Here is a 141,435-nt window from a genome sequence, read left to right as displayed (position 1 = left end):
TGCTGCACCCACCCAGGAAAGTGGTGGTGGTTGGGGGTTACTGTCACTGCAATGTAAATCAGCAAAACAGATCTACCATTACCATCACAGCTTGGTGCAAGCTGTGCTCTTAGTAAAGAATTGTGAGCAAAACCCTCATGGAAGTGCTATCAAGTAAATGCTGCAGCTGTGATGTGCTTTTCTGAGCTTCCCCTGGGTCTTTGGAAACAGCGTGTGGCTGCCCTGGAACAAAAGGGCTTTGGGGAGAGTTTGGTGATGGGTTCTCCCTGAGCATGGGGGAGGAAGGTGATAGCAGAGGAGCTGTGGGAGCATCTGCCCCTCTGCCCTTCTCGCCTGATGTCCCCAGGATCTGCCACTGAACTGGGACACCCCCAGGTCAGCGCAGGATGGGGACGGGGCAGTGAGGGATGCTCACCATCTGTCACCTCCTCAACACCTCAGCACTCCCACCGCCGTCCACAGGGACAAGCTGATCCTTGGGCCTCCATTTCACAGAGCTGCAACGTCCTGCTCGCTCTTTCATGTTTTCAGAATCCCCCCTTAGGAATCACTCCAAGGAGCCACAGCATACGCTGCACTTTGTCTTTGGGTTTCACTTCTCCCTGGGGCAGCAGCAGGGAATGAACCCCTGAGCTCCAATGTTCTTAGAGCTGCTGCTGTGCCCAGGGCTGTGTGGATGGGACGTGAGCTGCTGTCCTGGAGCTGTTTGGGGCTCTCTGGGGGCTCTTGGGAGCAGATTTTCAGAAGGCAGTGAGTCTGCACCCACCACTGGTAGAGGCACTGGGAGGCCAAGGGGTGGACAAGGTGAGCAGCGTTGGCCTTTCCTGACAGCCCTGCATCCCATGCTGCCGATGGAAACGTGGCCCATGTCAGGTCTTGTTGGCAGAGATATCAGTGCTCTGGGGAGGCTGCGACCAGAAATTTGTACGTAATGAAATCCCTGAGTTCTACCTGCTTTTCCATCTGCAACCTGCATTCTGCGTGATTTTCCTGAATGCATTAATTAAGGGCTATGTATCTCCAGCAATATTAACGATTCATCACTATGCATTTGCCCATGCTTCCTGTGAGCGTTCGGTATTTGAAAATCTGATTAGGATTGGTTAATTTTAATCAGACAGCCAAGAAACACGGTATACCTCTCCTTCCAGGCTGGTTGAGTGATGCAGGCACACGTGCTTGGATTCCAATTCAGCTCCTCACAGACATTCCCTGGAAATTTATAAGAATCGAGGTGAGAACTTCTGCTCCTCTGAACATCTCCTGGGGCACATAGCAGGGCTATGGCATCCCAAGTGGCGGTGAGAAGGTTTGGAAGCATTCAGCTCATGCCGACCTTGAGCATCAAGCTATGAGAAACGAGACTAAGACAACAACCACGAGGACAAAGCCCTCTCACAGGCAGACAGTCAGACATGGTGATGATCTGTAAGCCAGCATCTCCAATGAGCAGCCCCAGCACAGGGAGGCATCCCAGCGTGCATCCTCTCCAGGTACCCACTGTGTGTCACCTCCACCTGAAACGACATTACGGAGTCTGGCTGATGAGATACAAGCACGCTGATCCAGGCCAGATTTTTTACTTAACCTCTCCTGCTTGAAAATACGCTACTAACAAAGTGTCAGACAGGGAAGAGGCTCCCCTTTGTCTCTTCATTCACCGGGAAGAATCCATCATCCAACACTTTTCACCTGCGTCAGTCGCAGGTAAATCCCAGAGCAGATCTTTTAACACGAAGCCTCTTGCTGCTTCCTCTCACCTCCCCGAACGAGACAAATAAAACCCGATAATATGCAGAATCCTGATTTCTAGAATTCCTTCCACTCCAAGATGTCTTCTGGCAAGGAGCCTCGTGCAGAAGGGATGAGCCCAGCCCGTGCCAAAATGCAACTCAAGCTCTCGCTTTCAGCTCCGCGCTGGATTTTTGTCATAACTTTGCTTTGAATGCATATATGAATGAGAAAAAAGGGACATTGGATTTCAAACAACAGCTTTGAAATGCGAGCGGGGCCGGGCACGGCTGGGTGAGCTGCTGGGCTCCGTGCTGCCCTGTGCCCACCCCGCACCAGGCAGCCCTTTGTGTGCCCACATGCTGTGACTGCGACGGGCCGCTTCCCGGGGCACAGGGGCTGCTGTGCAGGACAAGGGGAGTTCCCTTCTGCTTTTTTGAGGAATAATCTGCCATTTTCTTGTCTTTTCTATCTGCATAAATGCTGCGATTCTTTGTAGGATTTTCTTTCTCTCTCTGCTAACAAATGCTCCAGTGTCCTTACTGGGATAAAAGGGTGGGGGAGGGAGAGGCACCACCCCTCCTCCCCAGACCGAACCAGCGACATATTTGTGCCATTTAATTTAATAGGGAATTAATACCATTAGGGGATTAAACATGCCAAGAGCCCCTGCTCTCAGCATTAACTCCAGCAGCGTGGAGTGGTGCACGTGCACCTACCAGGCACTGACAACCAGGTAGAGACAAGCCGGTCCTTGCACAGTGACACTGCTGCTGTCCCGTGTCCCCATGCAGCCCTGCGTCCTGCAGGGACGGTGTCACACTGATACGCCATGGGCTGGCAGCGTCCTGTGGGTTCTGGGGGGCACAGGCTGGTGGAGACCTTTCCCTCTCATTTTTCAGTGATGAACTACAGCTTGTGACAACACATCATAGAGAGCTACTGCTGCCATGCTCTAAGCACCGCGGGGACGGTGAGGGCTGCTGCGGTATCCGTACTGTAGAGATTCCAGTGTGAACCTGGAGAATGGCAGAGTGATGGGGCAAAGCAGGAGGTGGAGAGGCACGGGGGTGTGGGGTCTTGGGAAGAATGGACAGGGAAGTGATGTGAGAGAAGCACTGCACAGAGAGGAGAGGAGGGAAGGAGGCCAACAGAAGCATCACTGGGGCTGGTCAAACATTTCATTTTTGGCAGCTGTGCTCCAAAACGTTTGAGGAGCCAAAAGAAAAGAAATAAAGAGAAACCACTTCAATAAATGCTAAAAATTACAAGAGCCTTTTATTTTAATATGATTTGCACAGTATTTTTGTTAGCGACTGACAGGATTCCCTCCCTCTCTGGCGAGGCACCTGGGAGAAGAGCAAGGCTGAATGTGGGAAGCACAAAATGAACAATGCGGGGATGTGGGGTCGGGCTGGCACTGCTCCACCACTCCAGGGGCTGAGCTGGGACAGGATCTGGCCTATTGCTGGCAGCCTGCGGAGAGATGAAGGACTGTGAGTGTGTGTGGGGAGGAGCAGGATGCTTGGCCCTGCAGACTCAGCCCTGTGCTGTCTGCATGGTGACACAACCGCAATCCCAACCCTAATGGCCTCCTGGCATGGGTCTGGGAGAGCATCCTCCACCCCCAGGACGTCGCTCTTGGTTTCTGTTGACATATGGAAGAGAGTGGAGGGCTTGGGGTGAATCCATCTGTACTCTAGCACACCCAACCACCTTCATTTTGGAGGCACAGCAATGCCTTGCACCCTAACCCCATGATGGGTGTGGGGAACAAGGCCTCGGCATGGCCATCGATGGCCAACACCACCACCAGCACCCAACACCTCAAGCAGCACCCAACACCCCACGCACCCTTGTGCCTCCCCCGCCTGCACACCCTCCTGTAGCCCTCCTCCTCCCCAATCTACATTTCACACATTAACTTTTGGGCTCTTAATCCCCTCCATTGAATAAATCACTCCTGCCAGCCTGATAACTTTTCTTCCCCTCAAGCTATCATCTTGGGCTTTCATTCCATGCAGGATTTGAGACTCTCCCTGCTGTCTGCAATCAAGCTGCATTCTTTCAGCAATTATTTTGTGTGGCTGCTCTCTCCTCTAAAATTTCTCAGGCTAGCATCTTTTTTCACTTGCAGGCTTCCTGTAGTTGCTTATCTCCAGCGTCTCCAGCCAAGAGGTCCTTTTATTCCACCTCTGCTGTCTGACACCAACCCTGGATATGGAACTTGGTCAAAAATGCTTTCTCAACACGCGTTTGTCAGGATGGAGAGCTCGCATCTGTGCTCGGCAGCGCAGTGTCATGTTCCCTGTCAGTGGGGGGACATCAGGGGAGGGGGCTGAGCTAATGGACCATATCAGTTTCTCTTTGCTGACAAAGATAACAGGAGGAAGCCAGTTGAAGGGGGGGGGGGTGGGGGGGGGATGGTGGGCAGAGTGAGGAAGGTGAGCGCTGGGGGAGTTCATCAGGGAAAGGGTGAAAATGCACTGATGAGCTTTCCTGGGGCTTGAGGGCCTAGGATGCATTTCGCTGTTGTAACCCTCTGAGCTGCGTGCTACTGTGGCATGGTCAGCTGCTGTGCGGAGATGGTGATGGAATGGTTTGCCATCATGGGACACAATAGTTCTGCTTTTCTGGAGGAGAGGATTAGGGGACAGGTGGCTGCTGCTGTGCTGCCTGACTGGCCCCAAGGCTGAGGGATGCACTGAGTGTGATTTTCAGGAGTTGTGTCTCTGTGATGTCTGGGCCGGGGAGTGGGGCTGCAGCCCCAGATGTGCTGGGCGTATCGTTCCTAGAGTGCAGAGCTCAGCAAGAGTGCTCAGATGTCGTGGTACAGGGAATAAGCTGATTTATTCAGAGGTCAGGGAAGAGGTGATCCTCTGCGGTGCATGATTTATCCGTTTGCTTATTGCACGCTCCCACAGATGGGCAATGGGACCTTGGCAGGACACGCTGGGGCCAGCAGGCTGATGTGGAATAGAAACGTGCAGACCTACGAAGCAGCACCTGTGGAGCTGGGTACAGAGCTAATGCATGTGAATCTCTGCCTATGAGTGGATAGGAACATCGTGATGGCAGAGCTGGAGCTTGGGTCAGTCCAGCAGAGCTGAAGATTGAACAAATCCACTCTGCCTAGCTGCAGGACACAGAGTTAACTGCAGGAGAATGGAAGTCCCCTTGGGAAGGAGCACCTGGCTGTGCCATAAGCCCACTCTACAGCAGATTTGCTGTGCACAGTGGTTGTTCATTTAAGATGTGTTCTGAGTGCTCCCCCCACAGTGTGATGCAGCCCACCTGAGCAAGCACTATACCTGGAGCAGCGAGCTCAGCTCACTGTGCTTCTGGCCCTGCTTGAACCTTGATCCCTCTCTTGCACACAGACACACAGTCACACACAGACACAGACACACAGACACACACACACACACACACACACACACACACACACACACACACGTGTGCAGGGCATTGTATCCATTAAATTCAGCTGCATTCCTCAGCCTACAAAGACAATGAGAAGTATAAAGAAAGGAATCTCTTTGTTCAGCCACTTCTCTGCTGCGATGTGTGAACAAAACCATCTCAGACAAGCGCACAGCAGAAGAATTAAACCTGAAAGGGGGAAAAGCATTTCCCATGAGCTCTCCATCTCCCGTTTTTGCACCTTGAAATATGCTGCGTAACACCAGTACTGAACCCTGGCATCCCTGCTGCTCTGGGGCATTCTGTGCTGTGAAGAGTGCCATGCACACTTGTGTGCCCCCGGGTCCCTGTAGTGCTGCTGTCCCCAGGGTGCTGTGGGCTGCCTGGGCTCACTGTGCCTGCGGGGCTGCAGAGCTGCTGCATTGGCCTATTAGATGAGGCGGGCATGTGACACAAATCTGCCTCTGTCTCATCAGGTTAAGGGAAAAGTTTCAGCCCCACTGACAGGGCTTTGGCTTTGAACCAAAGAGCATCGGCCCGGAGCCCCCACTGCAGGAGCAATGCAGTGGAGCTGGAGCCGTCCCTGCGTTCCCATGGGCTGCCCCTGCTGTCTCACTGCTCCCATTGCTTGGGGCAGGACCTGGCTGGTTGGGGCAGCTGCTGCTGTCTGGCTGTTATGGGGTGAACAGAGGGGTTTGGCCACCTCAGCCTCCACTTGGAGGCTGCCACCTTCTGCTCCTTGTCACCAGCAGAGGGATAGCAGTGGGACAACACCAGAGACAAGGGGAAGGTGGCTCTGGCACCTGGCAAAGTACTCGTGTCCCTCCTGACTGTGCCAGTCTTCCCCAAAAGCAGCAACCAGGAATCGCAGCAGCAGGACATGAGCCAAACATCACGGACATGGTATACACTGTTCTTTATGGTAATGGTGCAGCAAATCCCCACAGAATGCAGGGAAGATATGAGCTTTCCCTACTGGACTTTAAAATAAACAACTGTGCCGAGCCAGGGCCAGGAGCAGGAACGAAAGTAAAGGGAAGTTGGAATGAAATCCTCCTCTTCTCTCCATTCTCCTCTGCTTTTTTTCACTGATGACATTTACTCTGCTTAATAAAAAGAAAATTTATGTTTGACTCCCATAATGGTGCCTTTTAATCTCCGAGACCTCAATCCTTCAGGACTGTGTGCGTGTGCACAAAAAACAAGTTTCAGCCCCAAAGGAAAGCAGGAGGGGACAAGGGGAATTATGCTGGGAAATGGGGCATTGCAAGCAGCTGTATGCACTGCAGCTCATCTCCTGCAGCCATGGGCCTGGCCCTGGCCCTAATTGCTAATTGCAAAGGGCTGAGAGGGCTCAGTGCCTCTCTGGATCAGTGTCTGAACAGACAGCTTTAAGGAGCTGCTGCCTGGAGTGGTGGTTGGGTCTCTGCAGCTCTGGAATGTTCTTGCATGGTGGTTATCACTTCTGGAGGAAAGAGGTGACAGAAGCCCCTTTAAATGAAATATCAGGATTCTCATTAGTGGCATCTCTAGGTCAGTCAGTGCTGATGGGCCCCAGATGGGATGTCAGGCACAAGCCTTTGCCTTGTGCTGCAAGGAGGGTGAGAGGCTGGAGGGGAAGGCATGTTAAGAGCAGCCCCGGAGCGTGCAGGGAATCTAGGTTGTGTTGGCAGGTGGAGGGGTGGTGCAGGGGGCGGCGGTGGCACAATGGAATGGTGGCATAGTGGTACACTGGGGTGGTGCAGGATGGGGTTATCTGACCACGGCCACATAGCAAGGCAGGGCAGGCTGAATGCAGGCCAGCCAGCAGTAGGGGGTGGTGGGTCATGGGCTGCACCCCAGTGCTGGCAGCAGGCAGTCTCACAGCCTTGGGGCACCAGGATATGTTTTGAGGGTAGGGGGGCACCACGCTGCCCCGGGGCTCCCTTCTCCCCCTGATTAATGGCTGTTACACGGAGCCCAAGTTCCCTGTGGAAACAAGAGTTTCCGTTTACCCAATTAGCGCAAAAAATGTTATCTCATTTGTTCTGGAGGCAGTAACATGCAATAATTAATTTTTCAGGGTATTTCCTAGGCCATTTCTCTCCCAGGACAGCCTTTGGAGCAGCCCCTGTCAGACAGGACGTATGGTCTCCAACACACAGTGCTTTTAAGGCCAGAGAAAGCAGGTCTGGTATTTCTTGTTCGGGTCCCATGCACAATGTTTTCTTTGGCTCTGCCGTTCGTCCTTCTGAAGTGGATCACGGCTGAAGAATGACAGAGGTCCAGTGACAAACTTTCAACATTATTTAAAAATGGGGGCAGAAAGCAGAGAGGTCAAACCCTAACGCGGGTGATGAGGGAAGAGGCGAATGGGGATTGCGTGTGTTTTTTCTCATATGTGCTCAGGGGCTGAAAACCAGGAAGAAAAATCGCACCCAAGTTCCTTAGCTCCCTGAGGAGCGTCTAATGGGGAAAATTAATGAGCTGGAACGTCACGCCGGAGACGGGCGAGGGGGACCTGACAGCCCTGGCGGCTGCAGGATGATGGGTTGTGGTCACCTTCAAGGGAGGGGTGGGCATCAGGGGGTGTGCGTGTGCCATCTGTGCTCCCACTCGCAAGCGTGCTCGCTGCCAGGGGGATTTCTGCCTGAGCTGCTCTGGCTGTGATGAGCAGGAAGGGGCGGCTGCCGAAGGCACATAGCAAACCTGCTGCCGCGTGGGAAACAGGCTGGAGCGCACGGTCTGGGCATGCAAGGAATGGCTTGGCCAGGCTCTGCAGCCTTCATGAGCTTGTGATTCCACTGCTTTTCCCAGAGCCTGCCCAGGGCTCTGGGGTTTGTCACATGTCCCCTTGCTGGCAGCAGCCTCGTGTCCTGGCTGCAGAGCTCTCGGTGCCCCCAGCCCTGTGATCCTCAGCACCGCTGCGTGCTTGAGACAATGCTGTGGCAGAAGCCTGGTGAGAGGCACAGTGCTTTGTGCATGTTGCTTTTGCATGTGATTCGAGTACTCGGTTGTGTTGTGCCAGAAGAAGCAGTGGAGCTGGGCAAATCTATGCTGTCAAGTCCAGCCCTGCTGTTTCCACTCCGTTTCCCTCTGTGAAGTGCTCCAGTGCAGGCTTAGCATCCTTGGGGGCTGGGTATGATTCTCTCACCCAAGATTAAAGCAGTACTGATTTGATGGAAGCACAGCCAGGAAAGTGAACTACCAGCACTGGGCTGTCCCTCCAACGCTGGCAAGTAGGGGTTAAAAATATTTTCCCAGTGCTTTCTCTGATTACTTTTATTCAGAAACCAAAGACAAAGCATGTCCAAGGGGCTGGGAGGAGGCCTCTGAGGATCCCTGAGCTGAGATTTGCACCCTCTCCCCCTCCTGATGGAAGGATGGGAGCAATAATACGGAGGCAGTGTGCTTCAGTTGTCCCTGAACAGGACGCAGTTGGCACAGCTCAGCTTTCTCCATCGCCTTTCTTCTGGCAAAGTCGGAGCCCTGCTCCTGCCAATGTGCGATCCCTGCCTGCCTTGCACAGAGGAAAGGGGCACAAAGCCCCCAGGGGCACCCGCTCACGCTGTGCTCCTGGGTGTGAGCATTGTCCCTGGGCAACTCCAGGACCGAGCTCCCATCACAGCCGCGATGGCACGGACACGAGTGAGGAAAGCAACCTAAGAGGCACCGGAGCGTGGCTGCATGCACAAATGCTTCCACAGACACATTTCTAGGTAATAATCCCCCCCCGCTGCTTTCTTGCCTTGATCAAAGCCCAGACATGAGGGAAGTCCATCTGTGAAAGATTGAGCCGTGCGTTTTTTTGCGAAGGTATATGGGCTGGCAGCGAAATTTCTCTGACAAGTCCAACAGGGAAAAATGGAGAAATGAAAGCCTCTAAGATGTGTGCATTTCCCAGATGACTGGTGATGTGTGTGGGTAACATATGGGCAGTCCGTGCCCGCTGTCCCACGAAACATGCTGATTTCACACTCAGATTTCTCAGATTCCCTGACAGCTCTGCAGACCGCCCCCGGCAGCCGGCGGTGGGTTCTGCATGGCTGCGTGTGCCCAGTGCAGGGAGCAGGGGCTGCAGCCCCATCGGTGCATGGTGCAGCGGGACGCGGGGCTCTGCAACAAGCATCGGATGGAAGCGGCTTACAGGAATGGGAGTCTTGCATTTTGCTGTCAAGTATTTCTATTTTTTGTGACTTTCATTTTCCTCACAGCTCTTGCTAAGACTAGAATAGCATGAGAGCTGCTGCTTCATCTCCATCTGCCAGCATGGCACAGCGGCTGCCTGTCAGTTTTGGGGTGGGGGTGTCCCTGCGCTCCCCCCCCCAGGCACTTTCCTCTTGGTGCTGGGAAGGATTGTAGGCATTGCCACGTGGCAATGGGCCTCTCCTTGTCGCCAGCTGTGTGGCTCAGTGTGCCACAGGAACACCTCCTTATGTTGTGCCTTGCTTTTTCTTATTCCAGGATGACAGGATCAGGAAAATGATGTTGGCATGATTCTGAGACAACATATACAGGAAATAATGTAGAACCAGATCAGCTTTTCTCTTTCTACCTTCTGATTTAGGAATTTAAAACATATGGATTTGCCAGGCAGTGAGAGCATTGAGGTCGCTGGGTTGCATTGCTCTTCCATCAGTTTGCTTAGCACCTGAGCCTGTCTGTAGCCCTGTGGTGGAAAAGACCAAGGGATAATCTTGCCCTTGTGTGAAAAGCCAATTTATTAACCTTAATGAACTTGGGAAGAGCCTGGTGTTCAGACTCAGTCCTGGCGTGTGGAGAGCTGAGCATTGTGCTGCTCCCTTGCTGCCCTTGTACCGCAGTCCCTTTCTCTACAGAATGAATTTGCTTTTAGCCTAAGAAAGGCAAAACCAGAGCAATAGGGCAGGCAGCATCTGAAGGAACTCCAGCAGCAGATCAGTGTCCCTCCATTTAGCAGCGCTCCACGGCTGCTGGGGTCTGTGATCATCACCTCTGTGACAGCAAAGCATGCAGGTGTTGGAGGCATGAAGCAGGTCTGCCTGGTGATATCAAAGTTCTGCATGATCAAGGGAAGTGCTGATTCCCCTCCAATTGCTTGGGAGCACAGAAGCAAAACCCTTACAGTCAAATTACTGAGAAAGTGTCTCACGGAGATGCTCTCAAGCTGTTCCCTTGAGTGCATCCATTGGGAGATGAAAATTTGGAGGATGGGGAAATAATGGTTGCATGCTCTATTCTTACACTGACTCACTAATTCTGGATATTTGCAGGGCTCCGGCTGGAACTAATGCATGTTCTCTCTTTATTTATTATTATCTGCATTGTTAGAATATATACACTAATCCTGTGAGTAAGCTTAATTGGAGCTGGCTTTGAAAAGGTCCTGCTCAGCTGCAAGTCTCATTTGCTTGTGCAGGCACCGTGTTGGAGCGAGCCAACCAGGTAAAACAGAGCGTGAATGCAGCTAAGTGGCCCCTTAGGAGCACATCTCTCCATTCATGCACCCAAGTGCCACTGCTGGGTTTGATATTTTAACTTGTGGCTACACATGCAATGATCTTAAGCATCAGAGCTGCTGTGGTTCAGCCTTTGAGGACCACCGCAATGGTCCTGGTGCCCCTTTGGGCGCTGAGCTGCCCCCAGGGCTCAGGGAGGGGCTGTGCATTGCATGCTGCTCCTGCTTGCTCTGGGATCCTTCTGATGGGAAATGCAATGGAAACGTGGATTGTTGTTAGTACTGTAGTAGAGAGTTGGTCGTTCTGTCGGTGCATGGCACGCAATGTGTGTGGTGTGGCTCCATACTGTGCATGCAAACTTTATTTCTATGCAGAAATATGTTTTTAATACTCCAGTGATAGTATCTAATATTCAATAATGATTGTGGTTCCGTTTTTGAGATGCACTTTAGATTTCCCAGAGCAGTTATTGAATGTGAGTGAGATGCAAATTAAACATTAAAAACATATTTATGGTGGGGTTAGCAGCAGCTCCATGATGCTGCATCCAGAGCAGGCCACAAGCACCAAGTAGCCATCTGGGAGAGCTCCGAGAGGATTTGTTGTAAAAGCAGTTGGTGCATCGTTAGCCTGGCATACGAACCTGTTGGATGAGAAGAAGGTGCAGGATGAGACTGACCTGTGCTGTATTGGATAAGAGGACAAGATCCATCTAGGAGCCCATTGCTGAGCCCATGTGGTGCTGCTGGGTGCACAGCCTGGCATGCTCAGTATGGCCACTGCATCCCAAAGGGTCACCCTGGGGTAGGGGTGAATCAGTGGGGCAGGTATTCCTGGCTGTCCTCTGGAAGCATTGCAGTGGGATGTGACAGGGCTCTCCTCTTCCTGCACCCTGCAGTGCTGCTCAGCTTTCCCCAGGTGTGAACCAGTATCCTATTGATTTCCAGCCAGATCCTCGTGGCTGCGGTGAGTGAGATTGGTGGGGAGATGGGGATGGGGAGAGCACGCAGTGGGGGTGGTCCTGGTGTGGGGCTCCTGGAGCTGCTGACAGAGCTGAATTATGGCCTCACCTGGGCCAAGGCTGCTCACGGGGCTGCCTTGTTTTCTGGAGGAGCCCCATCCTGGGGAGACACTGAGAGAACCAGGCACGAGCCATAATGCACACTACTGTCTTTTAGTACAGGAGACACGCAAAGGCTATTTTTTACTCTGTTGTTATTCTTTCCTGAGCTAGGAAAAAGTTACAGAGCATTTTGTCTGCCAAGTGCAGTGCTGTAGCAGCCCTGGCCCGTCCTTCCCAGCCCTCAGCACGGAGCCCCAACCCTGCCCAATGCACCAACAGGGCACGGGCAGCAGCAGGAGCACCATCAGGGCTCTGATGTGCAGGAGATGCTCTCAGGAGAACTGGGCTGGAACGTGCCCTGGCACCACAAGGATCCCTGTTAGTGGTGCCACTGGAGGAAGAGCAGTAATTATTCCTAAAATCCGGGCTGTGGAGTGTTTTGGAAGAGAAGAGAGTATACACTCGCTCTCCTGAGTACGAGAAAATTGAATTGCTTGGAAAGCTCTGGGATGTCATTGTTTTCTGCCTCATGTAAAGCTGATCTGCAAGGCCTCTCTGGAGGGCCTGCATGGAGGATAATTGCCTCGCTAATGAATGTGGGACTCCAGCACGGGACCTTTCTGTGGGACCCAAGAAGCTCATACATCCCTCCCCATAGTGACAGGGGATAACCCCAGAGCTGCTCCTGTGCAGTTCTCTGACCTCTCTTTGTTTCTCTCCCCAAAAAGGAGGCAGATGACCTCAGAAATGGAGGAACTTCAAAAAGATGAATGTTGGGATTTGCCAGTTTTGCTGCTGGGGACTCATGATGGGGCAGAGGAGATGTACCTCTGGTGCCCTGCTCTCTTCCTGTCCCCCGAGGACTTATAGGTTCCAGCTTGTCCTTTCTGTGTTGGTCTGGAATGATGCTGGGATGCCCAGCTGGTGTCATCGGATGTACAGTGCTCTTTGGGGACTTAAATCACAGCTCTGTCCTCTGCATGGAGATAAATGACATCCTGCAGCGCAGGTGCTTGACAAAGAACAATAAATGGAAAGCTTTTGGCTGGGCTCAGCGATAGGGCTAGGATCTTCTTTCACAGAGTATTTTAGGGCTCAAGGCACCACAGCTGTTTGTGGGATAATCCTTCTGCCCTCCTCCTCAACCTTGAAAAAGGACTTCACAGTCCCACTCAAACTGGAAATAAATCAGGAAATGGCACTTTGTTCTTTCCAGAAATAGGCTGGCTTTCCAAACCCTTTGAAACAGGCACTCCCAACAGACAAGAGTCTGCTTGGGAACAAACTTCATTCAGCCAGTTTGCAACAAAGTCTGTTCTTAAGCAGATGCAGGACTCAGAAGCTGGTTTCAGGGCTTGCACTTTCAGGACTTCCTTTGTGGGGAACCGTTCTGGGGCACCAGCAGCAGGTCTGCTCTGTGCTGACTTCTCCATCACAACTGCCTATGGGTTCCCCAGTTGGTCTCCATGGGATGGAGCTGCATCCCCTCACTGCAAGCAGGAGATGTGAACACAGAAGCAGGCTGTGGAGGTGGCAGTGCTCCCTGCCAGGGGCTGAATGAGGATTTACGCTTCCCCTCTGGGTGAACCAGACCAGCTCTTTCCAAGGCTCATAGCCCCAGAATGGGCTGCAGTGCCGGAATTAAGTGGAAGCATGAGTCTCAGCGCTTTGTAGCTGGTGAAATGTGGGCTCTGTAAAGCTGTCAGGAGGGAGTGGAGATCCCTTTGGTGCCCTGCCTCAGCATTGCCAGGTCACTGAGCACAGCACCCACTACCTGCCCCCAGCCAGAGCTCCAGAGGGATGGGGGGGCTCCTGGGCTTTCATCTGGGGCTTTGTGAGTATGATGTGGCTCTCAGGACAAGCCCCTGGTGCTCCTATGGTACCTGCTGGCTGACTGCTGGCTCAGAGGGGGTCTGACCCACAGTGCAGAGCATCCCTTGGAAGCCTCCATCTAATTGTGCCCGTGGTTCAGCTGCCAGGCAATGCACAAAACCTGGATCCCCCAGGCCTCAATGCTGGGACCTGTCAGCTGCTGGCATTTTTTTTCTGCCCCGCTTTACTGGCCTCTTTCAGCAGTTCAGGATCGGAAGGCAGTGGGGTGTGAATGGGAACAAAATGAGAACCTCAGCTCTGTGACTGACAAAAAACCATCCGGGGTAATGAACAGCTCTGAGAGCAGAGGAGGTTGTGCACTTTCCTCCTCTTCAGAATAATATTTCCGACATGCTTTAAGCATCATTAAACAGATAATTAAACATTCCCTCGCAGTTTAATAGATCTCAAATACATGACCCAGCATTACTGATGTGAGGGGCTCGGGGTGTTGGAAATGAAAAACTCCCTGGCCCAATCTGTGCAGGTGAGGCCAATCCTGCTCCATCCTCTTGGCAAAGCTCTGCGTTTGCTGCCCCTGCTCCAAACACACCAATAGGCTGAGCTGTTGAATGCTTTTATTTCTTTTAATTCTTGTGGGCATGCCATGCACTGCCCAAAGGCAGAACGCACGTGCTGCATTACAGCCAGCACAGAGACCAGAGGGGACATCCGAGCAGCCGGAGGGGCTTTGGCAGAGTTTGACACAGCTCTGCAAGTCCCCGAGCTAATTGAATCCAAGTGTGGAAGCAGGGCTCTGCCCTCGTGGGTATGGCGGATAGGGAGAGAGCTTTTTATTTCTCTTCTGTTCCCTGCTTGCTTTGAGTTTTCTCGCTTTGAATAGGGAGGCCTCTGGTTTCTATTCACAGAAAATGTGGCTTTGCTAAGTTTAAAAGCCTTTTGGTCTCTTCAGGGAGCGCTCGGCAGGCAGATGGGCACAGCACCCCCGGCTTGGATTGGCCCCAGGGACAGGGATGTGCCCACCTGGAGATGCTGGAGGTCCCTGCACATCCCTTGGTGCATCCCTTCCTTGCCCCCTCGGTCACTCTGTCTCCAGCACACTCTGGGTGAAGGTTTGGAGCAGGGAGGCTCTTCAGGCCAAGAGCCTGAAGTTCCCATCCTGGTTTGTGGCACTTCTGCTTTTCTTTCAAACTTCAGTACCTTTGCAAAGTACCTGGCTGCGGCTGTGCTGCTAAAAGGCAACGAGTGATCATTATTTTGATTCATTTTCCCATCAATATAGTTATGAATAAGGATATATAGCCAGGTATTGGCAGGATGGATGGGCTCTCTCCCAGATCCAAGTTAGCTCGTTAACCCCAGCCACAGTAATTAAGGGGCAATTGCAGGGAGCAAGTACAAAGAGGCAATGAGCCACAGGGGGAGCCAGGGACAGAGGGTTCCTGCACATCTCAGGTGTCCTGTGACTGCCCCAGCTCTCTAAGTCATCCCTGCTACTACAGAAAGACTTGCAGCCACGGGTTGGTGAGGCTGCATCCTGGTTGCAGCTGCTGCAGAGCCCAGTTTTCCCCTTGCTGAGAGCATCACAGGGAAGTGGGGGGCAGGGAGCAAGGCTGTGCTCCTCAGGAGGACTTGAGGAGCCAACAGTAAAATTGCAGCCCCAATCCATCAGAACATCTCTTCATTTTGCTAGTGTTCCAATGGAAACTTCTAACCAGGAGAAGGCCTTTCTCAGTCCTGCCTTCCCAGCCTCATGCTCTCTTTATTGACTTTATTTATTAAGCTGCTATACAAGCTGGATTTTTTCTGCTCCTTTCTTTTCTCTTCCCTTTCTCCCCCACTTTTGCAAATTGATTGCATTCAAATGCATTGTTTGGCAGCCTTAAATACGGGTGCTTCACTCTCTTTCGTCCTCTGCTGCCATTTCTTTCTCTCCTTTTTGGTCTTGTATTTTCAGGATCATTTACCGTGTTGTTCCAGTGGCATTTATTGAAATTTGCACAAAAAAAGGATCTTTCTTCAATGGCACTACTTCAAGCCATGCAAAAGATTTATGGGTACAGGAAGACATCCATGGCAGGGATTCACTGGCAGAAAGGAAGGAGAGAAAGAAGAGGAAACATGCTGGAAAAGTAGAGGACATCTTGAGAGATGAATGGAGAGAAGCCAGGCACCGCTGGGGCAAAAGGCTGAGCATGGGATTTGGCTGGCAGAAGAAATGTGCTCCTCTACATGGCGACACACTCAGTCATGCAAGGGCAAGGTCACGCTCATGGGTGTGGACATGAGTATGGATGTGGGCATGGGTATGTATGGACATGGCCATGGGTATCGACACGGGCATGGAAAGGCACTGGCATGTTGGCAGGAGCAGAGCAGGCAGCACAGACACCCTTGTGTGCCTTCCAACACACGTGGGTTCATGGAGGTCTTGTTGGGGACGGAGCTGCTGGAGGGTCCCTGTGTGTGTGATGCCCACATGGAGCCCCCATCCCAGCTGCAGGGGTTGGCCTGGAGAAGTGGCTCTTGGGGGGCGTTTGAACACACTCTGCAAGGAGCAGCACTCTTGATTGTCACTCCTATCTCTAATCCTGCTTCAAAGCCAGCTCCTTTTATTTACATATTGACGTACGATTCATTTAATTGACTTTCTTGCCTCGGAATTGTACTTACTTAATTAATCTGATTACATTTCTGTTTCTAGTTAAAGAGTTTCTGTGTTCCAGCCCAGCAGTGGCTGTGTTTCTATGAAGTGCTGCAATTCTGGTCGATCTCCCCAGTAGATAGAGTGTGCAAAGCATTTTGGGATCCTTTGGTAGGCAGGCAGAAGACATGGAAAGTGCCGCAGCAATTTCCATTTTCACACACGCAGCAGCTTTACTTGTGGCAGAAGTAAGACACACTCCTAGTCAGTGGGATTGAATTATCTCCATAAATTCATTACATTTTAAAAAATATGATAATCAGCACGAAATGAACGTCCCGAGGGAGACAGAACATGTACATCTCAAGTACTGCTAATAATAAGCCTTTAATTTACAAACGCCCAAGGCTGGCTCAAAGCCTGCACGTCCCATGGCACAGGAATGGGCGCTGAGCCCGGCCCCGGTCCCGCTGCCACCACCCATCCCATGTGGCACCCAGTGCTGCCCATGGGTGCTGGGCGCTGGCGGTGCTGGTGGCCATCGGTCGCCCCTCCACGGTGACATTCTGCTTTCGGCCAAGGGCTGCCCATCCCAGCCGCTGCCACCCAGCAAATATCAATATTTATGAAATGATTAGAGCCTGTTTAATACACAGTGGCAGCAATTAGGAAGCAGGCAGCATGCATCGCTTTGTAGGCATGCAATATTCATGGGGCTGGCGGTGGGATGAGGGGGCCTGGTGCCATCCCTCCCACTGCCCACCTCTCTGCCTTCCAGCCCAGCAAAGCACCCAAAACTCACTTGGGTGCCACCACCATAAACTTCTTCTCTTTGTGATTTTGATGGCTGAAGGCTTCTCCTCTGCTCTTCGTTTGTTAAATACTGATTAATTATTAAATTAGCCATTAACTATTAATAGCCAGTTTCATGAGTGTTAACGACAGCCATGTGCAAAGAGATCTGTGTCTATGGCAAACCTGCTGAACCTCAGGGAATAAATCCTTGATAATCAATATGGCATTCATTCCATTTGCAATTCCTGTCTCATTTGGTCCACATTTAGCATGCACTTAAGTGTATTTTATACAAACGTAAAAGCAAATTTTATTGCTGATAGAAATTATCATCTCATAGCAATAACAGCAGCATCCTTTGCTTATTTCTGCAGCCTGGGGAGGGGATGCACCTGCAGAAGTTGCCCTGAGCTGCGAGCCTTCATTGCCCCCCAAGGCTCCATTGCACTTTGGGCAGCTCCTGCTCCACGGATGCTGTCTCAACAAGGAAATCAGTGTCCAAGAATGACAGCCTCCATACATCCCACAAACAAGAGAGCACTGTGGGTTCTCAGGCACCTCTGGCTCCTGCCCCCTACTGCCACCTTCTCTGTCCACTGTCCCCTGTTTTTTTCTCAATGATTCCCAGGCTGGGATGATGCAGGGCGAGCAGAGGTGACATCAAGCCGTCCCCAGGGTGGTGCTGGGCATCGGTGCAGTGCTGCATGGGAAGCAGCACAGAGCCCTGTGAACAAGTCCCTGTGCCCTCCCTGGAGACACTGAGCCAGCAGAAGGGGTGTGGAAGGGGAGCAGAAAGTGCCACAGTGCTGGAGCGAGTCCACAGGCAGCCCATAATGCAATGGACACCTCTGGAGCACGGCTGCTGAAGCCAACGGCCGTGTCCCAGGAAAGAGTTTTTGGCCTGGGGAGTGTTATTTTGACTGGTGCATTTGCACAGTCCCAAAAAAAGCCGCACGGCTTTTCAGGATGCCCCGTGAGGAGAACTATTGCTGCTTGAGAGAGAAAGGGCCTTGGATTATTTTCTCATGTCAATTAACGGCACTTTCCAAAGGAAACCCAGACTGCTCTGAATCCTGAGCATGGGAGCCCAGCCAGGCTGCTCCCCCAAAGAGCTGCAGTTGGAGGGGGAAATCAGGGCTCTTTGGCCACGAGCTCCTGGGCCAGCGCCAACAAATAAAACAGTCATAACGAGGCCTTTTGAGATATGTTTGGAGGGTTGGCTTTCCTTTTTTTTGGCCTGTTGGAGAAGCCATTCAGCACAGCGGGAGCAGCAGCGGACTGCGAGCAGCATCACGCTGCTGGGCTGCCCATAAAGTGCAATGTGTGCCCCCAGCCCACAGAGCTGCCTGTGTCGCTGCAGAGCTTTGTGCTGGGCTAGAGCTCTGCACAGGGCACAGACAGGGTTGGGCAGTCCCAGCAACGTACAAGGGGAGATGTGTAGCCCAGGAGGGGCAGCAAGAGGCATCAGTGCTGTATCCCAGCAACTTGTGCTCCATTTGTGCATGGGAACTGGAGAGCAGGGCTGGACCAGGTCCTACTTAGGGCATCAGAGCTACCTCAGGGCAGTGCTCCTGGATGATAAAGGCAGAGTGAGAGCTCGTGACACCACTAGGCTTCCTGTAGCAAGGGAGCAGCAGTCTCCACTGCATCCCTATAAAAAACACTCTTCACATTTTCAAATGCACTCACTGCTCTCTCTGGTTCCTTAGGGTGCACTGGACTCACGCTGCTGTAGAGCAGCCAAGCAGCAGAAGCGGATGAGCCACACATGAGTGTGACCTCCAGCCCCTACTGCTCAGGACGAAGAAGAGATGCTGCAGAGCCTTCAGATCAGAGGGGCTATGGATAGGCTCTGTATCAGAATTGCTAAGTCAGAGCTTGGAAAAGTGATGGAGCAGCTGGGGGGGGGAAGGCAGGGCCAGCCCAGGGGAGCTCAGGTACAGGCAATGTACTGAGTGATGGAAGGGATGGAGCCAGGATCCACCCCTTCCTGGCCCTCATTTAAGGGTTGGCAGTGGATGTAAAGGCATCTTGCTGGAGGTTCCTGCTTATCTGAGGCATTCTAAAGGTAAGCAGCTGTTTTTCTTTTGTTTCTGTGTTCATGGCTGCTGCATTTGGTCTTATTCTCACTTTCTGCAGCCTAGGACTTTGCTACCCTGCTATTATTGCTGTACTTCCTATGACATTATAACATTACAATTGCAAACCCACCCACGGCGCTGGGGACATCCCATCTGATGCCATCTGCTGGGGGAGCCTGGGTGAGGGCAGCCTCCACAGCAAGTGGAGCCCCTAGGAAGAGGGCTGAATCCCCCTCCCACCTGTTGTGCTCCCAGTTCCAGGGGGGCTGTGCAGGGCCCTACATAGGCAGAGGTGTGCTGGTGGCTCCCAGCCCAGTGCTGCAGGGCAGCAGAGGGCTCCAGTGGCTGCCTGCTGCTCCTCACAGTGTGAAATACAGCACTGGAGTGGGAAGAAAGGCATTCTGGCTGGCAGCAGAAAGCCGTCTGGGAGAGATGACCTGGTTTAAGGTTTCAGAACAAATGCAGTGACAGGCTCAAATCAGGCCTGAAAACTCTCTTCCTGCCCTTACCCTCCCATCTCAGTGAAACCTCTGATCTCCGTCCAACTCCCAGCATAGCTTGGGGGGCCTTCATGAGTCTGAGCCTGTGGTGGGGGCACAGAGGTTTGTAGCCTCCTGCTTGAAGCTCAGCAGGGCCACGGCCACACTACTGCAGCACCTGGAATGTGGGAAGGGAGGAAATCCCTTCTCCATGGGAAAGAGATGGCTTGGTGCTGTGCACCCACAGCTTTTTGGATGCATGCACCATGGCTGTGCAGAGGCAATGGCAGGCTAGGTTCCTCCTCCCACCCGCAGGCAGCAGGACCTCAGGGCTGGCTATTGGAAGCAGGTGTGCTGCCCTGCCAGCGATGGGAGCAATTACAGAGAGAGCCTCTGCGGAAAATTTATGTCCATCTCTCCTCACCCCTCTCTCCTGAAACAAATTATGCCACAGTGCTGCCCCATTTGAGGGGAACCCATGCAGTCCTCCCCAGCCCCCCAGCAGTGGGATGCAGCGGTCCCAGCAGTCCTGCAATTCATCTCCCTGGGAGTGCATCGGGGGATCCCAGCACACCTGGGCTGTGCAGCCTGGGCCATTGCCTAGCAGCTTCCCCTGGCCCAATGTGAGGAGTGGAAGGCGGGGAGGGGGGGGCCCACAGCTCCCCCCATCACCAGCGCTTACCCTGAGGTTTATTATTACACAAATGTGAATTCCAGAACCGGCATCTGGGGAGCAGCTGCTGGGAGTTAACCCCTTCTGTGCTGCAGAGTGGGAGGAACAGGTTTGGGGCTGAGAGTGACCATGGGGAGCTCTGGGGGTGCATAATGAGGCACCTCCTGTGTTGCAGTGCAGATTGGGAGCAGGTGCAAAGGGCATTTGGTTTGTGGGGCTGTGCTGTGTGCATGGATGAAGAGGTTTCTCTCTCCTCTTTTTTTTCTTTTAATAGCATACATTTCTGTTTCCATTCAGAGGTTTTATGGGGATTTGCTCTGCCTCCTAGGCAAGGCCTGAATGTGCAGTTTGCTTTGGGATGCAGCTCCAGGGGATGCTGCACTTGGCTTCTGATGAGCAGCCTGGAGATAAGGGTGAGAAGGTGCAGCCACTGCTTCTGAGCAGGACTCAGCTTTGTGCAGGGATCTGGCTGGCAAGTTTTGTTTGAATGCAAATGTTTGGGTAACATCCTTATAAAGAAGGCAGCTCCTGATAAATCCTACTGTCCTGACAGTTTTCACAGCACCTTTGCAAGGCTACAGGGGTTGGTCACTGGCTTTTTGGTCCCTGAAAGTCCCCTGGCTCTCTAAATTCTTTGCACAGCACTGTAGCCCCAACGTGCCGACGTACAGCCAGAGGATACCCCTTGCTCCTCTGCTTTGACAGAAAGTGGAGCAGGAGCAGTCCCTCCGTGAGACACTGCATGCCTGGGCCATTGCCATCCCCACTGCCAACCCTCCCCCCATCCCACAGAGCCCTTTCACCAGTAAGTTTCAGCAGCTCCTCCCCACCACCCTGTCCAGCCTCTCCCTCAGCCACTCCTCATCAGACCTGTGCTCCAGACCCTTCTCCAGCTTTGCTGCCCTTCTTTGGATGAGGGCCTGCCCTTAATTGCAGCCTCCTGCTCCCTGCTGTGGCGTTATCCACAGACTCCCTTCAAGCCTGTACTGCATTGCTCCTGACACCAAAGTGGAGCTGACAGGGAGACCTGACATGCAAAATAACAGCAGCCAGAGCAATCACTGTCTCCTGAGGAGGTGTTTATAATGCGAGGAACCCCTGAAGGGATCTGAGCAGGAGTAGAAACAGCAGCCTGGGCTAAAGCTTCCAGAGAGCCCAACACAGTTATCCTGCCCCTGCACCCCAAGCAGAGCAGGGCTGACAACATCTCCTGGAGCATCAAGTGGCTTCCAGCCTGTGGGATCTTTGGGACGGGGGCCGAGCCACTCTCTCAGCTCCATGTAACCACCCCGTTTTAGCTCAATGAACTGAGCACCAGGGCTCTGTGTCACCACTGCCTGCTCTGGGCTGGTTTTCCCCTGAAACGTATTGAATCCCACTCGGCAGCAGGGCAGGATGACAAATAGTTCTGATGAATAGTCTAAACAATGGGAAACAATGGAAGTCAGGGAGCAGCATAGAAAATATGCAGCACGCAGGGGGGCTGGGCTGTTTTATTTGATTATCAGATGGATATTCCAGTGGCCAGGATCCATCCAGGAGCAGAACAACACATGTCCAACTCAATAATATTTCAGGGAGCCGGAGAAACTGCTTCCCTGGGGAGCAGTTGGAAGCTTAAGTTGGAGTCAATGCCAAGTGGCAGTGGGACAGCACTTCCTGACACACAGGAGCTTCTGTGGCACAAGGAGAAGGGAGCAAGGGGTGGCCCTGACCCAAGGGTACTCAAAGGGCTGGCAGATGGGGCCCAGCAGAGGGTGTTTTGGAGCAGCTAGGGCAGGCTTTCAGCCTTCTCTTAGAAATTCCTTTGCATTCGGAGTCATTCTGCAAGTCAAAAGCTGTTAGGATCCTCAGGACGCCCGGGGAGGAATATCGACAAGGTTTGCTCTGATGCTATTTCTCAGCACAGCTGTTTGTGCCATCAGTGGTGGGGTTTCTCTTTTAAGGGGAAGGAATTTCATCCATTAAAAAGAAATCCATAAATGACGAATCTGCACTCAGCCTAAGAGTGAGTGATGAAATCCTCCCGCAGCCACCCCGGTCAGGCTCTGTCTGCAGCACCCACCTGCAGTGCGTGGTCCCCATGGGGCTCAGCCTTTGGGGTGCAGCACTGCATGGGCTCTGGCAGGAAGCGTTCTCTCCCGAAGCTTTCACTTCCCATGTTGGAGCGGGGTGTGAGAACAGCCGCTCAGGAGCTGTTCTGAGATGTGCACTTCCAGCTGGAACAGAAACTGTGGGGTCAGCAGAAGGGAGGTGAGAGAGCTGCGGGTGGGGAGGAGTGATGCAGAGTTCTGCCCTCTGCAGGGGCCTCTCCTGCCTGCCCAAGCTGAGAGCTGTAGGGCTGTCTGAGGACTGGGATTCTAAGGGTCTGCTGCTCCCTTCGCCAGAGCAATGCAAATAATTCAAACCTTGCATACGCAATCTGCACGCAGTACCTCCTGTTTGTTTTATACTCCTTGGGTCTTCATGTATTTCAGACTTACTCTATTGATTTGCATGGCAAAACATGGCCAGGAGCTGGCAGGAGTGCCAGCTGTGTTCAACGTGTTCTGCTTTAGCACCTGGGACAGAACTGATGGCAGCAGGGGGAACTGGAGTGCCTGGGTCTGCTTAATGTCCCCTCCTGCTCCTGAGAGATGAGAAGCGAGCTCTGCAGGTCACACCTGATGCCTCAGGTCAGTCAGGATGGGCAGGAACAGCACAGTGTGGAAGGCAAATGGCCATCACTCTTCCCCCCTGGCTCACAGTTCCTCCTGTATGGAGCTCTGTGCCCTACCTTGCTTCTCTGCCTCACAGGTGTCCCTATGGGTGAGGCAAGGAGGGGGAGGGATGAGGGGCACAGGAGAGAAGCAGGTGGAGAATCCCACAGGGGCAGGAAGGGAATGATGGGTGCAAGTTGTCACTGTCTGCACCCGATGCAAATCTGCTCACCAGAGGGTGTTGGAAAAGTAGAGCTCTCCCCATCTCACAGGTCTGTGTCACAGCAGGAAGATCCCAGGTCCAGGGTGGGATGGTAGGAAAAGTAAATAGGAGAAAAACAAACAGAGAAAAGGACCCAAACATGGGCAGTGTTGGAGGGGGGTTGCACCCTCAGAGGACAGGAGGCAGGCAGCAGGGCCCAGCCAAAATGCTTTAAAAGCTTCACTTTCATATGGCCCTTGTTCTTCAAAGACATCAGGGCTCGTGAAGGAAAAAAATAATACTCTGCCATTTACCTCTGCCTCTGACATGTTAATGGTTGTGTTTTTGAATCATTAAATATTGAAATGTGTAACACTTCCTGTGGCTGCCAAAGCACTCTGCAGCCCGGCTCCCCCCGTCCACTCTCCTCCAACACCTCTGGTTTCTCCCTGGGTTCTCTTCTCTGCATCCACCTCTTCCTTCTCTTCCTCTGCCCCTCTCTGCAGGTTATCCCAGCCCCCTCCCCAGCATCCCTCTGCTGGACTTCCCGTTCATGGGCTGTGCTCTGTAATTTTCTGCTTTAATATTCCCACCTTGCTGTTCTTCAATTCAGCGGGACTCGGAGAATTAGAAAATGTATTTATCTAGGTACGCTGGAGAGCAAGAGAAACAAAGAAACCAGCAGGGCTTTTCTAACAAGGAATGACTAATGTGGCCCAGGAGAGCCCGTCCTCTTCCAAGCACTCCATTTTTCCCTGGGCTTTGCATCCAAAGATAATATTGGCAGTGCCAGTGCCAGCGATGGGGCACCTGCCAGCTCATAGCTACCGTGGGCACGGTGCTGCTGCAGGAGACGCTGCAGTTTGTTTTACCTGCTCTTAGTGACCCTGCAGCAGTTGGTGTGCAGCCAGCAGACACCAGGACTCAGAGAAGCTGTTGCTTTGCTCGTCTCCCGGCAGCTCTGGCATTGCTCAGAAGTTCAGGTTACAGAGTGCATCCTTCCCAAGGCTGGTCTGAAGCAGCTCCACAGCTGCAGCCAACTTGAGGAGCACAAAGGAACACCTGCCTGTTTTCTCAGGGTTGCCCATGACAAACAGTTTTGTGGTCGTCAGCGTGGCCTCCTCAAGTGGTCCGAGTAACTATGATGCCATATCCAGGTTGGAAGCATCTGGGCTGCATCTCAGCCCTGACCTCAGCAGAATTCTGCACTGGGGAAGGTCCCTGTCATACCACGTGGCCCCCAGTGCCGGCAGCACTGCCCTAAGGAGGATGTGGGGTCACCCTCAGGTTTTCAGGAAGGGGTCCTAGGGTTCTGGTGGCGCTGTGGGGAGGAGCAGCAGTGCCATCACCCTCCTGTCCTAACGGCTGGCATGGGGAACGTGGGCAGGGAGCACCTGGAGGGTGGGGGGCAGTTGGGGATGTTTGGGATTTGTATGGAGAATGAGGGAGGAGATTTGCTGGTCTGAGGTTAACATCAGGCATCTGTGGATTCTTTTTAGAGTAGCCAGTGTGGCTCAATGGACACAGGAGAACAGATTCTAAACGTTTGCTTGTGTAGTCTGGAAAAATTGGGGGCTGAGGGATTTGTGATCAATATGTGGAGTAGGAAACTCCTGACAGTGCCAAGAACTCTCAGCGAGAGGACACTGTCAGCATAAAGCTAAACTGGTGGAAAACTGTCACCAATAAATGTCAGCTAAAAATTAAAGGTTTCTCCTAATCGGCAGATGAGGGAGTTTATTAAATAGCTTTCCAAAGGGATAATTGAGGGAAGAAACGTAACGAGTTCAAGATGGGAGTCTGACACATGTCTGAATTTCGCTTTAGGAGGGAGCTGAATATGACAGCCCAGGTCCCTGCGTGAGTCCCTTCAGCATGCAGCTGGCTGGGCCAGAGCTCTGCTCCTACAGCCCCAGCACCCCCAGTGCACACCTGGCAAGCACTGTGTGTGTGGGTTGTGGTGCTTGCACGTGTGGATGCCAGCACCAGAGGACCTTGCACACGCAGACACTGCACACGTGGCCACTCACACTCATGGGTAATTGCACACACGGACACTTTGCAATGCCCTGCTGCCTCACTTCCTGCTCCCTGTGCAGAGGCATGCTGGCCATGTGTAGCCCTACACACACGCACACACCCCGCCTCACCTGTCCAACACAGCAGCTTTTCTCCTGGTTAATAAGCTGTGGCATGCCAGACACTGAAAGTATGAAAATTGGCCAATTTTTGTAATATTTTAAACCCCATCACATGTACTTTGCTGGTCTGAGCAAAGCGCTTTATGATGCCTTAGCAAGGAAACGGGAACCATCATTCCACATAATCTACCTGAGCTGGATTGACCCCTATCCCCAACAGCCACAGTTGTGACACTGTGATGCCGTCACCGTGTTCTCCCTGGGGGGTTCTGGGGGGCTCTTTCCCTTTTCTGTTTGGGGATTTGTCTTTAGCCCTGTACAACTGGTGTAGCTGGAGCTGCTGGGAACGAGGTGGCTGATTTGCAGCCTGTGAGTGCAGCCTGCTTGTGTTTCTCTGTAATGAGAGAAAGCGATTCCTTCCTGGGAGGACTTCTCTAATGGGGTGTAAAAGACACTGGAGAGGGGTGTTTTCCTCTGACTCCCCCCGAAAACTGTGAGACACCCATGTGCTCCTCGGGGGTGGTCTTGGTAATGGCTTCATTTCACCTTTCCCACCAACCTGGGGAAAGGGGGAACAGGCAGAAGCACTCCAGCCCTCAGGGCCACGCTCGCTGTACCCTTCCTCCTCCTCTTCTCTGTTTACTCACAGTGTCTTCCCAAGGGAGCCCCTGGGAGGGGCTGGGATGCAGCAGGTGATGTGCAGGGGCTGGGTGGGCGGTGATGCTGACACTGATGAGGGGAGCTGGGGCCCTGCTCCCTCCTCCTGCAGCTCCATCACACCAGCACACTGCTCCTGTCCCAGACAGCTCCAGGAAGGGCTGAGCCGGATGGGCTTCTGTACAGGCTCTTTTTTTAAATCTAAATCAGGGAAAGGTACTTTTTCTTCTCCCTTTTATTCCACTCTGAGTGTTGTGCGTTACCACTGACAAAGGAGCAGGAATTCCACGCATTTCTTTGGCTGTTTAGCAGAGCTGCTGCCCTACTCTCCCCTGTCAGACACTAATCTCTCCTAATATTTAACAGTCCCAGTAGGCAGCAGGATTTATCCTCTGGCCTTTCTACCTGTCATTTCATCCCTTCTCACTAAGGAGCCCTTTGATTCCCTTCCGAAAAGAGGTGCCAGGACCAGTGTGATGGATCGGCTCATGCTGGCAGTTAGGGAACCCACTCCATTTTTCTCTGTTCCAGCTGTCGGGTATCTATCTGGGGCAGCTCAGTACAGCTGGGAAAGGCCCCTGCAGCTCCTTGCAGGGAGCTGTGTGGACGGGCAGGAGCAGGGAGCCGGCGTGGGTGTTAATGCTGCAGCTCCTACATGATTCAGATCCAAACCACAGGCTTGGAGGTTTTAGCTCCTGGGTTGATCTGGATCTAATACCATCAGTTAACGTCAGGGAGCAGTTCCCTCCACCACTCCTACCCTACCCTTCACACTGCATCCACACCCTGCCCCTCCCCAACGTTTCCACCCTCGGGGGAAGCCAGGACATTTGGGTGAAAAGAGGCTGGTGTGAGGCTTGTGGGGATGCTGAGCGGTTGGAGAGCTGGCAGTGCCAGTGCAGCGCAGAAAGGAGCCCTCTGATCACCGTTTCTTTAGTACAGGAGATGCAGGCATTGGTCTCTGAGCTGTGCTTCTGCCTTGGTACAGCCCTGGGCTGGAGACCAGGGAAGGGCAGGATGCTGCTCCCTGGCTAATGTCCTTCTGTTGTCACCTGCCGCTGGCTAATGAATGCCTGCTGCCACTGGCCATGCAGGATCTGAGCAAACACCGCCGCAGGAAGGTCTGGGTGCTGCTGCTGCCTCTGCTCCTTTTCTCACTTTGCTTCTTGCCTAACTAATGGCAACCTCAGAGCTCTGCAGGGCACTGCTAAATGACAGATGATACTGCCAGAGCACAGCTGTCCAAGGCCATGGAAAACACGCTCCGGATAATCTTTCTGAAGGGGCATGTGTTTAACATTGACCTGGTTACTTGGCCTCTCCCATAAGCACATGCCACTGCAGACAGAAACAGCGGGGCTAAATTCAGCAATGGCCATTGCCCACCTCCTGCTGCCTGCAGCCATGGGGCATGTGGAGGAGCAGGCCAGGATTAATCCTCTTGGTATGGTGTAAAGAGTAATCAGACAATAATTGCTACTAATTGCAGAAATCTCCAGGTGCTGAAGCCGTATGTGACTTCCAGAGTTGGTTGTTTCTCTCCCCTGTGCTCTGCTGTGATCCTTTCCTCCTTGTCTGGGTGCAGCCTGTTGCAGACCTGTGAGACACCTGCCTCAGGGCAGCCAGCGTGTCATTTCCCATTAACAGCATTTCCCTCATATGCTCATCTCTTCATTTTTTGTATGTATTGCTTACCCAGAACGGGACCTTTCTCCACTCATTTCTGCAAATGCAAATAAACCAGGGGGAAAGGGAAGAGCTGGACCTCCCCCCGCCTCCTGCCTGATCACCCGACCTCTCATCCCAGTCCCACCCAGCACAGTCTTGAGCTGGGAGCCCCACTGCCAGGGGTGACAAAAAATGGGGCTGACAGAGGCAGGGATAGAACCTCTGCTGCCCATCAGCTCCATGACTGTGTCCTGCAGCAGGGAGATGCTGTGTGTGCATCCAGGGTTTCTCTTTATTCCTCCAGCAGGGCCCAGGCAGGTACTGGTGGGACACACATCCCCACCCCTCTGCTTCTCCCCAGCTGCACATCTCCATCCTCTCTCACGCAGTCACTGCTAGTGCCAGTCGCAGCTCAGTGTGATAATAGCCATGGGGAAAACCATTTGCGATTTAAGCGGCTATTTCACCGTGGTGCCCATGGGGCTGGGGTGGATGGCGCCCGCGTGGCAGCATGATTGCTAGGAAGCCTTTGGACACAGCCAGGCTCTCGGGAGGGGGGGAATAATCATTACTTTTGTCCGGAGCCCAGCGCCGTGGCTGCTGCTGTTGCACGCCCATCAGATGGAAATCCGTGTGCAGACAGCTGCCGAGCCGCACTGCACGGCCCAGCCGGCACGGGCTTAGCAGCATGAGAGGGCCCCTTGGAAAAAGTCATTAGCGAGGCTTTCAGGGAAGAAGTGTGCACCACGGTGTCAAGGCACTGAGCTTGTTTAAACAGAGCCGGTGTGAGAGGAAGAGCTCCCCGGGGGCTCCGTGGGAAGCTTGCTGGGAAGGCAAAAGAGCTGTGTTTGCTCTGTGATCTGGCTGCCCATGGTGTGGTGCTGCGCATCCCTCTGCAGGCACAGAGGGACCCAGCATGAGAGCTGTGCAGTGTCACCAGCTCAGTGTGTGAACTCATCCCTCACACCTCTCCAGTGGGAACGTGTCTCTGTGCCACTCACAAGGGCTGGGGCTCCTCTTTGGCTGGGCTCGGCTGGGCGTTGCTCAGTCCTGACACCCTGAGAATGATTCTCCAAGCAGGGTTGGTGTGAATGCAACTTTGTGGGCTTAAAGGTATCATTACTGCATCCAGACTGGCATGTTTTCCACTAAAAACAGCCCTCTGGCTTGAGGAACAGGGTATCCCCAGGCACAGCATCTACAACTGCGATGCTTTGCTGCAGGATGTCCTGCAGGGATTGACTACGTGCCCTGGGATATCCAGGAGCTGCTCTGTGGCTCTGCCCTTGTTCCTGCAGTGATGCCAGCTGGGTCCAGCCCCAGCCCTCACCTCAGCTTCCCCATCTTAAAATTAAGGATAAACGAGATACTGAAGGGTGATGATTCAAATTCCAGTACTTTGAGGTCCCTGGCTGAAAGACACCAACAGAGCACGATTGCAATGACACTGCACAATTGGCCTGGAGGGATTTGGTGTGTTGGGAAGGGATTATTTACTAGAGCTAGCAACAGATGTACACATGCATGTGGGGCTTATTGCACAGCTCTGCAGCCTTACTGAGCCCGGTGTGACTGCGTGGAATGCGTTTTGTCTGCAGCTGATGGTGGATTCCACCTGCTGCGGGCGCTGCCTGTCCTCATGCCCCGTGCCAGCAGTGCAGCAGCACCTGCCGTGAGGCTGTGGGTGAGACCCATCCAGGCACCCTCAGGTTTCCCTACCCAGCTCCCAGCAGACTCACATGGCCCCACACATCCCATTGGCGTCCCCTTGCCCATTCCTGCCCCTGCCCTCCCTGGCTGCACCACGATGGATGTGATTAATACTTGCTTGGAGAGCAATCAGCCCTTCCGTGCTTGCTCTGAACCTCTGATCATTAATGTCTCCATATGGGCACCATTTTTCCTTGTCACGTCGCAGCTGTATGGAGAGAGAGAGGGAAGAAAATCCGCTTCCCAGCGGCCGGACTGAGAAAGGCTGCTGCTGCTGAGCTCTGCCCACCTTTGGAAAAGGTTTGATATAGGAAGGGCTGATGCCAGGAGGTCTTTGGGCACAATGCAGGAATGGACATCACTGCCCACATCCATCAGGGGGTTTTTAACAGCCTTTTTATGCCTGGTTTAGACTCCCTCCACTCCCTGCCCTTCCCCCCCCCCCCTGCTCTGCTCCCTTCCATTCATTTCATTTTCTTGAACGGCCACAATTCCTTTCCAGTTTTATTTCTCATTAAAAATAAATACCGTTGCTATAATTTACAGTGAGTTTAATTAGAAATGAGTTACGTGATCTAAGCGTTAAGATTTAATTGCTCGTTCCTGAAACAATTTTCTCATCTGAAATGTCCCCAGTTAATGATCATTCATTAAATAGGATCGGAGTCTCTTAAGTGCAACTGGAGGGGCTGCAAACCGCCTGCGAGCACTGCTATGGATGGTGTGGGGTAGGGGATGCCCAGGGGGGGCAGGTGGGAGCCCTATAAGCTGGGGTGCAGAAAGGCCAGAGGACTGCTGCCTGTCAGACCATCCCTGTGCCAAAAACTTGCTGCAAAACCTCTGCGACTTTGGGCTCCGCTCCTGACGCTGTGGTCACTCCAACCGAGGATTTTGCCTTGGCAGGATGGGGGGAGGAGGTGATTTTCATGAGGAATGGTGATTAATATGGGAACACTTACAGGAAGCATAGAGTGGAAGTAGAGAATAATGTCAACCAAACCGCCTTGTGCTTTACTTGCTCATTTTTATTCCAAAAACTTCTAATCAAAGCCACATCTCCCAGAAGGAAAAAACCCTTTGCCTGCTCTCGGTCTGTGTGGGCAGAAGGGCTCCAGCAAGGGTGGGCAGAGGGCTGGGCAGAGCTGAAGCTGTCCCCATGCTGTGCCCTGTGATGGGACGGGATGGGACAAGGCAGGAATGGGATAGGAGAACTCTCCTGCTTCTCTCTTTTGACAAGAAATTCCTGAAAAGAGTTAAGCTGAAACCAGTGCATTCCTGTAAAGAGAATTTTTTGGACACATCAATGCTTTTCCAAGAATAAAACAAAAAACAGCCAACTACAGCAACAACAACAACAAAGATAAACACAACAAAAACAACTCCAAGCTCTCTATACTTAGTTGGAGAAGTCCCATCTCCTACTCTGAGCTTCCCAGGCAGTGAGAGGCAGCAGCTCGTTCACAGGGATGGACCCCAAAGGCACAGGGCAGAGTGGGACCCCCAGGGCTGGTCATGCTGCAGTTTCCCCATGCCCTGGGGTGGGCAGCAGCCCCCACTCTGCTGCAGGTTAGGAGGCAGCTGCTACTCAGAGGAGCCCATCTGTAGCAGTGCGTGTGCCTGGCCCAGCCTTCCTGCAGGCAGAGCATCCCTACACTTGTGCACTCTGCTGCACAGGGCAGCAGACCCTGCTAGTGCCTTTCTCTGCACCTTGCTCTGTGCCCTGAGATGCAGCATTGTTGTTTTCCTGTCTGTGTCTTGCTGGCACCCTCTTTGCACCCCTGCCTTGATTCTCTTCTTCTTCCCCTCCCCACATTCCCTTTATTTGACTGCATTCCTGGTGCAGCAGTCTCTTCCCCCAGCACCTCTGTCAGGACTTTATTTCCACACACGTATTTATTTACCTGTGCAGCAAGGAAACCTGAGCATGGAGCTGGCAGGGGCAGTGTTGGGTGGGAGGACACCATCACCCAGCCACCTGTAGGTGACATCTAACAGTGCCCTGGGTGCTACCACCCCTGGCACAGAGCTCTTCCTGGGGAAGTCCAATAGAGGAAGAGCAGGAGGGAAAGACACGGGTGTGAGTCAGCCCCCCGGGTAACCTTGAACGCATTAACAGATGGCTGGGACCCAACAAGAGACGTTTGCAGAGCAGCACCACTCAATCAACAAACCTTGTTGTCTGCGGAGAAACAAGAATGTTAAAAGAAGCCGCAGGGCCGGGGCGGAGGGTGTCTGATTGCAGAGCAGGGGGCTGCCACTTCCAGCATCTGTCAGTGCATGGCTTTCAGGAATGTATATGTATAAATAAATGCAATGAAAAGGTCCCCAGTTCCAGTGAAAGGAAATGATTTCCTCCTCAAGTGATTAAGGGCACCATTATGCAAATAGTAGCCAGGCCAACAAAGCGGCCTCATAAGGAAAAGGAAATAGAGCCAACAGAAGTGGCTGGGATCTCCAGGCAGGGGAGAGCAAGGTCTCACCCGTGTGACAGCGCAGGCGGTGAGCAGCACGGGGCTGTCTGCACCAGGGAGGGAGCCCGTGACAGAAGCTATCAAGGCTCCTCTGATGTGTGAACACTTTTCTTGGCAGTGGTGAGGAGAGGAGAGGAGAGGAGAGGAGAGGAGAGGAGAGGAGAGGAGAGGAGAGGAGAGGAGAGGAGAGGAGAGGAGAGGAGAGGAGAGGAGAGGAGAGGAGAGGAGAGGAGAGGAGAGGAGAGGAGAGGAGAGGAGAGGAGAGGAGAGGAGAGGAGAGGAGAGGAGAGGAGAGGAGAGGAGAGGAGAGGAGAGGAGAGCATTTCCCAGCTCACATTTAGGCAGGACCACATCACAGGAGCTGCGCCTGCCTGCAGAGCTCGGCTGTGTCCCTTTCTTCTCTCCTTTGCAAGCTTTTAGCGGTAGCAGATAAATAAACAGACATCAATCATCTGCACATAGCAGCATGATCACCTTACGGGACTCATTTCATCTTAAAATACACAAGTTTAATTTCTATTTAGCTTTCCTTAAATTTTAATGTCTACTTTTGAAATAAACACTTTAGCGTTTGGGGAGGGTCATGGTGGAAGTGAGCTGGATGAGATAACAGGGGCTTTCCCTTGGGCTGCAAAGCAAGAAGGCAGATCTGTATGCCTATGAATGGCGGATAGCTGGGCTGTGGCAGGAGCAGCAGCAGAGCACAGCAGGGTTAAGGAAGCTCTACATGGACCTAGAGAGTTGGCCACAGAGATACAGTCCTGACAGTGTCATCTGTAGCATGTGTTCATACTGCAGCACACCCACAACAGGGCTGGGCCTTGTCTGTAATGTTTATGCAGAATTCTGTAAACTCATCCCAGAGGTTCCAGGGCCTTTGGTCAGATGGTTTCTATAGGTCAGTGACAGTTATTTCCTTGTAGAAATTTACATTCCCTAAGAGAAAGTGTATAGACAGCAAGAGAAAATTGCCCCCCACTTCCTCCTCTTGCTGGCTGCTTCACTTGGTGACACAGGACCACGTAGTGCCTGCAGATGGACTCTGCTGCACAGCTCAGGGTTTGCTCCCCGGGGCAGCAAAGCAGCTCCAGCAGCAGCTCAAGGAGAAGGAGCTCAGAGCAGCAGCACCCCATGGTGCAAGGCTGGCTGCAGGGTCGATGTGCGCCTGCACGCAGCCCTGGCTCTCCATCATGCTGCACCACATGTGGTTATCTATGGTGGGAAACAGGTGCGGTGTGCTATCGAATCCATATGGCAGCCGTTTAGTCTCACTTTGCTGCAGGATGAATTATGGTGAGAGGAGAGAGGCAGAGGCAGAGCCAGCCAGGGCTGCCGGGTTGGATATTCTGCAAATGAACCGGTTCCTGCCCAAATCCTAGGGCTGCTCCTGCTGCTGTTCTGGGATGTTGCCTCCCTTAGCTCTCATAGTCTTGGGCTTGGGGGGGGGAGGGCAGCAGAAGGATGGGGAAGAGCTGGACTGGGTGGGTGCTGCAGGGTGGGCAACACTTTTCCCCCCTCCCACTCCTGGCACACAGTCCCTGCTTGCTGCCATCTCCCACACCACCATGTGTTTGTTGGCTGAAGGAGAAACGCTGTGGCTTACCTGGGAGAGGGAGCTCAGTGCTGGAGACCTCCGGCTGGATGCCATCGTTGCTGCATTGGAACTCTTGCTTGAGCTGCTGCAGTGAGCGATGGGCTGACCATCCCTGCGTGGGTCATGGTGCATAAATAAAGCACTCTGTCAGCCAGGCTGCAGGAAGCAATGGACAGCACTGCATTTGACAGGCTAGGACAGATCTTCCCTCCTATCCATTAGCAAGAGTAGGGAAGGGAGTTGTCTCAGCACTGCTCCTCGCACTGCGCGCCAGTTCAATAACAACCATCCATCACCCTCCATCCATCCTGACCTCTCCTGAAGAGCCACCGGGATCCTGTTATTCACATAGTCCTTCATGTTATTATTTCCAGCCTGGTGTGGGTCCTTTTAACCCCTGGCCTTACGGGCTTACCTTCATCTCAGAGGAGTTTATGGAATAAAATCCACACCCTTGCCCTTTTCAGCCCAAAGAAAGCTCCTCGTGACATGACAGAAATCCAAGAAATCAACCACTCCAGAGGTTTGTAATAAGTATGAATCCTTCCTAAACCCAGACACTCATCACGAAGAGGGGTCAGTGAACCCCAAGCCCCTTCCCCTCTGACTCCTGCCATCAGTCTCTGGTGGTGATACAAAGCAGATGAGGCACGCAGGGGACACCCAGCTGCTTCATGGGATGCTCATGCTTTCTGTCTCTGGAGCATGCATGAGTCATCTGCTTTATACACACATGTGTATACATGTGTGTGTCCTGGCACATACAAGTATGTCCGTGCAGGAAGGGGTCAGCATCCTGCTGGTCCTCCTTGAAGCCCCTCAGAGAGAGGAATGTTGCTGTGCAGAAGGGAAGGGCACGGTGATAGCGCTTAGCCTCAATCCCTCGCTGGGATGGAGCTGACCCCACACTGCATGAGGGAGCCTGGGGTGGGAGGGGGGGCCAGCCCAACAGATGCATCCATCTTTCTCCTTTCCAGCCTGCAGGTAAAACAAACACAGCCTTGAAGACCACGTAGCATTGCTTCACTTTTCTGCAAGCACTGCCACTCTCTCTCTGTCACTCCCCTCCCTCTCTGCTTTTGCCCTCTCATCCCACTCCCTCACCTCTCCCTCTCCCTCTCAGGGTGCATGGGGGCTGGTTAGGATGGAAAAGCCATGGAGCTGCCCAGGGAGCAGGCTGCCAAGGCCCATAAATAAGAGACCCCTGTTTGCTTTCTCCTTGTCCAGCCCTGTGCAAATATTTACTGCCCCCATGACCCGCAGAGGCAGTGGCAGCTCCGAACTGAGATGCTGCTGCAGGAAGCATCTGCCCTGCTGCACTGAGCACCTCGACCTGCATTCCTAATGCCCTTACACTGTGCTCTCCTGGGGCCAATTGAAGGGGAGCAGTGTGGGTACAGCATGAGTCCCGCTCATCCTCTCCTCAGATCGGGTTTTGCCAAAGTTTTATGAGTAGCACAAGGAGTAATCACAGCTGGAAATCCAGGGGCCATCAGATTTCCCTGCAGCCAGGATGCCATAGCTGTGAGTGGTTCCCATCCTTTGTGCCACTTCTCTGCCAGACAGAGCAGCCGCTCACAGGAGATGCTCACTGAATTCTGTCCAGGAGGTTCCTGGTTCCACCCAGAGCTCTGCACGTCCCTCCTCACCCAGATTGCTCAGCCTGTGTCTGTTTCAGTCATTCTGGGCACGTTCTTCCCCTCCTGCCCTACTTGTTTGCCACTGGCTCACTTTTTAATTTAGAGACAAACGTGTCCATCTGCTCAGATGCATGAGGCAGCTCCGTGCACCCACCAAGAATACACAGCTTTCCAGCACCAACAGCCATGCCTTCAAGCAGCTCCCACCTCAGAGATCAATGGGATGAGTGTAAAATACAGATCAGACACAAGAGCAGAACTGTGTTTGCATTTGCTTTCCCTACCATCACTCTGTGGTGATGCATAGCCCTGGGGTGATGATGGAAGGGAAAGTGTTAACTGCCTCCCTCTGGCACAGGCAATCTGTTGACCCCACTGGGATTTGCTGGCCACCTGAGGCCATGTATTTATTGTAGGGTGGGGGCTAAAGGCTGATTTGGGTGTTGGTCACCTGTGGGTGGGGTGTTGGGACTGGGAGCAGCGTGAGCTCTGCTCCTCCCCGGGCTGGGACCTGGCTTTGTGCTGGAGGAGCTCTATCTGATTTGCTTTGTTTCCCTAGAGCTGTGCTTTATCGCTTCATTTTTCTACTTAGCTTTCTCCAGCCAGATTTCTTGGTGGATGAGCGGTGCCTGGATACGTCTCCAGAGATTGTGTTCAGATGGTGCCAATGGAGGGATGGGGATGATGTGTGTCCTGGTAAGTCTTCTGCTCTTTCTTTTTCCTGGCTTGCTGTGTTAGATCTGTTTCCTTGTGGTCTTGCTATGAAAGAGTCAGGAATGCATGGAAACATGAAATGTCCTCCTTACCCTTTTAATGCCCTGAATGCTGGCAAGCTCCATACCTGGACCTATGGCTGAACAGATTCACTAACAGCTTTCTTTTGTAATATCTCAGCTTGGAGAAGTTAATTATCTCCAAATATTGAAAAGGGCAGATGGATTTTGTAGGATTTACTTGGCTGTGTAATTTTGGTGCCCCAGAGATGCTCCGTGGTCTGGCTGTGCTGAGTGACACATCGTTGTGCCCAGGCGCAAATGTCACTCGAGTATATTGCTCCTGCTGCTGCTGCCCACTGGCAGAGCTTTCTCCTGCGTCAGGCTAAGCAGGGACAGCTAACACTTCTCCAGCTCATGCTGCTGTGTTCTGGTGCTGTGTCCATCTGAGGACACACGCTGGAGGCAGCTTTGCAAACTTCCACTCTGCATTTATAGCTGAAACCTGTGTCAGGAAGGCAGAGCTGCAAACCGAGCGCTTCTGGCTCCAGCCTCTGGACACATGTTAGAGCAGGCTTCTGCACGTATCCTGTGGGGATGCAATGAGGCAGCAGCTCCCTGGGGCAGATGGGGAGCCCTTGCTCCAGCTGGCTGTGGGATGGCCCTTCTCAGCTCCTCTTTCATCACTTCCCTTCTTCGACCTCTGCTCTGGGGCTTCAGAGAGCTCTGTGTAATGCTCTGGCAGAGAAGCGAGGGGTGGGGTGTGCAGCTCTGTGTCCCCTGGGGACATCCACCCCTCTGCTGAGCTGCTGGAGGTGGGCTCAGCCTCCTCCCTGCCTCTGCCATTTGGGCACAGTTTCTGGTGGGATGCTCGCACCGGAGATAAATTCTCCCTTATTTTTATATCTTCTTGTGCCTTGTTTCAAGCAGTGAAAGTTAAATGTGCCATCACATTATCAGCGTGCTCAGCCCAGAAACCAAACAGAGATGTTCCCAGTGAACTCACTTTAATCTCAGTTTATTTGCCAAGCAAAGCAATCTCCCCATGCAGCTATGGCTCTCAGAAGCTGCTGAGATGGAGGTGACTGCTAAAAAGGAGACAGACGTACAGATTTCTGCTTTTGTGCTTGGGTTTAATGCAGGAGGTGAACTTTGCAGGACCTTTGCAACACTCCACTTCTGTTTATAGGTAGAAGTTGACTTCTATGTTTGGGGGATGTGGGTCAAATAGCTGGAGGGGCTGTCTTCCAGGGTTTCCCAATTGTTGGAGCTGATTGAATTGGACTGGGGAGGGCAGTGACCACAATGCTTTCCTCCTGGCCTCCAGCTGGTTTGACTTGCAATGCAAATGTTTTCTCCTGTCACCTCTTAATGATCCTTTTTCCCCTCGCGGGTGTATAATTTCCCCCAGAAGTCTCCAGTGAATGGTTTCCATCACAATTATTTGTCCCTCTCTTTTCAAGTCAAAGGCAACCTCTATAGAATTGCAGACCTGGCATGATTTGGGGTGGGAGTGGATTGAATTGCAGTATTTCATCTCTGGCTGTCAAGTGAGCCTGCGTTACCTGCCGTGGGGTTGGCAGCAAGGAGACATCGGACCTGCCGTAATCAAGCAAATGAGCTGCCAGGGGCAGAGCTGAGCTTGGGGTTGGGAACCCGTGCTCCGGACGAGCAGCACGGCTCCTGGGCCGTGGGATGGAGGAGGAGAAAGGAATGCTTGGCTCGGAGCAGCCAGGGAGGAAGGGAGAGCAACTGCTCTTCTGGGGGCTGCTATTGGAAAGACATCATAGAGGAGGAGTTCATAAATCCACGGGGCTTCTCACGGCCGAGGCTCGATTCATCTGCACATCAAAGGGAAGCAAAAGCCCCTCTGTGAGAGGCTGAGGGAGCGGGGGTGTGGGGGGCAGCTGAGCACCGTGGCCCCGCACCTCATCCTGCACCACAGGGCCTTGGAGCCGCTCGTAGGCAGCGGGGTAAAATATCACCTGTGCTCTGCTACGTGCAGGATGTGCTGTGTGTGTGTCTGGGATCTGACCCGTGTTTCAGGCAGCAGATGAGGTTGTGGTGCTGGCTGGAAACACTGACGGCATCGGTGTGTGCTGCGCAGTGCTCACCTGGGGCTGCTGCAGAGGTGCAGATCCTGCCTGCTGGCTGCAGCTGCTGGGCTCTGGAGGGATGTCCCTGGCCTGCGTCCTGCAGCATGCAGTTGTCAGAGCACTTCCTTCAGGTTTTCTCTGGTTTTAGTGCTTGTGAGCATCCCAGGTGGAACGGGGCAGCCAGCAGCCTGTGTTGCCTGTTGTGTGAGCAGCTCAGCTGGAGCATGGAGCTGCCTGCTGCTGTGCTGGGGAGTCCCTGGGGAGGGGAGCAGTAGGATCCTGCCCTGGGGATTGGGGTTGTGCATGGCATCTTAATTAAAAGGGTGGTGGAGATTGATGGGAGATGTGAGCATGGCTGAGAGAGACACTGACCTTGGCTGAGAGGTCATAATTCCCATATACATGATACTAAATTGTTGAGCTGCTGTCCCTGCTGTGTACTGGTATTCTAGCTTAACATGAGCAAAATGCTACAAAATTTCCCCTGCCTTTTGAAAGAGCCTAAAACTGTCTGGTCTGAAGCTGTACCTGGGCTGCGATGCACTCCTTGTCCCATAATATCCCTATGGTGTGCAATGCAGGGATCTGCTTTGCTATTTTGCTTTGCAGGACAGCATCTCCTCCCATGACATCCTCAGAAGGAGCTGACAGCCGTGGGTGGGCTCCTCACTGTGCCCTGGGCTGGTGTCAAGGCTGTCGATGGGAGCGGGCAGCCCTGACAGGAGATAAAGCATGTGCCATGTTTATTGACTGCCTCTTCTGCAGGGAGCGAAACCTTTCTTCCCAGGGGGATTGTACAGCTGATTGATACTTAGGCTGCCTCTCACCGTGTGTTTTTTCTCCTCTGACAATATTTCTGGAGCAGGCAGTGTGGGACGAGGGGCTGCTTCCCCTGAGCCCTGGCACAAAGCAGAGAGCAGGGGGGATGGTTCCACTCCTGGAGGGGAGAAACACAGTCTGTGCAGCAAAGAGTGGGTCCTGCAATGGGAACAGAGCCAGAAGGCCTGCATGCCTCATCCTCACCAGGCAGGTGGGTCTGAGTGTGCTGTGCTAACTGCACTAGGGCCAGCTCCTTCATTTTTGACACCAGGTGCAATGGCATAAGAGAGGCACTCTACTCTATGGAAAATGTAGCTCTGTTTTGATATGGTTGGCTATCACTGAAACAGCCAGCTCTGAGGATGAGGTGATGGGGGGTGGGGAACACGAGTGGTCTGTAGGGAAGGGTCCAGCTGGAAGATCCCTGCTCAGAGTTCAGGGCAGAGCACGATGAACTTGTAATCCTGGGGGAGGAATTCCTCCCGCATCACAAAACCTGCAGGCTGTCACTGATGTGGTTTCTGTCCTGCCCCAGTGTTTAGGCATGGGTTGTCCTGAGCCTCCGGAGCCCACAGGCTGAGAGAGGCGCTGTGCAGAGCCCAGCAGACCTCTGGCAGATCTTTTTTGCTCCTGTTCTATTTTCCCAAAGTAGGGAAAGTACTGGAGGAGAAGGCTCTATAAATCAACCTGCTTTATTGCCATGCGCTGTTAAACTACTGCTGCATTTCACCCTGGAGATGGCTGCGTTTCAGTGCAGGATGAATTGATTTCTGTATACCAAAGGTCAGATCCTGAGCTTCTGACTTAGTTCTTACTTAGTCTGTACAAAGGCAAAATCCCCATTGAAGCAGGCATTTGGATATCAGCCTCTCTATAAATAACACAGAAATAAGTGAGAACTAAGCCGGGCTCTGAAGCTTGCAAAGTGCTCGGGGATCCTCGGGAATGGCTGGTCCTGGGGAACTTCTGATTGGAGCAGCAAAGGGAAGAACAGAGGCTCGGATCACGACGTGGGAAGGCTTTTTCCTTTCAGCTCTTCCGCGGCCCGACTCGTCGGCTTTGACGGAGGAATCCCTGAGAAGTGCAGCCGCGCTCTGTGCCGTTTGGTCTCGGCACCTCGCAGAGGCTTTTCAGCGCCGGGAGGATTCAGACGGGCGGACGCACGGCAGATGAAAAACCGGCGTTGCCGCTGCCCTCCGCATTCCCCCGCTCTTTGTTTCTCCGCATTTCCGAGTAGGGCTGCCTTTCCCCGGGGGAGGCAGTTAACTTAATGAGGTAGCGCTGCTCTGATTGTTTCAGGAGATGCAGGCGGCGCCCATCCCCGCGCCCGGCCCCGTCCCATCCCGCCGGATAAATCACGCCGATTTAAAATTGATCGTTCTGGGATGTGGGAGAAAGTGGAGTGGGCGGATTTACCCTATTAGGGTGCATTGATCACCATTACTGCGTGTAATCAGGGTTAATCTCAGGATTAATTGGGGGGATTTGCTGATGGAAACGATCGGCAATTTGTGTTAGTTACTGCTCTATTCGCCTCTAATGGCTTAATCAGATTACAAATTAAAAGTGGCTTCTTCCAGAGAATCTCCCTGGACTCGAGCAGCAGACAGAGCGTGAGGAGGGAGGCGCATCCAGAGCATATGGTGTGCAGCTCGGAGCTCAATTAGCCCGACAGGAGGACGGATGGGAGAGCACTGCGTGCCCGGGGCTGGGCTGGGAACCCCTCTGAAGCACGGGGAAGCTCCTGGTGGTGCGTTTTCTTCAAGGGTTTCTCTGGCCAGGGGGAGAACCCGGCCCTCAGCGTGTGCTGTGCTCAGAGCAGCATCGGCTGGGGGCTGTGGAAGCGGCCGTTGTGTCACACGGAAAATCTTTTGGAGGGAGTGTGTGGAATTTCAGCTCGGCAAACCATTAAAATAACAGCGATCCTGCACCAAATAAATTGAGGCTGATGATCTGAGACTGGTAGAGCTAATGATAGAAAGGGGTCCTGTCCTGGAAAGAGATTCGTCTAGCAGGAGCTGAGCTGAGAGCACCTGAACTGCATTAGCTCTGAGGGCTGTAAAGGCAGCAGGGTCTGCCTGTGAGCACCTTGTCTGGAGGGTTTGGGAGCCCTGCAATGGTACCATTCATCTCACCTGGGGACCAGCACCCACCAACAGGCCATAATGGGGAGGAATTAGAGGCTGTCAAGCCTGGCTCCCTGTGTGAAAGCCCAAAATGCATCTTTGGTTTGGAAGTCTGCTGCCATCACTTCACCCCCGCAGGTGGGGCTGGTTGTAAGGGGGGAGGGCTCAGTCTCACCTCACTGCTAACTTGGGCTGATATCGATTGGGTTTTTGATACGTGGCAGTCAGACGGAGGTGTTGGGGATCTATTTATTCTGCTGTTTATAAAGACATTTGCAAACCTGAAGGGGGAAAAAAAAAAAGGAAAGTGAACGTTTCAAGTGGCTGCTGACAAGTTAGAGCAGTTTAATAAATCACTCATAATAAACTACTTTATGTGTGGAGAGAAACACCACGGACCTCTTTAATAAGCGGTTCGTGATGGAGCAGGCAATGCTTAGAGAACAGAAATTCATCTGTGGGGCTCGGTGACGTGTTCCCACTGTTCCCTGCTGCGAATCTCTTGCCAGGTATGTCTGTGTCGGGGCGCCCATCTGGGCTGCGTGTAAATCTGCTGCTAAGTCTGTAACTCACAGGGAGGGCATCTCTGCCAGGAGCTGCTGCTCATCAATTACAGGCGGAGCGGGACAGGCAGCCCATTCCTCACTCCCTGCCGACACCACGGCCTCTTCCACAGCCGCTTTATCTCCCGCTGAGCCAGCCCACATGAAGCCTTTTGCAGGGAGTGCATCAGGCAGCCCCGTGCTTCTACCGTTGCTCTAAGCCCACATCTTGCTTTGGATTAAGTAATGGCACTCCCTGCTTTTAGTGCATCCAGCCGAGGCAGCTGCTGCCTGTCACTTTTTCCAAGGCTTGGAAATGCAGGAGGATCTTGTGGGTCATAGGGCTGCGTTTGTAGAGGGGAGAGGCAAAGAGCAGGTTGTGTTCCAGGGCTGGAAAGCATTTGGGTGCAAAGGGGCATCTGTGGATCCTGGTGATGCTGGGGCTGCCTGTGGGATTTGCCACAGTGCAGCTCATTGGAGCTGAGTACCCAGCAGTGTACCAGAAACTGCTCCAAAATCAGGCTGTGTGCTGGTGGAGGTGAGCATCGCTGTGGCAGGGTCGTAGTTCCTGCTGCATCACATTGCTTGGGGGAAAGCCTGGCTTCCGAAGCCTATTGTATGGAGGGGGGAAGGAGAGCTTCATTTTTCTCTTGGTCTTCAGACTCGGCTTAAGTTGGGGGATCTGCAAAGCACTTTGTGCACACCAGGCTTTTAAAGGGACCCGATGGCAGCTTCGGAAATGTCAGGCATTGTTCTGTCTACCCTGGAGCAATTGTATGAAAAGGTAAAGAAAAGCGCTGCTCAAATAGATGCGAGACTCCGACTTGACTTTGAACACTGCCTTTGTTATTGTGCTCCTCGGGCTATGTGGTGCTTTATGAAGGCTTTGCGAGAAGTTGCAATAAATATCTTCTATTTCTAATGTGCATACCTTCAGAAATGCAAACAAAAAGGGAGGAGATGGTCAGCAGTCCTTGCTGGCATTTAGTTGTTGCAAGCTAAGGATTCCAGGGGAAACAGCACAATAGGATCTGTAGAAACATAGTATTTCCTAAGTGGAAAAAAACAAGCGATTATTCTTAAATGAAATAACAATGTTAGTGTTTCTTATTAGCATCTACACGCTGGCATATGGTGTATACAAGGACACCTCTCCCTCCTCACAGTGTTGGCTCTGAGGAGACGCAACTGCGTCTGAGTGCTTTCCTCTGCCAGGTGCAGCTCCTGAAACCCCTTGGCAAGAGTGAGCAGGGCTGCTCTGCTATTTGTTTTCTACTGTTTCTTTATTAAAAAGCTCCAGAGCCAGGCAGGCTTGCTTTGTTCAGTATTTTATTGCTGCCTCAGCTCACCCTGCCTGAGAAACGCTCTGGCTGGTGCTGGAGCAGGGTGCTCCTTCTGGCTTACCCTGCTGCCATTCTTCCCCCTGCACTGAAAACGTGAGGGCCAGGCTCGGGGTGCTCAGCACCAGGCCTTGCTCCCACAGCTTTTCTTTCCTGGCCAGGAGAGCTCTTGGCTGCTGCTTGGTGGGTGAGCCACACGCCTTTATGGTTGTGATTATTGCTCTGTGCTCCTCTCTCCATTTTGGAGGAGGTTGAAGAGAAAGCACTCAGAAAACAGTTTTGGTGCTTGGCAAGGCGGCTGGAGACCCCATCTGTTGCTGCTTACATTGTTAAGCTGCTCTTTGCTTCCCATGCCAGCCTGGTTTCTGTTAAATGAAGCCTCCCCAGGTCACGAGAGCCAAGCGGCTCCTAAATTAGCAAAGACATTAATCAGGTCCCATTTGGACTAGTGCAGGGTGTCTACGCCCTCACCCTGCCCTCCATAAATTAAGCAGGTTTTATATCTTTAAGGCTCTTCTGGAATTATGTCCTCTCTGCCCTCCACCCCCTTCTCAATTGCTGGTGACAAGTATACACAGCTTAATTGGTTGGCATGGAGAAGGGCTGACATTAATTGGCTGTGTTTGGCACATAGACTCCCCATCTTGCAGCGCCTCCCAGGGATCTTATCAACCCCATCTCCGAGCCCAGCAGCTCACAGCTCGCCTGCCAGCTCAATGGGGTTTGGTTCTGTGCTTCCGATGACTGAGATTTTGCTTGGCTTCCTGGAGCTTTGGCTGGGGAAGAGCAGCTCTCACACCGCAGCTGGCAGTGCGTGAGGGTGGGAGGGATCTGCAGGCATCGCGGCCCTGCGGGGTGCCTGGCCCTGCACCTCCCCCCCTTCTTCTGTAGGGTAGATGCTGAGTGGGCACCAGGTTCCTGCCCCACAGCTTCCCCATAAGCCCTCTTAGGCTCGGCTTCCATGCAATCCCTCTCATGCACTTACACAGGGGTAGGAAATGAGCTGTACATTCACGCTCTTGGAAGCTGTGAGTATGTGTATGTTGGGCCTCTGACAAGTTTAAATAGCTAATTAACTTATTTTAAGGAACCACTAAATTTGTCCCTTATCCTGATTGTTTTTTTGCAATGCCTCCCTTTACCTGATTAATTCTTAGCCCATCTTCGTAATTAACGGTGTGAAAGAGAGCAGCTGTTCCTTCTCCGAACAATCTTTTCACCATCAGGGAACAATTCCTGTTCTGGGATGGGCAAGAAGTTTCTGGTAGCTCTAACTATAAAAATAATTTGATGCTTCTTTTATTACCTGGTTATGACTGCCTGTTTTCACTGCACTTACCTAATAGGGTCCTAAATAGCCCTGAATCCCTCCTCGGTGCCATCAGCAGTGCTGTATCAGTGCTGGTGGCTGTGCTTAATGGTGCTGGGAGCGACGAGGCGATGCTGCAAAGCAGAGCATGGCTGGGAGGGTGGGTTTGGGCAGCTTTGCTGTATGGGAGATCGCACTGTGGGTTTCTTTAATTCAGATGTGTGGCATCTTCCCTTCAGTTTGATTTCTCTTTTCAAATGGCACTTTTGGGCTCCCACCTCCCATGGGCTTTCCATGAGTGCCTGATACCAGCATGTTAGGAGGCTGAACAATATTCAGCCAAAGTTCCCTTTTATTAAAGCGGTCCCCTTGCTCTTAGCAGTGTGCAGGAGCCTTCTTCCAGTGCAGTGGTTTTGCACTCAGGCTGTTTGCAGGGTGCTGTCATCCCCTTCTCAGCTGCTGCTTGCCTGAAGCAGGCAGATGCTGCTCTTAAAACACTTCTGTACAAATTCCCCTGGCCTTTGGATCATCGCCCCTCCCCTCTTAAGCTTCTCTCAGTCCATCATTATCTTTTCTGGTAATTACACGCTTAAAGAGCAGACGATGGCTCCGTTTTAATAGACCCTCTCCAGCCCAGTGTAAACACAGCAACACCTATACAGAGAGCAGCCCCCAGCCCTACTCAGGGAGCTTTCTGCTCCATCTCCAGCAACCTCCTGTGGGGAGTGCATGAGGAGCATGAGCTGCAGCTGATGGCTCCTGGCAGCCCTTGGAGGGCAGCAGGGTGCATTTCACACCAAGGCAGTGCCCAAGGGGTGTGGGCAGTGGGGTTGGCTTGTTCACCCTCTGAGCCCTGTGGACATAACATTGAATGCAGACGAGCATCCATGAGGCATCTAGGGACTCTTTGGGGGGCTGCAAAGGCTGTAGCTGCTCTCTCCTGGCCAGGACTGCTGAGTGCCAACACTGTCCTTCCCCAGAGGCAGGAAGAAGCCCATATCAGAATTGCTAAGTCACAGCCTGAAGAAGTGATGGAGGACCTGGTGGGAAGGCAGGGCCAGCCCAGGGGAGCTCAGGTGCATGCAATGCACTGAGTGATGGAAGGGATGGAGCCAGGATTCACTCCTGCCCAGCCCTCATTTAAGGGTTGGCAGTGGAGGTGAGGGCATCTTCTGGAGATCTCTGCCTGCCTGAAGCTTTCCAAAGGTAAGCAGATATTTTTCTTTTGTTTCTGTGTTTGTGACTGCTGTGTTTGGGTTTATCCTTACTTGCTGCAGCCTAGGACTTTACCATCCTGCTATTATTGCTGTGTTTTCCATCATGTATTTTCCATTCGAGTACTGTGTCCAGTTTTGGGCCCCTCACTGCAAGAAAGATATTGAGGCCCTGGAACGTGTTCAAAGGAGGGCAACAAAGCTGGTGAGGGGTCTGGAACACAGGCCATATGAGGAGAGGCTGAAGGAGCTGGGAATGTTCAGCCTGGAGAAGAGGAGGCTCAGGGGAGACCTCATTGCTCTCTATAACTTCCTGAAGGGAGGCTGTAGTGAGCTGGGGGTCGGCCTCTTCTCTCGTGTCATCAGTGATAGGACCAGGGGGAATGGCTTCAAACTACGGCAGGGGAGATTCAGGCTGGACATGAGGAAGTATTACTTTTCAGAAAGGGTGGGCAGGCACTGGAATGGATGCCCAGGGAGGTGATGGAGTCACCGAGCCTGGGGGTGTTCAAGGAAAGGCTGGATGTTGTGTTGAGGGACATGGTTTAGTGGGAGCTGTTGGGAATGGGTGAACAGTTGGACTGGATGATCTTTTAGGTCTTTTCCAACCTTGGTGATTCTATGATTCTATATTATAGCATTACACAGCCTGGTCAGTCTTTGCCCTATGGATGGTGTCTGGAGATGCCAGGTCCATTCATATTAGGTATGGGTCCTCTGCTATGGAGAAACAACACTTAGAAGCACCGTAAGTGGCAGCCCTGAGTCTAAGCAGCAAATGATTCCTTGGAAGTGACTTTGGGTCAGGCTTGTTCCAGGACTGCCAGCCTGCCCATCCCAGCAGCATAATGTTCTGGCTGAGGGGAAGGGCAGCACAGGGCAGATCTCCTTGGTGTCAGATGTTGCTGTACGCCCTGCTGGGGGCTACTCTTCACTGAGCTAACTCTGCTTTTTACCCAGGGTTTCAATTTCCTTTGAGCATAACTCATTTTGCCATTAAGACCTGCAGCTCTGCTGATAAAGGGAGACTGAGCACACAAGAATATAACATTTTCAGAAGGGAACTGAGGTGCTGCCTGCCTGGTCCTGTCCCTGAGCACGGTGATGTAGCAGCATAGCATCCTGTCCTGGGGGGCAGCTATGCTGAATACTGCTCCAATGGAGAACAGCATCCCTTCAATCCCGGGGGGGCTCTGGGCTTTGCATCCCCTGGGTGTCCTTATGAGGAATGGGAGCTCAGAGTGACTCCTTCCCTCCTCCTTCAGCACACAACACTCACAGCCCTCCAGTGAGATTTTAGTGAAACAAATGTCATCTCTTTGTGCAGTATCTCTTGTCATCAGAGCTTTTAACCTTTGCCCTAAATTAGAATGTGATCTAAATGACAGATACTATCTGTTTTTATTATACCGCTCATTTTTTCTTAATCAGATATTATTAATCCTCGCTGCTTTTGCAATGCGGAAGCATTATTGCAGATGAATGACCTGCCCAAAGCATTTCAAGCCTGGCTCATTAGAAAATAGGTCCCAGCAAGAGACCGTGAGGTGGGGGTATGGGCTGGAGGGCAGAGGGGAAAGGAGAGCTCCTGGCTGTGACTGTGCTGGCGTGGGGAGGTTGAGGTTTTATCTCTTTTACATCTCTTCCTTTTGGAATAACCAATGCTTGCCCCTTTCATATGCATGAAACAGGCAAAATGCCTGGCATCCAGCTGCTGGCAGAGGGGTGAGTACTTCTTGAGTCAAGTTTTCTCTTTGTAGCCAAAGTTTTTAGCATGGCCTGGTTTGTTCTGAAAGATTTGTGGAGATCTAGGCAGGGGGAAAAAGGAAAAAAGAGGGCAAATCTCCCCCTTTCCATCAAGGGCAATCAGGAGTTTTGTATTTTGAGCACTGGTAATGTGGGGCCATCTGCACTGGCTCCAGCAGGACCCATTCCCCAGCTCCTGTGCTTAATTGCACTTCCATTGGCAACTTCAGCAGCCCCTGCATGTGTTTTGAATGAACTCCCCACTTAAGGCTGGTTTTACAGATCACCTTTGTGTGATTGGCAATTAAACCCTTTTCAGCTGAGGGAGAACTATGGCCTGCTCTCTAGCTTGTATCTCCCTCCTCCAGCTTGTTCTGCCTTTCACATTTCCTGACGTTCCTTCAGCTTCTTATCTGCCACAAAAGCTGGGTGTCTGTCCCCTCTGGGAGCTGCTGTTGGGTGCAGCGGTTGGCTCTGAGCAGTGCTGGGTGCTGGAGGGGAGCACGCAAGCAGATGAGTGCAGAGGGAGATGGAGAGCAAAGGAGGGCGGTGGTAAATCCATCCCCCGGAGCTGCGGTGCAAACAGGAAATGATCTCTTAACGCTGTGCACCTGCATCTCCAGGAACAACATCCAAAAGGGGCCCAAGCCTGCAGCAGGGTCCAGAGGAACGGTGCTCCTGAGCCCAGCGGTAGAATTTAAAGACTCCTTGGCCAGCGTCGGCCCTCGCTCTGCTTCTGGCTCCTGCCAGATGCGTTGCCTCTCCCTTACCCCACAGCAAATGATTTCTGGGCTGCAGAGAGCACTGAGGCGGCAGCTCTGGAGCTGTGGGCTGGCAGAACGCCTGGGAGCTGCTGGTGCTGCCCAGCACAATGTGGGAGCATTGCCGTGATTGGTGCATGGCTGGCACTGGGGACAGCAGTGCTGCTGATGGGCATCCCATCGCCAGAGCTGACCTGGAGCCATCAGAGCAGTGAGCTCACGGATCTGCAGCTATCCTGTGCCAAACCTCCTCATCAGAAAGAGCAAAATGTGCGCACAGATGGAAATGTGCTTATCCCAGGGCTGCACCCAGCCCAACGTGGAGCCACCCGGCTTAGTCCTGTGCTGTAACCAGATGTCATTGGCCGACATGGGATTGTCAACAGGAGTGAAACCAGAGCAGCAGGGCTCCTGCTGGCCAGGAATCTGGCTGGGCTGCTGGGAGTGGGTGGCTGTCAGCGTCTGCGTGCGTTAACAGCCCGGTGAGGCTGTCATCTGGCCAGGTGCCTCCTGATCCACAGGTTCTACAGGTCCGCTGGCTTGTCTGTCCAGAGTGACACAAACCAAAGTGCCTTTAAAGCTCCAGCGTTCAGGCTTTCCCCTCACCTTGAAGGATGTGACAGACTGGGAAGAGGCTGGGAAGCTGAAATCCCAGCAGAAGGAAGGTGATGCCCTGCCCACCAGCCTCACCCACTTGGAGCTGACTGCTCTCCCTTCTAATCTCTGCTTGGCCAGCAGCTTCACCTTTCCTGTACAGCACCAAGGGCCTGACCTTCACAGGGATGCGACACTCTTGAACGAAGCAGCCGCTCACCAACATGAGTCCTGCCCAGCTCAGTGCTGCGAGGGCTCAGTCAGCATTCTTGAGCTCATTGCAGGGGAAGAGAGGGGGCAGAGGGATTCTGGCAGCAGAGACCTAAAGCTTGGAAAAGCCTGAAAGAAACTGCCTGCAGCTGCTGCTGCAGAGAACACATGAGACATGACAGTACTTCTTGAATTCCAGGGTGATGGGAGAGGTGTTTTCTGGAGGCTCTCTTCCCTGTCCCGCAGGGGGTATAACAAGTGGTGGTGGGATTTAACTCTGCGATGGTGGGATTAGGCATTCCCCGACCAGGACGGTTCCACATTCCTACTCCCTGATTTACCATTTGATGCTCTCTTTCCTTCCCCCAGCAGAAACAGCCTCGCTCAGCCCCTTCGAGCAGCAGTGTTACAGGGGTTTGCAGCCCAGAATCCCCTCCTAGTGCATTTGCCTTGATTTAAGGCTTTGATTTGAAAGTTATTTTTTACAATAAGAGAAAGATAGTCCATGCCAAAAAAAGCAGTTTCATAAAATGCTGAACATGACTTGCATTCTGTAATTGCAAACCTGAGAGACTTGGAGTAATTGACATTTTGGATGTGTTGCAGAGTATCGTATTTAATCTTGAAAAGCAGGTTCCAGGCAAAGGAGGCAACTGCCAAACCAAACTCAGACTCCTTGCCGGGTCCTTACCATAACTCATTTTCAAATCCGTTCAGCACAGTCCTGAACCTAAATGTTTACGTTTTTGATTTGCTAAGATAACATTCCTGGGTCACTGAGGCTGTTTGTCAGGGATGGGTGTGGGGATGCGCCGGGTCGGAGCGCTCAGAGCTGCGGTGTGCTCCTGAAGGATCGGGCCTTCCTTCTGGGGATGTGCTCCGTAGGGTGGCAGGAAGCTGTCAGCATCTCCCCGTGGCTCAGGGCCTGAAGGGTGGCATAGGAGCAGCGTGAACCCAGTTCCAGGTTCCTGCTGAGTGGGACGTGGGGCTGTGCCGCTGGCTCTCGTGCTGCTGGGGTGTCCAATCATGAGTGTATGAAATTGCATCAATGCGGGACCGAACGCAAATTAAATTTCACAGGAGTGTGACTCAGTGGATGTGCATTTTTGCCGGTGCATGACTTCAGTGCGTGTGTAATTTTATAAACGTGTGGGATGTGACCGATGCTCCGTGAATGTGTCTGAGGCAGGAGCAGGGCTGCGGGCACAGCCAGACTTCGCAGTGAAGCCACGGGTTCTCCTTTCTTTCCCTCTGTCTGCAACTGTGGCTTCTGTAAAGTATCTGTCCCACATTATCGTGGTTTACAGCTCGGCTATAAACATTTGCTTCTGTTTGCAATGCAACAAATATAAGCGGAAATCTGCTCTCTGCTTTACGCGTCCCGCTAAGAGATACCAGTTGAAGATTTTAAGGCCAGCCCTCTTCTTGCAAGCGGACTGTTTACATTGCTACGGATTCCAGCAGAGCGAATACTAATTTACAATGGTGCAAATGAAAAGAAAGCAGAAAACCCAGGAATGTGAGGGGGAATTACACACCCTGACTGTGGAAATGGAGACGCAGCGTTGGCACTGTGGCTCTTGGGGCGAGATGGGCTGTGGCCATGCTGGAGCTGCAGGCACAAAGGTGTCCGTGCAGGGCTTGGGGCTGTGCTCTGTGCTTGCCTTTGTCCCAGATCTTGTCGATGTTGGGATTGAGGCTGTGCTGACATTGGTGCCTGGGAACAGAGCCTCGGGGGCTCCCAGAGCTGGCAGGGGTATGGAGGGACGGAGCGTCCCTTTCCTTTCGTAGGGGGGGAATTTTTCCAGCTGCGCTGCCAGCATGGTTTGGGGATGATTTGGGGGTCAAGACTGGCATCAATTGGGAAGGGGTTATTATTTGCCCAGCTGCACATCTTTATTCATAACGTGCCCATTGTTCTGAACATTTTGCATATTTCATTGTGAGAAACGGGGCAGGAAGGGGGGAAGCAGTCGACGCATCACTGGGAGCTCGGCTGCTCTTTTATTTCCTACGAGGCAGGCTGCCGCAGGAGCCTGTGGCTGTCAGGATGTTCACATCTGTTCCTGATTTGTGGACAATGGAGCACCATCCACTGGCTGCACATGGTCGGGCTGTGACAACTTGACAGCCTGCCCAGGAATTCAGACCGAGCGGTTACTATCCAAAGCCATCAGAGTTGGCTGAATCTATATGAGAAGCAGGGAGGGGGTGGTTCATAATTTCAAAGAGAGGGAAATAAAAGGGAAAGTTGCCTTTTTTTTTCTTTGGTACTTGTTGTGAGTGGCATTAGAGCCTCTGTTTAGCTGATAAGAGAGGGTGTTTGCAGAAGGAGCGATGGGAACTGGTAGGCTTCAAAGCTGTGAGGGAGATGAGCAAGAACACATCTGCTCCTGCTCTCTCCTCCCCTGCAGGATGGAGGGTCTTCATCTGTACCAGACAGTGGCAGAGAAAGGAGCAAACGTGGCATGCTGTCAATGTAATCATAGACTTGTTAAGGCTGGAAAAGACCTCTAAGGTCATTGGACTTGAGTCCCATTGCCAATCTATTCCCACCACCTGTGTCCCTAAGTGCCGCATCTTCCCTTTTCTTGGAGAAGTCCACTGGTTCCCTGGGCAGCCTGTTCCAATGCAATACCACTTCCTAGGAAGAAAATTTTCCTGATTTCCAACCCAAACCTCCCCGATGCAAAAAGCCCCACGACTCCCGAGCTGGGCCTGTGACTCCCCAACCCCTCCTTTGCTTAGAATATGCATCTCAGGTGCTACTCCTCGATCCCCTTGCACCGTCCTGACGTTGGCCAGTGCAAGAACAGTGACAAGTGGGAGAAGGGGAGCACCTGGATGAGAGTGGGGCAGTGCAGGTGCTGTTGGTCTGCCTTCCCTCTCCTTGACACGCCTGCTGGGTTCTTTGCCTCCTTCTATGCAGCCTTTGGGTGTAAGTAGGTCTGAGCAAGTCTGACAAAAATACAAGGGACCTAAATTACATTACCTTGCACACAGGTTCTGAATCTGACCTTGGGGATTAATTAGATAAACAACAATCTTGTACTGTACCTTATATAAATGTACAAGCAAGGCACCATTAAGGATTACCTTGTCACTAACCTAAGCCCTTAGTGATTTAATTAGACAATTAGAGGGTGCTTGGGAATGCTCTCGTAGTAACCAGAGATATTAACACCATTTGTATTTATATTTAATGGCATTGCAGAAAGGATTTTAATTATTCGGAGTCTTGTCTTTAGGCTTCTGAAGCAGAAATTCTCCCCTGGCCACAGCAATCTCACAGGTGCTGCCACAGCACTGATTTGGGCTGAGGGCCAGGTCCCTTCCCATGGTAAACCTGGGCTGCTTCTAGAAAGAAGGCTTTTCTGCTCATGCCAAGTGAAATTTGCCAATCCTTTGGGTGAGAGTAATGCAGCCCTGGAGTACTGCAGTAATGGCTGTGCTGTTAGGAGGGGTTGTGCAATGCTGCTTGGGGTGCCAAGACCAAAGGCACGTGTAATAACTGCATGGAAGAGTGCTGGTGCATCCTATGGCCCTGGCAGGTTGCAAGGCAGTTTGGTGGTTATGGTTATGGGTACCATGGCCCATGGGTAAGCCCCGTCCTGCTCTGCTCCCTGCTGCAATCGGATGCCCAGTAAAAGCCCTCTGCTCATCAGCTCCAACCTGGCTTAGGAGAGAAGCTGGAATCCCTGAAGGAAAGAAGCCTTTGTCTCAGCACAGGGCAGATTCAGCTCCTTCCTCTTCAGCCCCAGCCACATACCCTTCCTCCTGCCTTCCTGAAGATGCCATTCTTGCAATCTCTCTGACAATAATTGCATTCTCACTGTATTACAGCCCCACTGTATTACAGTAATACAATTAAGCCTAAATAATATAGATGAAGTGGAGAGTAATCTGATTTGCTAACTAATGTTTGAGTCAAGTAGATTCTTCTCCTGCTTTCCTGAATCCAGTTGGCTGAACCCACAGCCACAGCTCCGCACTCCCTGCCTGTCAGTGCAATGTGGGCATGGAGCGATGGCAATCCAGCAGGGATGGGAGAACATTCACGTTGGTTTTATGTGTGGAAGGAACTGGAATCCTCTTGGGAGCTATAATTGAGACAGTGAATGGGATGTCCTCAGATAATCAAAGACAATGAGGAGAAGTGGGGTCAACGATCCGTTCAATGAAAGCATAAGGCAAATGATATATTGAGCAGCTCCAGAGCGCGGTAATTTGACAACAGGCTGTGCTGAGCCATCTGGATGGGAGAAAGGGAGAGCTGGGGTGTGAGATGTGTGAGGTGGACTGCGAGGGGCTGTGCCTGCTCCAGGGCCGTGCACTGCGTTAGGATTATGTGGAAGAGGGGCCTTGGCTGGCCTCTGAACTATGAAATATCCTCTTTGGAGCCCAGGGAGGGGATGCTCAGTGTGACTCGGTTTTCTGGGAGCTGATTCAGTGGATGTGAGCTTGGTGGGCTGAAGCAGAGGGTTATTGCACACAGCTATTCAGGGTCAGGATTTTGGTATGTGGCGTTGCACTTTTCCATTTGCAAAGAGCAAAAATATGAGAGCGGAGCTCAAAAAAACCTGTGTAAATAAGAAATAAGAAAGGAAAAATAAAGCCGCAGGGAACAGCTTCCCTTCATGTGCTTTGCTCTTCCTTTTTTAGTCAATTCTGCTTCTCATTCATACAGCCCCTGAGCTCCCCCTGAGCTGCAGTGTCCCCATGCCAGGAGCTGCCCCGTGCCTGGGGGGTTGACCTGGGCACAGACCTGTTTGCAAGGCTCAGGGACCTGTTCTGAAGGCAATCTGCTTCAGTGGCCAAGCTGCACTCCGTACATCAGCACTCCAGATAGGTCTATGGTGAAATATTTTGCAAATCCTTATTTATTTATGGAAAAAAAAATGATAATTCTAATGATTGGTTTTGAATTAAAAAAAAAAACACCAGTATATGGCCTTGACTTGATGCCCTAGGTTCAGGGAGCCGCACAGCTGAGCTCCCAGTGCACAGAGGTTAGGTGATGGCAGGGGAAATGCCAGGGTGCTTTATTTGAAGTAGATGTGCTCTCCAGGCTGCCAGACAGGGAAGGAAATTGGAAAAAGAGTGTCTTTCATGTGGGTTTTGCTCCTTGTTGCGAGGAGCCAGGCTAGGATTAGCTGTCCTGCTGGGAGAGAGCCAGGCCTGCAGCCTCCTGCGGGTGCTTGGGCTCTCCTACCAGGGCCGGGCTGGGGCCAGCAGCTTGAAGGCAGAGAGCTAGGAGGGGGTCAGGAATGTGTCCCACTGTTTCCGGATGGGATGCAGCTCACACCTCCTGGAGTGCCACCAGAGCCAGGGCTCCATTTGTCCCAGTCCATCAGCAACCACAGCAGCCCCATCATTCTGGGCTACAGAACGATCAGTGCTCCCCTTGCCCCACCGTAGCCCTGCAATGCCCCCACCAGCAGTATGGGGAGGAGGAGCTGGGTTTTCTCAGGGGTTGAGAGGGAGGTTTCCCAGCAGCTGGTTTGTTTCTGGCCAGAGTGGAAGAATCTTACAGGCTGTGGGACAGCACTGGCCATGGCAACAAAGGAGGCAGCTGAGCAGAGTTCAGGTGGTGGATATGAGCAGGGAGGAAGGAGGAGAGGCTCACTTGGCAAAACACGTCGCTTGTCTATTCAGCAGCCAGTGCCAAGGTGTGGAGCCCTTGGGCTTCGCACTTGACATCGTTGGCCAGCACTGGGAGCCCCAGCTGCTGCCAGGCAGAGCCCCTGTTGCTGGTGATGGAGCACTTAGAGCGGCTCTCCCTGGCTGCTGCTCATGGCACGGAGCTGCAGGCTGACCCTGTGCCCAGCAGGGCATGGCCAGTTTTGCTTTTCAGCAGTGCTGAACACTGACTGAGGTGGTTGTACAGCTTTGTCCTTGTGCTAAGCCGGTGTGGGAGCTCCCTGTTCCCCTCTGCACTGTCCCCAGCCCTGCATGAGCCTCGTCCTGCCTGCAGCCGCTGTCCCTTCCATCCTTCTGTTGGCAGCTAAGTTGTTAATAAGCTTCCCCTTGCTATGATTCCATCTAAATTACTATTTTAAAACAACTACAGATGTGCTAAATTGGCTCAGCATAATAGGATGAGATGGAGAATAAAGGTTCCCCCAGTGGGCTGTCGCCAGTGCAGGTAATTTATTACCTGGGTGGCTAATTATATGCTTCTCAGCTTTCTAGGGTGAAAACATCTTGATATTTCCTAGTTAAGGAGCCCTGACACAAGTGAAATGACCAGACATGTGAATAGGAAGCACGGTGATTAAGTACCTGAGGGATGAAGAATGCAAAGGAAAAGGCATTCTGCAGCCAGAAAAAATGAACTGTGTGATTTCCCTCCGCACCTGGGGAGCAGGGAGGGCTGCACCTCCCCAACTCTGGCCAACTCTGGCACTTTGTGCATGAAAACTGCAGCTAACTGAATTCCAAGCTGGGAAAAACCTCCTGTAAATGAGTGGAGAAATAGTTTCATGAGCTCTGCATACGCGCTTTGGGGCTGGGATGGTGGGGAGGAGAAAGGCTGCACCTCCTCCCTCCTGGTCTCTGCCGGCTGCACCCTTCCTTATCACGCAGCCCCACAGAGGGATGCTTCTCCTTCTTTATGGGAGCCAAGGACTCATCAGTGCAGTGTGTTATGATGTCTCCCATGTGCCCACTGTGGCCCTGCAGGTCCTGGTCATCCGCTGCTCTTCCCTGCCGCTTTCAGCACTTGCCCAGGAAACCCATTTCCCAGTTTTTGTGCTGAGAAGCATAGGTAGGAGATGCATATTCAGCCTCCTCACAGTCATTATTTGCTTGATAAAATTTAGTGTTTGCATAATTGATGTGTTTGAGACAAGGGATCTTAAAAAGCACAGTTGAGCTCTGTGAAATGGGACAGTTTTCCAAGTGCTTAGAATCTATTGCATGAGGCAAACCCCATCTAGAAGGATGCCTTGCTGAGCAGCTCAGGTCACCCCATGGCTCTGATCTCATTGGAGAGACCACATGATCCCATGCTTCTGGTGGGAAAGTTGCAAAAAAAGGCCACAGAAAGAGGAAATAAAATCACTTGAGTTATTTCTCGGCCCCTCTGCATCACTCCCTGCTTGCAGAAGAGCTCTCTGGTGCCAGCATCCAGGAGATGTGTATGATGTGAGCACACCCAAGCAGAGATTCCTGCAGCACTGCAGGGCTGTGGAGCAGAAGGAGTTGGGTCACCCGGGCTGCTTCTGGCTCTGTGTGAGGTGTGGGCAGTTCTGCAGCATCTCCCATGTGATGCAGTGGGGAAGGATGGCCAGGGCTGGGTGATGCTGGGCAGCACCTGAGTCATCGCTAACAGTTCCTGCCACTGTGCCACCCTGGGGTTGAGGCGGAGCTTTTTGCAGCAATCCTCTGGTTTGGTCTGACCTCTGGGCTGCACTGATTCACCGTTTGCTCTGAGCCACGTGGCAAGGAAGACGAGCTGCCTGGGAAAGCAAAGTTGGTGATAAAAGGGAGCAGCAGCAGGCAAGGTGTTTGCAACACAGAAAGAAGCTCATTCTCCCGGATGAAAGGCAAGGCAGTGCGTGCGTGTCTTCGGGCTCCGCAGCATCTCCCAGAGCTCGGGTTTTATGTTTCTTTATCCTTCAACTTCTTCCTTAATGAGAAATTAATTAGCGTTGTAGTTCCTGCCTGGGAACTTGTAAACATGCAGCAGCCGTGCTGTCCCCCCCGCCCCTGCCGTCCCGTCCCACCCCCTCCCCGAGGTGCAGTCCAATCTCTCTGACACAAACACTCGAGAACAAAGCTGCCCGCCTAATTCAGGGAATTATCAGGAAGCCTGGAGCTGTGCTGAGATAATGAGCCTGAAATAGCAGACTGCTGGGTCTGCAGCAGCGCCGGGACCCAGGCTGGGACCCCAGGGGAGGCCAAGGTGAGGTGGGGACGTGGACATTCCTCTGGTGCTGCCCTGGGTGTGCAGTGGGATGGCTGGGCTTGGGGTTCTTGAGCTTTCCATCCTGCCCTGAATGGATGCTGCTGGCAGTGCAGCTGCACCCCTTGCCTGTAGGAGCAGAGTGCTTTGCTCCCCATGGTGATGTCCTCAAGGTGAGGTTCCTCTGTGTTGGTGACCCTGCGCCATCACAGCTCCCAGTGCCTCACGCTGCTATTCCTAACTGAGCTTCCCCAGAGGCCTGCAAACAGCTGGTAAAGGGCAAAAGCAGTGAGAAGGCCTGAAGGGCAGAAGGGGAGGGAACAGGGCAGAGAGGAGGGCTCGGTGAACCCCATCACCCCACCAGCTGCAGTGGTCGGTCCTACTTTCTTCACTATGATGTTATTTCCCTCAATGGACAAGTTGTGTCTCATCCTGTGCGCGCCAGCTTGGTGCCAGCACATGCCTTGTATTAGCCTCTGTGGATAACACAGCTGATGCTGTGTAAGGAGTGCTCTGCAGAAGCCCATTTCCCTGCTGCTGCTCTCCCTGGTGCAGTGTTAACAACAGGAGTTTCCCACCCGGAGGACAGGTTTCCACAGCGAGGAGATATGAGGGAAGGGAAATCTTGTGATGTGAATGTCAAGCCCTTCCCTGTGATGCTCAGATGATGGGGCTGGGAGAACTACTGTTTTGTTCATTTCCTCATGGAGGAAATGTGCCATTCCAAAGATGACTTGAAGTTTCCTCAGCAGTGAGTCATTACTTTGTACATGAGCTGAACATCAGAGCGTAATCGTAAATAAATAAAACTGGCGGCATAAACTGGAAATTAAATATATCCTCTCCTTGTTTGAAATGCACCATGATTCATGCTGTTGCTTCCTAGTTAAAATTGTATTTTAAACCAGGTTGTGAAGCGTTATAGGGCTCTTTGCAGCATTTTGTCACTCTGGGTTTATCTTGTGGCACTGCTCAAGGAGCACATTTTGCCTGTGTGCTTGGTGTCAGTTACAGCCACCTCCTGTGTGCCTTCTCCTTTGTTGCGTGTAGAAGAGTGGTGAGCTGTTTTGGGAGCCTGAGATGAGCAAATGACCAAATCCCTTATCATTTTTATTTATTTATTTATGTATTTTGCCAGGCCAACTTCAGGTGGATGAGCTCCCAGCCTGCTTCCTGGGGATGCCTGGGAGAACAGACAGCAAGTTCAGTGTCATCGCTGCATGGACTGCATGGAGCTGCCCTGAGTGCTGCCCAACATGTACGGCTGTCACCCTTGCTGCAGGCATCAGCCCAGGTGCATAAATCCCATGGAGAGAGGGTGAGTCTTGTGGCACTGCGCTCTGTACACTCTTTGTTGGCACCAAAGGGCATTTGGTTTGGACAAAAAATGTCCAAACTTTTCACTCTGTCCTGAGAGCCACGGCCTGGCTGCTTTGACATTCCAGAAGGATGAGGGTGATGCTTGCTGAACTTTCAACACAGTGCTGTCTGCAGCAGCTGGGTGTTGTACAGTTGGGGGGCTGCTCAGCCACATCCCTGCTGCGTGCTCACCCTGCAGCAATGGGAATGCTGAGGTTCCTAATCCTCCCCTGGCCACCGGTGGCTCCTGAGTGTCTGGCTGGGCTGTGGAGCTGCTGGTTAACACAGCTTGGGAAGACCTGCTGGGTGAGGAGGTCAGCACAGGCATCTGGGGTCACCATAGGGTTACCCAGCTCTTCATTTAGGCGAGAAAATCCAAGTGCTTTGCTCCTCCCCTGAGGTCCAGGGAGGCAGGGGTACTCTTGAGGTTGGACAATGCAGGTCTGCAGAGTCACTGCCGTTCACAGCATGGCACGTTCCACACTACTGAAGGCTGAGGGCAGCTGGGAGGGAGGAGGCAGCATCGCTATCCCAGCCCACGGCCCTCTAAAACCGATGCATTTGCTCCTATTCCTGCTGGTTCCTATGCCATACACTAATCCACGACACACTGGATTCCTCTACTCCCTAAAGCTGAGCCTACTCAGACCAGACCCACTCTGTCATTTCCACTGTGCCAAGAAACCTCCGAGGCCTCAGTGCATCACAGTCCAAACCCTGTCCCTAAGCTAAATACCCGCAGTTGCCTGTTTTGGCAGAGCTCAGCTGTGAGACCTGCTCCCTGTGAACGCCAGGCAGGAGCACGTAAAACAGGAACGTTAACTATTTTTCCAGCTGTCTGCAGCTCATGAACTGTAAAACACACTAATGTTACACCTCTGCACCTTGCCAAGGAGATGCCAGTGACACTGTGTGTTTTCTTTTTCCTTCTTTAATATGGTTTCCAAAAGTTGTGGAAAACATCTGACATCAGGGGTACTTCTGCAGGAGCATGGCTGCTGCTGCTGGTGGGGTTTGGGCTCTCATTCCCCACCACACACCCAAGGATGGGATGGGGCAGGCTGCACCTGGTGTCCTCCAGGGCCATGAGCCTTCAGAAATGTCCCTGGTCCCACACATGGCTCCCGGGCACAGGAACACAGGGCTCAGCCAAAGCTGCACCCGGTGGGGCAAGAGGGAGCAGCCCGGATTGAAGCCAGTTTGTGTCTATCTTTGAACCCGATCCCTCCCTAAGCCTGTTTTGGCTCTGTTTGTTTGGAATAGACCCGAATCTAAAGGGAAAAGCAGACAAACCAGACTAAACATCAAATATTAAATAGCAACTGCTAATATGACAGCCATTAAACACAAGCGCTCTCTGCCTCTGCAGCAGCTGGGAGCTGGGCTGCACACCCACCTCTGGAGCCCGGTGCTACCGAAATCGAAGTCAGCCTGCACGTGTATATATCAAATTGCTGGAATGAAGAAGAAATCCAGTTTCCTGCTGCCAATCTTTCCGGCATCTGAGCGTCTGCTCCGAGCCAGGGGAGGAGGCAATGTGCTCTCCCCTCCTGGGCTGTGGGGAGGGACGCAGGCGGCTGCTTGGTTCTGGCTGTGCGCAGTGCTCGGTGGGGGTTGGCAGGGAGGTCGCCCCTCATCCTGCTGGAAAATTAAAGAAATCTTATTTTGTTTTGGGATGGATCCAAGAAGCTTTGAAGTCCTGGGAGAGATCTGCTGGCCAGGCCAATCTTTCTCTCCTCTCTCCCAGAATTTCAAAGCCGCAGCATTGGGATGCATCCAAGGAGAGGGCTTCTGCGCCGCTGTGGGGAAGGGGAGCCCACACCACGCTCCTGGGCCTAGGGCATGGGTTGCCCAGTGGTGCAAAGCTAGGAGAACCTGGACAAAGCGATGGCCGAGGGTCCTTCAGGGGATGGTCCATGCTGGGAACAGCAGAGCGATGAGGCACTGAATCCCAGGACATTGTGCTGCATCCCTGAGCCAAATCCCCCATCATGCCATCAGTGGGCACTTGCAGCCACAGCCTGGTCCTGGGTCCTGCTCCTTATCTCCTGTGCTCCTCCTCTTTCCTTGAGCAACTACTTTATCACATTTTGAGCATACCTTCCACTTGACTTAGCACTAACATATGTACAGTCGACATTTCAGTAATGCCTTACAAATGAGCTAGGGTTGTCTGGGAGATATCTGCTGCCCCGGGGCTCCATCACCTCCACTCCCTAGCCCTGCAGCTGTCTTGAGGTGGAGAGCCCTCCTGGTGCCCCCACAGCTGCTGTGATGCCCAAAAACCTGCTGTTTTCCTGTATTCTCCCCCAGAAGGCCAATGCAGAGGGAGCAGGCTGTGGTGCCCAGCGGCCGCTCTGCTGGCACCCAGGGCTTCTGTGCACCGCCTGCTGTGAGCAGCCCCAGCAGCACTCTGTATTTGCAGCTTATAAATGGAGAGACAGGAAGGCAGATGGGCTGTGTATTTGTTGAAGTGCTTTCATGAAGAAAGCTCTGGCTGCACTGAATGCTGAGTTGTGCTTCCGCCATCCCAGCAGTGCAGCCTTCTGGATGGAGAGGTTGAGAGTCCTCCTGGAGGCATTCCCATCCCAGACGTTCCCCCAGACACACTTGACTGTGGATTTCTTTGTTCCGAGCTTTTATGTTTCCTGCAGCCCTCTTGAGCTCATGAGCACTGGCCACTTAATGGCTGCAGAGCCTGATCCATGTTTCTGTGTCACTGAGCACTGGGAGAGCTCTGAGGGCGCGTTGCTATGCTGTGAGAAACGAGGCAATGCAAAAACGAGGCTGTGTGTTATGGTGTTGTAGTGCACAGGGCCCAGCATCCATCACTCCCAGCATCAGCTGCTGCAGCTGGAAGGCACTGCCACCAACTCACCTGCTCTGCTTGATCCCCTGCATCAGGCTGGCAAACCATCCTTGTCAGAGGTGTACTTAGCCTTATCCTTGAATGTCTCTGGGAAAAGCAATTCAACAACCTCCCCGAGGAGCTTGTTCTGTGTCTGAACTCTAGTTAGAGTTAAAAAGGTTTCCCTAATGTTTAACTTTAATTTTCTCCACTGCAACATAACACCGTTATTCCTGGTTCGAGCTCCTCGAAGGCTCTTTTTCCCCTAAGCCTCCATTTAGGAGAGATGGGGAAGGAGTTGGATGAGCTGACTTACAGCTCAGATGCAACACAGTTTCAGCCAATTCTGTTTAATACAAGTTAAGGTAGGCAGAGTTTATGGGATCATATCAGGTTTTAAGCGGACTTAGGCAGCGCTCAGATGTCCTCTTGTGACATGAGCTGGTTTTGGAGCCGGTGCTGCCGACAAGGCAAGGCACAGCTCTCCACTCACCCCCCTTTTCTCACTCCCAGCTCTCAGGTGGGTGGCAGCCCCCAGCACAGCTCCACGGGGCGGGGAGGGGCTGGCCATGGGGCAGGTGGCACTGCGATGTCCCCATGGGAAGGCACAGCTGTATCAGATGAGCTGCCGGCGTCTGGGCAGTGAGCATCAGTGCAAAGTGGGGAGAGGAGCCCGGAATGTGGAGAGGAAATGAGTACAGGGAAATTCAAAACTCTCCCCAGATGAAAAACAGAGGGGAGGAGGTTTTATGGCACGTGAAGTTGTAAAAATATGGTCCTGATTTTCTTCCTGATTTTTAGCTTAGCAAATCACACCGAGCTCTAGTTGTGCTGTCACAGCCATGCCTGCAGCAGTGCTCACCAGGTTGGGCACCAGGAGCATCATGGGGAGGGCTGAAGCATCCCTGAGCCCAGAGCCTCCTCAGCCCAGCCCACCCCACCATGCCCATCCCCACGTCCCTCGGTGCCACATCTCCACAGTTCTGGTACAGCACTGAGGATGGTGCTCCCACCACTCCCTGGGCAGCTGGGCCACTGCATCCCTGCTCTTTTGGTGAATAATTTATTCCCAATACCCAACCTGCCCATCCCCAGGCACAACTTGAGGCCACCACTTCCCATCCTATCATAGTTATCCGCAGAGCCACCATGCCTCAGTCCGACCCCTTTTCAGGCAGTTGTAGAGAGCGATGAGGGGTCCCAGGAGCCCCAGACTGACCCACCCCATTCCCTCAGCTGCACCCTACAAGACTGGTGCTGCACACCCCTCACATCTGGGTTGCCCCTCCCTGGACACGCAGCCACCAATGATGCATTCAATAACCACAGGCCGTGGGGTTGTTCCTCATACAGAAGCTGTCTCTGGTGTGACTTTAAGTAATGCTGTTTAAATTTTTTCTTCTCTGAGTGTTTGTAATGAGCAGCTTGGATCTGTTTAGGGCACATTCATTAGGGATTCTCCCATGTATTTGGCTTTGCTGGGCATATAAGTGGCACAAGTTGCTGGGTGAGGTTGGTGCTGCGTGTGCCTGTGCTTATTGACTCAAAATGTGTTTCCTATGGATGTTCTGTAATATTTACTTAAATGGAACTGCTTCTGGGGCTGCTGGCAGAGAGCACACTGACCGGGATTTCCACGGCTAGCAGAAACAAAATGCTGGGCAGGGTGGGAACTGATCGTCTGAGGGCTCGAGCACATGCACTATTTGTTTTATGGTATTTATCTACTTTCGTTTACAACGTGGGCATTTTTATTTATTTATTTTTAAAACCTCCCCCCCCCAAACCTTTTAAAAGCCTGTGGCTCTATCTGGGATCTGGGATTCCAGTTACAAACTTTTACTGCTCTGCTTCAGCCACGACTTTTCTATAAACGTGTGGTTAGGCTATTTTTACTTTAGAAAAAGGGTCGGTTTTCCCCACTTTTTTTTCTTTTTTTTCTTTTTTTTTGCTGATCAATTGCAAATGGATGAAGGAAATTTGCTCAGACTTTCCCCGCAGACATTCCCCATTGGGCAGAGATTAAACACGGGGAATTTTAGCCTGAGTGCAAACGCTTTGGACATTTATGAAGGTGGGAAAGCAGGGGTTGATTCTGAGCGCTGCTCTGCAGCTGTGCGGCACTGCTGCTGCCAGTGATGGGCACGGGGTTTTTGCTGGGTGCTCTGCATGGGGGCACTGCTCAGCAGGGTGAGCACAGCTCCTGGAGCCCAGGGAGTGCATACAGCCTCGCTGCAGGGTGGGAGTGTGCTGCCGGCTGGGCTCCAACTGAGAAATCCCCACTGAGTCCAACGGTGGATTTGCACTGTGACAAATCTTTGTCTCCTGTTGAGAACTCAATTTTCATAGGAGATAATCAAATGTGACCTGTGTAACAGGGCGGTGTTTTTACAGGATGTTTTGCTTTCCTTCCATTAATTTATTCAGTTTGCTTGTTTCGTTTCCTCCTCTCTCCCCGGTTCCATTCGGTGTTGGCGGCGGTTCCCAGCCCGTGCATTTTGACACAGGTTCTCCAACCGCTTTTAAACGCTTCCAAGCAAGGAGGAAGGAGGTGGGAAGCACAGCGCCCTGCTGCAGGCAGGAGCACGGCTGGGGAGCAGGGCAGGGAGCTGAGCCTGGCTGTCCTCACCTCCTTATCATCACCAAAATGCTGGGGATGGCTGCTGTGAGCCCGGAGGTTATCAGAGGTGGGCGAACGTGGAAGGAAGGGATGCAGAAGGACCAACGTGGTGCTGTGCAGCATGGGAGCAGCACAAGGCAACAGGGCAAGGCAGCACGGGCAGTGCCAATGCCACCCCCTGTTCTCTGAAACCCCCACTGGTCAGCCCCCTATTTACATGAATACAAAATCCACTTGCAGGTTTCTAAATAAAACAAGAGCTCGCTCCTTTCTGTAGCACAGCATATTGCAGCCGTTTGTCACCACATCATCCAGTAGGTATTAATTCCCAAATCAGTTTATGACATGTTTTATCATAAGTTACTGGAGAAGGTAGCTGCATTGAGCAATCATTTGATAAACGGCACCATAATTTAACATGCTCCTCCGTCATATTAGTAGGGAGCAAGATTTATTTCCTTCGTGTGACTTTAATTATGGATAATGCAAAGCAGGGATTGAGGCAGCCGTGCTGCTGAGGCTAGCAGTGTCCTCTGCAGAGCAGAGTTCGGGTGATGTGTGGCTTCTGTAGGACCAGGGGGTGGCAAAGGTGGCTCTGGGTCATCAGTGGCAGCTCAGTGTGGCTCATCATGGCTTGGCGTGACTTGGCATGTCTCAGCATAACTCAGCATGGCTCAGCATTGCTCAGCATGGCTCAGGTGACTTCCTTGCTCCCAAATGGATGAAGAATCCAAGCCATTGAACCATCTCAAGGCTCTGTTTGCTGCTGTCCCATCCAGGAAGGCTCCGGGTGCAGAGGGATGCTGCATTCCTCCCTCTGTCCTTCAGACCATCCCTGCTGTTGGGCTAAATTCTGAATTACTGAAGAGTACAGGGCACAAGGGGATAAGGAGCACAGAGGGAAGAGATGCTAACACACATTGAGCTGATGTCATTTCTTTTAGTCAGGAGCAGGAGAAACACAATCCAGTTCTCTCCCCCCCACAACAGAACAAAGGAGAAAGTCCCCAAGGGGAGATTAAAAATAAAAAACCCACAAAACGAGAGGAGAGGAACAAAAAGAAAGAAGAAAGGAAGGGACAAAGCCCTCCTCCCCTGAAGTATCCCCTCTCTGTGTCTGACAGCTTCTCCCTTCCGCAGCTCCCAGCCCCGCTCAACCTTACAGTGCCATAAAACAGAGTTTGTGGCGTGTTCAATCGATTATTCCTCCTAATGCACTGTTTTTGGAGACAGGTAATTTATTTCAGATTCTACATGTCTGCATGCAAAAAGAAAAAAAAAAAAGAAAAAAAAAAACCACCAAAAAAACCCCCAAAACAACGTAATCCCCTTTTTTCACTTTCTTCCCCTCTTTACTGACAGGCGTTTTTTGCTCTGTGCCCCCAGTGCCCCGTTCCCTCCTGCCCCCCTCTGAGCCCCCTCAGACGCAGTGTTTCCCAGTGGAAGCTGCAGCCATTCTCACAGTGAAACCCAAGGCAGGTAATGACTTTCTCACCCCATCCATACTGCAGCAGGAACCGCTGCCTCTCCAGCTGCATCCCTTTATTTCGGACAAGGGGGAGGGGGAGGTGCCAGCCCTCTCCTCTTCCCCCTCCTCTAAGGTCTCTTAAAAAGGGGGAAAAAAAGAAGAGAGATGTAAAGGGAGCAAGTGTGTGCAGAGATGGGCTTTCCATTAGATGAAGGGTTTGGGGCAGTGGGCATACAGTGCTCAAAGGGTTCCATCCTACATAAGCTCTGGTCTCCCTGGAACAGAGGAAATTGCCCATCTTTGCAGCTTTGCTGTGAAAAGCCCCAGATGGACAGGTTTGTAATTCCTTTGGTTATAATTTGCTTCTCCAGGCTGATGGAGGAGCTGAGCCTCAGTGGGGGCATCTCGAGGATGGGACATGGCCACTGTGGGAGCTCCTTGAGACCGAGCCCCCCACTTTGCTGTTGTTTTCTATTAGAGGAGTGGGAGAGATTTTGATCGCATAATGAAAAAAGCATTACGAGGGGAAACAATAAATATCAGGGAACAGGGAAGGAAGAGGGAGGGAGATATTGATGAGAAATGTAAACTCTGCCATCCACCAGCCTCGTGTTGCTGGGGCTCCGTGAAATCCTAACCCTGGTCTGCTGAAGCAATCACCCCTGTCCGAAACACAGGCGAATTCCAGAAGCTGGGGCTGCAGCTCTCTGAGGCTGAGGCTGCCAGGGTAGCTGTGCAGGGTCCAAATTATTGCCCCAAATCTTTCTGCATGGCCACAGTCCTCCCTTTTCCCCCTTCCTGCAGCAATGTGCCTCTTCTGACCCTGCTCAGCACCCATTAAAATATTTTGTTCAATGAGGAGGGACATGAGCAGACCGACAGCCACCTCATCCTTGGTACTCCGGCCCATCCCTGAACCCCACGCCTTCATGTCGGGCCATCCCCAGCCCAGGACTGACTCTTTCTATATCCATGGGCTGCTCATGACATGCTGCTAGGAGCAGGCGGTTTCTTCTCTGCCTTTCAGAGGCTGGAAAAGAACGGGGAAAGCTTTCCCACTCAAGCAGCAGGTGCATGTGCGCTCAGCTCACATCCCGTGGGCTCCCGGCTGTAATTTCAAGCACGGGCATGTTGCTGACTGGGGAACTAGGGAGCAGTGGGGGCAGGAGGAATGTTTTGCTCAGGAAGCTATAAGTACACTGTCGGAGGTTTGGGATTGAGGACAGAGGCAGCGCCGTGCTCCCTCTGACTCGTGCTACTCTCACCACTGCCTGTCCTCATGGCAGCTCCTCAGGATCAAAGCCTGCCCAATCCCTCTGCATCTGCCCTGCTGCTCTGGGATGGGCACCTGGGCCAGGTGGATGCTGCCAGTCTGCAGACACTGCCCACAGATCTCCCACTTCTGAAAAGAACACAGTGAAGAGGGACCAGAGGAGCAATTAGGGTGTCAGTCCCTCATCACACCTTCTCACTAGGGGTCCCAAAGTGAGCACAGGGACAAACCTGATGAGCACAGGGTGGGACTCAGCACATAAGTGGCAGCCACTTGGCTGCACTGTGCCATTCCTGTGCCTGTGCACCACATCCTTACCACCACAGGGACCCAGATTTGGCAGTGATGGGTGTTTTACAGCCATCAAATGCTGCGAGTGAGGCAGAGCTAAGGACCTTCCCATGCTCTTGGCTGCATCTCCCCTACAGCCCCTGAACCAAACTCCATCCCCTGTCTGCGCTCTTGCAGCCAATCCCCCACTTGCACGCTGGGGGCTGTGCCAGCAGTGCATGGATCTGCTCAGCACCTCAGCAGGAGCTCAGCTGCTCTTTGGGGTGCAGGTGAGTCAGCAATCTGCTCTGCACAGCGGTATTTCCATGTTAAGCTGCTGAAGTTTTGGTAAATATACGGCCATGCACCAGGAGCTTGCAAGATAAACCATCTCGTTGGGAATTTGGAGGAGAACAACAAAAATGATTAAGCGACTGGAGGGATTGACTTATGAAGAGAGATTAAAAGAGCTAAATCTGTCTAGCTAGGCTACCCAACATCCGTGGCGAGATCTGATAACTATCTACAAGGATATGAGGGGCGTAAATCACAGCTTGGGGGACTGGTGGGGGGCAGCCCTGGGAGATTACTGGCAGCAACAGCCGTAAGTGGAGCACAGGAAAAAGCATCAGCGAGGAGAGATCTGGTGCGGGCTGCTGGGCTGGGGCAAAGTACAGGGACAACCCATATTCTGCCCTGAGACAGCACCAGCAGTGAGTTGAGGAATTCCTCCAGCTCCTGGGAACACGGGCTGGGATGCTGGCAATGGAGGGGTTTAAGCCTCTATCAGTTGAACGCAGCCCTGGAGGAGAGTGCCGTGACACGGGCAGCCGGGGATGTGTGCCCATCTCGGCAGGGATGGCGCAGTGAATGCTCCCTGTGTGCTGTGATCTGCAGCAAAGCAAAAGAAAATACCAGCTGTGGAAACTGGATTTTCCACAGCCAGGTGCTAGGTACAAGATGTGAGGTCTGATGGAAGCTTGTTAAAACGCTCACTGGGATTTTCCATGGTGCAGCCGACACCAAAAGCTGATTTGTTCCCATCGATCTCATAGAGCAGTGCCACTCAAACGAGCACCTCAGAGCCAATGGGACAATCTGAGCGTGTCCCACTGAGACAGAGCAGTGTAGGTCAGCTCCTCAGGTGGCTCAGAGCTGCTGCAGGGCAATCACATTTCCGACTGATGATCTCCAAGTGCATTTAGGAGATGATGGCAGAGCCGCCTTCACCCAGCCTGCATCCCCAGGATGGAGAAGCAGAAAGTAAAGCTCAAGTGATTTTGTGAGGTTCAGTGGCAAACTGGCTTGGCACTGCTGTTCTGGAGCCACTTGAGCTGCTGGGGATGAGGGTTCCTGATGGGATCTGTTCATGCACTCCTCAAACAGCAGTCATGGCTCTGTCCAAGATGAATTCCCATAGCGCTAAACAGGGATGCTGAGGAAGCACCCAGAGATGCAGCACCTGACAAACAAAGGGATATTTCTGATGGTTTCAAGTAATGCTCAGCTCCCACACACTGCTACAATTGATTAGGTTTTAGGAATATTTAATCTGCACTCTTTCTAAAGCAAGGTTTCAGCTCCATTCCTGCAGTTATCCCTCCTGCCTGGTGCACGGCTGAGCTGCATCCCCCTGGCCCTGTCCTCCCCATGCCCAGGCACCACAGCCACCTTCCCTATGTATGCTGAGCTCCAGCAGCTTGTGCTGGGAGCTGCTGGCTGGGAGCAGCCCGAGGCAGGGAGCAGACAAGGGCTCAGTGCTGCCCATGGCCTTGTGCCTATTGTTCTGCCTTTGCCATCTTCCAACCAAGGCACCCGCCCCATGCTAGCTGAAATGAGAGGAAACTCCCTTCAATCGGCAGTGCAGCAGCGTAGGGCTAAAAGAGTAATTCACACTGAATAATTCACTTGAGACTTTTCTACTCCTGGCAGTTCATAATTCCTCATGTGGAGCAGTGTTTGCGTTTGCAGAAATAAGGAGAGTTTTGCAGCTTCCCTGTGCCTACATCCCCAGGAGTTTCTCCATTTGCCGCCTGGATGAATTACTCAGTGCCGGGGTGCGCTCCGAACCCAGCAGCTGGGTGGCTGAGGGGGCACTCATATTTGCTGTTGTTTATCTTCTCAAACATTTGTGTATAACAGAAGCAAAAATGAACCTGAGGAAATCTGCCCAGCGGTGCTCAGGAAGATGAATTTCTCATCCCCAGAGCGGTTTTCAGCCCCAACTGCAGCATCCCCTCTGCAGGGAGCAGTGCCAAGCCCTATGTCCCCCTCCCCCCCTTGTTCTGGGCTCTGGACCCCCAGAGCAGTGCAGCTCTTCACGTGGTGATCTGCCCATAGGAGCTCCCAAGCCCCTCATTTCACTTCCCACAAGCCCAAGCTTTCCAAATGACAAATTATGTTTTTGCCTCTAATTCCAGCTTGTCTGGCATCCTCAATGGCAGCAGCCCTTCGCAGAAAGCAGCAGGTTCTTTGCAGCCAGCGGGAGGTGGCTTTTTTCCTCTTTTCTCCTCTCCCTCCCCCTTGCCTTAATTGCAGCCCAACATGGGCTTTCGAGGTGTATTAAACATACAAATTATTCTGCAAAGCCTCATGAAGCGCCAGTTACCAAGGCCTCTAATGGGAAACGACAGCACAACCAGAGCAGCCGTTAAGGCACAGCACTGTCTGCAGCAGCTCTGGCAGTGCAGGCTCTCTATGGGCATGGGGACCCTGCATGGGAGCCCTCAAGGATGGGGGGCTCTCAGCTTCCCCACCTGCACCTGCGATATTGCATTCAGGGCTGGAACGATGCTGATGGATTGGAGAGAGTTCAGAGGAGAGCCGGGAACGTAATCAAGGAGCTGGAGGGCATGATTTATATGGCAAGTTTAAAAGGGCTGCATAATAGCAACAATAATAAGCGCTCACAGCACATAGTGGTTTTCATCTTTGCACTTGAATGAAGCTAACTTATACTACGCCCAACTGCATTAACAACTTAACTGCATCTAGCTCAGCCTGCTGATTGCAGGAGGGATATGGGAACCATCCGCAAGGCTCCTTGGAGCCCAAGTGCCACAGAGCAGTGGAGTGGGCTAGGCTGGCCCAAGGGGCTGCAGTGAGCAGCACAAAGGCCTGGAAATGAGAGAAAGAAAATGTGGGAGAGCATCAGGAAAACTGGACTGCAGCAGGGAAGAGAGGGTGAATGAGGACTTGGTGGCAACACAGCAGTGACATGGGGACGGGTCTTCTCATGGTGCTGGAGTGCCCCATCATGGGGTACGGTACATCCCCAGGCTGTGCCACCATATCCCACCCCCTACAGCAGCAGGAATCAGGGCAGTGATTTATTGCTCCACTCCCAGTGCTCTCCCATGAGGAAAACGAAGCCCAGCGGTCTAAATATAGGGCAGTAGAACAAAGGCAAAGGTTCTGGGAGGGGTAAATGGCCACAGGGAGAATTTGTCTTTGCCACCGCATGGGCGGCTGCTCTGGCCATGAGAGTGGAAGCAGGCAGGGAAAGTCCCTACAATGATAATCCAACAAAGCAGAGGGAAATTAAAAAAAGCACCTCGTTTTGCAAGCTCATTCATTTCGAGCTGCTCAGAGGACTGCGGGGGAAAGATAAATGCGGATCCAGGCAGAGGGGACCAGGGCATGGCTTGAGTCTGCAGGAAGATTTAGGGCCTTGAAGTCCAAAAGCAGAGCTTGATCGTCGCATGAGGAAAGAAAAATCTCTGGGAGTGGATATCATGTTAAACAATGTGTTGTAATAAGTGTTTTATGCTTTAGAGGAGGAGAGAGAACAGTGAAATCCCCCGTAAGAGCTAATTACTGCAAATTCCTTTTCAATAAAACAAGACCAAAAAAAATCCCCTCTTAATGGAAAAATCCATTTAACGCTCAGATGAGGTAACTGCAGTTCATGTCCTCACCGTGTCGTTAGTGGAAGTCGGATGGGTTCTCCTGGCTCTGTGACTGGGGAGCAGGTGTGGGGCTGAGGTGAGGCAGTGTGGGGCAGGGACCCCCCCAGGGCCTTGTGGGGCACCCAGGAGACAAAAATGGAGCTGGGGGGAATGCTGGGGTTTGCCTGCAGTAGGACACAGGCAGGGACTGGGGGCACCCCTGTATGACATCACCCCGAGAGCCTCTGACACCACACTCCGAGTCCAACCCAATTAAAATGAAATGAAGAGTCGAATTAAGAGTGGATTTGCCTCCTTGTCTGATAGTCTGTATTTCCCTGTGTTTTGAAACGGGTTTGGTGGATTTCTTGCACATGGGAGCAATGTATTGAATTACATTTGTGTCCAGTACTTAGGAGAGATACATTTCTTTTCCACATGTTCGTGCAGCTGCATGACCCCAGGAAACCCAACAGTGGGGTCTGTCTTAGGAGACAAATAGGGATTGTTCCATGTGTGTGTGTAAATGCCTCCCTCCCCCTCCGCTCCCCTCGCCTGCATGTGTGTGTGTGTGTGCACGTGCAAGGGGCATTGCTCCCCACTGAACATGTCCTCATCCCTCCCAAGCCAACCAGCACAAGCACGGCCGTTCATTCACCACAAGCCCACGGGGTGGAAATATTTCTTGCCCTCTCCCCTGCCCCAGGGATGCCCCGGTGCTGGGGCGGCTTTGCTGCCCTATGGATGGAAGGAGGAGCAGAGCACACGAAGCTCCTGGGCAGCAATGCCTGCATCCCTCGCTCCCAGCGAACCCACAGAGAGAGATCCGCCCCAGTGGGAAGGAGGAAGAAGCCCGTCCTGTAGGAATCAGCCTGGGAGTGGCTGCGGCTCTTCCAGCTGCTGGCATTCAAAGAGATCTGTCCTTTTCATCCCCGGTGCCGTCAGTCAGCAGCCGCAGGCCGGCCAGAAAGGAAGGAGGCTTTGTTGATAAGATCTGGAGCTTTTGAGAAAATAAAAGCGGAGGGTGGAATGGATTTCTTTCTTCTTCTTCCGACTTTTCTTTTAAAAGAATAACGTAGGGTAAAGAAAAATGTTTGTAGGGTAGGAACCTGTTTGATGTGGAGCATCGCTCCCCAAACACGTGGCTCCCAGAGCAGCACACCCAGCTGCCTACTGCAGCCCAGGTCTGCCTGGGATACCCCTGTGAGCACACGGCCCCAGAAGCAGCTGCATGCAAAGCCCAGAGCTGCTGAGCGAGCCTCATGGGAGCCCAGTGCTGGTGGGTGACGTGAGGTCAGAGATCACATGCACCCTTGGGTCCTACTCCTGGCCCCTGCAGGTGCTGAGATCTACAGCTCCTTTGATGCTGTCCCCAGGCCCTGCTGTCCCTTGGGGTTTGGTGTTGTCCCTGTCCTCCTCAGCCTGTGGCAGCAGCTGGAGCTGAGGAGCCAAGAGGACAGCCCGAAGCCATGGATTAGCAATGGGATTTGGCTGCTCGGAGAGGGAGGAGCCTGGCCAGCCCCTTATCACTGGCAATGGGCTCGCAGTGCTTGTCTATAAATAGGAGCTTTAAAGCAAGGCAATTAATCATGGTGCATGCTGCTGTTTGGATGGGCTTACATTGGTTTAACAGCGTGGAGAGAAGTCCAGCATCTACTGTGAGATTTACAGGTCCAGCCTACGCAGGCAGACAGAAGTTTAAGGCTCTTTTCAAGTGTCACTTTGAGGATGAAGTTGGGGTTATACTGGTTTAAGGAGCTACTGTGCATCTGGTGAGCTGCACCAGCAGACTGTGCACAAACTGAGCTGCGGCAGCACTCAAAGGCCCCAACATGAGGCTTGTCTTACCTGCCTGATCCTGCACTTGCAGCAGGCTCAGAGCCCGCTCAGCACTCATCATCACCAAGCTGATCAGCAGCAAGATGGCAAGCAGTGGTTTGCAGAGATGCACCCTGCGCTCTTGCAACCCACAGAGCTGTGCTGGGGATCTGAACCCCAAATCTCTGGTCACAATGCTGTGTCCAAGCCCTGCAGTTCACCAAAGCACAAAGGGGCAGTCCTTGAGCACAGTGAAGGAATGGCAGTGCTCTCTCTGCCTGTATGGCCATCTTTGCCCCTGCAATGGCAGAAGCCAGTCACGCAACATCCCTTATTGCAGCCATGCAGACTGAGCATTCTGCTCGCTGTCTGCAGCCTGTGCATGCTGGGGAAGGTGCAAGCATGCTGAGGAGCATCTGGGGAGCTGGGAGAGCTGCCTCGTCCCCAGAGCCCGGGGGTTGTGCTGGAGGACGGCGTGCTGGGCCTGGCCTGGTGGGAAGCCACTTTCAGCTGATGGCACAGGGAGGGCCATATTGGTTTCAGTCTGTTCTGCAAAACACTAACCAGCATGTGCAATCTGTGAGCCCCCTGCTTGACGAGAAATGCTAATTGTGTGAGAAGGACCTGCCAACAGCCTGCAGTATTCAGCGTGAAGGAGGTTTATTAGTATTATTACTATTGTTCTGGCAGCTGCAGAGCAGCCAGCCTGCTCAGGGACGGCTGAGAGAGCATGCGGGGCACGACAGAGCTGCTCTGGGTGCCAGGAGGCTGCAGGGACAGCGATGGGAGGGGATGGGCACACAGCATCCCCAGCAGCAACACTGCTCTGCCTGCTTTGTGCTGCAGGCAAGGGCTGGGCATGGCTTTGCTGCCTGGGAGAAAAGCAAGAGGGCTGAGGCTGTCAGGTCTGCATAAAATATGAGGTGCGGCACAGGATGTTGGTGCCAAGAACAGGGTGAGAGTAGGAGGCTGGGGCTGTGGGACAGCTGGTGCCTGAGCTGGGCTGGTCACAGCATCTCCAGGATGTGCAGCCCCAAAGCAAGGGGCTGAGGGTTCACACAGAGCGTGGTGAGGATTGCAGAGATGGGGAAGGGTAAGGAGGTGGGAAATGAAGGCTTGCTGTACCCCAGGCCAAGGCTGGGCAGTGCTCAGAAGAAGGGAAGCAGTCAGTGCTTGGTCACACCACTAAGCTGAAAAAAAGCTGAAGAGGGAGAATGGTGACTCTGGCTCGGTTGGAAAGCAAAGCAAAAACTCCACATAGTGCAGAAGTGCAGCTGCCTTTCTGCCTGGCTTTTGGTTATTTTTGCAGGGGAAATCAGGACTGTGTTTTGCAGTCAACCCAAAACTCTCACCCGTGGGCCTGGGCAAAGCAGGAACACTGACAGATGCAGTGGTTTTCTTTCCCAAATTTGCAAAAAATCACCCAGATGAAGTTTGATAACTTTGCAAAGAGAAAAAGAAAGAGGAAGAGAGAGAGAGAGAGAGAGAGAGGCATCCCAGGCAGCTAACTCCTCACACTCCCCCTCCTGTTCCAGGCAATAAATGAAGTGCTCTTCATTCCCAGCTCGTCTGCCACCCTCCACTGAGTCTGTCATGGACTCATCTGTGTATAAATTAGCTTTTCACAGTAATGCCGTGTAAAATTATTTCTGTCATCCTTTTATCTGACCAGTTTATCTCGTCAGGTTGTCAGTCTTAATTCCACAGCCTTGATCTCCTCTCCCAGCATACGGCAGCCACCTGAGCTGCACCCAACCTGCTCTGCATCCCAGGGCATCCTCCTCCCCTGGGCTGCAAGCATCTGCCCACACGGTGCTGGGTGACAGCACGCATGGAGCTGACATGGCACAGCAGCGTGCCACAAAGGCTGCAGCTCTCCGGCCATTTTTCATTGTTCAGAATTAGGCAGTGACATTTATCAGGATTGGCACTCAGTAGGTGACCCACTGCTGGAGCCTGGGACGGGCTGTGCGTGGTCACATCGGCGATGTGCTCTTTTCCCTTGACAGCAACGCTTTCGCGTTCCTGCTTCTGCTGCGCAGGCTTATGGAAAAAGCATTTAAAATCTATTGTCTGGGACTCTTTGTGCTCACTTACATGAGCACTGCTGGAAAGGGAACCCAAAAGGGATGCAGCTGGAATGTATTAATTAGAGATTTCAGATGAATGCACACCCAAGCCCTTCTCCCACCTTGTGCTTTGCAGCCCCACAGAGAAGCCATGCCCATGGGACTGGTCCCAGTGAGCTCTGACCACCAAGGGACCCCCAAGCCCAGTGGGGCAGCTGTGTACACAGATCCTCCCCACGTCCTCCAGAAGTGCCCCTATTCCCCACTGCCTACCAGGGGCACCATCTCCCCTCCTTCACCTTATCCCCAGCATGCCTCCCATTCCCTTTCCCCTGGTTTTCTGGAAGGACTGATGCTTTTATTTGGAGGCAGAGGGACAGACCTCTCACCTCCAGAGGCAAGTGTGTGCCCCACAGTGTCCTTCTGGTGGCCAGATGCCCTGGTCCAGGTCCCAGCCCCAGTGAGCTCCCTGGATACCCCCCATACCACATCAATGTCCCTCCCATCCTCACACGCACCTCAAGTGAGCAGCAGGACATTGTCCCACATCCCTGGGCTGGACACAGAAGGGACCAGCACGAAGGAAATGGACAGACCCCAGGTGCCACCACTTTGTCCCTTGGTGCTGAGAAACAAATACTGCTCCATGTAGATGTCCTGGTGCTGTCTCTGCCGTTGGATGTCTGCACTGGAGGGCCAGGATCTCGTGGCCACAATTGCACATCACTGCAGAGCAGGCAGCCCACTGTGGCAGAGCAGCCATCTGAAGGAGTGGGGTCACCCTCAGCCCTGCACCTCCTCCCTTGCTGCACAGTGCTGGGACTCGTAGCAGTTAGTTGTGACTTCTGCTTCCCCACACTGTTATCTGTTCTCTTTTCCTCAAAGAAATACTGTGGGTTGTAATGCTGTCTGCTACATCTTGTGAATATTTCTGGACTCTGAAGTTTCCCGTCTCCAGATGTTCTGGCCAGACCAGAGGAAAAGAAACAAAAAACCTCAGCATTAATAAAAACCTTTTGAAAAGAAGAAGTCGTATTGCGCAGTAGTGACATCATATCCGTGAAATATGACCTAATGATGTCACAGCTGTGAAATGAAGGATGATTGTCTCTTTTTGGCAAACACTGGCTGCGTGGTCCAGACCTGTTAAATAAATGCACATGTACTATAAATATGTATATTAAACCCAGAAGCTGTGAATGCTGCCCTGTGATCACCTGGGTCAAGGAACCTTCCAGGAGTGCTGCTCCGGGGTCTGTGATGGGCAGAATGGTGCCTCCCTGCCCTGACAGAGAGCGCAGGGCTGGAGCATCCTCTGGGGCCATCTATGCTGCAGCCCCAGCACCTCTGAACACCCCACTGCTCTCCTTCCAACGCCACAAAGGCTCAGTAGGGGAATTCTCCGCTCCTTTGAAAACAACCAATAGGATGGGTGACAGCAAATACCACCATTTTCCATTTCCAATGGCTGTTTGCATTGGTAGAGAGATAGCTGGCTCCACACTGCCATTAGGACCAGCCTGATGGACCAGGCTGTGTCCTACTTGGTTCAGACGCTCTGTGCAGCCTCCTGGCCTCCATAGCCTGAGTAAGGATGAGTGTGGCTATATGGGATGCTTTCCTGGAGATGAAACCCAACAGACTGTGGAGCTGAGCAACCTGCACTGGAGATGAATGACCATGAGCCAATGGAGGCGACCCACCTGCCCCGCAGATGACCGCAGCTTCAGAGGCCATAAATTCTCACCAAGAGCACAGGTTTACCATGTTTCCCAGCCAGACTGTTACACCACAGCTGCTGATAGCCTCCACCAGCAGTGGCCAACTCCTGCAGCCCTGCTGGGGCCAGCCATTCCCATCCCATAACTCCCTTGGCCGTCCGTGCCAGGCGTCACTGGAAAATCTCCCCCTTCCCGACCCGTGACAAACAACTTGCCCCTTACAGACTGCAGATTCAGTTACCCTCCTCATTACCTTAACAAGATTGGCTGCAAACATTACTGCCTTGGCCATCTTCTCTTACACAATATATTTAAGCCATTTGAAGCAACAGTCTATAAAATATCTGCACTGAATTGCCCAGCTTTCGTAATCTTGGAACTACCTGGCACTGTGGTGATGCAGTATCTATTACATGTGCGTTTTTCTCATCCTCACATATATTTTACATGTGTGTGCAATCCCCTTTATGAAGAAACATGTTGCTATGCCATGGAAAAGGTCTATTTTTTCCATATGGGTTGTGCTGACAGTGTCAAGCCTCCAGTTTAAGCTCACAGCATGCTTTTTTAATTTGTCCTTTCCTCTTTCCCTTTTAGTCCTATTGTTTGCAGAGAAGTTTGTACTACTAAGAATGTGCAAAGCAGGAGGGTGCTGTCTGCCAAGGTGTCGGTAATTGATAGCCTGAGCAATGGGAAGCAAGCTGGGAATTTTATGATGATTTTTGATGGTTCTGGAAAATGCTACACGATCAAACCAGAACCGTTTATTTATTTATTCCCCGTGAATGGGATGGGTTTGGATGGGCTGCAGCGATTACAAACGTCGCAGGAGAAATCTGCCTTTGAATTTTCCAGAGGGTTTTTATTTTTGATGCTTTGAAAACGACAAATCCCCAATGGGAAGAGCTGACATGGGGCTGCGCCTCCAAAAAATGCCCATCACAGCAAAAAAAAAAGGAAAAAGTAGCAGGAGGAAAAGCACAGATGAAGAATTGGGACCATTGATGGTGTTTTCCTTTCCTTAGGTCAATGAAAATGGTATTGTTACTTCTTTGCCTGATGTGAATTTCTTTTCCTTTTTAATCTGAATTTCCAGCAGGCGGAAAGCTGTTTCTTTGACAGCTTTAATCAGAAATAAAAGATTTGATCATGCAGGGAGGCAGAATCTCAATTTCAAAAACACAGACGAGAGATGGATGCGAGCGCTCGTGTGCCGGGATGCCTTGGAAATTCAAACGACGGTCGGAGGCTGCACCGCCTGCGGAAATCAAATGGGGACACAGCGCTGAGGAACCTTCCAGACAACGAGAAGGAGCGTTGAAAAGGCTCCATCCCCGACTGTACAAAGGAGGAGAAAAGAGACAAGCAGGAAAGAAGAGCATCACGGGCCCGAGCGCCGCTTGGTCATGCAGCACAGGGCAGCGTGGCATCCCGCTGCGGGCAGGCGAAGGGCCTGGCTCCAGGCAGACGCTTGGCAGCACCGGGGCTGGAAGCCCAGCTGCACTCACTGCCTGCGAGGCGATGGCCCACAGCCAGCCGCAGACATGTGGCACGGGGATGGGAACAGCAGCAGGACCCCGAGCTGCGCCGGCCACAGCCGCAGCAGTCGTGGGGCCGTTGTCTGCAGCCACGGTGCTGTGGGCTAGAAACCTGTGGGGATTGGCTGTTTTTCCCCTTGGCAGCTGTGTATTATAACACGAGAGTGAAAGAGACTCAGAAGTACCCCGCAGGCTCCCTGTCTTGGGCTGGTTCTGCATGCTCCATCCAGTTGGAGGCTGAAAAAGGCAGAGGGAGAGCCTGCCTGAACCTGGCTGCAGGACAGCCTGCTCAGCCACATCTGCAAGCACTGCAAGTGATGCAGAGCTCGTGCCCAGGCCACCAGCTGCTCTTGCCTCAATGAACTGGACTGGAAACTCAGCATCACCTGGAGCCCAGCATCTCCCAAGCACAGCCAAATGCCGCCCCATCCTGCACTGCCACTGACTGGGAATTTCTTGTTTGTGCATGGAAAAAGTGGTATTTCCCATAATGTTGTCCTGGGAGTTGATTTTTCAGTGTTGACTCATTCACTGGAAGGGAAGTGGGTAGTCTGAAATTGAGGGATATTCCACAGTCTGTCCATCCGTCAGTCTGTTGGGCAGCCCTGTGCAGAGCAGAGGAGGGGCAGGGAGAGCTGTTGGGTGAGTGAGGGCTTTCCCATGGGTGCCCAGCCCTTCCCATGCCCACATGCTTGTGCTCTGCCATGGCACACTGCCATGTGCACAGTAGAGATGTGCCTCTGCGGGGTATACCTCAGTGTGTGAATGCTGCTGTTAATCAGCATTGTTCAGGTGATAATTGCACCGGTGAAGTCAGAGTGGAGTGACCTCAGCACTGCCAAACTCTTGACTAGCAGAGAGAATTTGGGGGCACCTGGAGCATAGCTCGGCACTGTGGCCTTTTCCCAGCTGTGATTAATCCCCAGGAAATGTCCTGTGGTCAGGCCATTACCACTTAAATCTGCGGATGAAAATGAATCAGAGCAGCATATGACTGTGGGAGAATTGTCACCAAACTTGGACGGTTTCGCTTTGTTTCACCACAAAATTATTAACGAAGCATTGCAAGGGAGAGGAATCTCTGGCTGCACCCCCTCACATTAACTCCACTGCAGACCCCAGCAGCTCACAGTGTGGTGCTCACAGGAGAGCAGTGCCTCGCTTCAGCTCCTGACTGCGTGGAAATTCTCTAAATGAAGACAGAGAGGCTGAGCTGTGAGTTTTCCCAATGATGGCTGCTCTGTCTGGGTGTCTGCTTTGGCTGCACTCCTGCAGCCCTCTCCCAACCCACTGCGAGCAGTGCACAAAGTCTGGGCTGCATTCTCCATCCTCCTCCTGTAACCTCCTCCACATCTCTCCTGTGCCTCTTCTATTGGGGGTGTGGGTTTTTTCCTGGGTCCTGTGGGTCTGCCAGGAGTTGGGGCTGCCTAGGATGGCTGTCTTCTCCCCTTGCCCCCCACACACCCCCCCTACCAATGGCACCAGTGCCACTGCTGTGGCTGTGACCTGGTGTGTGCTTTATGGAGTGGCTGCCCGTGGAGCATCCTTCCCAGGGAGGACCAGGCAGTGAAGCAGGGTGTGTAATGAGATTCTTGGCAGCATTGTCTGCCTCTTGCAAACGCCTTCTGGAGTGGTTTGCCAGACAGATCTACAAGTGCAACCTCTCTCTCTGCTGCTCTGAAATGAAAGAAGGCTTTGTGGAGACACCACAACCAAAGCCTTCTTGTGAGGCAGCCTGACAGCAGTGCCATCAGTGCCACCTCCTCCAAAAGGACTGGGGACAGGTGGCAGTCACAGGAGAATGGAGCTGGATGGAGCTGGAGGGTATTCCCAGGACTGGGGGAGGAGCTGCAGCTCTGCAGGGAGCGCAGGCACAGTGGGGGCTCACAGAGTAACTCAGCTGTTATGCATGTATGGATATAACATGTAATTGAGGCAGAAAGAGCCTGGAGTTTGTGTGCAGAACCTCACCTCTGAAATTTCATCTCAAAGCAAATGTATATATGCACATATTTTGAAGTGCATTCATTTAATAATAATAGGGAAAAAAAAGAGCCCTTAAAAAGGAGCAAATTCCTTGGCTGATAGGATGCACAGGGAAACCAATAAGATCTGTGCAGTACCATCAGCACTGAAGCAGGAGGGGAGGGTGGAGGAGGGGGCAGTTGCATTGAGTGCTCAGAGAACCCAAGTGCCCCAAAAATGCTCTCAGATGCCACTGTGCTCCCCAAAAGCTCACTGGCTGTGCTGTCCTGGTGAAGCTCTGATGGGTGCTTGCAGCTCCTGCATGTGGCTTTCTGGAGCCATCATTCCCATTCATGAGGAGGGCAGGTGTGTGATTTGCTTATGGAGTCATTAGTGAGTGCAGGGAATGGGCAGCAGCACTGCGAACCTGCACGTCCTGCAGCACAGCGCAGGCAGGGAGAGGGGCTGTGGGAAGAGGAATCCAATAGAAATGAGGTGGTTTTAATTTTTGGAGGAAACCAGCCCATTTCTGCAGGTGAGAAGGGGGCTGGAATGCTTCAGTAGCCCTATCTGGTGCCAGGCCAGCTGAGCCCCAGCTCCGTGAGCAACTTGTGGAAAAAACAGTGGGGCATTTGCAGGTGAGCATCATTCCTGAGCTGCCTGGTACAGAGGCAGAGGAAAATGGGGCCGGGTTTCCTAGAGCCCCGCTCAGAACTGGCTGTGATACCTCACTGCTGTATGCACAACACATCTTGCTGCACTGTGTGCTGCAAATCGATTTCAATAAACCTGATTTTAACTACCAGCCCACTGCTGGCTTTACTCTTCCTCAACGACTCTATTCTCTCGTGCTTTCTTTATGTAAATACATGTGCACACATTTGTATCTATAAGTACACACGGTGCACTCAGTTGTGGTTACTGTGCCGCACACTGCTGGCTTAAATGCTGTGCAAAGTGAAATACTGCATGGGCTGTGCTGCCAGCACTTGGGTACCAGCACAGCTCCCCGTGGCAACAGATCCCAATCGCATCAGAGGATCCCTGCATCCCTGGCAGCTCCTCTGTGCACAGGGTGAGGAAACCCAGCCACGCTCCTGAGAAACTCTTAGCTGCGTGAAAAAGCCATGCAACTCTTTGGACGGATGCTTATCTCAAACCAGAGGAGTAAATGTGTACCTCAGCATGGATGGAAGGAGGATTCCGTTACCTGTTAGCTAAACACAAGGGCAAGGTGCAGCAGTGATAGGTGGAAGCCCCTGCCCAGCATGCACGGCCACGGTGCTGCTGTCATCTGCAGCAAAGCTCACAGCAAACCTCAGCATGCACAGAGGTGGGCTGCGGCCACTGGGGCTTGGCAAGATAAAGGTCACAAAGCAGATTAGGCGAAATGGAGCTTTTTAAAAACAAGCTTAATTGTTGGACAGGGTTTGAAGCCAATAAAGCAGTGATGTGCTTAAGGTTTCCCGTTATCAGGAGCCACAATTAGGGCTTTGCTGCAAACCCCCAGCCCAGCACTGAACAAGCCCCAGTCACCTCCCACACAAATTTAACATTTCCTCTCTCCATCAGTTTCTATCTCAAGAACAAAATTGGCCAGAGCTGCAGCGAAGGGAGGAAATCCTGAGACCTTAGGCTATGTTTGTACATGGAAATCGATCTCCTCCTGGGCTGGGACCGCGATTCATCCAAGCTATGGAGGAGTAAAACCAGTGTTTTGTACCTAATTAGCACGGGAAAATCCTGGTCAGGTTTGGCCTTTTTGCATTTTCTTTCGCACTGTCATCCAAGGCTCTGTAAATCCAGAGCCATTTCCTGCCCTCTGCAGACTGGGAGGAAGATGGGAACGGAGCAGGGCCTGTTGCATGGGTGGGCTCTGTAGAGCTCAGCACCCAGCCTCACCCAGGCACTTGTAGAACCCTGCAGTCCACACTGCCTTCCTTCTGCCCTGCTCTTTCTGTGCACAAAACACATGACACGCTGCAGGACTTTCTGCTTGTTTGTTTACTTCTGCATTCTTTCAGTTTGACTAAGTTACATGCACACTAGAATACATGCTCACATTTGCATTAGTGCCCGCAAGGCATTTCGCCCCACGCCTGTGAGCAGAGCTGAGGTTTCTGCTCATCTCTCATTCCAGGAATGCAGTGGAGCTCCATCTCCTGCTCTAACCAGCACTGCGCTGCGGGTCCACATCTATGGAGCACCTCTGGAGGCTTGGGTCTAATAAATAGCTTTGGAATTAAGTAGATTAACGAAGCTGCCTTGTAACACAGGGCAGTCAAGTGGTGCTGGTGGTTCACCTTAAAATGAGCAGCACAACCTGCCAGCCCTTTTCCTGCACCCTGTTGACTAAAGCTCTGAACTTCTGAGGCTGCAAATAAGTTAAAACACTCCAGTGCTGACATCTCCCTCCCCAGTGAGCCTCTGTACAGGGCTGGGCTGCCCTCCGTGTCTGACCCGTGCTCCTCATTGCAGCCTGAGCCCTGCTTTTCACAGCTTAATCTGACAGAATCATTTAATTGCTCCTCTGCAATCTATTCAGATGAGCAGCACGCCAAGAACGCACCACAGCCCTGTGTTCTACCTTTCCCACTCCTGCTCCTCTCCATGAGCTGCTCCAGATCTTGAGGCCACGGGCACTCAGCTGGGAGCTCTAGGGCTGGATGCGGCTCTTGGACCAACCTTTCAGCACTCAGGTGCATTTTGCCATGCTCTGCAAAGCAGCTCGGGCACCCTGCAAGAGCAGAGCTGCCTGTTCCTCCTGCTGGGAGGATGGCAACCTGCAATATTTCCACCTGCAGTACCTCCCCCTGGATCCAGCACCTGCAGCACACAGCCCTAAGTTCTCTCCCTGCCTCCATCCTGCTGCACCTCCCTGCTGCAGGTAGGGCTGGAGCCCCATTTCCATGGTACAGATGACAGCCCAGGGGATTTAGGCAGCCCTGAGCACCCCCCCTTGGCTCCCCTATGGCCGGCGGCAATGTCAACACACCGCAGTCTCTGCTCTGCTTATTTGGTCATTTTGGGGATGTGGGGAGGGGATGAGGGTCTGATTTTCAGCAGCCTGTGACAGCGTAATTAGGTAAATATAAATGAAAGAAAAACACACTCTTGAAGTCCGGGGACTTGCACATATTTTCTCTGTTATTCCATCCTGCTGGAAAAACAAAAGCTACTCAGCATGCACATTTATTAGCAATTAGTATCCGGGGCACTTGGGGCTCCTGGGACAAGCTCTGTACTCAGGCTTCCCACAGCCTCCCCCCAACTCAGTCCTGCTCCCCCCAGCCCCAGCTGCCTGCCTGGGTAGAACAGGAGCATGGTTAAAACCTGTTGGGCTGGTGCAGGACTGCCATGCTCTGCCCACACAGAGCCTCCAGGCTGCCCCTGTGCTCATGGGGCATCGATTTTGTCTGTTAGTCAACAGATGAAGCAATTTCCCTGGTAAAAAGAAAAAGAAAGCAGAAAAGAATGTACAATGTGAATCCACCGGGATAGGGCTAAAACCCTTATTATGTTTATACATTTTATGATTACATGCTTTATTTTGGCCTTCTAAGATGAGAGTTCAGTTCTGTTTTCCCCTCAAAAATAGAGCGATTCCATACAGATAAGATTTATGCGCAGTGTCCTGAGAAACCCTTGTCTGACAGAGGAAGCGTTGGAACTCCAATCTCATGTCTTGGCAAGGAATTAAGGAAAAAGAAGTGGTTTTCAGTAACTTTAGTTTAAATCTGCTATCTAAGAGTCACAAACGGAGCCGACGGCAGTGAGAGATCAGAGGCACGCTCAGGGTTTTCTGAATGGCTTCGGAGGCTCACGGTGATGGTAAAACTGAGCACAAGGAGGGAAGTACTTTAACAGACGGTGAAATGAAAACAGAAGAAATTAAAGCTGAGATCAACTTGTCACCACGTGTGAGAGCTGCAAGCACTGCGGTACCCCGGGGCGGGCAGATCCCAGGGGCTGCTGCCATCAGCAGCACAGGGCTGCACCATGGCTCAGGTCCAACCGCAGGTGGGGTGGCCCTGACACATCACAGCCCCAACCACAGGTCCTCTTTCCTCTGCTGGAGCCACCACATCCCCTCCCCTCACCCTGCCAGCCCTTGTCACTATGCAGCCCTGCGTGCTGGTGTATGGGAGCCATTAGGTCACAGCCTGAAGCAGTGACTGTGCACCTGGTGAAGGGACGTAGCCAGCCCTATGAGCACAGGTGGAAGCAATGCGTCTGTGGATACACCCAGAATCCACCCCTCCCTAACCTCATATAAGGGCTGATAGCTGCAAGGGAAGCATCTCTACACAGAGATTGCTTTCTCTGGAGTGTTTAGTGAGCCCTGATCCTTGGAAGAGAGGAAGGGTCTCCTCCTTTACTGCTGGATTGTGACTGCTTCCTTTCCAAGTTGGTTTAAAGCATCTGTCTGCTGCTTTCTGTCTTCACAGCCGGTAATTCCTGTTTGCAGGATGCAGTTCTCCCTGTTGCGATTTGTGCCACCACGGAAAAGCCCAAGGTAAGAAAGCACTTCAGTTGGGCATTTATTTATTTATTTCAATGCACTAAAAGATCCTTGATGGGGCCAGTGGGAACTCACTGCTCAGCCGAGGCCGTGCCTGGGTTTGTTCTCCAGAATGGGGCTCAGTGCTGCTGCCCACAGGGCAGAAGCCACCTCTGTCTTCCACTCCCTGGTGTCTGGGGCCCCTGGCTCTGACTGAGAGCATGGACCCAAAGGGCTGGACCTGTGCTGGGGAGCTCACAGCCCAGCTGGGTTTATGCTGCAGCTCCCCACCATCACCTTCCACATGGTGCTAAGGACAGTATGAGGGTGGGACAGATTGCTGCCACTGCATCTGAGCTCTTTGAACATGACTGCCGGCTTTCAATCTGAAATTCTAGCTTCCAACCAAGTAAATAATTGTACTTGTCACAGTTATTTACTGCCTCCAATAATTCTTTGCTGGCCCTTTTGGTTTGGACATAAGTGACTTTTTAATATATATTTCTCACGCTGGTGGCACATAATAAAGTAATCGTGTAATTACTCCAGCCATAAATTTGTCACCTCAGTAAGTAATTTTTATGACTTAGAACAAGAAAAGTGTGCCTCCTTTGCTGCAGTGATGTGGTTTGTGGTCACAGGCACTTTAAGGGGTGGGTTAGTTTGTGTCATTCTCTTGATTCAGGCACTTAGAATTTGTTTATACTTTGATCAAGTCTTTCCTCAGCTGCCTGCTCGGTGATATTGCAGGGCTTTGAGCAGTCCATGCAAACCACAGGAGCCCATCTGGGAAGAGGGGATGGGAGCCCAGGGCACAGCACAGCCCCTGCCTCCAGCAGTCCCCAAGGGGCTGGGGTATCTCACTGCCTTGCTGGGCAAAGGAGCATCAGAGTAACAGATGGGTGCAGAGCAGCATGAAATGGGGCCACAGCAGCCTCGCCCCAAGGCAGAATTGCCCCTTCCCTGCTAGTCCTGGCTGGCGTTGTTTGCTCCTTCCTTGAAGAGGCACAATGATGGAGAAGCCAGCGTGGCTTTAGAGAAAACAACCTGGAATTTCACTGTCTTCCCCACTAGGAAGACTTCCCTTTCCTGTAGGATTTATGGCTCCACCTCCCTCCCCCCCCCAGCCCCCCCTAATGGCAGAGCTATGGCCACATCTCCAGTTTGCAGAAAGCTCCAGCAGTTTGGAATTTGTTTAGACAGTGATACCTCTGACTTATGGAAGTGCTGCCAATTGCTCGCTTTTTAAAGAGCAGCCTTTCGTAGTGACCTCATTTCATTATGGTATTGTAACAAAATGCAGTTCAAGTGATGAAGTCACAAATGAAAGGAGAATATTAATGTTCATTTTGACAAATTAGATTGGAAACTTCCAGCTGTGCAGCGCTGCTTCATTAGGACTATTTTTGTTTGATCTGTAAATTAAATTTTCCTGCTTGCAAAGATTTTATTTTGGATAAAATGGTGTTTTCCAGGAGGTAAACATTTCATTCGAATGTTCTTAATCACTTGAAGTCCTGCGTCAGCAAGGCTGATTTCAGTGTCTTGATGTTGGGTGCAGGCTTTAGCGCTTCACAGCAGCAAAGCTGAGATCTTTAATTTCTTCCCATCCCTTTTTCCATCTCAACACGCCATATCCCTGCAGTTCCAGGCATAGAGACCCAGTCTCACCGTGCTGCCAATCCACAGCTCAGGAGCTGGCAGCGTACATTTGTTCCATCAGACTTTCCATGTGGAATTCCAATGCGTTTGAGAAGAGTTGTGGTGCTGCAGATCTGCGGGCAAACCAGTGCACACAGCAGGTGTGTGATGTTCCCCAGTACAGCACCACTGGGCAGTGGCAGGGCTGGACTCGCACCCCCCCAAACCATTGCACTTCAAGCAGAAGCTTCCAGATCTTTTCAGTTTTCATTTGGTCCTGGTGGAAAGCAGGATGCTGCTGGCAGTGCCTGTATCACATATCTGAATGCGCGTTTCCTAGCCGCCTCATGAAGACCTCTGACAAATGGGTCATGACCCTGCAGGGGATCTAATGGCCCGTGGGGGAAAATACTTCCCCAGGGTGGGCTTGCCATCAATTCCCAGTGTTTGCTGCAGAAGAGAGAAATCAGATAGGGGAAGCGTTTTCTTTTCCACCTGCATGGACTCCCTGCTGTAGCAAAGAGGAGTAATTGTGGAGCTGCTCCCGAAAGCAGCTCAGACAGCGATTCCTTGAAAGACAGGTTCACACATCTTGCCCTGTCATAGTCAGGGGCTCTTCCAGACAAACTAGTTGCTGCTGCTACTCAAGAAGCATGTTTTATTCATGCCCAAGAGTGTTCTTTTGGCCGCGTCAACATCAAGCAAATGCAGCACGGAGTGGGCCAGTTGGGTTCATCCCAGGAAATCATTCATCTCCCTTAGGGAAGTGCTGTGCAATGCCCTTAAGCCCTCACCGATATTTAATGGTGCGAGCCTGATGCTTAAGCACCATCCCCATGCTGAATCTGCCTTGCTTCTGCCTTGCTTTGAGGAAACAATCGCTAGCGTCTGCAAAGGCTGAGGGGAAGGATTTGCTTAATGCAGCCCCGAGCCCCTGCCCTAATGGGTTGTTAATCCATAGCCAGTGCATCAGATTTGCCAGCTGACTCCCAGGGGTCCCCAACATGCCTCCGTCCTCGAGACGTTTGCTGGCAGCTTGTGGTTTCCTGGCATCCCCTAGGGAAATGGAGTGGTGACTGTAATAATAACCCCACACAGCCCCCTCCCTCCTGACCCAAAAGCAGTTGGCAGCCAAACTGATACGCACATTACTGGATTTATATGAAGTGCTGCTGAGCAAGAAAGATTTGAGGGGGTTTAACAGCTAGATGGGACTGAGAGATGATCTCAGTGCATTGGCTTGTGCTTGGAAGAAGGGTGAGAGCTTTAAAGTAACAGAGCAGAGCCCTGCAGAGAGGGGAGGTGCCTCTGCGCCCTGACACAGCTGACAGGGCAGTGTCACTGGGGTGGGACTGCAGCTGCACGGGGTGGCTGAGTGTGCACTGCACAGAAATGGCATTGGATGACAAGGCTGCTGGTAAGTGGTGTAAACTGCAACGGGGATTATACCCAGGTTCTGACAGGCATGGATAAACTTGGTTGTTTTCTTGCATAGAGTTCCATCACTCTGCAGTCTTGGAAAATGCAAGGGCATCCTAAAGATGGAAGAGAGCTTTATCTAACCATCAGGCTTGTAAGGATTGAGCCTGGACAGTTATCTTGCTGTGGGACTTTTCTATCTCCTTAGCTGCTGTTTAGAGAGGACGCTCTGTGTTTATCTGCCCTCTAATCACAGAGTGAATGTCTGTGCATCAGCAGGCCCTGATAATGCTGGCCAGAGATGGCTTCACCCACAGGGACAGAGTGCTCTGCTCGCACATGCACTGCAGTGCTGATCGGAAGCAGCTCCTGCTGTCAGCCAATACATCGCTCTGGCAGCAGCCTCAAACTCGTGGTGATGCACAGCTGCTCCCCTGGTCCTTCTGATATGAGCCATGCAATTGTCCCCTGCCTGCTTTCCCGCTTTGGGTTTGTTTCCCCAGGCTCCAGCTGCGCCTGCCTATTTCTGTCCAGCTCTTGTGGGCCTTCATAGATTAAGTCCATCAGCCTCATGGAGCTGGAGCTCTGTCCCGAGCACCTCAGCAAAGCAGCACCTACCTGAAAGGCAGTTCAGGGTACACACTGATCCCCAGCAGAGTGATGGAGACTTAAATCTTGTTCATCAGGGGCGAGGAGCTGTGGGATTAACCCTTTTACTTGCTCCTCACCCCCTTCAGACAGAAAAGCTTTTAATGGGTCAGCAGATAAAAAAGCAGCAGTGAAAACATTCCCTTATCTCCCCTGCCATGCCTGGTCTCTGTAATACAACTGATTCCTGCGATGTGCAGACCTACTCAAACAAGTTTATCTTCATTCAAGGAATAGTCATACAGTGAGATTGCAGTGTAATTACCTTCTCACAAACCCTAGCTGGAAATCTTCACATCCAGTCATTAGCTTTAAGACAGGCAGACAGGCAATTATATATGAATAAATGACTGAGAAATGAATCTGGGAGACTCTCACCCCTGGTCCAAGCCCAGTTCACAGCTGTGGATGCAGAGTGAGCTGCCTGCCGGCTCTACCTGCACTCAACAGGATGCCCTTGGCTGTTGGATGTCCTGAGGTCGCACTGGTGACCCCAGACCAACCTCCCTGTGATCCTGGCATGGGCAAATTATCTGCTCACCTCCACGGGCTGTGATGGACCCTGGCACAGCCCAGCCCAAGGTTCCTACACCTCCTGAGCATTTCACTCTTGGCTGAACTTCTCCTTCACCTCTTCCCTTCCTCTGTTTTCCCAGTAGGTTTATAAGCCTCTGTGCTGAATGTGTGAAGTCTCCTAAACAGGTGAGCAATAAAACAGTCAAGACCTCGTGGCGGGGAGGCAGCAGCACTGCAGTCTGGTGGTTGGAGCACACAGGCAGCACGCCAGGACACTCGAGGTCAATGCTTGGCTTTGCCATAAGCTGCTCAATGGCCTGGGAAAGGAGCAGAAGGCAGAGACTTTCCCCAGGAGCTGAGCTTTTCCACAGCAGTCAGCTCTTTTGGATGGTCTAGTGGTCACTAGGACCCATAGTGGCACAGAAAGCCCCAAGGACAATTAGGAATGGCTCTCTTTCCACCAGGGCCATCTACCTTCCTCTTCCTCAGTGCTCTGTAAGACCGGAGCAGCACAGCTGGCTGCTTTCCAAGCCTTTCCCTGGGTGAGTTGCATTGAATACATTTCCCAGCCATTCTCTTTGTGAGAGCTATTTTAACAAGCTAAATGCAACATTCCCCCTGCTCTCAGCCCCTCACAGAATCCCCTCTTCTGAAGCTCTGCATTTAATTGTCCTCTGGTGGGTGCAAATGTCGCTATCTACCTGCAGGAGAAAGGCCAGGCACACAGTGGCACTGCCATCCCCCCTGCAATACGAATTCAGGGAGTGCTGTCTGGTGCACACCAGGTCTGCATCCTTCTTCCCTCCCTCTATTCTACCATCAAGACGGATATTTTATCTTGTGTGATTATTTACTTAACGAAACACAGGTATTTGCAGCCCAGAGGGTATTCCCCACTGGGAGGCTGGAATAACAGTTTTGCACTGCACAGCACATCAGGCTCTGGGAGTAGTGACAGCATCCTTTGCAGGGGGAGATGGTGGTGTTGGGAGGAGGAGCCAAAGCAGCTGAAGAGGTTGTTTGATTGTTTCCTGGTTGTGAAAAAAGTCAGCTGGTTGCAGGGAGAGGAGAGGAGGAGGGAGAAGGCAGGGAAGGGGGGGGGAAGGGGCGGGTGGCCTGCTGATGATGGGAACGACACTTCTGGCACAAGCTTTGTACATATGGAAGCCTGGATTCCTGGCGAGCCACGGCTCGTGGGTGGCCAGGTCTCCCTTATCTCCCTGGGGAGGGCGCTTCCTGGATGCGGTGCCTCCTCCCACCCCCAAATAAAACAGCTACAACTCTCCCTTTGTCTTCTGCAAAGGCCTTGAATTAACGTCCTGTTATGATGCACAGGGGAAGGAGCCTCACCACATGCTCTCCTTCTCCATGCTCTGGAAAAGCAAGTTCATGCAGCGGTACAAAACCCCAGATGGGTCTGAAGGGCTTTGACCAGAGCTCTGCTGACCCAGGGTGATTAGGGGAGTATGCTTCCCTATGCTCTCTATGGACAGAGCCCCTTCCTCAGCCCTGGCAGCAGCCGAGCCCAGGCAGGAGGCGCTCTTTTTTCCAGACTGTGGGGAGATGAGAACCAGATGGTGATGGTGCATGCCCTGTGTACATAGCTCTCACAAAAAGGCAGCACAGGATATGGTCTATGAAGCACCTGAAGGAAAGTGACAATTGGGTCTGGAGCAGAGGAGGCTCAGGGGAGACCTCATTGTTCTCTCCAACTCCCTGAAAGGAGCTTGTAGTGAGGTGGGATTGGCCTCTGCTCCTGGGTAACAGTGATAGGACGGGAGGTGGTGGCCTACAGTTGCACCACGGGAGGGTCAGGTTGGGTATTAGGAATTATTTATTACCTGAAAGAGTGATCAGACACCGCACATCTGCCCAGGGTGGTGGTGGAGTCACTGTCTCTTCCAAAGCCATGGGGATGTGGTACTGAGGGACGTGGTGATGGGCATGGTGGGGTGGGTTGTGAATGGGCTTGGGCATCTGAGAGGGCTTTTCCAACCTGAACAATTCTGTGATTCTATGATTCTGTGACTGGTTGCAGCCCCATTATATGATCCAGTCTGATCCAATCCCACTCCACAGTGCCCCAGAGATCCCCCCACATCCTGATGAGGCGGTTGGGCCAGTCACATGCCTCATGTCCTGCTCCCTGCCTTGCTGCTGTGGCTTGTATCAGCTTGCGCTCCCTCACTAGCCACCATTGCTGAGGAGTGGGAGGGCTGTGGGAGGGGGACCCGATAAGCAGAATTAGGGGTTTTGAGCATGCTTAATTTCTCTTTTTCTGGACCACACAGGCCTTCCCTGAGGCATCATTCCTTGCAAAATTAGACCACTGCAAGATTTATTGGCTGAGGGGAGAGCTGGAGTTCAGTTGTCTGTCAGCAGGTTCACGTGCAGTAATTGCAGGGGCCTGGCCCCACGTCCCCTCACCAGTCCCCTCTACTCGGGGCCTCTGTCCCTCATGGTCTGTCTGGCTGCCTGCTGCTGTGGAAAGCAGCCTGCACAGAGAGCACAGCGTTTATACTGTGAGAGGAAGGCCTGGCCACGGGAGCAGAGCCAAGCTGGGTGAAAGGAGCACATCCTGACTGACCACTGAGCTGTGAACACGAGGAGACCTGGACACGAATGGCTCCTGTTTGTCGGCCATCTTCCAGAGCTCAGGAGCTGAGCCCATCTCCTGCTGCTCTTTGGTGGGAGCAGGAGGAGACAGGAGATGGCTCTGCTCCATGCAGCCACCGCTGGCACGGGAGCACGCAGCTCAGCTCAGAAGAATTGATTTTAGCATGCTGCTGACTGACAGCTCGCTGGTCTGGCCAGAGGGTTTGGGCTGGCTCATTAGGGAGCCATCCTCCTTCTTCGACTCATTAATGACGTGCCTTCGCTTTCCATGCACCATGCTGCACTGCTGTCTTCCAGCATGCTTTCAGTGCAGGCGCCTGAAACATGTCTTCTGTACCCTTGGGCAACTGAGAAATATGTAAATGTCAGTCTTATTTGCAATGCAATAATGTTTCGAGACATTGAGGTCATTATGTATTAACCTGGCAGCGACACTATTTAATCTTCCCAAGAGGTTGGAATCAAAGAGAAAAAGTATCAAGCCCATTCCCAGGAGTGTGTCCTGCATTTGTGGTTTTATAATCAGAAGAATGTAGCCTGTGTTTGTACTTTGCTAGGTTAGGAAAGGGCCTTTCTTAGTCGTTTGTTTATTCAGAGGTTAATGCATTAGCTGTAAGGAACCTGCCAGCCAGAGCACAACAGGAGCTCTTTCTCTGTCCATGATGGCTAACCTGTCAAAACAGCAGTGGTTCGGGTTAGCACCCAGAAGTGTAGCTCAGTGCTTCTTTCCTATTGCTTGAACATCTTCCACTGAATAAACAGGTTGGAAGAGCACTTTTGTAGGCCCACTTCTGGACAGAACGTTGAAATACAGATGTGATCCTCATCATTTCAAGTTTTTTTCACCTTGGTCCTTGCCAAAGGGTGAATGAAGATTTGAAGATTTCAGTTTGTTTACTCCATACTTACTCATCTGCAGGCCTCCCTGCTGGCTCTCAGTTGGCTGCGATGACCATTTCTGTTCAGTTCTGTCAGGATCTGATTTGATATCTTTTTCCAATTCAATATCTTTAGTATGTTATCTGGGCACAAACCTACTTACAAAGTGTTTTGGCTGTCCTAAGTCCAAGACTTATCTAGAACACTTTGAATGCACCCAGTGACCTCTTCAAAAAACATGACAGCTTGTCTCTGGCAATTGTTAGGAATTGTTTGCTAATTGTTTTCTGGCACAGCAAATTTGCAGAGTGTCTGCCACTACTAGCAGAGATAAAGGAGGAGAGATCTTAGCACCTGGGTGCAAAATCACCATTGAAACAACTGCTGTGTGGTCAGGCGTTTCCATTTCCCTCTGAGCTGGGATGATAGTCTGTGTGAGTGCTCTTCATCAGCTGTGGTGCAAAGTCATGAGGTCTGTACCACTCTTGGTGGGGATCTGTGGACTTAACTGAGTGATACCAGGGTTGCTACCATTCCTATGGGTTTCCCCCAAGGGCCGGCAATTGGAGGAGGTAACTTCTATCAGAGTAGATAACTTCCACAGTGCTACCAGTAGGAACATCTCTGCGGGACGTGGTGGGTGCTGTGTGCGAGCAGGTCCTGCGGGTGGTGAGTTGGACCATACAGATGTCTGATCCACGTGCTGTTTGAAGATAACATCACACGCTGTTGAAGGCAGACAAACCATGAACAAGTGGCATAGCAAACTGTACACCCGGACTGCAGAAGCACCACAGTCCTGCTGCACAGCTGAAGACCCCTGCTGCTCCATCTCCAGGCTGAACACGATGGAACTCTTGCTGTCCCTGCATTTTGCTTCCCTTTCACCAGAAGCTGCCAAAGCATCAACATTTTGTACAGGAGTTGTTCACAGAGGGACTTCAAGTCTTAACATATCTAACGTGAACAACTACCACAAGCAAGGCAGGTAGAAAGCTGTCTTTCCTCTCTTCCCTTCTGTATAATATAGTGTATAAAATGTTGGAAATTACTGTGGAGGTAAGACAGACCTTCAGCATGGCACTACCTGTGTCTGCAAATCCACACTAAATTAGCCATTTCCTAAAGGAGACTGTACCAATATTAAAAGGATGGAGGATGTGATCTTTGGCAGCTTTTCTGCTACCCTTTGTTGATCGTCTTCTGTAAGCTTGTGCCTGCTTCTAAGGTCTGAATAGAAATGATTCTGATCCCATCTTCTCCATAAATACCAAGAGGATTCCTCTGGCTAATGTGATTACAGGGGAGACCAAACAGGGAGATGGACTCAGAGAGACAAAGCTCTTGGTTAAACAACATAGATGTCTCAAATATTTGCCAACACTTGTGAACACAAATATTTACACCAGCAGCAAGGGACAAGGCATATTTTTACTTCAAGATGTATTGAATGTTTCCTTGAGTGTGCAGAATTCGGAAGGAGCTCTTATATCACTTGCTGGCTCGTTTTCCAGGCCACTGAATGCACTCGGCAAATCTTACTGTTAACAGTTTTGTTTTTTTTTTTCTCATCTGATTTCACTGACATTCCTGCTTTCCCTGAGAATCTTGTGCAGGGAAGGAGAACCAACACGTTATTATTATTTTTCTTCCTCCAGCAAGCAAAACAGTGTATCAGATTGCAAAATCTCGCTGCCAAAGCTGATTATTTGTGACCCTCCATCCTCCCTCTGACCTGCTGTTTCTTGCTGCAGGAGGGCAGGGCTGTGAGTAAGGTCACACATCCCAGGCCATGCGGGGACCCCGCTGAGCCTGATGAGTCTGCCTGAGCCACTGCCCAGCCCCAGCTCGTCCGCAGACCCTGTGCCAGAGACACACCTGGGTAGGGAGGTGGCTGCTGCTCAGGGTGACCAAACAGAAGCTTCTGCATCACAGATAGCCAGTCTGTGTATGTGGCCCCATGACGAAGGGCACTTTTTTGGAGGCGCTCCTTTACGAGTGGAGAACCCCCGCCAGGGCTGCTGCCACCACTATCGCTGCTTCCAGCCTCCTTCGTGGCCCGAGGAATGCCTGCGATGGTAGGACACTGCGGGAGAGAGCTCTGATCTTTCTCAGACAGCTGTGTTCCCCTTATAAAACAGTATACTGTGCTAATAATAAATGTGAGGCTTATTTACTGTCTCGAACACTGGCAGGCTGAAAAAGGGAAGCGGTTCCCTCGCAGAGGATCGTGAGGGAGGAATCGGTAGCAATAAAATTTCAGTCAGTCCATTCCCCGGATCAAAGGGGAATCCCATGAGGCACTGGTCAGTCAGACTTCAGCTGAGTAACAAGGATGTTCATTTTGGGTGAGAGTTTCAGGCCCATCAGAATGGTAATTGAGGCAAATTAAGCCTTGGTGTTGTGCAACGCCATGGATGAGGATGCAAGGGGGAATATTGCGAATGAATGACAAGCACAGTCCTTTTCCAAGTTGTTTTGCTTGTAGAAAACACATAAAAACTGTGCAGATGTGCTTTGTGTGGGTAATAGAGGGCAGATGAGGCTGTCCTTTGTCCGCAAAGACAAAGCAAATCAAAATGGTCCATCCTGAGCCCAGAGACACAGAGGTCCATCACATCATCAGCAGATATCCTGGATCTGGCACCAACAAGCCCAGAAATTCTCTGCTAAGGAAGAGAAATTCTTAACACTCTGGCAGTGGGGAACATCCTGTGTGAAATAGGGTGGAAATGTGGGAAGCACAGATAGGGGCACCGTGCTTCAAACACCAGCAAAGCAGAAAGCAGCGAAGACTGAGTGCTGCTGCTCCCACTGCAGGCATTTCACGCTGCTCTGCTAAAAGCCCCATGGAACTGCTCTCATGGGCAGACAGGGTAGGGGCTGAGGGATGGCTGCCACACAGCAAAGCCAAGACTGAAAGTGGAAAGAGGATGTTCTGGTCCAGGGAAAGGCGAGTGGGAATCTGTGGATGCTGAGGGTGAGACGTGGGAAGGTGTGGTGAGGCCTGGGACCACAGGCGTTAGTAGGGACAGATGGAGCTCGCCTAACATCTTCCCTCTCTGGCTGTCTCTGTCTGGCACTATCAGCCCTTTGCTTAACAACATAATTCATACTGGCACTCAGCTTCACACCCACGTATCTACAGGGGAAAGCACAGCCCTGACCTGTACTTCCAGTGCGGTTCAGCGAGTGAGCCATTTCTGTACCTCAAAGTAGAACTGGAACATGGCACTCCCTCAGTGTCATTCCATGCTATGCATTTAATTAACTCTTTTTGTGCATGACTGAGAACCAAGAGATAAATCTAGCAGTGAGCAGAAGATACGAGGGTAAATTAGTGGAACATCTCCATGGTCTACTGCCTGGGAAAGGCGAGGGAGGAAGGGACACATGGCGCTGCATTTTGGGCTGTGGGGCTCTCTGGTGCCGCACCACCTACAGCTAAGTCAGGGTTATGGGAGCCAACATCCCTTCTTGACACATGGGTGTTTCACACTCATCCCAGGAGTGTTTGAGTACATTCTTGGTGTGTTTGCTGTCTTCATGCAGTTTTGTGGTTAAAACCCAGCAGTGCTTCCCGGAGAGTGGCCTTTTCCCAACCTTGTAGATGGAGATGTGGGTCCCTATACTGTTCTTTCCTGCGTTTGGCAACAAAAAATGGAGATGTTAAGAGCAAACAATATAAAGAAACATTTCACATCAGTGAGACACAAAGTATTTTTGGCAGCGTGGTGTGGGAATTTGGCGTAGAGAGTTGCTCATAAGCTCTAGACTCCCTTGTCTACAGCAACAAGTGGCACCTACATCTATTGTGTCTGGAGTGTTTGTGGGTCCTAAAAAAGACGGTCTCATAAGAGACTGATAAAGGAACTAAGGGTGTTCCAAGATACTTTCATTAAAGAAGAGTCCTTCTGTGTCCCTAAAAGTTGTTAACTGCATGAGATGTGGATGTTGTCTACAGTTTTGCTGGCATAGCGTTTGTTTCTTGTGCTTCCTGGAAAGACATGGCTATTTCACACCCAAATGGGACTACAGCAAACCATGTGCTATCCCAGTTTGTTGAAGTGTCTGTGGAGACAGCCCTTGCTGTGGCTATTGCTGCATTTAGAGATTCCTTTGCCTCAGCGTGGAGCAGCTTCTTGCAGCATCCCCTGGGGACCGTGATTTCCAATGAAAACAAAAGCCAAAGGGATCCAGAGCTCAGTCCTTGCACCATAACTGCGGGGTCTGTAAATTAACATCTCTATTGTTTTCTCCTTGATTTTGGAACTGAAACTGAAGCGTATGGACCCGAGTCCTTCCCTCACCCAGAGGGGTGATAAAGAAAGGGTGATTGCCGCCAAAAACATCAGTCCTTGATGGTTCTTATTTAACTTAGGAAAAAGGAATAAACCAAATATCCATTGAGTTCCCTGTCTCCAGCTCAAGATACACCTTCAAATCTGAAAACTTGGGAATCTCTGGCAGGGTTTCTTTTTGCTAGAAAAACAAACAAAAAAATGTTGTTTTCTGGCCAAAAAGCCCAAGCTGTTCATTTTTTCCCTCTCTCTGTTTTCCCCTTTCCTTTTTTTTTGTTCCAGCGCTGTTTCTGAGCAGCTCAGCGAGGAGGACACGCTGTATAAACATGGTACCAGCGGGGTGTTTGGAATGCTTCTCACTCTGGACCTCCTCCCCACGGAGGAGGAGGATGGAGGGGTGGGGGAGGCTGGGTCACAGAGCAGAGGGCAGAGAGGAGATGGCTTCTCTTTTCTGCTTGCGTGTCCAAATCTTCCCAGCTGAGGAGAGGAACTGGCGTGTGCTGGTCCTTTTATTTAGCGTTCTCATCTCTGCTTCCCCTTTCATCCCCATGTGTCAAACAGCTTGTAGGCTTTGTTTCAGGGGGCCAAGGAATTTGAACTACAGGCCTAAATACCTCAAACATCGTTTGATATACAGTCTGGAAGTGAAGTTCAGTGGTGCCTAGAGCCAGCTCCCTGGTGCTGGTAACCCAGAGGAGAGCCTGGGGCACGAGGCAGTCTGCAGCAATTTCTAGATAAATAAGTGACTTGTAGAGAATGAGGATTCTTACTCAGTGGTGGCAAGCACTCCTTCAGTCTGAATTCACACAGATTTTGGTGGTTTCTAGGGTGTGTTTGGCCAGAGAGGGAGAAGCTGCCTATGGACTGAGGTATGGGAGTATGAGACAGAGTCCTTGTAGTCTGCCCTGCTCCAGAGAGTGAATGGGGACTGTGCCAAACAGCAGTGTAGTCCCAGGGACCCAAACAGCCAAGACTTCGCTTGTCACTTTCATCTTCAGTGTACCTGTGCTTCTGCCACAGCTGGTTGATCAGCCTCATAAGTAGTTGTCCTGGCAATGAAGCAAAACTCTGTGCCACTGCATAGCTCAGACATTTCTGCTTCTGCTTAGATGAAAGAGCAGCAACATCAGTTTTCTTCGTGCATGAGCCTCAGCACGGCAAACTACTTTGTCAATGGCTACAGATGGAACACAGCATGCTGGGAAATGCAGTCTCTATGGGTCGGGCCATGGTACTGCTGGGGACCACGGCTCCATAATGCTTTGTTCACCTGGATTTAGATTCTCCCTTGGTTTCCCAGTAAGTGCTTCTCACAGGGAACGATGGTCCCAGTGAAAGCTCATTGAAGTCAATGGGAGTCTTTCTGTTGACGTCAATAAGTTTGGACCAGGTCCCATGCATACGGCCCTCCTGCTGAAGAGAAATGAGCAGCAAATCTATGTCTGCATGAGGTATTCTGTTGCATCATTCATTGTCTATAACCACAATTCAGCTGGTTGTTTTTTTTTTTTTGTTTTGTTTTGTTTTGTTTTGTTTTTTATTGCAAAGCTAACAACTGGAAACACTTAAGAGAGGAGGATAAAGAGATGACCATGCCCTCTCTGCCCAGGGACATTGCTGTCACCATGCCACATGGTCATGGGAGGTCTGGCTGTGACGCTAGCAGTGCTGAGCTCCTCCTTCTTGGAAGATCCTCTGTTCCCCCAGGACTCCATGGTGATGGTCCGTCTGGGGAGAAGCAGATCAGGTACCTGATGCTTTCAGCTTTGGGGAAGGAGGCAAGGTTAGGAGCAGGGAGAGCTTTGTGACGCAGTTGTGGCAGCTCTGAATGTTCTCTCAGAATAAAACTGATTGGAGAGTTGATACAAAACCAATGATTCGAAGTTTATTGTGAGAATTTTTTGTATCTTTCAAGAGCTCGAGGACTGGCAGACTTGTGGGTATGATGCATCAGGAGGTGCCAGCCCTTTCCAAATTAACAAGCTCTTGAGAACCAGTCTTTGAAGGAGGCAAGATGCTGCCCATCAGCTGTTCAGTGAAGTGGGACCGTGTGTGTGGCTGTGCTCCAGCACCCTGCTGTTTGGACGCTCGGTGAGCCCTGAGCACTGCCACCTTCTGCAGAGAGCTTCCATCTCATGCCATGGCTGTAGGCTGCCTGCTCACCGCTCTGCTCCTCCATGCCATCCTCTACACCTGCTGGTGCCTGGCTTCTGCTGCACAGCCCTGAAATCCCTCCAAAGGAAATAGAGAGAAGAAGCAAAGCCCAAGCTTCTGAGAGGGGTCCTGAGGCTGGCTGAGGGCAGAGCAATGGAGGAGCTGGTCTGTGCCTGATGTCTGTGAGAGCAGGGTGCTAAAAACGTGACCCGGCTCACGGTCAATTGGCACCTTTTGAACTGCCACATGGATATTTTTTTTTTTGCATGTTTGTTTGTTATTTCTTTCATTGCAGGAATGGGATTCCTTTCACCTTGAGTTGGCTGATGAACTGAATAAGGGAATGCCCCTTCAAATCACTAGCAGTGACCACAAAAAGGCAGAGGCTGGCTGTTCCAGCCCTGGCATGCCAAGTAATAATGCATTATTACACCCCTGCTTCACTTCACTCTCAACACTTGCTTTTCTTCCTTGAACCAAGTGCTACCTTGTGGCCATCAGTGGATTTTAAGTTAACCCTGCCATCACCTGAAAGGCAAAACCCACCGTGGAATTAATACGAGTTCACTTGGCAGATGAGGCAAATACAGAAGCCGTTGTAAGAGTTTGGAATAATTGTCTTTTAAATATCTACATATCTATAATATGTACTCATATACATACACAAATGTGTGTGTGTAGGCAGAGACATGGCGAATGTGTATATATGCACGCGTGTGTAGAGACGAGGGGAGGGGGGTACTTTGTACAAAAGGCAAAGGTGTAGAATTTGAGGGTTGCCATGGATACAGGTCAGATGCCTTTGTTCTCGCATTGTGGTGTAGCTTAGGGAGATGAGAGATGCACCAGCTACAGAGAAAGATGAGGGGAGAATTAAAAAAAAATAAATTGGTACGTGAAGGAAAATATCCATACTTTATATGAAAGTTTGAAATAAAAGGCAGTAAATGAAGGCAATTTACAGATGCACATGCGATTGAACTCACAGAGAGTCTGGGAAACGACTCAGTTGAGTGGCATCAAGGGAAATATCATCGTGGTATTGTCATGGTCACAGACAGCCCCTCTGCGGAGCCACAAAGCCACTTGTCTGCAGTCACTGTAGTGGTACAGAGCCTAATGGCTCCGTGCACAGCCTGAGCAGACGGATGTGCGCCCGGACAGGCTTGTGTGAGTGGCTAGCGCACTTCTGACTTTGTCTTTCCCTTTTAAAGTCTTCTCCCTTGCTTTCTGTAGTTCCAGGCTATTTGATTTGGTGCTGGGGAGGAGGTTTCAAACCGGGATCCATATGGGGCCCGTCAGTTGCGACTGGATTCATTTTAAAGTTCTTGTTAAGTCCAACAAAAAGCCAAAGATTAGAGCTGATATGTTGGCTTTTCTCCAAATGCTGATCCTTGAAAGGCTGCCTTGAGACCTCCAGGCGACTCTCTCATTCTCCTTTTTCTTCTTGCTCTTCTCCCTTTCTAATTGCTTCCCAAATTTGGGTTTATTAGCATGGTTTTGAAGCCAGGTAATCAGAACCATGAATGTTTTTTTGTCTCCCCTATCACTTTCTGGTACCAATCAGATCATGTCTCTCCGTTGGTTCAGAAAGTCCACTTTAGCATCTTGACCACCAACATCAGAGCCTTGGCAAGGCTGTGGCCTTTTGGGATCATGCTTTAAAACCCGCTGTGAGCCAGCAGCTACATTCCTGGCAGCCTAACATCCATGTCTGAAGGAAAAGCAACGTGGCTCTCATCCGCAAGCTGGGAGCGCTGCTTCCTGCTCTGCAGCCTGAGCTGCAGCCTCCCCTTCCCTGTCCCTGAGGCTCACTGTTCATGACTTGCATGGTCTCTGGGCTTCCACCTGGATCTCTGCTTCCACAGATACTATTGCCAAGGCCACACCTCTGCTAGCAGTGCGAGGACAGCAGTAGCTGTCATGGCCAGTTCCTGTTGTCTCCCACAGTCCAGCTGCACTCCACCACTGGAGATCTCTCTTCCAACCTCAGTTCCTCCCCGACTTCCGCATCCCGGTACTGACTGCTCCCTCCGGGAACAGCTCTCACTGTCCAGGCTGCGCGGGAAGCAAGAGGCTGCCAGAAGGAGAGCAGAGCCTCATTAGGAATTGCATCTAATCAAACAAGGAGACAGGGAATGGAGATCAGGAGGGGGATGGATATGGGTGACACCCGGTGCCAAAACCAGGAGGCCAAATGCAGAAAGGGCGGCAGGCGGGAGCTGGGGCTGAGTCCACCAGCCCACACCAAAGCTCTCATGGCAAGGACACTGCAGCAGATGCTCCTGCTGTGTTCTGAAATGTGCCTGATTTGGATGACCCTCCAGAAGCCTGTGTCACACTTGCCACTGCGTGTGTCTCATGGGCTGGCTCTGGAGGGGTGCTTACAGAAGGCAGCTTTGGGAAAAGCACTCGCAGGGCTTGGAGCTAGCAGGGCACATCTCAGAGCCAAAAGAGAGAGGCTGAAGGTGTGTGAGAGACTGCACAGGGAGAGCTCTGCTCATCATCCTGCCTTGATGGCCCCATCCTGCCCCGTGGGGATGGCAGTCCTGCAGGTTGTTCTCACTGCTGCATGAGAACAGCCATTCTTGCTGCAGCAGGGCAGCCTGTGCTTTTTTGCAGGTATTTTGAACTGCAGCTGCCACGAGGCCTGTGTGCAACAGGGGGCATTAAAAAGCCATCACGCATTGTATTGTCCATCCATTAATTTAAAATATACGCAGCCACATATAAAATACTACCTAACACGTAATATTCATGCAGTTTAAATTAGACAGTAGGCCAATATATTTTCAATATGCACCACGCAACCCAATGTGTGCTCTGAGCATGTCAGATAGATGTGAAATGTGTGTGTGAGATGCATCTGGACTGGGAACAGCTTGCAAAGCCATTCAGGAAAATGGTGCGAGGGGTGAGGGGTGGGAATGGGCTGGTGATGTCTCTGGGTTTGTGGCTGCTCTCACTCCAAATCTCCTGTTCTGGGAGTCCCCCAGCATGTGTTGGTGACCCCAAACATGTGGCCAAGAAAGAGCCGGACTGCCCTGCTGCCTGCAGCCCATCACCTCACTGCCACAATGGCCGTGCAGTACAAAGGAGCAGTAAAGGAACTGACATTTCCATTCACTCCTGCCAGTGCAGGGCTTGCTGGTGATCCTTCTGCACAGGCAGGGTTGGGGAAAGTCTCCAGGACATCCTGCAGGAGCTCCGGTGCACTGTGTGAGTGCATGCAGGGTGGGAAGGGACAGCACTGGCTTAGTCCTGTGCTGTGCACCCAGGGAGATGCCCACCCCTGCAATCCATGCAGTATCTGTTGCATTATCTCTCTGGCTTTGTAATTCCTACAGACTGGCTGTGCCTGAGGCCCTGGCTCTGAGCACCCAGATCTGACACACACACATACCTGTACTTCTTTCCTCCTCAACTCTGCAAAGGGAAAAATCCCCTGTTAGCCACAGGAACTGCACAGGAGGATACTTCTCCCATACTTCTGCCATGCAGGATTGATGTAAGCTAGAAAGCCATAGCAGAGGCAGAGGTGGAGCAGATGGGAAAGTTGTCTGGTTAGGAGACAGATGCTGGATTTGCAGCTCAAACCCTGGTCTTATCAGCCCTGGTCTTTTTCCTCCCCTCTCGGTCACCCTCCAGACTCAAGAAGAAAGCCCAGCTCCTGCTCCAGAGAGACCACAAGGCTGGTGCTGGAAGATGCTTCATATCTCTGGCAACATCTGGGGAATTTTTATTTAAAGGTTTTAGTACATCAATGTGGAAAACACTGTTAGATGTGGTCATTACCCACAGCCCTTTTTGTTTGAAAAGAGAGACAAAGCTCCTTCTTTTGGAAAAAAGAAAGTTCTAGAGTTCTGCCTGCAGCCATCTGAGCTCTCAGCCCTGCTCATGGCCGACCCCCAGCATCCCCTTTTCCTGCTCCAACGTAATGGGAGCTCAGAGGCCGACGCAGAGACACAAAGTCAGCATGCTGGGAAATCAGTGGGATGTGTGCAAACCGGCTTGGATAAAATCACCCCAGGCACAGCCTGTACCATAACACCACCAAGAACAGTGAGGCTATGAAGCCTGAGAAATAGCTCTTCGCCTCTCCCCATCCCCCCATTGCTTTTCCCACTCCTGCCGCTCACACCTGGGCTCCAGTTGCTGCATCCAAGGACCACATTGAGTCTCGCTCTCGCAGCACTGCTAAAGCTGGGACTCCAGCTAAAGCTGGGTTATTCTGAGCTGAGGTTTTCCTCCTTGTGGAGGGACTGTGGCTGTACCAGGCTGGATGTCCTAGCTGGCTTTGTGGCTCAGTGCAGGGAAACACCCAGGAGCCTGCAGCAAGCATCTCTCATTCCAAACTCCCCCAGTTCAGAGATTAGGCAGAAATTCAAACAAATGAAGGCAGTTGCTGGAGAGGACAGGAAGCAATTACAGACCACCCTGTATAGGCAGGACAGCTCGCAGCTTGTGTGGCTGCTGCTGCTGTTTAAACAACAACAACCCCCGGGCCGGGGAGGGCAGGAGCATCTCAGAAGAACAATGCTGGAGCGAGGTGCTGGAGGAGTCACAAGGAGGATGGATGCAAAACGCTCCAGCCCAGGGCTCTGGGTCCTTGTGCGTGGGTCGGCAGGGTCCCGCTGGCAGGAGGAGCACAAACAGGATGGGTTCACGGACCCAACAGGAGCCGGGACCTCCTGGTACTGCGCCAGCGAGCAGACCCACGCAGGTCAGGGGATGGGGCCGCAGGATGCCTTTTCCATCTGCGGGGCCATTTTGCAGCAGGATTTTTTTCCTTTGCCATCAGGGAGGCATTTTCAAGCTGTTTTCCCCAGGATATCCCAGCTCCGCCTGACAGCTGGTTCCCATTGGGCTCCTGACCAAAGGCAGGCTCCAGAACGGGTGGGAGTGGGCGGGAGCGGGGGAAGGGAACCTAATAATGATGAAGACGAAGAAGAGGAAGGATGAAAGGCACTGAAATGTGGAGGGTGGAACCAAAGCAGGAGGACACTCGGTGGGAGGGGCTGGCGAGGCTTTGAAGCTCCTCGCTATGGGGAGCCTCCTTTAAACCCTACACCATATTGGTACAAGGTGGGGGAGGAGGGCCTGCCTCTATTGCCCTCTGAGATATTGCAGGGGGTCGTGCCCCCCATGTAGGATGGGCTGCTTCTGTCCATTCATCATTGTAAAATGCTTGTCCCATCTCCCACGGCCTCCCGGTCCCCTGGCACTGCCAGTCCTGGTGTTCCTTGTGGGATTGGGCTGGGGAGGAGGGTCCCCAGAGATGCTCTGCTGGAAAATGACCTGGAATGAGAGTTAGTTCATGAGGGCTGGGCTGGAGGACTCAGTGGCAGCACAGAAACAGTTCCATCCTTGTAAAGGCAGTACTGGTGAAAGGGCACACTCCAGTGTGGCTGATGATCGGGTGAACTGGAGAGGACTGCTCAGTGTCCTGGCGCCATGTCAGCATAGTTATCTTCAGCAACTGCAAGTATGTTCCTACAAGGACTGAAGGGCTTGTTAAAAATTCATTCCCACTTTCTCATTGCCCAGATGTCAGCAGACACAGTGGCATTAAGGGCCTCAAGGCTTTGCTGAGGAGATAGTGAGAAGTTCCTGAGCCAGGAGCTCTAGTGGGGCAGGCAGCATGGTGTGCACAGCAGCTCTCCCTGCAAAGCCGCTTTGGTTCTGCTCTGGAGGGAATGCTCGAGGAGAAAGCTGCCCACCTTTGCCACAGCCACGGGTGTGATGTTGGGGTCAGACCCAGCTGAACACTGCCTGCTTCAATCCGACAGCATAGTTCTTGTTTGCAAAGCACTCACATGCCCTTGGCTGATTTCTGCCCAAGAATTTGTCATCCTGAAGTGTTTGCTGGATAATTTGGACCTGATTGCAGTCCCCTCATGCAGGGAGTGTACACAGCAGTCAGGCCACGAGCATCTCACTTGAGTTCGTGATCGATCTGGGTTTGTACTGCAGACCCTATGGTTGCTATTTCAGACTATGCCTTGCTCCCAGCCCTCATGGGCTCACCACAGCCAGCACCACCACTCCTTTTCTTCTTCCAGCAGCATGGGGCTCACAGGGACATCTGTTGACATTGGACACTGTGTTTCCTGTGTGTCTCACAGCACCCATCAGGCTTTGGATGGAATTCATCCAAAAGAAGGGCAGGGAAATCCTACTTTAGGAGGGTGCTAGGAGGACGTTCGCTCTTCCTTCCCAAATCAAACCTGAATGAAACTCTCCATGGGAAATTAGAACACGACAGTTTATTAAATCACAACTGACTGAACTCAGAGCATCAAGAAAGACAGCAGGAGCCAAAAAATAAAGTCACACAAACTGCAGAAGAACACACTCAGCTGACACCTGCATTTGGAGAGCTGGATATGCTCCTTTGTCAGCTCTATGACCTTACAGCATGGCTGGGAGGTTATTCCCATTGGATGCAAGGTACCTTGCCCCATTCTAATACTGCTCTGAAGCAATGAAAGCAAAAGTGTCAATCCTTGCAGTTGCCCTGCAGGGTTCAGAGCAGTGCTGAGACCCGGGGCTGAAAGAGAGCACCCCACCCCCCCGGGCTGTAAATCTCTGGAGGAAAAAAATACTCTGTCAGTGCATTGTTTGGCCCAAGGTTGTCAGGAAATCAGCAGGGGAGAGGCACGAGGTGACATAGAAAAAACAATGGAAGGAGAAAGTTAACAATAACATGGGGGTTTTTTTTGAACAGCAAGCTATTTCTGACAGAATTGGTGGAAGGTTCAGTGTGCTCCCTGATGCAGGAACACAGCCAGGCCCCGGGGGTGCAGCCAGGTACCCCCAGCCCTGTGTGCTGCTGCAGTGGGTGGTGGAGCATTGGGGAAACACTCAGAGCAGCACAGGGTTGCAGGGAAAGCTCTCAGGTCTTGCAGAGCACCTCCATGATGAAATAGCAGGATCTGGTGAACACTGCTTGCAGTTCCCTATAGGGCAGAGGTTCTTTCCATGCACAGTTAGGCTTGAATGGACCCGGGGGAGAAGGGGCAGAGTGGTTATTAACATCCTAAAACCAGGTGTGGGGCAGAACCACCCCACCCCACCCCGGTTTGCACTGGGATCTGCAGGTGCCTGGGATGAGCTGGAAAATTGAATACGATTTTAAGGTAATTAAAACTACTCTCTGTGTGTTAATCTTCTTGTCAAGTTTTAATTAAGTGCTGATAAAAGCTCACCACAGGTGAGGTGGTCCTGACCTCCCCCAGCTAGGCAACCTGTGGCGTGGGGCTTCTTGTTAGCACATCACTGGGTTACTGGGGGTCTCACTGGTGTTTTGTGCTGGGGGAAAGGAAGCCTGGGTTGGTGGGAACACCTATGCAGGTGTGCAGCCACTTTCCTTTGAAGAAAGGATGAAATACAGCCATTTTCTGGCCTGTGCTCCTTGCCAGCCTGGAGAGGCCCCCTGTCACTGCCCCCAGGCATGGCTCTTGGTGCTGCCCACCTTCTGATGTGAGGTACTGTAATTCAGGCTCGTCTCAGAGTAATGACCATCTTCTGCTGCAGGGAACGTCAGGGTGGGTTGGGCCCTACGAGTGTTGCTCTGCTTCTCCCTAGGAGCATCTCTGTGTGAATGCAGTCGCATGGGCTGGAGGAGGAAAGCTGCGCAGAACAGAGGCAAGCAAGGCATGGGGAGCTGGGAATACAGAGTGTGGAATATAAGGAACGTGCCTGAGGTCCCGATGGATTTGGAGCGATGTTAGCAGCCCAGTGTGCTCACATCGACAGGGCAGAAGAAAGGTCTCTGCAGGGCAGCAGTGGCAGAGAGGTGTGGGACAGTTTGTTTCCTTCTCATGGAGCAGTGCCAACCCTGTCTGGTGAGAACTGAAGGCAGCTTCCCTGCAGCAGCACAGAGTGATGGGCAGGAGCTTTGGGCATTGCGGTGTCCCCCAGGAGCCTCCTTCAGGAAGGGGCAGAGCTAATCCCACCCCCTTTTTTATTTTATCCCTATAAAATCTCCCACTCTAACGATGCAGGAATAATTTTTCCTCTTTTGGAGAAGCTGCTTGCCTGGATAATATCTCCCTATATTGGACAAGGTGATCCCACACCAGGTCCAGCCGTTCCTCTCCCTGTTAGTTAACGAGCGCAGGCTGGAGAGCAGCATTTCTAGCAGCTCAGCTGTCTCTTATGACCCTTTTTTCAATGCCAGACAATCTCATTTTGCAGCAATTATCTCAATCATTGACCATAGATTGAGCCAAATAGTTCCTTGCTATAAATTCCTGTAAATATTTCCATTGCGGAGTTGACATTTCCCTCTGAACTGACAATTAAGCCATCTTTGCACAGATATTACCATTACATCTAACCTCTATTGATTCCGTTTTTACATTTTTTTTTATAGGCAGCATGTTTCCCACTCTGCATACAAGTCTCACCTAAGCTTTTCCTTGTGTTTTTAAGGTCCCTAACCAAAATTAAAGACATTTCCCGTTGTAACTTACAACACCTTGCAATGCTTCTAAAGCACCACAGATAGCCTTTGAAATATCTCAGGACCAGATCGAGTGCACAAATGGAATTAAGCATTCCTGGTTTAGAGCCTGAGTCATGAAGTCGAGTGGCCAAAGCGTTTCTCCTGCCTCAGGTTTCCCAGCTCAGCACAGGTACAGCACCTGCATTTACAATTAGGAAGTAATTAAGTGATACTGCTTTTAAAATTGATGGTGACTGCTCAGTGCTCCTGGAAGCGCTGCTGTGTGGTTCTGACCCTCTCCCCAGCCATGGGATCAAGCATGTTTTTGTTTTGGGTATTTCTTTCCATTGTGTTCCAGGATCCCATGCATAGAGAATGGTTTCACTGGTTACAAACAGTCTTTGCCAATCTCTTGTGGGTTGTTTTGGAGCTAATGTGTGCAGGAAGGTGCTCACCTCTCTGCCCTGCTCTCTGATGTGCTGCAGTGTGTGCTTTGAGCTTGGCTGGGGCTGTGTGGGCTCTTCTGAGCGGTGCTTTGCTCACCCCAACCGCTGAGATTGATGTTGTGTAGGCATTTTGCGTTGGGAAAGAGAGGCTGAAAGCACCTGGAATCAATTGTCAGCACAATGGAAGTTGGCATGGCTAATGCTGGGGAGAGAGAGGTGGACAATGGTTTATTTACCAGAAACACCACTTTGGGGACAATCAAATCCGCTGGTGAACTAATGCCAAAAAGGATGAATAGAGGGGGGAGGGAAAAAAAAAAACAACGGAAAACAAAAACCACGAGAAAAGTCAAAACCTTTCGTCATAGCGTTTGCTGAAATGAGTTTGTTTGTATTGCGAGCGGACACTGAGGAATCTGCAGCGGGGGCTGCGGGCTGAGCGCTTCCTGCCCCACAGCACAGCCTGCAGCCCTGCCCTGTGCCCTGTGCACTGCCATCCTCCTCACCGAGCGCCCCTCTCTCCCTGCATTTGTTTACAAGTGCCATCCCCGCTGGTGGTTTTATCTCCAGGGGCAGCAATAACAGCCACCAGGAGCGATAACAGCCTCTTTGCTCAGATCACCGCCTCGTTCAAATGTTGTCATCATCCGGGCCGGCGCTTCTGCCACCTCCTCGGTGCACAGAGGCGATGCTCTGTGAGCTCTGTGTGGATCTGTGGATGTCGGCTCGGTGCCGTGCGGGTGCTGCTCAGCTGCCGCTTGCAGGAGGCAGCGCTGGCAGGGACTGAAGGGCAGCAGAAGGACGGCTCAATTATTCTGTGTCATCCACGAGGAGCTCAGCTCCTGTCGGAGTCCCAACGGAGAGCAATGGAACAGTAACTCAGCTGCAGGAAAGAAAGGGAGGTGGGGGGAAAAGAAGGGAAGAAAAAGGAGGGGAAAAATGGCCCGTGAAGTCTGTACAGAAGCTGAGGTCGCGGGGATTGACAGCTGCTAGGAGATATCTCAATTCTTGTGCCGAAAATAACACCTCTCTGCACCACAGATCTGCGTTTTCAATTAAATATTGGGCAGTGAAGAGGGGAAAAAGAGCTCAGAGATAATTTCAGAGGAGGGAGAGGAAATGGGAAACAGGCTTATAGAGGAAGTCTCTCTTGCTGGTCCCAGTAACCTTATTTCCTCGCGTTTGTCCTGTGTTTCTTTTTCTCATCTCTTATCTCCAGCTCCCCTTTTGAAGCCCTGGGAACACGGAGGTGTGGCCCTGAGCAGAGGAGCTGGACAGGAACACTTCTCTCACATCGTCCTTGGTGAGGGGATGACATTTAGTTGCTGCCATTGTTCCCAGGCACGAGGCTGCACCAGCATCACCAGTATTAGTAGGTAAGATGCAACACTATTGCACAAAATGCTGCCACTGCTGATGTAATAGCAATCAATAAATGGCTGTGGCCTGCTTCCTCCGCTCAGCCAGGGGTGGGTAGGGATGCTGAGGGTGTTGTGGGGCTGTGTTGGGGTTGTGCAGCCTCTACGCCCCGTGTTCCCGTATTCTTTTCTGCATCCCACACCCAGCAGTGGCTGCAGCTGCTGTGCTGGAGCCTTTGGCTGCTTCTGCCCATGTGTCTATTGAGATGTACACTTAAGGCAAGACACAGCCCCAAGGTGCCTGTGTATTTTGGAGGGCTGGGAGGTGCCACCCCATGTCTAGGCAGCCAAATGCATCTGCTGTGCCAGAACCACTCCCCAGAAATGTGCCTTCCAGCAGCCCAGGACAGAGATGTCTGTCCTCTCCTTTGCCCCACGTCTCTCTGCAGGTGGAGAATGAAGCAGGAGCCAGAGTTGTCTGCTTTGTAAGGAGACTCTGCTCCCTTTCCCCCATTCCTGGACCTGTGCACTGGGAGTCATGCTCACACACCATAAATTGTATCTGCTGTTGCACTGACAGGCTTCCCTGGAACACGGGCCTGTTTATTTTATATGCCGAGAAACATAAATGTTTGCACTAAGCAGCAGACACGATGGGAGCAGATGCAGGTATTTCACCTTTGAATCCCAGCCTTGCCGGCTTGCTAGGAGCTGAGCAGGAGGCTGATGAATTGCAAACACATTAGGACCCCAACTTGCTGGCAGACCTCTTGCCTGGCTTTCTCAGCTGTTTAGCTGATGAGTTGTTTAAGTGGTCTTTTTATTGTGCTTCCTTTCCAACTGCTCAGACATGCTGATGGTAGGAGGCTCTGCTGAGCTCCAGGCAACCTTCCCCAGCACCATCCTTCACACCAAGGGGTGTTCCTGAGCCCTTTGGGGCTGATGGAACAGGGTCTGCGTGTCACCCACCTATGGACTCATCTTGCGGGGTCCACGGATTTCATAATGCGGACCACCTATTGTGATTTGACCTGGGTTTGTTTTTATTAGAGTCATGTGAACTCATTTGTGAGTGTCCTGAACTGCTGCCCATAACTGTTCTTCCCCCTCTAAAACTTTCACTGAGATGCCAAAGCGTTTCACTGAGCTGGGTGTTATTTCCTGGTCTGATGTTGATTCTTTGCTTCTTCCGAGCTTTGTCCAGACCCTGAAGGGCCCCCATGAGAACGTGTTCTCTCAGAGCAGGGAGCTGATACTGAACTCCTGGGGTCAGCCTGCACTGATGCAGCATGTTAGGTGCTGGATGCGTCCCTCAGAACATCACTGTGGCTCTGCTCATCTCCCTGAGCCCAGTGTCCTGCGTCTGCGGGTGGGACAAGTGTTCCCACTGCACCCAAACTTGTGCTGAAGGCCAGAAGGCCACTGCCAGGCTCCGAATGCTGCCTGGGCTGGAGGAGCAGGGCTGAGCCCCCCCGGGGCAGGGCTGGGAGCTGCAGGGGGTGCAGGGAGCGGCAGGATGTCAGGACGCAGCACCTGGAAGGAATTAGCGCTTACCCTCAGCCATGGCTTGTAAGGAGAAAGAACAAAGCAGGCGAGGAAAAACCAGAGCAAGAACAAAATGGTGCTAGTGGGAAAAGGCATTCCTGCTGCTCTGCAAGGGGGAAGGGGAGGCCTGAGCAGCACGGCAGGGCTGTAGGGGCAAGGCTGCTCCCTGCGAGGGGCTCAGCCTCTCTCACGTTTTCCGTTCACTTCTGCCGCTGACTTTTTCCTCCTCTTTGCCTTTCCCTCTCTTTCCAGCTTTCTCCCATCCCTCTTTCCTTCTCCAGTCCCTTCTTTTTGTATGCAGGCCTCTCGTGTATCCCCTTTGCTCTGTGCCTTTGCAGACATTGGGCAGGCAGCGTTCCTCCTGGTGCACAGCGACCGTCCCCTCCTCCCAGCCTGGGGTTGTGTGCGATGGAGTCTGGGTGCCATCCCTCACCCACAGCCCTCCTCCAGCCGCAGAAACGAGGAGCAGAGTCTGACTATTGTTATGTTTGAGTAAATTAACAGGTATTCCAGAAACTGCCGCTGTTTTCAATGACCCGTTTTTACAAGGGATACTTTGTGCGTTGTTCTGGGGGGGGGGGGGGGGGGGGGGGGGGAGGCGGAGGGAGGAGGGAGGGGAGGGGAGGGGAGGGGAGGGAAGAGAGATTTCATCCCCTGTAGGTTTTGCTTTGCTTCCCAGAGGTCTTTGGTTAAGGCAGCGATTACTACTGGCCTACAAGGCCTGAGCACAGCAATTACCCAAACAAAAAACAACGATTACTGCTTTTCACGAGAGACTTTTGTTCCTTCCCCTCTTCCTGGAGCGTTCTGTCCAAGGTGAGGCTTCATCGCCCCACCGAGGTCCCCAAGCTGGGAGCAGAACTCCAGCCAGTCAGCCCTGGATGCACTCTGCAGAGGAATTTGTTCCTAAGCCCAGTGTGCGCAGCATTAATAACATTTGCAACCCTCCTTGCTCTTCAAATGTGCCAGAGCTTTGGCTGAGCACAAACCTGGCTCTGTTATTGTGCAGAATTCCTGGAGCAGAAGAGCAGAGGTTGTAAACCAGAGATCTTGGACCCAGGGAACTGCTGGACTTAGCGAGGTAGCAAATAAATGAACCCTCTGTGAGCCCTGGGTTCTTCTCTCTAAAGCTCTGCAAGAATGGGCTTCAGGGCAACTGGGAAGGCTCTTTCTCCCCTTTTTGCCCTCTTCTCACCTCTGGCTAGGCTGGCTCGTCCCTTGGTGCTTCTGGCCAGCTGCAAGCAGGAGTCACATGCACTTCTCAGCCAGGTTTTCAGCCAGCAGTGTTGGCTTGGGGCGCTGGGCAAGTTTGGAGAAGTATTCAGACCTCTGAGTGCTTTACCCACAGCTGAACTCTAGCAGAGCTGGTGACAGGAGGGGCCTCCATAACTCATCCCCTCTGTCTCCCTCAAATTCCCAACTTCCTGAGTTTCTCCCACCACCATCTTCTGTCCCTATAGGGCCTGATGTAATAGGGTAGCAGTAAAAAGTTACTAGGTATAAATGAACTGATGGGGATTAAAGAACCAGCACATGCCTCCTGGAAGGCTTTAAAAGCATCCTGTTTAGAAACAGCTCTGTTTCTGTGTCCCGCATTCTTTGTAATTTTCTTTCCCCTGTTTTTTCACTCATATGGAGGAGCTGCAGATGGAACAGGCTCACCAGGTCCCGGCTCATGTGTCCTTGCGGGGCAGTGTCCCACACAGGCCTTCCCCAGGCATTTCCTTGCCTTTTCATTTGGTTTCAGATAGTTCATGCCTTGCCCTGGGGGCCTCATTACACCGAGGGGTGCAAGGGGCAGGGTGCAGGAACTGCTCATGGTGTGTTGTGCAGGGTGGAGCAGGGATGCAGTGGCTGTTAGGGATCAGCCCCAGCCACGGCCCTTCTGTGCCACACAGTTTTGCACAGAGCTGCTTCTCGCAGAGCCCCACTAGCTTTGTCAGAGCCATGTGCCACCACTGGGCTGCTTGGGGAGGAGGTGGCCGGCTCTGTGTGTGGCTCTTCTAAATTATTCTTGGGGAATTTTGGTCTTGTCCCCCCGCTGTGTCAATGTGTTCCACCCCACGGATAAATACCACATGTGCTCTGTGGCAAACTCGGTGGCTGGCTTTTCTTTTTGAACCTAATCTATCGGTTGGGTTGCGGCAAGGGTCCCTGGCAGTGCTCTGGGAGCAGTGGGCAGCAGCCCTGTGCCCACAGCCGGCCCTCGGAAGTGCAGTGCTGGGAGCTCCCAGTGAGCAGAGTGGTGCACAACAGGCTGTGCTGGCCTTGGCCGGCACTGATTAATTTGTGGCCGTCGGATGCATGTTCTGGCATTTCTGTGGTATTTAGAAAGTCTTAATGGCTCCAAAGAGCAGCCTGGCGTGGCTTAAAGGAGCCCATTGAGCTGGGCTGTGTTCCTCAGCAGGAGCTGCCCCAGTGCTGCTGCTCACAGGTGCCAGGTGGGGCTCTGTGCTGAGTCCCAGGGATTGACAGGTTGGAGCCCGGAGGGCTGCAAAGATCTTTGCTAGGAGGGTTGTGCTGGAAAACATTAAGAGACCTCAGCTCCCCTGGGATTCTGCGTGCTTCCCGGCTCTGCCTGAGCCGCACCCGCAGTGCCAGAGTGAAGGGTTTTCTCATCACACCTTGCTGTTGGAGATGGATACAGAGCCAAGGCAGGAGAGGAGCCATGGATGTGCTTTTCTGAAGGAGAGCAAACCAAACATTTCGGATGGTATCAGCTGAGGTTTGATGTGAGATGCAGAGTGCAGTCCTGGGCCAAAGCATGATTTTTTTCCAAGCAGTTTTGAAAATACAGAAGCTTGGTTCGTGTCTATCTTCAGAAAACCCTCCAGCTGGGAGGTGATTCCTCTCGCTGCCCTTCTGTGCTGCGTTTTCATGCTGGGTGGCCTGGAGCTTTTTCCCATGGTGACCGAGAGAAACCAGAACCAGGCTGGGCAGAGTCCCAGTGACAGTGGAGTATTATTGAGGCGATGGCTGAGTGTTCACACACCCACATGCAGCCAAACACAGCTCCCTTCTCCCTCAGGCTGAGCACGGTGCCCTATCTGAGTGCTGCCATCTCCCTCCACCTGTTCAGTGCACGTGTAGGTAATGCTGGCAGCCTTTCTCTGGAACGAAGTGTGGGAAGATGGTTTGTTCTCTCCCTGGCAATCTGCAGCTGATGAGGTGCATGTGTTTCTGCAGAGACAATGGTGGTAAGGGAGTGTTGGTATCATCATGTGTCCCTCATTTTGAGGAAAATTTGGCTTTTTGTTCCGGACAGTTACAGCATTTTGCAGAGCTCTGCACAATCGCAGGGCAGGAGCAGTGCCTGTTTCCAGCTGCTTGACACGAACCTTGCTGAACAAAACTGCTGTCAGAGCCTGGTGCCCACCCAGAGCCATGAGACAGATGTGTGTGAGCGGAAGATTCCATATTAGAGCTGACGTTGATCCAATTGGAGGTGTCTCTTCTGCTACAGCAGGTCTCAGTCTTTATTTCTCTCTGTCATGCCTCCTGCATCTCCCTGCATGCTCCCACCTGTGTGTGCAGTTTCAGCCTGAGCAGAGCTGGCTGGTCGGGGCCTTATATTAGACTGCAATGCCTTTTGCAGACAAGATTGCCAACCAAGAGCTACGAGTGATATTGTTCTGGGCTCCAAGGATGCTGTGCGTCTCTTCTCCCTCATTTCACAGAGGATGAGGTCCCAGCCAGCACTGCCGCTGAGGTGCAGAGTGGCGCTGGATGAGGTGAGGGTACCCAAAGCTGCTTTTGAAGGAGGGGGCACTGTGAAAAGTGTGTGAGGCTGTGATGATGCTCTGCAGGGTGCTGAGGACCCTTCTCTGCCGCACTGATAATGCTACCTGGAGGCACAAAGGACTCCTTGGGGCAAAGCCCTTCTGCAGCCTGCACTCCCTCACAGGACACAGCTGCACAGCTTCTCACCACAAGCAGCAGGATCCATTCCAGCCATGACATAGCTTTGGTTTCCCTGGCCTCTGTGGCTTGCATCTCATGTGGACCACTGCTCTCCCAGCCAGCTGCTCGTCTGCTGCCATTGCCCTGCCCACATGTGCTGCGAGCAGAGCAGGACCCCGGTGCCGGCCTCTCTGCACACTCTGCCCAGCCCCACGGCGATGCCCAGAGCAGGTTTCCTACAGCTCAGCACAATCATGGGTATGCACAGGGAGCACTCCCATCCATCTGCTGAACTCTTTGGGAAAAATATAAAGAAGCCAAACAATGAGTGAGTACAAAAGCATATGTGAAGAATTGGCAAGGAGTGTTCCCTGACTCACAGCATCCATGCTTCTGCATGTCTGCTCCACGCACAGATCGTTGCCTCTCCTTGCCTTTGCTTTAATTAGTAAGGGCTGAGCACACTCTGGGAACATGCTGGAAGAGGAGTGATGAACAAAACAGCAGCTCCAGAGGAACGCATGCACTGAGGAGTTTAAGATGGAAAAAGGGGCCGGTCTGCATTCTGTGGTTGTGTGTGCATTGCGGATGGACGAGGGCAGTGCTGGGGGCAGGCAACTTCCACCCGTGGGTGCCTGTACACACCGTGGGAAACAATTCCTGGCCATGGAGCTGCAGTGCTGGGCCTGCTGCACGGTGGCTGCTACAGCCTGCAAGCACAGGGGCTCCTGGAGCAGGCAGAGGTACAGCCAGGCAGGGCTGTCCTCACTAATTACCTGTGCCAGGTGCATTCCTGAAAGCATTATTTCTCCAAGTGGTATTTAGCTCATGCTCTTCTGGTGCTGGATTAGGGGTCTGGACAGTCTCTCCTACGGCCTTGGCCAAGGCTGTGCTCAGATACTTCCAGCGACACGCTGCTGCTCCCTCCAGCAGCAGCTGAGAAGTGACCCGCTCCCATTAGCACTGCTCTGTGCAGCTCCACCCAGGTGCCCCGACCAGGTCATTACCTTCCCTGGAGATGCACAATTCCTCCCCTTCATCCCACCACGGATCCACGCAGACCATCTGTTTGTGGTCTCTTTGGCCGTACTAGAGCTTGGCTCTGTTAGACTATCTCCATTCTTTGCAGCCTCCCTGAAGAAGCCACAGACTTTCTCAGCAGCGCTCCAAGAATGCAGCCTAGTGGCCTCGCCGTGCGCCCCAGCTCATGCTGCGCTGTCACAGCTCCCAGGTGACAAACGAGCGTGCAGGGAATGGGAAGGCTTCCATGGGCAGCACGAGCCCCTCCTCATCCCCCTTCAGGAGCAAGATCAGGGCAGTGATAACGGCTTTGTTTTAAAGGAAGAAGAGGAAGGAAAATGGAAGTGATGTCTACAACAACAGGAGTTGCCTCACCCAGTATCCCAAGGACCTTGGCTGCCAAACCTGCATGGATATAAACGGCTCAAACAATGCACAGCCCTATCTGGGGACTGCAGGAACCCCTCTTTCCTCGCAGGATCAGATATGGTGTTGGCACGGATGGCACTCCGGCCATTGTCCCACAGCCACCGGCCGGCAGTGCCTCTCCAGCTCAGTGCTGGTGGCCTGGAGTGGCAGAATCGCAGGAAATCAGACCAGGTCATATCCCCCATTAAATGCATCACGCCGCAGGGCAATATTTTTTCCCCAGTTGTTCTCGGTGGCTCTTTCTGGACACGAGGAGCAGTGTGACACACAAAGAACTGGCTTCCCAAAATAACTCAGCGCGCAGTCACTGCTGGGCTGATTCTTGGGCTACTCACGGCCACATCCTCCCTCTGACCAAGGCCAAACGCAGCCGGCCGAAAAGCATCCGGTGGGGCTGGGAGTGCTCCTGGGGCTGGGAGGGCAGCATCCCGCAGTACTGGCTGACAGGGTCAGCACCTGCTGTGTTCTCCTTGTCCTGTGGTGAGCAGAGCAGGGAAAGCCCCTCTACTGCACCCCTCCTAACGCACCTGCACCATTCAGTGCAGCTGCTGCTCCCTGCACGCGCTGCCCTCACCCTGCAGGGCCGTTTCTCCCCATCTCCCAGCCAGCAGCATGACCCAGCAGCCTTCTGCCTTTAAGATATTACCCTTAATTAATTTGTCTGTACCGATACTCCTGCTAATACTATTATTTGTAATACCTCAGTGCATCCCCGGGGAAGGGCACGAGTCTTAATTAACATCTGTAAAGCTGCCTGAGCACCATTCCTGGAAAACGTGAGGCAGGGAAGGTGACTGTCGTACCACGATGGTTTTAAATTCTTTTTTCTTCCCCTTTTTTTTTCAGACCTCTTCAGCAGACTCCCAGAACTCTGTCTACCCAGGCTCATTTACCAGCGTTATCTGTGCCAGCGCAGAGCCCATTGCCCCCTGCCCCTCTCCACAGCACAGCCCCACTGCCCTATAGAGCAGACAGGACCCAGCAATGCTCATGGACTTTTTCAGCACAGCTCTCACCCCTGTCTGCATGCACACACACACAAGAACACTCCCTCAGTGGATACACGGAAGTTGTCCTGCAATGCTTTGCAGCCCCCCAGCAATATGCAGGACCACATTCCTGCCCACTTAGCAGCAACCCAGGGGCTGCCCAGTGCGCTCACCTCGCCGTGCGGTGCCTGAGGCCCCACTGCTGCTGTGCTGAAGCTGCTCCGCCAAATCTCCCACATCTTGGCCGAGCTGAGCTCCCAGGCCAGCCAGATTTCTTATGCTTAGCAAAAATATTCATTAACGACTTAATCTGCACACACACAGGGGAAGCTTTTAGTGTATTTGTTCTAGGTCCGTGAAACAGTGATCTGGCCACTGCTTTAAACTCTGCCTTGATCTGTGATCTCAGAGATGAAGAATTCAGCAAAATGCTGCTGGGGGAGATGTCCCGAAGCATCCCCTGTGCTCACACTGCAGCGTAACCGCGGACACGCACCGCTCGACCCAGAAAGCGCGTGTTGCAAGAATGTGCTTTGAGCCACAGCTCATGGCCAAGGCCATGGGACCAGCTGTGCTCTTGGTGTTTGTTTGCCAGCTTTGGGATTTGTGTCACAAACTCCATGTCATTTGTGTCCCAGCTGCTGAAAGCACGGAGGAAGCAGATGAAAGCCTTTCGCATCTGCTCCCTGGGAGTGTCGGAGTTCCCCACATGCCACCTTTAAAGCAGTTAAAATGGCTTTGGGTCTGAGGGCTCTGGGGTCATCAGCACTGTGGAGTCCTACACTGGGGAAGGATTTGGCAGAATGCAGAGGGTGAGACTCTTGGCCCTGGCTTACATGGAGGGAGAGTGGGATGGGAGCACATGAGCCCATGTCAAGGCACTGCGCTGATGCCACAGGGGCAGATGGCTCTGACTGCAGCACCCAGCCATGTGGGTGCTTTGTGGCTGCCATGTGAGCACAGCCAGGGCTCAGAAACATCCTGCTTCTCAAGGTATGTGCTGAGAGAGCTGAGATGCTCCTGTGGGACAGCACGGAACCCACGGACTGAAATAAGGCAGTGACAATTGATGTCCCCCTTCCCGCTCCCTCCACAGACTGTTATGTCTGATGCTAACCTGTTACAGCTGATAACAGTCGCAAATGCTGCTGCTGCTTTCATAAAAATTCGTGGGATGCCAGATTATTTCCACGCGCAATGGAAACCCTGGGGCCGTGTCGCATGGCCTTCTGCCCAAACATCTCCACCACAGCCACTGTGGAAATGGGGCTGGGAATGCCTTGAGGCTGGGGCTGCCCAAAGTACTGACCGCTGGCTGAGGACGGAGGGACAGATGGACACACAGCTCCTATAGGAGATTCTAAGCACCGGGGGAACTCCATGGACACGTCCCGATGGAAGCTGAGTTCCTCAGTCCCATGGGAACATCCGGAGCGTGTTCCAGCCAACAGCCCCTGTGCCCTGAGCAGGATGTGCTCCCACGGAGCAGCGCAGGGAGGGCGCGGGGAGAGCAGTTGGCAGGAGCGCAGCTGCGGCTCGGTGTGAGTTTCTGGGGGGATTTTTATAGGGGGAAGGCTGATGAGTAATAAACAAGGTGCTGCCTGATTCTTGTTTGGAGGAAAAAGGGGAGGGAGAGAGGGGCTGAGGGGAAGAGAGAAGCACAGGGAAGAGGAGAAGGAGAAAGAAATGACCTTGGTGAGCTTTTCTGGCTGCTCTCCAGGTAGCAGACTGATGCCAAAAAAATCTCCGAGTCCCTTTTGGCTGGAAGTACGCTCCCTGCGTTAGGTGAATCACACACACATTTCTGGAACATTACATGTTCACAGTTGCAAAGCTCACAGTAATTAGAAAAACTACAAGACCAAGGCAGGGGGAAAACTATGAGTCACACATGGAAGCAGTGTTATTGTGCTGCAGGAGGATCAGCTTTGCAGACTGCCGAAGGTAAGCGTGCATCGGCTGCACCCTGCCCTGCCTGGGGTGTGCAGGGCTGTGTGTGCACAGAGAGGCTGAGCTGCACCTGGGTGGGGTGTGAGGTTCACATGGAATGGCTCTGGACAATGGATTGCTGCTGAGGCTCTTAACTTTCTGCAGGGATGTTCTCACCCACAGTCAGAGCGCTGCCCACATTGAGCATCATCCACATCCAACCTTGAATTTCACCATTCCAAAATAAGCTCTTCTTACTGCAGATGGAGAGCTGTAATGCCAGGATCTGCTCACAAGGAGTTATTTCAGTGCAGCACCCTGCACTGGTGGGTCCACAGCTGCCGCCAGGCTACGTGTGACCAGGAGCCCACTCTCTGGCACATACCTGCAGCAGGGGGTGACTGACCAACAGCCCACTGCTGCTCTGCATTGAGTTGGTGTGAGAGCCCCCAGCAGCCCCCTGCATTCAAGGGGGTTTCATAAATCACACAGACAGTGTTGTTTCAAATGAACCGATGGATGGAGCTTTTATCCCTTTCTTTGCATGACCCTTCTGCTGGTATTCATTAACAGCACAAAGGGTGCTTTAACCTAGGAGCAAACCTGGCTCTTCTCTGTTTAGTTAACTCTCCTCCTGAGTCCTCCCATTTGGCACAGGCAGAGCCATGCTCCTTGTTTGTTCACTGCCTTGTGTTGAATTACTCTGCATCACGTTGCATTCTGTTGTGTACTGCACTGCACTGCCTTGCATCGTGTCGCATCGTGTCACATTGCATCAGATCATACTGCATGGCATCCTGTTGCCTTGCATGGCCTGGCAGCATTTGCATTACATCACAATATGCACCTTTGCACCTTTGGGTGAGCTCTCAGCTGTGTCGCTGCCTGGTTCCTGAGCAGCATGAGCTCCCGCCAGCCCAGACGCAGTGCTCCCAGATCAGCCTTGTCCAGCAGCTATGGGCAGAGAGGGCTGCCAGCGGTCAGTGGAGCCTCCATTCAGGGAAGGCCAAGGAGTGGATTACGCAGCAGATGATGAAGCGATGCTATGGACAAACCGCCCAAACACGAAATCTTCCTGCAATACTCCAAGACAGATTGTTACACATCTCTGCCAAGAAATCAAACATTCCTGCTAGAGTCAGGGCTTTCACAGAAGCCCCCTCCGAGACATCAAGCGAGGCTAAGACAACAGTCCAGAGCTTTGCTAGCAAATCATGAGTCCCGAGTGTCTCTCCAGCTGGCAGGACCATCACTGACCTGAATGGCCTTGTCCTCCCCGAAGCAGCTCTGTCAATTTGGCCACAATCCACTTAATAATGTAGCTAGAGTATAAAGATGTATCCAGGCCCAACCACAAAACAGCTGGAGTCTGTAGGGTTGACTTAATCCTGGTAGAATAAAACAGGGAAACTAGTGGGAGTCAGTGAGGATGTTGCTGGCTGGGCTTGGAGCAGTGCTGAGTAATAAAAGGGATCAAATGTGTTAGGCGCAAGCTGTCTGGAGCCTCAGTTGTTGTTGTTGTTTTAACTAATTGAATTTTAGTGCTGGTGAAAGGTACCAGATTGACAGCTCTGGGGAGCGGTGTCTGCTTCTCACACCAGGTACAGAACAGTCAGCCCCCTCTTAATTCCCATCTTGGCCCAGACCCCGTGCTTTCCTCTCATGGGGAAGGCCCCTGACATCTTTCCTCGTGCAGCTGGGACCTGCACCAGGGCTCTCTGCGTGTCCCACTGACCTGGTTGGAGGTGTGGAGGTGCTTCAGGTCTGGGAGGACAGAAAAAGCAATGGGCACAAGGATTGTGATCATGCCTGGAAAGGGCTGGGCAGCTGCAGGGACTGTCTTGGGGTGGAATGATGTTAAAGGCACACGCTGTTTGGGGTGAGAAATCCACTTTAGCCAGCTTCCAAGAAGGGCCATGCAGGGCTGTGACTGGGTGAGAATGCTGGACCTGGGGCTGGAGGGTGAGGGCAGGAGCAGCATCTCCAGAGAGGATCAGTGGCTGCATCCCTGAGGGTGTTGGAAAGGGGTGCAGCTGCATGCAGGTGCTGGGTGGCGCAGGCAGGGACACTGCAGGGCTTCGCCCCCCTGTTGTGAGGCAGGGACAGTCCTTGCCTGTCAGTGCTGCAGGGTCAGTCACTCTGTGCTTTTATCCAGTGGGTGTATGACAGCCAGGAGACACCTGCACTATGCAGGGCTCTGCAAGTTGGGGTGAGTCTGGCCCTGGGGTATGCAGGGCCATATGCAGGCAGCAGCAGCACCAGAGACCCTCTGTTCCAGCAAGCACACTCATGGTAGCAGCTTCCCAGGGCTGGCTGCTTGCAGGACACCTTGTCAGCCCTGCTCTATAAATAGCTGGGAAGCAGCCCAGCAGGAAGCTGCAGGCTTTTGGAGAGAAGGGAAGGGCTGGGCTTCAGCGCTGCAAAGCCCTGGTCAGAGGGGGCTGATGGGGCCAGGCAAGGCAGGGCCATGCTGGCAGTGCAGTGCTGTATCCCTTTGCATGGCTGTGGGCTGGCACACAACAGCTGGCAGCAGGCAGCACAGGGCAAGGCTTGCTCTGCCTGGTTGGGAGTGATGCACTGCTCCTGTTGTGGGGACTTTGGAAGTTGCTTAGCAGACACTGAGGAAGATAAAAGCACAGAGATTTGACCTTTTCAGGCATGCTGTGACCATCCAGGTACAGAATCTGGGAAGCATTTGTTTGTGATCCTGATGGGCACCGGACACAAATTCCCCAGTGTGCAGGTCCCCTTCTTGGTGGCTCTCTAACTTAGATGAATACAGTGCTGGTTTCAGGACTGGATGGAGCACTGCTCTGCTTTGCTGCGTCAGTTCCTATGTTCTGACCCACATCTTGCAGGCATCTATTGGGAGCTGGCTCTGGTGTCAGACTCACAGTATATTGGATTTCCAACTGGGGCAGCTGCATGGGAACTGTGGCCCTGCTAATAACATGGTGTGCCCCATCCCTGCCCATCCCGGGAGGAGGGAGTTGAAAACAAGGAAGGATTAAGAAAAGCCATTGCTTTACTGTAGTGTGCCCTGGATTGCTTTAGTTCATTTTATTTTTTTCCTAGGGAGTTGAGATGAGTGCATTTGTACATTTCTGAGTGATCTCAAATTTTGAATGCAGCCGTGCTGTGCTGTGCTGTGCAGGGAGAGGCTTAGCATGGAGCTCGTGTAGTGCAACAGCTGGAACTCAGCATCCCCAGTGCAGGAGACATTGCAGCTGGTGCAGTTGTTTTCAGCACCCAGCATGCACACACACAGGAGGGGAAAGTCAGCACAGTCTCTGCAGGTAGCCACGCTGGGGGGACAGGTTCCCTGCTCAACACACATTTTTTGTAATAAAAAAATAAATGCAGCCTTTCGTATCTGGCTGGAGGACGTGGAGATCTGCTGTCTTTCAGTGTCACTTCAGCAATCAAAGTCCCCCCAGCTCTTGCTTTAAAGGCTGAGGTCTCTGGCTGGTGGCAATGCAAGGCGCTGCCTCCCTGCTCGCGGCCAGCCGCTCCTGCTAATTACCGAGCTGCTGCTCTCCTCAAACCGTGCCTGCGTCAGAAGCCCAGCATCAAGGGGAGCCGGCGTGAGTCAGACTGGAAAGCCCTGAAAAACACCATACAGGGCCTGGGTGCTGCTGGGGCTGCGTGGATCTTTGGTGCCCTCCTGCCAGCCCCAGGCAGGGCACATGGGAGCACAAGTCCTGCTGCTCCGGAACTGCTGCTGCAGCCCAGGTCAGTGCTGCTGCCCATGCTGCCCATCTCGTGGATCCAGTGCTGTGTTAGCACTTCTCGCTGCCCTGCAGCTCCTTTGTCCATATGGATGTTGGGTGTCTCATTGTCCTTTGGAGCTCCCCATGTGATGCAGACCACCCGTTTGTTGGCTGTTGCAGAGAAGCGACAACCACAGGGACATGCAGAACACAGCATGACCAGTCCCCAGGGGAAGGGAAGGGCTGAGGTAGACCCCATCCCCCACCCAAAGCCCAAACCCTTTGCTTGGGGTCCTCCAGGGGCTGGCTGCAGCCCGAGGTCCCTCCCATGTCCCACCCGGCGCGGTGACAGCGGTGGCAGCGGGAGCGGCGGAGCTCAGCCGGCACCTGGCACTGCTGCTGCTCGGAGCTCGGCGTCATTGAAATGCAGACAGCGAGGGCTGCACGACAAAGCGGGTGGCGGGCGTCCCTGTTAGCTGGCCTTGCATGCCACCTACGGTTCTTTCGGTGGAGGTGATGCGTGCTCTTTGTTTGACGGAGGAGCGGTTTATTTGCAGTCAGGCTGAGGCATCAGTGGCAGACAGAGATTCCCCAGCGGCTGTCTCTTTATCTGGAGTAAAACTCCAATATAAAACCCATAATAGGCAGCGCTGGCGCCTGGCCACAGCTCAGCTGTGCCGAAGGGCTGCACGCAGTGCCCCGCTCATGGTGGGCATGGAGCTGGTGCGCATCTGGCAGAAAGCAGCTGTAATAAGGAATGGTTAAGAAATGAGCCACGTGCTATTAAGATGCTCCATGGGAAGTAAGAGGGGTCTCATATGGCAGCTCAAGCCAAGGAGACCGTGTAACTGGTGGGGAGATGTGCTCTGAAGCTGCCACTGCATGGCTGCTTCACACTGGGCTCTTGGATCCAGCAGGCAGCCGACCTCAGCGCCTTGCAGCTGCTCCACCCCAGCCCTGAGATGCCTCCTCCTCCTCCCAGAGGTGAGTTTGAGCCTCGGGCTCCAAACCCAGCTTTCAATTTCAGACAGCTTTGGGTTTCCTGTGTCCAGATTTGGGTTTGCAGTTAACCTTGAGAGGAAGAGGAACAGCACCTGTGTGGTTAAACCCAGGCCCTGACGCGTCCCTGCCAAGACCTCAGGGTCACCAGAGTCCACAGGGATGGGGGCATCTCAGAGTCCTGCTGTCTCAGCCCTGGGCTTTGTGAGTCAGGGTCTGTAGGACAGAGCTCTGGCAGGTGGGATGAGTGGCCACATCCAGCATCACGTGGCACAGGGAGGTGACAGCAAGCAGCAAAGAGGATGCGAGAGACAAATGTCTGTGCCCCGTGTGCCAGCACTAATGGGGGAGGATGTGCTCGAAATGCTAACGGTGTGGTCACTGCTGGAGCAGCAATATGGAGCTGATGGAGCTGAGCTGATGGGGCTGAGTGCAGGTCACAGCCAGGGGAACCAGCGGGGTTTGTCTGATAGTGTCTCACCTTTGAAGCTCTGTGTGAAGATGCAGTGACTTGGAAATCTGCACCGTGGAGCCTGAGCTTCATCAACCAGACTGCTTCTGCCTCATTGCATTTAAAGAGAATGGCGTCTCAATGCCAGAAAGGAGCAGTGCTGGTACCCCAGCTGGGGCCGATGCTGACTGAGATGAGTGCTGTTTTATCTGAGAACTCTTACCCAAAATATGGGGAGAGTGCTTCCAAGTAACCTTCCTTTTCTGGGGATGCAGGGCACACGATGAATGCTGGGGCGGGCACAGTATCTATGAGAACCCCATCGTGACGTACCTGGGGGTGAAGAGCAGCCATCTCCAGAGGCGACCTCAGCCCAGGACCTTTCCAAAACACGCAGCCCAGTGCCTGGCGTGAGGGGCTGGCAGGGCAGGGGCTGTTCACGCTGTGCTGTGCCACCACGTAGCACCGCACAGAGGCCAGGAGGTGACACCCCTGCGGTGCCTCTGCTCCTGCCTCTCAAATCCAAACGCGAGGTTGCCTTGGAGACAGTGGGACACGATCAGTCCCCGTGGCTCTGATGGCTCCGAGATGCAAACTCGTGCCTCACAGGGAGCCGTCCTGGTACGAAGGCAGCATAGCACACGATACCACACGTGCACCACAGCTTACCCCACACTGTGCTGCCTTGCTGCACCCCTGGGGCTGGCAGCCCATCACCCAGTGAGATGCTGCACGCGGTCCGATTTCTATGGGCTCCTGTGCGTGAATCCACCTGCTCCGATCATGGGGTGCCCCGTGCAGCTCTGCAGGGCGAGCAGAGCCCTTCAGTGCCAGCACTGGGGCTGCTGGTGATGGGAGGCTGCCCACGCCTGCTGCTGAGCCCCGGAGCCCCCAGAGCCCGCTGTCCCGCGCTGGAGATTTAAGCTCAAACAATAAGGGTAATGGACAGGAAATTAGAGATAAGTAGGTGGTTTGACAGGATTAGGGATAAGCAAAAGAAACATAATTATGTGATAGCTGCTATCGGACAAGGGCTCCTATGAAAGGGAATGTAAATGACCTAAAAAAAGCACTACACCAGATCAAACAGCCACGCTTTGCAGATAACAGCCCAAAAACACAGCGTATAAATATTTATCACAAATGAATTCTCCAAACACTCCCTGCTCACAATCACGTTAACAATAGATGGGACTGAGGATAATAAAGGTTTTCACAATCCTTTTTTTTTTCTTCCTCCCCGGGGCTTTCATGCCCGTCCAGCTGTGCGGATGGGTGTGAGATAGGAAGAGGGGTGAGCGCCCAGATGGGTGCTGTGGGTGCTGTGGGTGCTGTGGGTGCTGTCCCCCCACGGCGCTCAGGGTCCCATGCCAGCAGCAGGGAGCGGCCAGCAGCCCTGGGAGCAGCCCGGCCCTGCGGTGAGCTCCTCTGTTGTTATTTATTTGTCAAGAGGGAACACAAAGCCTCCATAACCTGGGCTTGCAAATTACTGAAGCCCAGGAAATGAAAACTCCACGGCAGCATTAATTGGAGGGCTTTTTAATTAAAATCAGCTTGTTTCCCGATCAAAGATTAAAGGAAGGAAGAGGGCTGAAAAAAAAATATAATAAAACAACTCCCTCTCTGCCCCTCTCTGGCATTCATGAGGTGTGGGCTGAGCGCCCTGCGTCATCCCCGCTGCTTTGCTCTCCTACCTTTTGATTTTTTCCCCCACTAATGTCTTTTTTTGTCTCTCCTTTCTACCTGACCTCATCCTCAGCTGCTTTCTCTCTCTGCCTGTCGGGTTGAGCCTGGACAGCCCCTCGCTCGGTGCTCTCTGGGCTCAGTGTTTGGGAGCAGGGTGCTGTTCCCCCAACCCATCCTTGTCTCCGTGAGTGTCCCTGTGTGTGAGCAGAAGCTCCCTTGCACAAGGAAGGGTTATTCTGCTCTGGACTTCTTGATTTGAGAATTAAATTCTGGCACAGAACTTAGTGGTGCCCAAGGATTTAGCTGCTGTGACTAAATGGCATTTGATGGGGCTAAACAGAGTGCGGTGTTAATGAAGCCGTGGATTTGTTGCTTCCAAAGACTGACGTCCCCACGGCTGCTGACAGCTGTGGGGGAGGAAAAATCAGAACGAAATCAGGAAATTCTTTAAAGGAAAAATGTGAATTTACCAAAAAGCATTATTTCAGCTCCAGTCCCAGAGCAGCCACCAAGGACATCACGACCCAACACCAGATATGTAGGGGGGCTCAGAGCTGGCTCCAGAGGTAGCAGCCCTCAGCACGTGCTGCCCGCAGAGAGAGCTGAAGGAGGACCCAGCCCCAGCAGAAGAGGGGCAACAATGATAAGAAATTGAGTTGAGGGGGAATTAGTGTCAGTCAGCAAGGTTTATAGAAATAGATCTTGCCAAACAAACCCGATTTTGTTTGGTAATGAGATTAGGCTTGCAGCGGTGGAGGCAGCGTGTGGCTGCAGCATGGGGCTGCTGGCTCCTGTGCACCCCAGCACCCCAGACCTTGGGGGGCCCCGGGGGCTCCCATGGGACAAGGAGGGGCAGGGGGCTGCAGCACTGGGGATGCTGGGGTGGGGGTGTGATGGCCCTGTGAGCCCCATCCTGCCCACTGCCTCGTTTTGCTGCTGGGGCTCTGGAAAGCCACTAGAAAATGGAAAGGGTCCAGAGAAGAGCCACAGAAATGGCTGAAAAAATACCTTCGTTGTGCAAGTACCTATTAGTACATGAGCGTGGGTTTAGGGAGATTAGAGGGGATGCTAAAACTACTTTTCCAGTGGGGGAAGGAGTATGGGAAGTGCTGAGCAGAGGCTGAGTGTGAACAAGGTCACACTGAAAATAACGCTCCCTTCTGGACGGGAAGGGGCCCTCTCACCATCCCTTGGGGTTCCTTTCTGTTCCAAATCTCTCCGCAGCCAAGTTGTTTCCACATTCCAGCTGCATGGAATGAAGGGGAAAGGTCCGGACATGGGGCAGAAGCACCCTGGCGCCACAGGATGGGAGGTGGTGGCACAGAGAGCTGTGGCCAATTGAGGTGCTGCTGCATTTGTGGGGGCCCTCTGCTCCTTGCTGCTTTGTCCCCTCCGTGTTGGGCACCTCCCTGCCTTCTGCACCATGTGAAAGTCATGAGGCAAATCCCCCGAGCAGTATGCCCAAAGTCCCATTTGCCTTAAATATTGAATTGATGTGCAGAACTCACTGAGATCTGATTCCCAGTGGGAGCCACCCAGCACTCTGGACCTCCCCTCTGCAGGATGCTGCATGTGGCCAGGGGCGCCCACGAGCCCCGCAGCCCACCCCAGCCCAACCCTGAGCCCATCCCAGCGTCACAGAGAGGAGCAGGGCAGGATGTGGGGGTCTCCTGGTAGCTGCCGGGAACTGGAGCTCTTCTCCCCATCAGAGATATTCCTTATGTGCACGAGATGCAGGCTGAATATGAGAAACACATTGATTGAGGTTTCGCAGCTACTGAACGCAGTAGATATGTATCAGTTACACCACAGCCCAAACCTGTATCAATGTGTTTCTAATAATCAGCTGGCATCTCATTAACATAAATAACTGTCTTCTCCCATTTGGGAGAGCGGCTCCGTGGCTTGCTAACTGCACATTACCCAAATGCCAATTGCTTATTAGAACAATCTTTTTCTGCAGGTTTAACTCCCAGGGAATGGTGGTGTAATAAGACATCACTTGTTACATAGTTGTTAGACCTCGGTAAATATGTTTCTAATCAGCAATTAGTACTTAATTAACACACTGAAAATATCATTTTCAATCTAAATGAAGCTTTTACAGGAAATCTGGAGAGTGGGGTGGGAAGATACGAGCGAGCGGTGTGTGGGCAATGGGCAGAACTCAGGACAGGTTGGAAAGAGGTGTTTGCCCCGTGCCTGGGTTGAGTCTTTGCTCTCATGTCAATACAGCTCCAGGAAGGGGCTGGGTTGGGTGGGTGCCTGCGGGTGCTGCTGCCATCCCACAGTGCAGTCAGGTGCCGGCCACACGTGCTCAGGTGGGTGGCTTCACGTGCTCCTCAGATGCCTCATGTGAAAACAGCGCCGAGATGTGATTCCATTTCCCTCCAAGGAAGTTTCTGCACCCCTGCCACCATCCTGCCTTCCCTCTGTCAAAGTATTCCTGTTAGGCTTTGCTCCCCATTTTGCTTGCTGCAGTACAACCTCCTTTGCCCTCGCTTCCCTTCCTAAGGGCAGACACAGGGATGGGAACAGGACAGGGCTGTGTGCCACCAGCTCGGTGGGATGAGGACAGATCAGCCCTCCCCACAGCACTGCGTTGTGGCACACGGGGCCGTGGTCCCTGCAGGCTGTCCCAGCAGTGCTGGCATACACACAGGTGTAGGGATTCAGGGCTTTAATCTGCAGGGCCGCTTGTTTGTCCTTTCATTTCTCAAGTGGTTCGGAGGGAATCAGCCGCTCAGCAGCAGGATCGTTAATGCAGAGCAAACAATGGGCTCTTTAGGTCCTTTCCAGCTAATCATCATTGATACAGGCTGACCTTTCTGTCCCTCCCTTAATCCCCAAATCTGGATTCTGCTTTGCATTAAGCCACCTCAAAGGAAAGGTACCAGGAGATAAACCCTCACTGCTGCAGGAGCAGGGCTGCAGCCACACCACACCTCACAGCACGGGCTGTCAGGGGCTGACCCTTCTGCTCCCTCTCCAAAAACCTCCCATCACCACCCTGCTATGGGCAAGGACAGATCCTCCTGCTGGGCTGCATGAAGCCTGGCAGCGGGTGAGGCTGGGGAGCTTCTGGGTCGGGGTGTGTTAGGCTGAGCCTGACAGCTTCTTCTTCTTCCTTGACACCAAATTTGCTAAAAAATACAGCTGTGATGTGAAATAAAGGCGTTTGTGAGTGCGAATTAAATTCTGGTAGTTCTTACCCTGTTGGATGTGACAGAAATGTTCAAACAACCAAAATGTTTTGAAATGCAATACCGGAAGGGTTTTGTTCCTCCATGTTAAATCACTGGTTTTATTTCAAATAAACGGCCCAGATTTTCAAGAGGAAAAAGAGTAACTTTGCAGTGAGCAAAATCTGTGGCATCGTGTACAAACAGGACAGCAGGGATGTGCCTGGGATATGAGTGTAAATCTTGTTTTCCTGGGATAAATATGCGTAAGAAATACAGAGATCATCCATCCATCATCCATCAACACATCCTTTCTTTCATTCATCCATCCATTTTTTCCTCCCTTCCATCCTTTCCCCACCTAGAGGCACTCCCCAACCTTTCCCATTCAGACCTGATGAGGAGGTGGCGTAACAATCTTAATTAATTGACATAATTAAGTTCCCAGCTGGTAGGAAGCTGGATTTCACAGCAGCTGGGCTGTCCATGAGGGAGGCAATAAGAGCTTCAGTAACCAGAAGGAGTGCAAAGTGAGCAGTGTGGGGCTGGGGTAGCTGAAGGTGTGCAGGACTGTGAATGCAGGTAGGGTTGGTGGTGTTTGTTCCTGTGGTCCCTGCTCTGGGCACAGCTGTAAGGTGGCAGTGCCTTTGCCAGGCTCCCATTCCCCACGTTAACCTTCCTGAAGGGCCCTGCCTGAGGAGAAGGCTTTTTTAGTTATGTGCATATGTTTTTATTGTTTTTGTTTCTTCCCCCCGCTCTTCCACCACGCTCCCACATGGTTTTTCTCCTTTTTTCAGCTCTGAAATAGTGACAGCCATCTGTTTCCCTGGTGCAGCACAGGCCCTGTCAGTGGGTAATGCTGAAATGAGTGACTGGAGTGGGCAGGATGTGCCAGCACATGGCTGGTTGCCGCCTGCCTTTCCCCAAGCACAGGGACAGCTGCTCCCTCCCTTGAATGGCTGGAGAGTGATTTCTTTTTTTTCCATTCTCTTTTGCTGAAACTGGTCCTTGATGGACTCATCCCTCATTTCACTGAGTCCTGAGCGTGCTGCTTGGATACTGCTTTAGAGATCCAAAGGAGAGCACAGCCAAAGTGTGGAGTGGCACCGAAGTCAGTTTGGTGCAGCCCTGTGGTGCCCTGTGCTGGCAGAGCTGTGGGCAAAGGGCACTGGTCCCCTCTATGGCCAAAGCTCACTCTGTCTTTCCCAGCCCCAGCTGGGTCTGCCCAAAGCCCAGTAATGTGCATAGAGAATGGAGGCTGCAGACTGGCAATGGGGCTGTGCTGCAGGACAGGGACTGAGGCTTTGCTGAGCCACCCACCTCCTGCCGTGCTGTGATGCCAGCTGCCACCTGAAGGTAGGTTAAATAGTGTAAGAAGAGAAAAATAATTAATAAAATCTATCAAATAGTTCCTTTCAAGGCAAAGCGTGGGGGGTGTGACCCAGCCATTGACATACAGTCCATGATAAATAAACAGCAATTACTCAAACATCATAAAAACAGACCGTAAAAGCTATATAAAATTCTGGCAAAGTAGCTATAAAACTGCATGCGAAGGAGAGATGAGTGTGGGGATATCCTGGGAAGCACGGCCTCAGCATCCCGAGCTGCCTCCTTTCGTCCCACAAGCCTTCGTGCCTCTTGCAAAACCTGATTTTTGTTGTTGTGCAGCTGAGGCTTACATTAGGAGTAAATAAATAAACAGGGAGATGTGGCTGTGTCAGGAGGGACAGTCATTTGTCCCTCAATCTGCAGCTTTCTGTCAGCAGAATTAACTGGAGTGGGCTTTTATCAGATTTTAATAACTGGTGAGAGCTGCCTGGAGTGTCCTCTGCAGAAGGCTGTTGTGACTTCAGCTGGAGAATGAAAATCAAAGGCAGAGGTGTCCTTTTCCTCACAGACTGCGTGCACGGCCCTTCATCCCTTCTCCTTTGCTACAAAGGCAGAAATTTCCCCCCTTGCCCCACTGACAAAGCTGTCAGTGTCTCTGGGGCCACACGTCCCCTCGTGCTGCATCCCCACCTCAGCAGCAGGCGGATGGGCAGTGCTGGCAGTGGGGCAGGCACATCCATCCACCTCCACGTACACCTTCCAGCTGCTGGCAGCTTCCCCCTCAGCTCCTGGGGCTCCTGAGCTGTGTCTGCCTGCATTGCTGTGGTAGGATCCCTTCGTGGTGGCTGTCCCCACGCTGCTTTGTCCCTGAAGATCCCGTGGTGAAGCACAGCTGGGCTCTGTGTGACAAAGGGCTTCCTCTCATTCATCTTAAATCTGCTGCTGGGTAACTTTATTGGATGTCCTGGGAGTTTTGTGTTCTGACAAAATGTGAATAATGGTTTCTTGTTCACCTCATCTCAATTGTCCACGATTTTTATAGAGCTCTGTCATATTTCCTCTGCTTTCCTCCACAAAGCATCTCGCTCCTCCTGGAATAAACCGCTCTGTTCTCCCAGTCCTTATTCTCTCCTTTCCATCCTTGCAGTTTTTTTACAAGCCCTCCTCGTGGATCCCTGGCACTGGGCACCATCTGCCCCTCACCTGTGCTTTGCTGCTTGCCACACTGGGGCTGCCTTCCCCTCTGTGCCTCATCCCCAGGCGGCAGCTGCCAGCCTTCCCAGCACAGAACTTGCTGCCCTCTGCTATTTCCTGCGAGCACAAGCCTGGAAGTTCCCCTGTTGGTACCAGCAAACTGCTTTGTACTCCGTAGGTGGAAAAGTATCTGTGAGACGGGGAAACACTTTGGAGAAAGAAAATGATGATACATTTGTTTTTCTGGTGACAGTGTCAGTAGAAGCAACAGAAACAAACTCCTCTCCCAGCGCAGGGGCTGAGCTCACACCGTCTGACAGTGTCTGTCTGCCTCCCGAGGTGCTGTGCTGTGTGACAGCCGGGAGCTGGGGACATCTTTGGGACCAATGGGTGATGCACATCCCAGGTTGCCCTATCCCAGCACTGATGGGTCCCTGTCACTGTGGAAATGTACAGTTTGGTACCCAGGGATGGAGTAGCGGAGCCAAGAGGAGAGCAGCTGTGGCACGTGGAGATGGCAGAGAGCAGAATATAGCACTGCTCTGCAGCACCCGAGAGGGAGAAAGAGGACAAAAAAAGAGGAGCAGAGAAGCAGAAAACTGGAAGCGTTTATTGCACCGTGACGCGTGACTGTAAGTGCTGGCTTGGGCAGCCTCAGGACTGAGCCTCTTAGGCTCCAAGAGCCGAAAACAAAGGGTGGGAGGAAGAGGAACTTGTGTCTTGATAAACACGAGGTTGAAAAGGTGGGAGGTCGAGGGATCTGGGCTCTGGGAGCTTTCTCAAACCGTAAATTTTCAATAGCAGTACTGAATCCAGGAAACCCAAACCAGCCTTCAGTGATACATTATCTTGGGAGCAGACAGGGTCAGTTGTCAGCCTCCTCCCCGTTCCCACCTTGCCTTTGTCGCAGCCACAGTCTGTGCTCATGCAGCTGTGGGTGTGGGCTGTGCCATGGTGCTTGGGTTGGGTTGGGATGTGCTGGGCTGAGCCACCAAGCAGCGGGGTAACAAGCTTAGAGACGATGGAGTGATGGTTTTTTTGGCCATTGCACAGCACTGGACAGTGGCCTTGGGGCAGGTTGATGTGCCTGTACCCTGCTGGGTGAGCAGAGGAGGCACTGGTGGTTGCTCGATGCTATTGGGTTGATCAGCAGCATGGCAGAGTGGCAAGATCAGCTGTGACCCCTCCGTGCCTGTGGTCCCATCCAGGCAGAGCAACGATGGAACGGGACAGTGAGCTCCATCCCTGCATGCACCACAACCAAGAAACTGCTTGAGAACCAATGGCAGCAGCTGCTGGTCCTGCAGCCCTGAGTTGGGAACTGGTAGCACTGGGTTCATCCTCAGTGCTCCGCTCTTGGCGACCTGAGGGAGAAACTGTGTTATCCATCACTGCCCTCTCCAAAGCTCCTGTGTGGTGCTGCGCAGCTCAGCCCTGTGCTGTTTGTGTTGGTTACACACTGAGTGGTGCAGGCTGAGAACCCCGCTGCAGAAGTCTCCTGGTGTTTCCTGCTCTCCATTTCCCTGCATCTCGTGCCCTTCTTGCATTTGCTTTCCGTGGCTCCTCAGCAACGAGTTCTCTGGCAGGAGCATGCACGGAAACAGCCCATTTAAAATGTAATCTGGCCAAAGAACTAGTTATTGAAATTATTTGATGAATAATTTAGGATAACAATTAAAGTCAAGAAAACCATAAATAGCTCATGAGCAATTCATGAACCGGAAGAGAGGCTAAAGTTTGCCTGATAAGTGATTTGCCACCCATTAGTCAGCCTGCTATGTGCTGGGCTGGGCTGGATGGGAGGAACGCAGCCATGGCTGCACTCATGCAGCTCTGTGCTCCCCAGGCACGGGGGTGGCAGGATGGCACCTTGCTGCAATGGGTGGCGCCTTGCTGTAATGCATGGCCCTGCAGGTGGTGCTCAGGACTGGCTGCTCCAAGCCCTTTTCTGGCTGTTCCCATCCCCGCCTGCTCTGCTGCTGCCTCCCTTCTCCCTGGGGTGCCCGGACAGCAAATGCAGCAACAACAATAACAGAATTAAGTTTTATTTGAGTTGAAATGAACTGTTTCCTGGCTGCTGAAATGACCCATTCTTCCTCTTCCCCCCTGAAAAAAATAAAAAAAATAAAAAAATAACAACCCATGTTCATTTTAGATCAAACAAAACGCTTTGCTCAAAATGAAACAAAATGTTTCAATTCCCATTTGGGTCATTTTTAGTGAAAGAAACGAAGGACGAGTGAGCTAGCAGCGTGATTAAAAGGTTCAGTGTTCACAGGCTGTGCTTTTTCCAGGCAGTTTGGGGATCCCTTCCCAGAGATTCCCCCCTCTCTGGGTGTCCCAGTACTGAGGGGTGCAGGCAGGGGTGAGGATGGCCCCAGCCCACCCCACACAAACCTCCCATCCCAGCAGAGCTGCACCACGCATTATTTCTGGAGAAACCCAGCAGCGTTCCCAGCACAGCATCATCCCAGCTCCTGCTAATGGCGATGGGACGGGATTTGCTGGAGGGAGTTCTCTGCTTTTCCCCAGGCTGCTCACAACTGCCTGGCAGATCCCACTCAGCTGCACAGAGGAACATTCCCCCAGAGGGGAGGCTTGGGGTGAAGCAGAGCATACATGTTTTATGCCCATGATGTGGGATAGGGATGGGATGCATGTGCCCCCAGGACCTGGTACTGGCTGTGTTCAGGACCTTGGTGCTCTGCAGGCCTGCCTTCCTTCCTCAGGGGAGTTCTGTATTAAATCTCCCAATAAGCAGAATGTGTCTCTAAATTAAAGAGCGGGGCCTGCACCAGCAAATCTCTGCCAGATGTCTTTGTCCCAATTAAGGCGGAAGAAGAGGGAGAGAAGAGGCAATTAATTGGCTGGGAATGGCGGAGGTGCAGCAGGGAGTGAGCGTGACCTCATCCCCGGGTGTGGGGGAGCCCTGGGGTCCATCCTGGGGGGGCTGTCTCACGTTCCCCTCCCCAGTGCCTCTCCCTGTCCCCAGTGCCCCACGTCCCTTGTCCCACAGATGAGATTTGTCACAGCAAATGGGGACAGCACTGCTGGGCCTCAGTTTCCCCTGCCGTAGCCTGCAGATGCTAACGGACATTGGCATCAGGGTGACACCACCAGCAGCAAGCCCATGGCAGAGAGAGGAGCGCTCTCTAGGATGGGGCTGATGGCCAAAGCTTTAGCAGAGAGCTTGCAAAGCTGTGTGGAGTGGATATAGACCACAACATTTCAGCTTTCCCAACTTTCCCTGCTTGAGAGATCTTCCAAGGCAAGCAACAGAAATCTTTGATGAACATCTGATTTTCGTGCCTATTTCAATGCTTTTGCCCTGATGTGGCCCTTAAAGCATCCACACCATCCAGTGACACTGAGACATCAGTGCACCTCGTGCTCATGCAGTGGGTGGCTGGTTGAGCATCCAAACAGTCGCTGTGCCCATCTGCATGTGGGTCACTGTGTCACCTGCTGCCCAACGCCTCCTTGCTACTTGAAGGTGCTGAGCTGTTCCTGTCTCCTGTCCTCTGCTCCCCATCCCAGGCCGGGGCTCAGCCCCCTCAATGGCAGCCAGCAGCCCACACATGCACAGGCATTTCCAGGGTAAGGGTTTATGCAGATTTATGTTAAAATATTCCTGCATCTTCACTCCATATTTATTTTTATTGATTTGCAAATGCAAACCTTTGTTCTGTGCGCAGACCGTAAGCCTGACAGTTTGTCAGTAACTTCAGATGGAACATTTTAATATCTTCTTTCTCTCTTTCCCCCATTTCCCCACCCTTCCTGCAGGCAGCTCAAGCCAGCAACGGGGAAACATGAGACGGTCCCCAGCAGTGTCCCCTGTGTCCCTGTCCCCTGCATCCCAGCACCATCCCTGCCTACCACCCCGTCCCTATGCTCCCATTCCCTGGCTGTGCCTGCTGTACTGCCAGAGGCTGTGTGTGGAGAGAAATGTGGGAGCCCAGCAATGGAACCCCCTCTCCTCACTGCCATCCTGATGGCAGCTCAGCCGGCTTTCCGCCTGTCGCTTGAAATGGATGTATTCAAAGCAAATGCAGAAATTGCCATTCAGAGCCAGATTTGTACTAAAGGCAACATTTCCAACATATATTTATATGTAGTTTGGGTTCTGTCTGGAGGGGACATGAGGAACATCACTAGAAATGCCAAGCGAGGTAGGAAATAGCTCGGTGACACGGTGGCATTGACCTGCAAGAGGCCGTGGCAGCGCCAGGCAGCACCGTGTGGCTGCCTTGACCTTGGGCAGTGCAGCTGGGGGGGGATGCCCAGGGAAGGATGGTGAGGAACCATCTCCTGGCATAGCAGTGCTCCTGTGCCCTGCAGAGCTCAGCGCCGTGCCCTGCAGCTGGGCTGGTTCCATCAGCCCGCTCCTGCGCCATCAAAGCTCCTCCGCCGGCCGGCAGCCTGGATGCATCCACTTAATGGAGTGCTGCGAGACACATCCTTGCCGCGTTACCTCATTATTTACAGGACGGGGCTGCATGCCGGGCTGCCTGCCTGCATCCCCCACTGCAGGCAGAGGGAGGGCAGCCCCATAGGCACAGCACCGCGACCCCAGCGCCCCGCATTGCAAAGCCATCCGCCACCACTGTGTTTAGAAACTTGAAATGAAAGCATTTAAATCCAGAATGAGGGATTTACACTCTTCTTTAACTTGTTATTTCCCTGCCTGATTGCTGTATTTTTCTGTAAAATTGGGCTGATGGCAGTATAAGCCAGCTGCATGCTGGCACCACCAATATGAATGCTTTGGGGCAGAGGAAGAAAAACAACTGCCAAGCAGCAAGCATGTTGGAGAGAGCTGGGAGGAGTGGCTCAGAACTCCATGGGGCCTCAGCTTCTCAGGGGCTTCCTGGACTTCTCCTGGTGCTTGCAGAGGGCTCAGCAATTGAATGGGGGCTGTGGCTTTCTGATCAGTGTTTCACCACATATGTAAAGCATCTCCTCAGCTGAGAGCAGGCAGAGCTTTTCCTCCTCAGCCGCTGGGCTCTTTGGTTCTCATGAAGGTAGAACATCCATCAGTGGAGTCACCATGTATGCCTTCAAACCTGGGAGTACAGATGGGTGCTGATGGCCTGTCCTCCCACTGTGTCCAAAGGCAAGCATGGAACAGAATTGAAGGAGAAACATCCCAAGAGCATCATCAGAGGAGCAGCGTCACTGGAGCAGCATCAGAGGAGCTGCATCGCAGGAGCTGCCTCAGTTCTTGTTGCTCTCCTTCAGTATGTTGAAGCCGAGCCCTTGCATGAGCCCAGGCAATCAACCCCAAAGGAGCCACACTGCACATGGAGGGATGGAGACTTCTACTTCCCCAGAGCCCTAAATCTGCCCTTCACCTTCAACAGGACCCTGGGGCTGAACTGTCCTTGGTGGAGATGCAATATTTTAGAGAGCCCAGAAAAATGGGGCTGTGGGGTGGCCTGCAGGAGGTCACCATGACAACTAGTGTAACCGGGATCCTTTGATGACCATTAACAACCCTTGCAGCTACTGAGTGCTGTCTGGTTTGCAGGAACAGCCAGACCTGGCGCTGCATGGCTGAGGTTGGAGATGCAGGAGCGCTCTGCTCCTCACGTAGCAGCACAGAGCTTTGGCCAGGCACAACCCGCTGAGCCCCAGGGGCAGGAGCTGCAGGAGGCAGGCAGGGATGCAGAGCAGGGCTCTGCTCTGCATTGTGATGGGAAGGGCTGTATGGCCTCCAGCCCTGCTCCTCACATGCCAAAGGGGAGGGTGTGTAACAGAGTTTTCCAGTCAAATTCACTTTGCTGCTAGTAGAGTTAAGATATGCTCCTTTTGCTAGTCCTGTCAAAGCCTCCTGTCTGTCCGTGTATATATCTATCTATCTATATACATACACGCCGTTCATCACACCAGAATCCAAGTGACCTGGAGTAGCACAGTACAAACATTGTAGATCCTATATAAACAGAGGTTATATATATTTTCCTCATTTATTCCTCTCCAGCAGAAAAGTGGTCTCTTTCACAAGGAAAAATAAACGAACACAATGGCAATCCTGAGTTCAGCAAGTGTTTCCTAGCAGATTTTAACCATGTTAAGTTAGGTGGTTGTAAACAGACTGACAGCACGCCTCCCAACCTTTGAAATTCCTTACAGTCAGTTTCCTGTCTCAAATTCACACCATAGCATTTCCACCGGGGCCTTAAATTAATGCCCGGCTGTGGTGCATAATTACCAGCTCCCTAATGGGCCAAAACATCCTGAAGGGCTGAAGTTTCCTTTTTGATTTGTGGCTCTGAGTCGGAGTTGCAATTACCAAATTGATTTTAAATGCAGGCTCCGCTGACAGACTATTGGCAAACGGCATCTCGGAGTCTTCAGCCATTCATAAAAAAGGAGGAAGCCCTTGATGAATATACCTTGATCTGCAGCTGCTGTTTATTTAATACAATTTATGGGCAACGGTATTAGGTTTTATCAGGGAGCTGCAGCTTTAGAAACATTGCTTTGGCAGAAGTGGTTGAGTTGAACAGTTGGGTCATTGCTGTGAGCTGCTGGAATCGCTTTCTCACACGAAGACCCCTCCGCTCTGCCCTGCTCTGCTCTCCTTTCCTTGACTGCTCTGCCCCACAGCCTGAGAAATGGGGCCATGCTGGTCTCTGCCTTCCAGCTCCATGGCCAGTGTCTGATCCCTGGGTGCAACAAATCCATTTCTCTCTGAATGTTTGGCTTCTGGCACAATGGAGCCCAGACATCCTAGGGAGGTTCTGTGGGGTTACTCTCTCAATGTGATGAGGGTTTGCTGCTTTGGTGCCCCTCTTTTTTTTTGTGTGATTTGTGAGAAGGATGATTAACCCACAAGTAGAAGGAACTGGAGCCTTCCAAGCTTGGAAGGAGAGCCCCAGAGATGGGCAGGAAGGGTAGGAAAACATTATCATCATCTCCTTTGTTGAGCAAGTGGGACAGCTTGCTGAAAGTGGGAGCTGTGAGGCTGAACTCAGAAGCACAGTCCCAAAGCTGTGTAAGAAGTGGAAGAGCTGTGACCAGCAGACACTGTGACCAGCCCAGCAAGACAAACATTAGCTGGGTGGCTAGGATCACTACTCTGCACATCCATCCATCCATCCATCCATCCATCCATCACACAGGGCTTTAGCAGACCCCAGGAATGAGGAACACTCTGAGAAGTTCCTCTCCATTGGGGTGAAAGCTCTAGGAGCTGGCATTCCCCAGCCTTCTGCTGAGAACCTGAAGCAGTCACAGGATAATCACAAGGTCCTGGGAGACTCTGTGCTCCCAGACAGTGCTACACTGCAGTGGCAATGCTAAATTATGGCCTGAAGCAGTGATGGAACACCTGGTGGGAAGGCAGGGCCAACCCAGAGGAGCTCAGGTGCATGCAATGCTCTGAGTGATGAAAGGGATGGAGCCAGGATCCACCCCTGCTCAGCCCTCATTTAAGGGTTGGCAGTGGATGTAAAGGTACCTTGCTGGAGGTTCCTGCTTACCTGAGGTATTCTAAAGGTAAGCAATTTTTCTGCCTTTTGTTTCTGTGTCCATGGTCGCTGCTTCTGGGCTTATCCTCATTTGCTGTACCCTAGGACTCTGCTACCTTGCTATTACTGCTGTACTTTCCATCATGTTGCAGCATTATGTTCATAAATTGAGTGCTTGTCATCTCTTCCCTTCTGTCCAACACAAACTTTGCATCCATCCTTCCATGAGCTTACTGATCTCTGCAGAGCCTGAGGTTTCCCAGCACCCAGTCAGAGCAGTTTAGCCTTTAGGTCATCCTGGTGCTGAGTGGCCATTCATGCAGAGCTGAGCCACAAGAGTTCTCTCCCTCTACTTAATGCTCTACCATAATGCTAAACAATCTTTTTTGGGGGATCTGGACACCTTTCTACAGTAGCTTCATTTTTTATTTTGGAGACTCTCATTTTGGTTACCCATCTGCAGGAAGGCTGACAGAGTTTATCTTGCCTTCAGCCAGCACTGGAAGCTGCTGATTAAGGCAGAAAATATGATGGATCTTAGCAGCGAAGGTACTTCACTGCTATCAGCTGCTCCTTTTCCTCTCTGGAGATGGGAGGACAGATCGCCCTGTTGGCATCCTGCCGGGCTCAGACATCCAGAATCATCCAGGGTGACCTGGGGGGGGGGCAGAGCCTGGAGGAAGGGTGCTGTTAAGGGGTCCCCAGAGAACTGTGGGACCTGGCTGGGTCAGTGTGAAGGGCTGGGGTTCTTGGTGGCAGGGAGAGTGCAGGCAGGGATGGGGGGCGCTGGGGCAGATAGGGATGGAACCCATATCCCCATAGGAAATGCAAAGTGTGGCTCTGCTCTGGCTCTTCCCTGGCCTGTGGAATCCCTGCTAGTGTTTCAGGAGGGGCAGGTGTCCTGGGTTCTGCAAGGTGATTGGGGTGTATGTGAGGCTCCCTGCTCCTGCAACCATGGCTCTGAGGTGGTGGCAAGATCTGCTGCGGATCCATGCTGCCCCTTTGTTGGGGTGAGACTTGCAGATGAATGGTGTTTGCAGGGTCAGGCAGCCTGGGGAAAGGTGTGGGAGAGGCTCGCTGATAGGGGAGCAAATAGTTTGGCTGCCTCTATGGAAAAGTACCTGGTCTGTTTTGTTTCCTAGATTAGTGATGAAGGATAAGGATTTGGGAGAAAGGGAGGGAGAGCTGCAGTTAATCCACTGATTAACCTGAGGAGAGATAGGCAGAGGTTAAATCAAAGCAGAAGGGTGAAAGAAAGAAGCCAGCATCACCTGCCCCAGCCACAACATAGAACTGTCACGGCCCAGCCCAAGCATAACTGTGGCTATGGGGCATTGGGAACGACATGAAGGGCAAAAGGAGAGCACAGATGGAGGGGAGCAGGGCCTACGTCCTGCAGGGAAACACTGAGGCTTGCCTCTCTCTTGCTGGACCTATGTGCCTAAGGCTGGGGACCCAGGGGGACGTTGCCTGAAGGTGACACAGGTGGAAGTAGGATGTATTCTGGGGATCATCGTGGTGGATTCTGCTCTCACACCAGGATGCTGTGATGTTTTCCAACTGGTGGGGGGGAGAAAAGGGGAAGAGAATAGGACATAGGTAAAGGATTAACCCTGCAACAGCCATGGGCAGGATGTCCTGCCCCAGAGCTGCCCAGCCAGGGCTCCCAAGCCTCACTGTGGGCTGCTGGGAAGTGACATTTGCAGGACCCACCCTTTGAACAGGGATGAGAGAAATCCTGTGCTCTGCAAACTGAACACATCTGCTTTGGGAGGCATTTGGAAACAGATCTGAATGTTGGGGACTGGGTCCGATCTCAGCATGGAGGGACGGGAGGCTGGGAGATAAGGGCATATCCCATTTCGTGGGATCTGGCACAGCTCGGGCTGCTTAAAGCCACAGAGAGTGATTTGGGTTCATCGCTGCTGTAAGCAAAGTTGTCCCCTTCATTTCAGAGCAGGAGCCTGGCAGCCCCGTGAGCTCTGTGGGTCCCTGCAGGGGGGGCTCTTTTCACCCCATGGTTACGAGTGCACGGGGCAGGGCTGAAGTTCAGGACACACTGCTAAGACAGTCAGCTCAATGGCCAGGAGGCCTGACTGCCTTCTGGCCAAGGCCACCAAAGCTCTGTGGCCACACGGGGCTGATCTGCTGGTGTCCTCAGAGCGCACTGGGGGTGGCTGTGCCCTGATGTCCCACTGCCCTGAGCTCACAAGCTGAGCTTTGTATCGTTAAATATGTGTCCAAACGGGGGGGAACATGCGCAGAACCCATCCTAAATCAACTCATCCTCTCAGTGGATAAAGTGCTTCTCCCCCTATTGTGTTGCCACGCATAATTGCTAGCACATTGCTGTCCAGTACGTGGGAATGTGTGTGAGATGTGTGCTGCAGCACTGCTGGGTGGCACAGCCTGGGCTGTGTGGTGCTGCACTGGGAAATATCTGCAGGGCTCTGAATTGCATTGGGGTGTGACTGTGCACGGTGTGGGTGCTGCTGTGTGCAACTCAAGGGTGCACACATTTCTGCTTTGGTTGCTATCATTACCATGTATTTACAAGGCACGAGGCTGTGCATTTCTTGAAGAGGGTATTTATACACCAGCAACATGTCATGCTTTGCATTAGTCTGGCCAAATTACGAACTTCAAAGCTCTCAGATTCAGAGGGGGCTCCCGTCTCTCCCTGGTGGAGGAGCAGCCACAGGTCTGAAAGGTTTCTTATTTATTTTTTTTCAGCGTGGAGCTGAGGAACCGCTTTCCATCTGGAACCATGCGGAATTTCTGCATTTGAGATATTTAACCTGACTTTAATTTGAGTCGAAACGTCTGATATTTCTGATAGTAATACCGTGCCGGGGATGGGAGGGGGGGGACCGGCAGCTCTCCCTTCACCCGCCCCAGCCGGTCCCTGTTAAGCGATTCCTGACATGCGAGCGGCAGACGGGGCCGGAGCCTGATCGGATCTGGGCAGCCGCCGGGCGGTGGCAGCGTGAGGGGTCCGAAGAAACCCAATCGCTCCCACGGCTTCCTCCGGCCTCGTCCCTGCGCTGCCCTGGGGAAGTGCTGCTGGGAGCTGCCAGCGTCCTGCGGGCTTGTTTTGTTTTGTTTTGGAATGCCACAGTTGCGAAATCTCAATGTAAAGTTCCCCCGTACTGCGGCCCCTTCCTTACGCTTCATTGTTGTCTTAGAAGAAAGCGTTACTTGAAGAAACATTGTGTCACTGCAAATGGGACTTTCTGACGCTGGCACAGACTCTGAGGAAGGTTCTGTAATCCCGACGAAGCGCTGAGACCAAGACCAGCCCTTGTCCTGCAGGGGGTTCAGATGATGCAGGGTCTGAGGAAATCCCCTCCTTCCTCCCCACGCCCGTTGGGATGGGCAGGGAGCACCGGCTGTGCTGGAGCAAAAGATCCCAATGGACCAGGACCTGTGCTCAGGCATCAGAGTGGGGGACAACGCAGGGGTACCTGGAGAGGTGGGGACAGAGATGCAGACCAAAGCCAGGATGCGGCTGCAGTGGTGGGGAAGGGCCTCCA

General features: G+C 52.3%; 1 protein-coding gene and 1 long non-coding RNA gene across 9 annotated transcripts; both read left to right on the top strand.

Annotated features, from left to right (window-relative positions):
* Positions 1–6,576: 6,576 nt before the first annotated feature.
* On the top strand, positions 6,577–15,999 carry LOC125699696 (uncharacterized). The gene is made up of 3 exons (XR_007379657.1): positions 6,577–6,687; positions 7,217–7,322; positions 15,425–15,999. It is a non-coding gene; the product is annotated as an uncharacterized LOC125699696 (long non-coding RNA).
* Positions 16,000–35,056: 19,057 nt separating this feature from the next.
* LOC125699732 (uncharacterized) lies at positions 35,057–119,309 on the top strand. Of its 8 annotated transcripts, XR_007379688.1 has the most exons (7): positions 35,159–35,617; positions 57,436–57,615; positions 83,582–83,649; positions 107,923–108,079; positions 109,859–110,110; positions 112,872–113,072; positions 113,202–119,309. XR_007379688.1 is itself a non-coding variant. In XM_048959559.1 (5 exons), the coding sequence occupies exons 1-5, from the start codon at positions 35,108–35,110 to the stop codon at positions 90,181–90,183; spliced, it is 429 nt and encodes a 142-aa protein (XP_048815516.1). In that variant the 5' UTR covers positions 35,057–35,107; the 3' UTR covers positions 90,184–91,357. The 8 variants fall into 8 exon arrangements, 1 of the variants encoding a protein (XP_048815516.1); XR_007379689.1 differs by lacking the exon at positions 112,872–113,072 and having other exon boundaries at positions 35,361–35,617; positions 115,802–119,309; XR_007379687.1 differs by having other exon boundaries at positions 35,361–35,617; positions 112,872–119,309.
* Positions 119,310–141,435: the final 22,126 nt, after the last annotated feature.

The sequence above is a fragment of the Lagopus muta genome, chromosome 13, assembly GCF_023343835.1.
Source record: "Lagopus muta isolate bLagMut1 chromosome 13, bLagMut1 primary, whole genome shotgun sequence".
NCBI classification, from domain to species: Eukaryota; Metazoa; Chordata; class Aves; order Galliformes; family Phasianidae; genus Lagopus; species Lagopus muta.
The sequence above is the reverse complement of the archived record's forward strand: the minus strand, read 5'-3'. Positions and strand labels throughout refer to the sequence as shown.

Coding starts and splice junctions, on each gene's coding strand:
- LOC125699732 (XM_048959559.1), top strand. CDS start 35,108: ATGCCTTCAAGCAGCTCCCACCTCAGAGATCAATGGGATGAGT. Junction 35,618..57,435: donor TGGGGATGATGTGTGTCCTG/GTAAGTCTTCTG, acceptor GTATTTTGCCAG/GCCAACTTCAGGTGGATGAG. Junction 57,616..83,581: donor ATAAATCCCATGGAGAGAGG/GTGAGTCTTGTG, acceptor CTGTCTTCACAG/CCGGTAATTCCTGTTTGCAG.